Here is a 144,179-nt window from a genome sequence, read left to right on the forward strand (position 1 = left end):
TCTCCAGAACTGAACACAGTATTCCAAATGTGGTCTCACCAGGACTCTATATAGCGGGATCATAATCTCCCTCTTCCTGCTTGTTATACCTCTAGCTATGCAGCCAAGCATCCTACTTGCTTTGCCTAATGCCTGACTGCACTGTTCACCCATTTTGAGACTGTCAGAAATCACTACCCCTAAATCCTTTTCTTCTGAAGTTTTTGCTAACACAGAATTGCCAATATAATACTCAGATTGAGGATTCCTTTTCCCCAAGTGCATTATTTTACATTTGGAAACATTAAACTGCAGTTTCCATTGCTTTGACCATTTATCTAGTAAAGCTAAATCATTTACCATATTACATATGCCTCCAGGAATATCAACCCTATTGCACACTTTAGAGTCATCGGCACATAGGCAAACCTTCCGTACCAAACCTTCCCCTATGTCACTCACAAACATATGAATAGGACCCAGAACAGACCCCTGTGGCACACCGCTTGTAACCTGACTCTGCTCAGAATACTCGCCGTTAACAATAACTCTCTGATGTCTACTCTTCAGCCAGCTGCAAATCCATTGAACTATCCAGGGATTAAGTCCAATCTTCACTAATTTATTTATCAGCTCTTTATGTGGAACCGTATCAAAGGCTTTGCTGAAGTCCAGATAGGCAATATCCACGGCACCACCTTGATCCAACACCTTTGTGACATAGTCAAAGAAATCAATGAGATTAGTGACATCATTTGCCTTCAGTAAAGCCGTGCTGATTTGGGTCCAATAAGTTATTGTTTTTTAGGTGCTGATTTATCCTCTTTTTGAGTAGAGTCTCCATCATTTTAACTACAACTGATGTCAAGCTAACTGGCCTGTAGTTACCAGCTTCTTCTCTACTGCCCTTCTTGTGGATAGGCACAACACTGGCCATTCTCCAATCCTCAGGAACATCTCCTGTTAACAGGGATTGGTTAAACAAATCAGTCAGGGGAGTAGCAATGACAGATCTGAGTTCTTTAAGAACTCTGGGGAGGATGCCATCTGGACCCATTGCCTTATTTATCTTTAATTGTTCAAGTTCTTCTAAGACATCGGCTTCTAAGATCACTTGAGCCGAATCCGTACAGCTGGAAGCAATGCTATATCCCTCTATAGTATTATTTTGTAAAGTGTCTTTTGAGAAAACTGAACAGAAGTAGCTATTGAAATGGTTTTTGTAGGTGAGGTCTCCAGAACTGAACACAGTATGAGGTTGAGGTTAACCTCACACCATGAGGTTGAGGTTAGTTCATGGACTATTATTTTTTTGCAGAAAGTTGTCTATTCAGCCTCTCCCTTGAGGAGGAAGAGTGACCAAGAATGTTCCGTTATTTACTTTTCCATTTTTATATGTCCATACTCTTTTTTTCTAAGCACACAGCAAGATGGATTGATATGTTACCTTTGGGATTAAGCTGTTTGCTTGTTGACTTTTTTATTGCATATTAACTCTAATCATTGGCTGTGGACATAGTGCATGGGGAACTTGAATAAGATTTGTCATCATTTGAGATTAAGTGTGCTTCTTAGTTCAAAAGCTGCATTGTGACAACTCTTTAGTAAGAAGGGAAAAGTTGTCCCACTACTAATCCTTTAATTATGCTTTATAATAACACGTCTCTCTCCTCCTGGTAGCATGGACATTAAGTGTTTTCTTGGCAACTCTTCAAAACTGATTTGCAGGTATTTCTCAAATGTCTCTGTTTAGCTTGAGCTCCAGGACTTTCCTTCAAAATACTAACCAGACCCAACTGTCTTTTTATTTTTTTTAGATCCCCCAATATAATGGTATGTGTAAACAATTTTGGGGGACAGGAGGAAGAGCTACAGACTAGCAATCATCATGCAAAAGGATCAGCCCACAGCCTAATAAATGTTACATGTTTTGATATTGCCCTGAGATACTGTGTATAAAATAAAAGTTTTAACAATACAGGTAATCCTGGACTTACTTATTTAACAACTGTTCAAAGTTGTATCTCTGAAAAAGTGACTGTTGCAGCATCCCCATGTGGTCATGTGACCAAAATCCAGGTTCTTGCAACTGGTCTGGTGTTTATGATGGTTGCAGTATTTTGGAGTCACCTGATCACCTTCCCAGTTGGCTTCCAACAACCAAACTCAATGGGGGAAGTTGGGTATAATTAACAACCATGGCACAAAAAGGGTTGTAAAATTAGGCATGGCTCACTTAACAACTGCCTTAGTTAGCAACAGAAATTCTGATCCCAATTGTGGCCTGGAACTACCTGTATGTGTTAGGATATGCAGTCTGCATTGGTTGCCGATCAATTTCCGGTCACAATTCAAAGTGTTGGTCATCACCTATAAAGCCCTTCATGGCACCGGACGAGGGTATCTACGAGACCGCCTTCTGCCGCATGAATCCCAGCGACGGGTTAGGTCCCACAGAATGGGCCTTCTCCGGGTCCCGTCAACAAAACAATGTCGTTTGGCGGGGCCCAGGGGAAGAGCCTTCTCTGTGGCGGCCCCGACCCTCTGGAACCAACTCCTCCCGGAGATTAGAATTGCCCCCACCCTCCTCGCCTTTCGCAAGCTCCTAAAAACCCACCTCTGCCGTCAGGCATGGGGGAATTGAGATATTCTTTCCCCCTAAGCCTTTACAATTTATGCATGGTATGATTGTTTGTATGTATGTTTGGTTTTAGAATTAAGGGGTTTTTAGCTGTTTTGTATTGGATTTACATGCTGTTTTTATTCTGTTGTTAGCCGCCCCGAGTCTGCGGAGAGGGGCGGCATACAAATCCAATTAATAATAATAATAATAATAATAATAATAATAATAATAATAATAATAATATGTTAGGATATTAATTTAGCAGCAGGAACAGTAGAGTATAGAATGGGCCAGAACTCATTATTGTAGTTGATTGGTTTGAGAGCGCTGGCTCATGTGTGAGGCAATCATGCTATGATTGGTTGTTTTGGGTGTAAAGGGGGAGGTTCCCCTTTTCCCGCCTTTTTCTTGTCTGTGCTCTGTATGCTGTTTAAATTTAACTCATGATTCTGCCCTGTCCTCTCCTGTCATGCCCTGATTCTATTCTGTTCTGTTCTGTTCCATTCTGTTCCACTCCACTCCATTCCATTCTCCCATGTTCCTGACTACCATGACTGCTCTAAATATAAATGTTGAATATATTTATTTACATAAAGCTACAAATTTGTTTCAGTGTCTCTGACTTCAGCTAGACAGTTGCTGTGCAATTTCTAGACAGTATTACTAGGAGAACTTAAGCCTGTCTTGCTCATGGGCTAGAGTCAAGATGGAGGCAATACAGTGGTACCTCAAGATACGAACCCCTCGTCTTACGAACAACTCGTGATACGAACCCGGGGTTCAGAAAAATTTTGCCTCTTCTTACGAACTTTTTTCGAGTTACGAACCGGCGTTCGGAGACTGCTGGGAAGCCGCGCGGCTGTTTTAAAAGGTGACAGCCGGGCGGTGGGGCTTCCCAGAAGCCTCCCGAACGCCGGTTCGTAACTCGAACAAAGTTCGTAAAAAGAGGCAAAATTTTGTTGAACCCCGGGTTCGGTTCGGGAGGTTGCTGGGAAGCCCCCCAGGCCAGCTGCGACCTTTTAAAACACCCGCACCGCTTCCCAGCTGTCTCCCGAAGCCGAACGCGGAAGTTCGGCTTTAGTGTTCAGCTTCAGGAGACAGCTGCGAAGCGCCGCAGGTGTTTTAAAAGGTCGCAGCCAGCCTGGGGGGCTTGCCAGCACCCCCGAACCCCGAACCCGGGTTCGGGGGGTGCTGGGAAGCCCCCCAGGCCGCCTGTCACCTTTTAAAACAGCCGCGCGGCTTCCCAGCAGTCGCCGAAAGCCGTTTTTTTGCAGGGGTTTTTTTGGTTGCACGGATTAATTGACTTTACATTGTTTCCTATGGGAAACAATGTTTCGTCTTACGAACCTTTCGTCTTACGAACCTCCTCCTTGCACCAATTAAGTTCGTATCATGAGGTATTACTGTATTATAAAATACAAATGCCAAAGTGTCTGAATCATGGTTTGATCTGAAGAGGGACACAGCCTGTGTAAGGACAAAGCCACCTGTCATTCTCTTTCCCTTCATGTCCAAATATATTATTAAAATCATTATTCCTAGACTGCATCTATGTACATAAATCAGCAATTGCTATTTTTATACAGTGGTCCCTTGATATTCGAGGGTTCGAACTTCGCGAAACGGGTATACCACGGTTTTTCAAAAATATTAATTTAAAAATACTTTGCTGTTTTTTCCCCTATACCACGGTTTTTCCCGCCTGAATACGTCATACGTCATCGCCAAACTTTCGTCCGCCTTTAATAAATATTTTTTTTAATAAACTTTAATAAATAAACATGGTGAGTAATAATCTAAATAGTTGCTAAGGGAATGAGAAATTGCAGTTTAGGGGTTTAAAGTGTTAAGGGAAGGCTTGGGATACTGTTCATAGCCAAAAATAGTGTATTTACTTCCGCATTTCTACTTTGTGGAAATTCGACTTTCGGGTGGTCTCGGAACGCATCCCCCGCGAAAATCGAGGGAACACTGTATACCTGCGTGCTATTTTTTTTTTTTTGGTGGGGTAGCCAGCATTGTCGACCTTGATTTATATTTGTTCTCTCTAATTGAGAGCTATGAGCTTTTGATGACCAAGAATTGTTCGAAATAGGAAGATTATGCATTATTCACATTAATGTGCCTGACATGGATTTTGTTCTGGGGAACTTTCAAAACAACAAAAGAAAAAGAACATATTAGGCATATTTTAACAGAATAACAAAATGGTGGAAGGTCTTAAGCATAAAACTTATCAGGAAAGATTTAATGAACTCAATCTGTATAGTCTGGAGGACAGAAGGGAAAGGGGGGACATGATGGTAACATTTAAATATGTTAAAGAGTTAAATAAGGTTCAGGAGAAAAGTGTTTTTAATAGGAAAGTGACCACAAGAACAAGGGGGCAAAGTCTGAGGTTAGTTGGGGGAAAGATTAGAAGTAACGTGAGAAAATATTATTTTACTGAAAGTGTAGTAGATCCTTGGAACAAACTTCCAGCAGACGTGGTTGGTAAATCCACAGTAACTGAATTTAAACATGCCTGGGATAAAAATATATCCATCCTAATATAAAATACAAGAAATAGTATAAGGGCGGACTAGATGGACCATGAGGTCTTTTTCTGCCATCAATCTTCTATGTTTCTATATTTAACAGGGTTAGAAGGAATCTTGGAGATCTTCTACTTCAACTCCTTGTTCAAGCAGAAGATCTCATACCATTTCATATAAATGGCTGTCCAAACAAAAACACTGTCCAATGATGAAGCATTTATAACTTCTGGAGGCAAATCGTTCCACTGGTTAACTTTTCTCACTGCCAGGAAATTTCTCCTTAGTTCTATGTTGAATTGCTCCTGGATAAGTTTCCATCCATTGCTTCTCGTCATGCTTTCTGGTGCTTTGGAGAATAGCTTGACCCCCTTTTCTTTGTGGCAGCCCCTCAAATATTGGAAGACTGTTATCATGTCACCCTGTCCTATTTTTCACTACACTAGACCAGGGTTGTCAAACTCACATCGTCATGACAGCATCATGTGACATATCACATGACTTTCCCCCTTTGCTAAACAGGGTGTGGCCATGGACAACACGTGATGCATCTGGCCCGCGGCCTGGGAATTTGACAATTCTGCACTAGACATAACCAGTTGCTGCAACTGTGCTTAAAACTATAACTGAGGCTATACAGTGTTCCCTCGATTTCCGCTGGGTATGCGTTCCGAGACTACCCGCAAAAGTCGAATTTCCGTGAAGTAGAGGTGTGGAAGTAAATACACCAATTTTGGCTATGGACAGTATCACAAGCCATCCCTTAACACTTTAAACCCCTAAATTACCATTTCCCATTCCCTTAACAACCATTTACTCACCATTATTACTGGTACTCACCATTGAAGAAGACACTTAGTGATCCTGATATTTATAAACATAATTATTTATTAACAATAATTATTTTTTTGTTATTTATTTGCAAAGATTATTAGTTTGGCGATGACATATGATGTCATTGGGTGGGAAAAACCGTGGTATAGGAAAAGAACCGCATTTTTAAATTAATATTTTTTGAAAAACCATGGTATAGGCTATTTGCGAAGTTCGAACCCGTGAAAATCGAGGGAACACTGTACTACTATCACAAAAAGATGGGGAAATTCTTTTAGAAATTTATGGGGTGGCGGCATGTTTGGAGGGGATCAAAATCCACACAAATAATAAAGAGAACTATTTCCCTAATTTTTGCTTATAATTTTCTTCACTTGAAATTGCATAGGCATGGGAGATTATATAGTGGACAATGAGTCCATTGCAAAGAATTAGCAGTGGTGGGCTCCTACGGGTATGGTCAGGTACGTGATATTAGTAGCAAAATTTTGGTCAGGTACACAGTACTGGTAGTAAAATTTTGATTTTTTTCCCTTTTTTTCCCTTCTGGGCTCCAGGTATGTTTTTCCTATCACAGTAAATGAGGTTGAATGTGTATAATTTTAGAAGAGCTGTGTGTGCGTGTGTGTGTACATATACTTTATATAGTAGATAATCAGGAGTGGGTTACTGCCCGGACAGGGGGGAACGCAGTGGGGTAGTGAAAATGGAGCTCCACCCTAAAACACTGAAATTTGCACTGAAAGATGTTGAAACAAAAGCATAAGCCACGCCCACAGTGTGGTAGTGAAAATTTGCTGGAGAGACGGAGTAACGACACGGACACAAGAGCTGGATTTAAATTGGGTCATTTTTATTAACATAAAATTTGCATAATTTATTCAATACTTTGCATAAATTAGCATAATCAACTATGACCCGGAAATGGACCTGCAGGGTCAAACAAATACTTCCGGGGCGGAAATGACGTTATGCCAAAAAACATTCCTGGGCAACTCATGGGCGTATCTCGATGCAAGTCCAGGTGAGGGGCCAGACCATCACCTGCGACCCTGCCATGCTGTGCATGAGGGGGGTCCCACCGGCTAACCCGAATCCGGGAATTAAAGGTGCAGGACCCAAAGACAGGTTCCCCCCAGTTGCTCAGGCAGAAACTCCTTCCATGAGCTTGCGGAGAACCTGTCAATCATCCCCAAAGATGCCCAAGGGAGAACGCGCGGTTGCTAAACCACCCCAGTTTTCCGCCCCTAACCTGCCACAGGAGCGGGGGTCAGATCTCTATCTTGGCCCCCCGACTCCCCCCTCTAGCTGCGCCAGCTCACGCAGAGACCGCTGCAGGTCCTGTAAGAAAATGGCGTTCCCCTGTTCTGACAGGTGAACGCCGTCGGCCCGGTAAAGCCATGGCCGGTCTATGGTGATAAGGGGATGGGGCACTACAACCCCACCTAGTTCCCTAACTGTTTTACCCATAGCCCTATTCACCCTTCGTCTAGCCCGGTGAATGGCCCTAAGGGAAGAGGCGTCCCTCCACACAAGCCTAGGTAATATTTCTGACCACACCACTTGCGTGGTGGGCCATACCTCACGAAGCCTTTGCAGGTCTTCGCGTGCCTGGATGATCAGCGCCAGGCCTCCCAGCATGCACAGGTCATTGCCACCTAAGTGCAATACCAGCCACCTGGGTGCGGCCACAGGATGCTGCCCACCCAAACCCACTTGGGCACGACTCCAGGAGCCGCCCCCTATACTGCCGGGCGCAGCCACAGAATGCTGACCGCCCAGCAACGACGGTAGGAGACCCTCCCACCGCATACCTCTCCGGCCCATCCAGGCAACCCTGACCCACTGCCCCAGGGACAGCTGGGTCCCGATGGCGCTCCTGGCTGCCGAGCGGCCGGCCCAAAAAATCATGCTGTGGCCACACAGCAGCGCCGTCGGTTTCATGTTAGCCTGGGGACCTGCAAGAGGACACACACACAGAGAGGTTACCTAGCCTAAGCCCTGCCTAGGATCCTCAGCGGGCCTAACATAACCCAAATATGCCACTGACCGCCAGCGGCCGATCTCCCGAATCCGATGGGCCGGGAAACCAGAAAGTGCCGCGCTAGTGGCGGCGCCGATACGGAACGAATGCGTTCCGTAACCGGAGGGATCCATGCCCACCTGGGCCATTGCCCTGGATACTAGCGCCCAAAATTGGAAACGGGTCAGAGGGGTACCGTCCCAATGCCTAAACAGGTACCCCTGACCTGACCCCCGCAGCCCACAATAAAGCTGTAGGGCGGCCACCGGACACACCGACTGGTCGGTGGCCGCACTAAGTTGGATGGTAACCCCTCTGCGCAGCTGATCTGTCTTAGACCGCCTTACTACAAGGGACACCCCCCCTTGTCTAAAGGCCAGATCAGCATACTGGAAGGCACGGAGCGAAGTGTCAGCCTGAGATGAAGCCATGGCCTCGCTGACCCTAAGGGCCCCAAAAAACATGACACAAGCCGCTGCCCTAAAAAGACGGGCCTCGTACAATGAGGAACACAGACTGCCAAAAACCACGTTGATTAAAGACAGCTGCTCCACCGTCAGAGCCTGACGAGTGTCACCAGGGGCCCCCGCTTGCTCCCTAAGCCAGCCTTCCAGCATCTTCCGGATGCGAAAGTCACCCGAAAGATCTGCAACCCCCCCCGCCTTGGACAGAAAGGCGAGGCCGGCTAACCGGGACCGGATCGTCCTAACTGACAGGCCACGCTGCCTAAGCTGGACGCAAAACTCGGCCAAGTGCTCTACAGGGACAGGCCAACTAAGCTGGTAACCCCTGCCCTGCCTGAACTCCCCAAACTCCTTACCTGCACGCTGGTATGCCCTGAGGGTGCCGGGCGCTACAGACAAGGAGATTGCCCGGGATGCCTCCTCTCCACCACTCTGGATCCCCCCCAGACTCCAGAGGTGGCTGGGGAACGCTTCTGGCAACTCTCGGGCCCACGGGGCCAGGGTCCGAAACCTGGACAACTGACCACGGGACAAGGCATCAGCGACCCCGTTATCCAACCCGGGGACATGCTTAGCCAAAAACAATGCATTTAGAGACAAGGACCTGTGCACAAAATGGCGGACAAGCCGCATGACCCTGTCGCTCTTTGAGGACAGGGCATTCACCACATGGACAACCGCTAGGTTGTCACACCAAAAGTGCACGGTCTTGTCCCTAAACTGCTCCCCCCAAAGCTCTAAGGCCACTATTAAGGGGAAGAGCTCCAAGAACGTCAGGTCCTTAACCAACGAAGAGGCACTCCATTCCGGAGGCCATGCCGACCAGCACCACTGGTCACCTAACACCACCCCGAAACCACAAGTCCCCGCGGCATCAGAGCAGAGCTGCAACTCAGCTTCCAAAAGAAGCTCGTGCCTCCAAAAAGACAAACCATTAAACCTGACCAAGAAATCCCGCCACACGCCGAGGTCAGCCCTGACCCCAGCGCAGAGGCGGGTACGATGATGGGGCAAACGGAGCCCCTTCATCGCGTCATACAACCTCCTGGAAAAAGCCCTACCCGGAACAACTACCCGACAGGCAAAATTAAGAATGCCTGCCAATTCCTGAAGCTGCCGTAGGGTCACCTTCCGGCAGCCCAGCACCTCATCAAGCTTCCTTTTAATCTTGACCAACTTCTCTAGGGGCAATCTGGAAGATTGCTCCTCTGAGTCCAATTCAATACCCAGAAAGGTAATCCTGGTAGCGGGGCCTTCGGTCTTCTCAGAGGCTAAAGGCACCCCCAATTGAGCACAAAGGGCTTCGAAGTCCCGCATCATAGCAAAACATTGCTCCGAATGCGCAGGCCCCGCCAACAGGAAATCATTAAGGTAGTGAACGACAGTACCCAGACCACTTTGCCTCCTGAGCGCCCACTCCAAAAAGGTGCTAAAACTCTCGAAAAGAGAGCACGAGACAGAGCAACCCATGGGCAAGGCTCTGTCCACGTAATAACCCCCCTCGAAATGGAAGCCCAACAGCTCAAAGTCGTCTGGGTGTATGGGGAGGAGCCGGAATGCCGACTTAATGTCGCATTTACCCATAAGGGCTCCCACCCCACACTTCCTAACCATAGTCACGGCTGCATCAAAGGATGCATACCGGACTGAACACAGCTCGTCAGGAATGAAATCATTCACTGACTCCCCTTTTGGAAAAGACAAATGGTGAATCAACCTAAATTCACCACTCGCCTTTTTGGGGACCACACCTAAGGGAGACACACGAAGATTCGGGAAGGGCGGTTCCGGGAAGGGCCCGAGGACCCTGCCCTCGGCCACCTCCTTCCGAATCTTCTCCCTAACAATGTCTTCATGACCAACAACCGACCTAAGGTTGTCAGACATGAAGGCCCTCCTAACACCCATGTAAGGGATCCGAAACCCCTCTGAGAAGCCTAGCCAGAGAGCGTCCGCTCTCGGGCGAGGGTGGTAGTCACCCAACCAACCCTCAAGCACTCGCAAATTAATTGGGCTGGGCCCCTTTTCCCCCAACAGGTGGGGGAGGCTTCGGGGGACCCCTGCCCTTCTTTTCAGCCCCCTTCTTGGGGCGGGGGCACACGGCTGCGGAATGGTTCCCCCCACAACTCCCGCAGGCGTGACGAAACCTGCAAATGGGACGAAAACACGCCCCCTTTGCAGCGAACTCGTGGCACACCAAAGAGGCCCCTTTCCCGACGACGCCCGCCACGGCCTTGGCCGGCGCGGGCGTCACGGGCTCCTCTTCCATAAAGTGACCGCTATCGGTCCTATCGCAGCCCTCCTTCCCCGACATATACGTGGCCTGGAACCAAAGGTCCGGAACCACCATATCCCAGGGCAAGTAGGGGTCATGGGCAATACGCATCCTGAACCCCTTATCGTAATGCCTCCATATTGTTCCCCCATATTCAAAGTGGGCCCTCGCAATGAGGTCGATATATTTCAGCAAGGCAGCGGCCCTTCCCGGCTGCCTCTGAATTACAACCGACGCAAAGGTCAGAAAAGCGTACAGCCAAGAGCTGAAACACTTTGTGACCTTTGTTTTCTTAACCTTCTCCCCAGGTACCACCTCCTTGTCCTGTTTAGGGACCTCCCTGTTTAAAATGGAGAAAAGGTCGACATACTCCCCCCACCATATTGCCTCCTTCACCGACGGGTGAAGATGGTAACCTAAAGGCATCGCGGGCAACCCACAAGGGATGGCCCCAGGCTTGATGCTGGCGAACGGGTTCCACACCATGGTGGCCCCCGATCCCAGCACACCAAGCCCCGATGGATACACAAAAGGGGGCGGTGGCATAATGGCCGACTGAGGAGGGATCCAACCCCCCACCCCCGCCCCAGGTGGGAAAGATACCCCCGGGGCCCCTACTGGCGGGGCCGGCGGGGACCAGACCTGTCCACAGGTGCCCGCAGCAGCCCCCATGAAGCTGGTGCCCCTCCCCAATGCGGGCGGGATGAACCCGGGACCCTGCACGGGAAGGAGCGGTGAAGTGCCTACGTGTGGTGCGACCTCACCTGCCCCGTAAGGGGTAGAAGCCATCCACGGGGGACCCATCCTTGTTGGTCCCTGCAACGATGACCACTGCCCCGACTAGGCCATCTGCCCCGCCGGGGCCGTCTGCACGGTGTGTGCCAGCTGCGTGGTGTGGGCAACCTGCCCCGCCTGGGCCGGCTCCTCTTCGGGGTCGGCACCCCAGGCTGCAGCAGCAGTCATGGGAAGCCCCTCCGGGCCAGCACCCGACCGCCACCGCTCCAGTTCATCGAGCCGCTCCAGGACCCTGGCCCAAGAAAGAGAAGGGGAAACCTCGGGTTGAGGGACCGTGGGCATAAACCCCCCCACCACCACCGGGCCCACCCCCGGGGGCCCCTCTGCCGCAGCCCGAGCCCGGGCAGACGGCCTGGCAGCCCTCCTAGGCCGCACCATTGGTTGGGCCGGGAGGGCCTGAGCTGGCCGCTTTTTAGGGGCCATTAACCTTGACTTGTGATTCTGTTATTAACCAGAAAGAAGGGGAGAGGGCGTGACAAACCCCCCAAAGGACCCTGCACCCACTAGGCAAGGCCTGCCCTAAGCAGCAGGCCTCAGAAGTGCAAACCTCCCAGGAGGCCAAACCACAACCCCTCCCTATGGTGGCAGCAAGGCCCACCACCAGGCCTTTTATGAACAAGGCCTACAAGCCCCCCAGGAACCCCCGCGGGCCCGCGAGGCCACCAACAGGCAGCACCCCACACCAGCTCCCCAATGAGGACAATGGGGCTCCAAACCGGAGCGGAGCCCAGCCGATGCTGGCTCCGCTGTCAAAGAAGGCTTTTCGCTGCTCCACAGGCCACAAAATGGCGCCTCGCACGAGGCTGCACACAAAATGGCTGCCGCGAGCAGACTACCAAATGTCTGCTCGAGGCTCTGCAGTCCGGGCGAAAAGGGAGAGCCCCGGGCCTGCTCGCCCTTATATAGGGCAGGCAGGCCCCGCCCGGACCAATCAGGAGCCTGGCCAATTAGGCCTGACCTCCCGAGCGAAGTCTCGCATCGCGAGACTTCGCCCGGGATCCAAAATGGCGGCCGCCATGAGGGACCGTGTCTCCCAGTCCCTCCAGCAAAGCCTGCCGCCGGGTAAGTCCGGCGCTGCCATTTGGTAGCCCATCACTGAGAATTAGGCTCACATTTTAAAATGTACCTACCTCTTTATTCAACAGGCAAAATAAATCTAGGGACCTTACGCCATTTTTAGTACCGATTTTTCATGGGAGTCCTGATTTCTGGAACACTCAACAACGATTACTTTATGCCTGTAAATTTTTTACTTAACCAAATATACAAAAAGACCATAACTGGCAGAGCAAATACCATGATTCTTTTTAAAAAAATAAACAAAGTGAAAAGCTTAATCTGGTAAACCCAATAAATGGATATGAAAATAGGTCAGCAAGCGTTGTATTGCCTCTGTACAAATCGATGGTGAGACCACACTTGGAGTACTTTGTACAGTTCTGGACACCGCACCTCAAGAAGGATATAATGGAACTGGAAAATGTGCAAAAAAGGGCAACAAGAATGATAAAGGAAATGGAGCACCTCCCTTACGATACCAGGTTACAATGCCTTGGTCTCTTCAGCCTTGAAAGACGGCTTTTTTTTTTCCAATATTTTTATTAATTTTCTTAAAATAACATACAGACTTACAAACATTCAACATAGAATGTGGGGATGTATCCTCACCGCTTTTCTCAAAAGTATAAATGCAGATACAGAAAAAGGAATAGATGATGAAATGCATAATTCAATACTACTAATACAAAAATATCTAGTAAGGAAAAAGTAATATTGTAAAAAGGAAAAATAGTTATAACTAATATAAAGTCAAACAATCTTGTCAATTCTATGTATATAAACTAAATCTAATATTAGTCTCAATAAAAAGAAAAGAAAGATTTAAACCAAAGTGTCTAAACTTATTAATAATCTTCTATTATTATTATTTTTTCTTATCTATCCATTCATAAACATTGTTCCATGTTTCATAAAATTTCATTTCTTCTTGATCATTCAAGCGTCTTGTCATCATATCCATCTCCGCGCAGTCTAATATTTTTGTAATAACTCCCTCTTCTTTGGGGATATTTTCCCCTTTCCAATTTTGCGCGTAAATAATCCTTGCCGCTGTAAAAATATGTATAATTAGATACAAGATTTCTTTTTTATAATTTTGGTTAGTAATTCCTAGTAAACAGAACTCTGGGGTAATTTCTATTTTTTGCTTTGTAATCTCTTTTGTCATTTTCTCTATCATTTTCCAGTACATTTTAGCTTTATTACATGTCCACCATTGGTGGTAGTAGGATCCTATTTCTTTCTTACATTTCCAACACAAAGGTGATGTCTTGGGGAACATTTTTGCTATTCTACTTGGTGGGAGATGCCATCTATAGAACATTTTAATTTGATTCTCTTTCAAAGAAACTGATTTTGTCATCTTCCAATTACACATCCAAACTTTCTCCCATGTGTCTAAATCTATTTCTTTGCCAATATTTCTGCACCACAGTATCATACTATCTTTTAATGTTAAATCAATGTTCTTGTGAGCAATCAAATATTTGTATATTTTCCCAATCACCCTGTTTTGATTTTTAGTAATTAAATCACTTAACAAATTTTTATTTTTATTGAATATATAAAGTATACTGTCTTTCTGGTATCTAGATCTAATCTGTGCATAATGCCACCAATCGATTTGTATCCCTTCGTCTTGTAATTTAATTCTAGTTTTTAATTTCATTTGATCATCTAACAAATCTTTATATCTTATTTTTCTTGTATCCTTGATAGAATTTGGATGTATTATTGCATCTAATGGGGCAACCCAATCCGGAATTGTTAAGAAGTGGTTTTTCTTTATATCTTTCCATACATCAAATAAATATTTTCTTAATGTATGTCTTTTGAAATAAGAATGATTTTTGTCTTTATCATACCAAACAAAGGCATGCCAGCCAAGCATAAGATCATGTCCATCTAATTTTAATGTTCTCGTATCCTCTAGAGCAGTGTTTCCCAACCTTTTTTGAGCCGCGGCACATTATTAACATTTACAAAATCCTGGGGAACATTGAGCGGGGCGGGGGGGCGGGGTGTGTGTAAAAAAAAGTTTGGACAAAAAATATCTATCTTCCTCCCTTTCGCTCTATTTTTCTCTCTCCCTCTTTCTCTCTCTCTCTACCTTCCCTCCTCTTTCTTTCCCCTCTCTCTCCATCTCTCTTTGTTTCTCCCTCCCTTCCTCTCTTTTTTGCCCTCCTTCTCTCTCCCTCCTTCCCTCTCTCTGTCTTTCCCTCACCCTCCTTCCCCCCTCTTTCTCTCTCTCTCTTGCTTTCTCTCTCTTGCTGTCTTTCTCTCTTTCTCTCTTCCCCCCTCTCTCCCTCTCTCTTTCTCTCTCTTGCTATCTCTATTTCTCTCTCTCTCTTTTGCTTTCTCTCTTTCTCTCCCCCCTCTCTCTCCCTCTCTCTTGCTATCTCTCTTTCTCTCTCTCTCTTTTGCTATCTCTTTCTCTACCCCCTCTCTCTCCTTCTTTCTCTACCCCCTCTCTCCCTCTCTCTTTCTCTCTCCCTCTCTTGCTATCTCTTTCTCTCTCCCCCCTCTCTCCCTCTCTTGCTATCTCTTTCTCTACCCCCTCTCTCCCTCTCTCCTCTCTCTCCCTCTCTTGCTATCTCTTTCTCTCTCTTTCTATCCCCCTCTCTTCCTCTCTCTTTCTCTCTCTACCTCTCTTGCTATCTCTTTCTCTCTCTTTCTCTCCCCCCTCTCTCCCTCTTTCTCTCTCCCTCTCTTGCTATCTCTTTCTCTCTCTTTCTATCCCCCCTCTCTTCCTCTCTCTTTCTTTCTCTACCTCTCTTGCTATCTCTTTCTCTCTCTTTCTCTCCCCCCTCTCCCCCTCTCTTTCTCTCTCTCCCTCTCTTGTTTTATCTTTCTCTCTCTTTCTCTCCTCCCCCTCTCTTCCTCTCTCTTTCTCTCTCTCCCTCTCTTGCTTTCTCTTTCTCTCCCCCCTCTCCCCCTCTCTCTTTCTCCCAGTAGCCGTGGGGCGACAGCAGGGTGATCAGCTTGAGGCGGAGCTCCAGAACGGAGGCACAGACGGCGGTGGCTAGACGCCGTACATTTCTGGCGTTGTGCTGGGCATGGACGTGGGGCTTGAGCCTCCGTCCTGGTCCAGCCAGCAGGCAAGTGCCAGCCACGCAATTCCAGCATTTCCAGCTGCCGCCGTCGGTGCCTCTGTTCCTCTGTTCCGGAGCTCCGCCTCACAGCTGATCACCCTGACGTCGCCCCACGGCTACTGGGAGAAAGAGAGAGGGAGAGGGGGGGGAGAGAAAGAGAAAGCAAGAGAGGGGAAGAGAGAGAGGGACCACCCTGCCACCGCCCCATGGCATGGCTCCTGCCCGCTGCCGCTGCCGCCGCCCTCCCCCTCCCCCTGCACGCCGCCCTCCCGCTGCCGCTGCCCTACCACCAAGCCCCAAAGCTCACCTGCTGACAGGGAAGCTCCAGCCGGGCGGGGCGCCACAACTGCTGGAAAACTTGGAAGGCGCAAAGAAGCAAGCTCAGCTTCCGGTCTCACAACTTTTTTCTCTTCGCAAAAAGTTGCGAGACCAGAAGCTGAGCTTATTTCTTCGCGGCACACCTGACCATGTCTCGCGGCACACCAGTGTGCCGTGGCACACCGGTTGGGAAACACTGCTCTAGAGTTATCCAATTTTTAATCCATGTTAAGGCGGCTGCCTGGTAATATAATTTCCAATTTGGGAGGGCAAAACCCCCCCTCTCTTTTATATCTTCTAACATATTTATCTTGATTCTTGCCTTTTTTCCTTGCCATAAAAATTTTCTAACCACATTTGTTAGATTTTTTAAAAAATTTGCCCCTGGATTTATTGGGATCACTTGAAATAAAAATAATACCTTAGGTAAGATATTCATTTTAATTGTAGCAATTCTTCCCAGAAAGGATATTTTTAAGTTATTCCATATTTCTAAATCCTTTTTAATTTCATTAATTAATTTTATATAATTATCATTCTTTAATGTTATTGTTTTGGCTGTTAGCCATATTCCCAGATACTTTACTTTTTAACTATTTGTATTCCAGTAATACATTCTAAATTGCTTTCTTGTGATTTATTCATGTTTTTGGTTATAAATTTTGTTTTTTTTAAATTTATTTTCAAACCTGCTACCTTACCATATTGCTCTATTATCTGGATTAGTCTTGGTGCCGTAACTATCGGATCTTCCATTATAAAGGTCAGATCATCTGCAAAAGCCTGGACTTTATATATCTCTTTTCCAACTGTTAACCCTTTTATCTTTGGGTCTGCTCTTATTTTTATTAATAGTGTTTCTAAAGTCATAATGAACAGGAGGGGTGAAATAGGACATCCTTGTCAAACTCCTTTATTTATTTTAAACACTTCCAATTGCTCATTATTTAATATAATTTTTGTTGTTTGTTCTGAATAAATAGCGTCTATTAAATTAACAAATTTAGGGCCGAATCTCATTTTATTTAATTGCATCTTTATAAATGTCCAATTAACATTATCAAAAGCTTTTTGAGCATCTAAGAACATTAATGATAATGTTTTGTCTGAATGTTGCTCATAGTGTTCTAATACATTAATAATTGTTCTAAGATTATTTTTAATTTGTCTACCTGGCAGGAAACCATTTTGGTCTGAGTGAATTTTACTATTTATTACCGTTTTCAACCTATCTGCATATATTGCAATAAATATTTTATAATCTACATTTAATAATGATATTGGTCTATAGTTTTTAATTTTTTCCTTTGCTGTGTCTGATTTGTGAATTAAAGTTATCAAAGATTCAGACCATGATTTGGGAATTTTACCATCTAACCTGCATTCATTAAAAATTTGCAGCATATTATTTCTTAATGTTTCATTTTCTATTTTATACCACTCTGCTGGGATAGCATCAGGTCCTGTGGCTTTATTGTTTTTTTGCTTCTTAATAGTTATAAGGAGTTCTTCCATTGTTATGGGACTCTCCATCCTCTCCTGTTGTTCTTCTGTTAATTGTGGTAACTCTGAACTCTCTAAGTATTTAAATACTTCATCTTCCTCGATATTATCATCTTTATACAATTCTTTAAAAAAAAATTGTACTATGTTTGCTTTTCCCTCTGTGTCATATTTTATTGTTCCATCTTTGTCTTCTAAATATTTAATTAATTTAGATTGTCTCTGTTTTCTCAGTTTATATGCTAACCATCTACCTGGTTTATTGGCATGTTCAAAATATTGTTGCTTAGCTCTTTTTATTTTTTCCAGTACAGTGAACCCTCGAGTTTCGCGTCCTCAAGCATCGCGAAAGGGCTATTTCGCGAGTTTTCAACCCGGAAGTAAACTCCACCATCTGCGCATGTGTGCCTTTTTTTCTATGGCCACGCATGCGTAGATGGTGGAGTTCCCCAGCTGGGAAGCTGGGTGGCTTCCCTGGGTCTTTCCCCTCTTGCCCCGTAAGACCCCAGCGGCGGCGCGAGCAACGGCGTGGGTGGGCGGGCGGCACGCGCGGGGACACCCCAGTTCCGCTGCCCAGCTGGGGAGCGGAGCTGGGGTTTCCCCAAGCGCGCACGCGTTGCTGGGGCCGCTTCCCAGCTGGGGAGCAGAGCCGGGTTTCTCCAAACGCGCGCGCGTTGCTGGGGCTGCTCCCCAGCTGGGGAGCGGATCTGGGGTTTCCCCAAGCGCGCGCGCATTGCTGGGGCCGCTTCCCAGCTGGGGAACGGATCTGGGGTTTCTCCAAACGCGCGCGCGTTGCTGGGGCTGCTCTCCAGCTGGGGAGCGGATCTGGGGTTTCCCCAAGCGCGCGCGCGTTGCTGGGGCCGCTTCCCAGCTGGGGAGCGGAGCCGGGGTTTCTCCAAACGCGCGCGCGTTGCTGGGGCTGCTCCCCAGCTGGGGAGCGGATCTGGGGTTTCCCCAAGCGCGCGCGCGTTGCTGGGGCCGCTTCCCAGCTGGGGGGTGGAGCCGGGGTTTCTCCAAACGCGCACGCGTTGCTGGGGCCGCTCCCCAGCTGGGAAGCGGCCCCAGCAACGCGCGCGCGCTTGGGGAAACCCCAGATCCGCTCCCCAGCTGAGGAGCAGCCCCAGCAATGCGCGCGCGTTTGGAGAAACCCCAGATCTGCTCCCCAGCTGGGAAGCGGCCCCAGCAACGCGCGCGCGCTTGGGGAAACCCCAGATCCGCTCCCCAGCTGGGAAGCGGCCCCAGCAACGCGCGCGCGCTTGGGGAAACCCCAGATCCGCTCCCCAGCTGGGGAGCAGCCCCAGCAACGCGCGCGCGTTTGGAGAAACCCCAGATCCGTTCCCCAGCTGGGAAGCGGCCCCAGCAATGCGCGCGCGCTTGGGGAAACCCCAGATCCGCTCCCCAGCTGGGAAGCGGCCCCAGCAACGCGCGCGCGCTTGGGGAAACCCCAGATCCGCTCCCCAGCTGGGAAGCGGCCCCAGCAACGCGCGCGCGCTTGGGGAAACCCCAGATCCGCTCCCCAGCTGGGGAGCGACCCCAGCAACGCGTGCGCTCCCCAGGAAACCCCAGGCGCAAGCAACGGGGTGCGCGGGCGAAGGGCGGGCGGCGGTGGAAGTAAAAACACCATCTGCGCATGCGCAGATGGTGTTTTTACTTCCGCACCGCTACTTCGCGAAAAATCGATCATCGCTTGGGGTCCTGGAACGGAACCCTCGCGATGATCGAGGGTTCACTGTATCTGGTTTTGTTCTTCCAGTCTAATTTTATGTTTGATTAAATTTTTTTTCCCCAAATCCTTATTTTTCATATTTTGTTGTGATATAAATTCTAATTGTTTTAATTCATTCGTTAATTGTTTATATTTTCTTTTCTTTTCTTTGTTATCTTTTGCTGTGTAGGATATTGTTAATCCTCTTATGTATGCTTTAGTTGCATCCCATAAATTTTGGGGAGTAGTATCTGTATTTTTATTAATTTCGAAAAATATTTTTAATTCCTTTTCAATCCATTCTTTATATTCTTTCTCTTTCAAAATGTTTCTATTCATTTGCCAGTTATAATGCTTTTTACTATTTTTCATGTAGACTATAACTGGGTTATTGTCCGCCCAAGTATTAACATCTATTTCGACCTCTTGTATATACTCTGCTGTTGTTTTAGGAGCCCACACTATATCTATTCTAGTCCAAATTTTGTGGGGGTTTGAGTAGAAAGTATATTGCCTTCTTTGGGGATGTCTTTCCCTCCAGATATCATTCAGTAACAATTCTGCTTTCATTTTTTGAAAAGTGGAGAGTAATAAATTCTTTTTTTTCTTTTTACTATTTTTCTTCTCCCCCGAATGGTCTAATTGCCTATTTGTTATGGCATTAAAATCTCCAATAATTAACATATTTTCCAAATTTAACTCTATAATTTTTTGGTGTAGTTTTTTCTAAAATGCAATTTGATCATCGTTTGGGGCATATATAGAAGCAATAGCAAGAGGTCTAGGTTCAATATTGACCTGGACAATCAAAATTCTACCTTCGTTGTCACTAAATAATTGTTTGGAATTTATAGAACTCTTAACATACATTGCTACTCCTCTTTTCCTTTGATCTGCTAATGCAGCATACATATTTCCAATTTTATTATTTAGCAATAAGTTCTGATTACTTTTTTTTATATGTACTTCTTGAAGTATAACAATTTGAGCCGTTTGGTTCTTAATTTTAGAAAATATTTGTTTTCTTTTTTTTGGTTCATTTAGTCCATTGACATTTACAGAGAAAATTTTTAAGTCTCTCAATGTGGTCATTTATTGTACTTCTTGGTTTCCCACTGGGGTTGCTTTCTTCTGGCCCCGTGTTCCTGCTCCTCCACTTGTGCAGATGCCCCCATGGCTTCCGCCTGCATTGCTTCAAGTTCTCTTGTTAACTGTTCCATTTCGCTTATTCCACTATTTTCATAAAAGTCTCTTGCTTGGTCCAGATTCTCCAACTTATATCTTGTTGATTTCCATGTCAATGACAGTCCTTGTGGAATGAGCCAGCGAAAAGTTATGTTCTCTTTGATCAAGAGTTTGGTCAAAAAATGGTAGTCTCTTCTGGTCTCTCGAACACGTCTTGGAATTTGTTTTAATATTTTTATTTCTTTACCTTTGTGTTGTAATTGACCAGTTCTTGACCAGTGCAATATGTCATCTCTCAAAGTTTTTCTTACAAATTTGATGTGAGTCTCTCGTGGAAGGTTGAAACGGCGTATGTAACTGTTCGAAGTTCTGAAGACTTCATCGATTTCTTTTATTATTTCAAGTGGGTCCATCTTGAGGATTTTCCCAATAATGTCAGCCATAATGGCCTTTAAATCTTCATCCTTTTCTTCTATTATATTTTGAAATCGTAGCCCATATGACGCACGATGCATTTCCAGATGTGTGATTGATTCATCATGTCTTCTGTAGCGTGAATCTACTCTGTCCTCAAGGTGATCAATTCTTTTCTCCATTTTCTCCGCCTTGTCTTCAGCTACTTTCATTCGGTCTTCACTGTCTTTCAAGGCTTGTTTGATCTCCTTCATCTGGTCTTTCATCTCTCCTGTGTCTACTTTCATATCAGCCATTTCAGCTTTTATTTCGTCTCTCTGCTGGGTTGCATCACGTTGAGATTGAAGCATAAAGTCATTTAATGCAGTTAGTGTCTCTTGGATTGAGGCCAGCGAAGGTTGTTGTGGTTTCTCTTTGTCCTTCTCCTTGATAAACATAGTTGTTGATAAGACCGGCTGTGCGGGGGATGGATGAGGTGAGCCTAGGGGGGAGGATGTGGCAGATGTCTGCTTCTTAATTGTTTTGGTGTAGGTAGAAGTACTTGACATTTTGAAATTTGAAATTAATATTATTTTATGTTGGCAATATGTAGAAAATTACTATAAATTCCAAACCTACACGATTGATTACCCTAGGCAAACCACAATAAAAGTTCAAATACACACTGGAATTTGGAATATAGTTCAAGTACAAATACAATTAGAATTCAATATTCAAGATATAACTCGTAAATTCTTATTACTCTAAGTCCAAGATTATATCAAAAAAGAAGAAATTGGTTTGGCACAGCAGGGGAAGAAAAAGAAGAAGGAAAACCAGAGGAGAAGGAGGAAGAAAGGAAGTAAAGGAAAAAAGAAAAAGAGAATAAAAAGAAGAGGGCAATCTGGAAGAAAAGAAAAAATATAATTCAATTAAGGAGGAGCAGGAGACCAAGGATTTTTAACAATGCATGTACAAAACCAAGATAATTATAATATAATATGGATTTAAAATTGAAAACTTAGAATTGTAAAAAGGAAGAAGGAAGAAGCAAAAAACCAATTATTAATATTCCAGTCGTTATAGAATAATTTTGTTGATTGAAGATCTAATCTGTTTTAGAAAACACTTTAGTGTACAGTTCTGGACACCGCACCTCAAGAAGGATATAATGGAACTGGAAAAGGTGCAAAAAAGGGCAACAAGAATGATAAAGGAAATGGAGCACCTCCCTTACGATACCAGGTTACAATGCCTTGGTCTCTTCAGCCTTGAAAGACGGCTTTTAAGGGGTGACTTGATCAAAGTGTATAAAATCATGCATGGGATAGAAAAGGTGGATAGAGAAAAATTCTTTTCTCTATCACACAATACTAGGACAAGGGGGCACTCTCTAAAGCTCATAGGTAAGAAAGTGAGGACAAATCAAGGGAAATATTTCTTCACCCAGAGTGTCATTGGTTTATGGAGTTCACTTCCAGAAGAGGTCATGACAGCTGTCAGCCTTGATAGCTTCAAGGCAGGATTAGACAGATTCATGGATGCCAAGCATATAGTTGGTTATTGAAACAGATGTCTAAGTGCTGCCTCTATGTTGGTTGAGGCAGCCAGGATTCCCTTGAGTACCACTTGTTGGGGGTCAAGGGAAAGGGAGGGTCTTGCCTTCTCTTTCTGCTCAAGATCCCCATGGACAATTGGTGGGCCACTGTGTGACACAGAATGCTGGACTCGATGGACTTTGGCCTGATTCAGCATGGCTCTTCTTATGTTCTTATGGTTTTTTTTAGCATACCAGGAAGCAGGAAAAAGAAGTTGTTGCTAAGAATGGATATTAAAGAAGAAATAAGGACAAATAAGGAAGGTAAACATATTAAGGAAATTTACTGAAGTACATGCAGAACAAAGATCTGCTATACTGTGATTAAAAATATATTAAGCAGCTACTGTGGTCTCAATGACCTGAACTGGGAAACATCATGTGATTCAAGATTCTTAAAAGTGACACGTGTGATTTTCTATATAAAAGTTCCATTGTTTCCTACTGTAAAGTCTTAGGAACCTGAACAAAACTGTCTTCCTGTGAAGCCAGATAAGGAGTTGGTTTCATAGGAAGACACCTGTGGGCATGCCTTTTGTAATCTGGAGAATTTGCTGAGATATTTTTTCTTGTCTCCCTATGATTTATTTCGAAGTTATTTCCATCAAAAATAGGAGCCATTCCTAGATCACGGAAACTGCACCTGAGACCAGGAAGTTAGTTTGGGAACTGAAGGGCAAGATATAGGAGCTGCACAATTGCATTTCATCGGCATCTCATTATTTTTTTCTCACCCCTTTTTGTATCTATATGGATTCAACCAGGTGGGGGTTGCTGCTCCTGCTGCTACCGGTGTATTGTGCACACAGCACTGCACCTCTGGCATGCGTGCGTGTCTGTCCAAGTGAGACTTTGCTTCTGCATATGTGCAGGATGCAAAATTTCACAAGGGGAATGCGCATGAGTGTGAGATTTTGGCGATTTCTTTGCTTCTGCACATGTGCAGAAGCAAAGAATCACTGAAATCTCTCACACACATATAAAATATAGATATACCATAAGGGCTGTATTTGTTTGGAATGCTGTGTTAAAATTTCAAAGCAATCAGTGAAGTACTTTTCGAGATTAGCCCTCCCTAACAAAGATTTATTTATTTATTTATTCAATTTTTATGCCACCCTTCTTCTTAGACTCAGGGCAGCTTACAACATGTTAGCAATAGCACTTTTTTAACAGAGCCAGCCTCAATCCGGGTCCTCATTTTACCCACCTTGGAAGGATAGAAGGTTGAGTCAACCTTGAGCTGGTGATGAGGTTTGAACCGCTGACCTTCAGATCTACAAGTTAGCTTCAGTGGTCTGCAGTACAGCACTCTACCTGCTGCGCCACCCCGGCTCATCATCTAACAAAGATGCATTTACATTTTTATTAATATACTGTAGATTTAAAGATATATTAAATAAAGCAGTTAAACATACTGAGCTTGTCTCCTGGAAAGCTGAGAGCTTGGGCTTAAGACCCCGCATGACTGGATGAGCTCTTGTTACTTGCCTCAGCTCCTGCCAACAGAGCAGTTCTAAATGCAAATAGATCAATAGGTACCAATTCAATGGAGAGGTACCAGCATTCCATATGCCTTGGCATATAGCCATGCTGACCACATGACCATGGAAGTATCTTCGGCCAGTGCTAGCTTCCTTGGCTAAGAAATGGAGATGAGCACTGCCTCCTAGAGTCAGACATGACTGGACAAGGGAAACCTTTATTTAAAATAAGCTAAAGATCAGGAGGGAAAATAGAGCAGTTGATGGGAAGGCGCTGCACTCTTTTGACTTCTGGGAAATGGGGGTTGGCCATCTGAGTTCTCAACAGGTGGGGGTTGCCTCTTCTGCTGCTATCAGTGCACTGCACATGCAGCTTGTGTGCATGTGTGTCCCAGTGAAATTTTGCTTCTGCGTATGCACAGGAAGCAAAATCTCACAAGGGTGTGTGTGCGAGAGATTTTGGCAACTTTTTTTGCTTTTGTGCGGAAGCAAAATAATCACCAAAATCTTGTGCATGTGTGAGTCCCCTCACAAGATTTTGCTTCCTGCACATGCGCAGAAGCAAATTCTTGCTTGGACGCATGTGCACACAAGCTGGACGCCCAAAGCTGCGCATGCAGCCCTCATTTTACTACTGGTGCACAGTGTGGCCCATACTTGGTAGGAACCCGATACTGGTTCTCAATATGGTCCCCAAATTCCACATGTTCCCCCCAAGCCCAAAAATGTAAGTGTCAACTGGACTCTTAAGAAAATATCAGACTTTTGGCGATGATCTCAAAGTAAATACAATTCTTTATGTAGCATGACTCTGTCAAAGTTCTCTTTAGCAATATTTATTGAGATAAAGGATAAAGAGAATTCTAGCAACAGAGCTTTTTCCTATTTTGAAGAATTTATACAGAATTGATTAGGGCAAAACTGATGATTTATTGATTTATTGATTTATTGATTTATTGATTTATTGATTTATTGATTTATTGATTTATTGATTTATTGATTTATTGATTTATTGATTTATTGATTTATTGATTTATTGATTTATTGATTTATTTGATTTCTATGCCGCCCTTCTCGAGGCAACTCAGGGTGGCGTACAACATTAATACAGTCATACCTCGTCTTACGAACCTAATTGGTTCCAGGGGGAGGTTCGTAAGACGAAAGGTTCGTAAGATGAAACATTGTTTCCCATAGGAAACAATGTAAAGTCAATTAATCCGTGCAACCAAAAAAACCCCCCGCAAAAAATCCGCTGCCGCCCGGCTGTCACCTTTTAAAACAGCCTGGGGGCTTCTCAGCGACCTCCCGAACGCCGAATGCCAAACCCGAACTTCCGGGTTCGGCATTCGGGAGGCCGCCGAGAAGCCCCCAGGCTGTTTTAAAAGGTGACAGCCAGGCGGCGGGGCTTCCCAGCAGCCTCCGAACGCCGAACGCGGAAGTTTGGGTTTGGCGTTCGGCTTCGTGAGGCTGCTGGGAAGCCGCCCGGCTGTTTTAAAAGGTCACAGCCAGGCTGGGGGGCTTCCCAGCAACCTCCCGAACCCCGAACCCGGAAGTTCTGCAAAAGTTCGGGGTTCGGGAGGTTGCTGGGAAGCCCCCCAGCCTGGCTGTGACCTTTTAAAACAGCCGGGCGGCTTCCCAGCCATCTCCCGAAGCTGAGTGCCAAACCCGAACTTCCGCGTTCGGCGTTCGGAGGCTGCTGGGAAGCCCCTCAGCCTGGCTGTCACCTTTTAAAAGAGCCGCGCGGCTTCCCAGCAGCCTCCGAACGGTTCAGAAAAAATTTGCCTCTTCTTACGAACTTTTTTCGTGTTACGAACGCCAAACCCGAACATCCGGGGTCGGCGTTCGGAGGCTGCTGGGAAGCCCCGCCGCCCAGCTGTCACCTTTTAAAACAGCTGGGGGGCTTCCCAGCAGCCTCCCAAACGCCGAACCCGGAAGTTCGGGTTTGGCGTTCGTAACACGAAAAAAGTTCGTAAGAAGAGGCAATTTTTTTCTGAACCCCGGGTTCGTATCTCGAGTTGTTCGTAAGACGAGGGGTTCATATCTTGAGGTACCACTCTATAACAATATATAAGAAATCCAATATCTCTACAATATAAAAAATTACTAAAAAACATTTAAAAAACCCCATAAACACTTGCATACAGTCAACCAATCCAATCATATCTCATATCTAGGTCCCCAGCAGTCAGGTTTCAGGCCTGGTTACAGCACGGAAACTGCTTTGGTCGCGTAGATGGATGATCTCTGGTGGGCCCGGGACAGGGGTTTATCCTCTGTCCTGGTGCTTCTTGACCTCTCAGCGGCTTTCGATACCATCGACCATGGTATCCTTCTGCACCGGCTGGAGGGGTTGGGGGTGGGAGACACTGTTCTCCAGTGGTTCTCCTCCTACCTCTCCGGTCGGTCGCAGTCGGTGTTAGTGGGGGGCCAGAGGTCGACTCTGAGGTTTCTCCCTTGTGGGGTGCCTCAGGGGTCGGTCCTCTCCCCCCTGCTATTTAATATCTACATGAAACCGCTGGGTGAGATCATCCAAGGACATGGGGTGAGGTATCATCAGTACGCTGATGATACCCAGCTTTACATCTCCACTCCATGTCCAGTCAACGAAGCGGTGGAAGTGATGTGCCAGTGTCTGTTGGGCCTGGATGGGTGTCAACAGACTCAAACTCAACCCGGATAAGATGGAGTGGCTGTGGGTTTTGCCTCCCAAGGACAATTCCATCTGTCCTTCCATTACCCTGGGGGGGGGATTATTGATCCCCTCAGAGAGGGTCTGCAACTTGGGCATCCTCCTCGATCCACAGCTCACATTAGAGAACCATCTTTCAGCTGTGGCGAGGGGGGCGTTTGCCCAGGTTCGCCTGGTGCACCAGTTGCGGCCCTATCTGGACCGGGACTCATTACTCACAGTCACTCATGCCCTCATCACCTCGAGGTTCGACTACTGTAATGCTCTCTACATGGGGCTACCTTTGAAAAGTGTTCGGAAACTTCAGATCGTGCAGAATGCAGCTGCGAGAGCAGTCATGGGCTTACCTAGGTATGTCCATGTTTCACCAACACTCCGCAGTCTGCATTGGTTGTCGATTATGACCTTTAAAGCCCTTCATGGCACTGGACCAGAATATCTCCGAGACCGCCTGCTGCCGCACGAATCCCAGCAACCGATTAGGTCCCACAGAGTGGGCCTTCTCCGGGTCCCATCAACTAAACAATGTCGGTTGGCGGGCCCCAGGGGAAGAGCCTTCTCTGTGGCGGCCCCGGCCCTCTGGAATCAACTCCCCCTGGAGATTAGAACTGCCCCTACTCTCCTTGCCTTTCGTAAACTCCTTAAGACCCACCTCTGTCGTCACGCATGGGGGAACTGAAACATCTCCCCCGGGCAGATACAATTTATGAATGGTATGTTTGTATGTATGTGTGTTTAGAATATGGGGTCTTTTAAATATTTTTAAACAGTAATTTAGATTTGTTGTAGATTGTTTTTTCACTTGTTGTGAGTCGCCCCGAGTCTGCGGAGAGGGGCGGCATACAAATCTAAATAATAAAATAAAATAAAATAATAAATATCAGCCTGAGACAGACTCATCACTCACGGCCCCCATGCCTGCCGGCAAAGGTAGGTTTTAAAAGCTTTGTGAAAGACCAGGAGGGAGGGGGCGGTAGGTATCTCTGGATGGAATTTGTTCCAGAGGGTTGGTGCCGCCACAGAGAAGGCTCTTCCCCTAGGCCCTGCCCACTGACATTGTCTGGCCGACGGGACCTGGAGAAGGCCAACTCTGTGGGACCTCACCGGCCGCCGGGATACATGAGGCAGAAGATGGTCCCGAAGATAATCTGGTCCTAAGCCATGTAGGGCTTTTTAGGTCATAACCAGTACTTTGAACTGGGCCTGGAGACCAATTGGCAACCAGTGCAGCTCTTGGAGTGAAGTAGCTATTGAAATGGTCAGCGATCTCCTTATTTCCATTAATGCATGTATTATTCCCGGTACTAAGCTTCGTGATGCCACAGTTTTTCTTCTTCTTATCACTAATATATCTGAAGAAGGTTTTATCCCCCTTCTTTACAGATTTTGCAATTTCTTCCTCTTTTGAGGCTTTAGCAGCATATATTATCTGTTATGCCTCCTTCTGTCTCATTTTATACACTTCTCTATCAGCTATACTTCCAGACTCTTTATACCTCCTATAGGCAGCCTTTTTTTCATTGACTATAGCCCTTACATCATTGCTAAACCATAGCGGTTTCTTCTTCCTTTTACCTTTAGTTATTTGTCTTACATACAGACCAGTGGCTTTTAAGATGGCCTTTTTTAATACAGTCCACTGGGTTCTCGCTCCTGCCATTTTATCCCTCCCCTTTAATTCATTATCTAAATATTCCCCCATTGCATTAAAATTTGTTTTTCTGAAATCCAATACTTTGGTTGCATTATAGGATTGCTCACAATGAGTTTTTACATCAAACCACAAACATAGATGGTCACTGCAACCTAAATTTTCTCCCACCTTGACCTCTGAAACCCAATTCCCATTCGTAAAAACTAAATCTAGAATATTCTCCCCTCTAGTTGGTGTCTTAACCAGCTGTGCCAGAGCTGCTCCTGTAAAGGCCTCTACTATATTCTTACTTTTGCATGTAAGGGCACTGGGGATATTCCAGTCAACATCAGGCATGTTGAAATCACCCATAACCACAATATCTCCCTTTACTGCCATTTGGGTAATTTCATCCACCATATTGTTGTCATATTCCTCAGATTGCCCTGGAGGCCTATAGATCACCCCAATTCTAATGACAAAACCTTCTTTATTTTGCATGCAAATCCAGAGAGTCTCCAGATCTTGACATGTATTTTGAATTAGTGTTGTTTTTAGACTTTCTTTAACATAAATGGCTACTCCACCTCCCCTTCTCTCTATTCTATCCTTCCTATACAGTGTATATCCTGGTATGGATATTTCCCATTCATTAGAATCCTTAAACCATGTCTCAGTTATGGTAACCAGATCCAAATTATCTCTAGATATTATGGCCATTAACTCACAGAGCTTGCTGCTCAAGCTTCGAGCATTTGTGCACATTGCCCGAAGAACATTATTTTCATTATTAGTTTGCCCCTTATCATCAACAACTACATCTATTTTATTTGCAGCTCCCTTTTCATAAGCTTCCAAAAACTGATTTATCCTCATTGGTCGGGGACAGAAATCACCCACATCAGTTACATCTCTGTCCCCTTTACCTAGTTTAAATGCCTGTCCAAAAAAGTTCTGAATTCCTCACCGAGCACCTGGGTACCTCTGTATGATGGATGCAAACCATCCCTCTTAAACAACTCCCTATTAGACCACCTACTGACATCATGACTTACATAGCCAAAACCTTCAGCTTTACACCACTGCCTTAACCACACATTAAACTCTCTGATACACATTGTTTTATCCTCTTGGCCACAAACCGGTAACACCTCTGAGAAAGTCACTGAATTAGTTATTTTATCCAGCTCCACACTTTTTCCCGCCTTCCTTCTTTGGGGCCCAGCAGGAGAGCGCCGAAAACAGCGGCATCGGGCGGCAGTGCCCCGCCCAGCTGGAGTTTCATGGCACACCTGACCGTGTCTCGGACCGGTTGGGAAACGCTGGACTAAAGGATACTTAGCTCAGTTTAAGAGCTGTTTCTTTAAGAGATTGCATTAGGGCAGGGGTAGGCAAAGTTGGCTCTTCTACGACATATGGACTTCAACTCCCAGAATGCCTGGGCTATCATGACTGGCTCAGGAATTATGGGAGTTGAAGTCCACAAATCAGAGAAGAGCCAACTTTGCCTACCCCTGCATTAGAGGTACGAAGTAACAGAGTAACCAAGCCTGGGAGTTCAGCCAACCTCAGCTATGACCCAGGGATGGGTTCTACTTATCTTCGCCACCGGCTCATATCACAACCTTTTGTGCGATTTCATTTTGACGCATGCTTACAGGGTGGATTCAGCCCAAAACACAGCTGGGGAACTGATCAGCTGTGCTTCAGGCAAAGAAATAAAGCTCAGTATAAACCTGTTCATGGGCAGGAGGGCTTTTTTCACAGCACAGAATGAGGAGAAGCCATTAAAACATAGGAAAATTCAGCAAAAAAGATGGTGGCAAGCACGGACCGGCACAGACAGAACGGGATCCATGATGACCAAATTATAATTATCACTAATGGTTTGGATGATTTTGTCTGAACCAGGAGGAACCCACCCCTGAATAGCCCCATGGGAGTCTGACAGCAGCCAATAGAATACATGTTATTGCAGAGGAACAGGACGTTCCAGTTCAAATCCCAAGAGAAGGTATATAAATAGCCCTCACTCGCAACTCCATGTGCTTGGTGGTTCCACTTCATCAATAAACCATCTTTCCAATGAGCCTCCATATTTCCAGTGCTTTTCTCCCATCTTGGAACTGAACCAGACAGCTATTCATTCCAACAACCTCCAGTATGAAATTCCCCCATTGGGTCCCCAATATGTCACTGATGGAATTGCTATGTATTAAAGGTGATGGAGTTAGCAAAAGTGGCAAGACTGTTTAATTAAAGAAAAGGATTTGTCTAGCTTTGTTTCTGTATCGAAACCTCTGCTGGGATTCTGCTTTAAAGTAAGGGAAAAAAAGAAACTTGGATTTTAGGTTTTGATTATTACAATGGTTTTGTTATTATAAGATTGGCTTGAAATGTTAAATGTGAAGCAAAAGACTGAAGTTTTTTAAATTTTTATTTTACTTGTGCTGAAAAGAGTTGGAGGCCACCACTTCTCCCCCTCCTTTCTCTCTTTGCACATTTTCTTTCTTTTAGTTTTCTAGCTTTTGTTTTTTCTATGTTTTTATTTTTAATGCGGCTTCATAAATATATACACACCCAGTAAGGAAGGGTGTGGCTAGCTGATGAGGCCAGAACAAGGCTGAAATGGGACCATCCTAGTCTCCCTTAATTTTAAAATTCCAGCTAAAAACATTTGATACATACAGAATATAGTTGTCAGCTATGAATAAATTAACTGCCTTGAAATGGTCCTGGGTTGGGCCTAGAGGCAAAAAGGAGCTGTGACGTTCCTTCAATATACCAGGGTGATCCAACATAAAAAAACATATAGCCCCTCCCTGGTACAGAACTGGAGGGATCAGGTCTGATGGCTCAACTGCTAATTCTCTGCCTTACAAGGCAGAGGCTACCAGATCGAATTCCAGTAAGGAAGGGTGTGGCTAGCTGATGAGGCCAGAACAAGGCCAAAATGGGACCATCCTAGTCTCCCTTAATTTTAAAATTCCAGCTAAAAACATTTGATACACACAATCTGTACCATTTTTTAATGTATTGGGTTACTTTAATTTATGTTCATTTTTAATATATTTTTTTCTACAGATTGTTCACCATCCAGAATTGCTTGTTCAAGATTACCGACTGCATAGATTTTCTAAATAGAATAAAATAGATAAAAACTCTCAGCAGATGCAGGTGCTTATGAAGTTAGTTTTATTTGGATGCAGCAGAGAGAGGGGTACTACTGTTTGGCTGATTATGATCTCAGTGTAAGGGAAATCCAGAAACCAGAAATTAAGATCCATTTTGCATCAGGACATTCCTTCAATGCACGTCATCTCTATGGAGCGAAAGTGAAGAAAAGAATTGGTGTGAGAAATGTAAGCTATTTTTCAGCATCTCCCTTTCCCAAATCTTATCCATCTAACTATCAAAAAAATTAGCAACACTGGCTTTCTGGCTAACAACCTTTATTAGTATTATTATTGTTTTTAAAATACGGCCTTTCCCAACATTGGAAACTTGAAGATATGGCTGGTTGGGGAATTCTGGGATTTGAAACCCAAATGTCTTAAAGTTGCTAAGGTTGAGAAACATAAGGCTGAAATTCAGCAGGTGCACATTGAATTATAATACCGAAAAGGGCCAATGGGAGAAGATGCATCTGTTGAGTTTACATTGGCCGCAAGCTGTTCAAGAGAAAGTCTATTGTTTCACACACTGCTTGCGTTGTCTTCTCATTGTCCTCCAGGACCTATCTTAACTGCCTTTGGTATAAGCAGGAAGGAGGGAGACATAGAGGAAAATGCCACCAGACTTCCAAGATTCCTTACTTGCCAGGCCCTGTATTAGTTTTTCTCAACCTCAGCAAGATTCCTCAGGGAATTCTGGGAACTGAAGTCCATACATCTTAAAGTTGCCGAGGTTGAAAAACACTGCTCTGTATCAATAAAGCGGGCTCCAGGATATCTGATGCAGTCTATTCCTTCACCTAGTCTTCCTTAAGGGACTGACAAGACTACATCTTCTAGATTCATAGTTGACATTATTTTAAATTTTTAAAAAATTGCTGTTGTCACTTACATACAGTATTTCAAATAGTTCTGACTGGATTGAGTACTTTTGGCTATTAGATCCTTCCTAAAATCTGTGACCTCTGATTCCCACAAAACTGAAATTTGGCAAATTTTACAAAAGTATTTTAGGACATCAAAAAGCATTTTTGCACCAAGAGTCTCAGTGGTACAGTGGTTAAAGTGCAGTACGGCAAGCTACTTCTGCTGATCACCGGCTGCCAGCAGTTTGGCAGATCGAATCTCAGTAGGTTTAAGGTTGACTCAGCCTTCCATCCTTCCAAGGTGGGTAAAATAAGGACCCAGATTGTTGGGGGCAATAGGCTTACTTTCTGTAAATCACTTAGGAAGGGCTGTAAAGCACTGTGAAGTGGTATATAAGTCTAAATGGTGTTGCTATTGCTATGACATAATACAAAATGTCATTAAAAATTTCCCACAGACAATTGCTGCGGTTTGACTGCGAGTCTACAGAGAGAGGCGGCATACAAATCTAATAAATAAATAAATCTAATAAATAAATTATACAAGAGGGGACCACACCCTCAGGCCGCAGGCTGATACCAGTCCGTGGCCAGTTAAGAACTGGACTACACAAGCAAGCAAAACTTAATCTGCGCGTGTGTGAGAGTATCTGGAAACTTGTTTTCCATGGAACTGGTCCCTTGCGCCCCAAAATTAGGGCTCATAGTTATACAGTTCAACACTGGCTAGTTTCAAGGCAGACACATCCCTAAAATTCTAAGAACCATTGTAGTTGAGGCAGTGCATTCAAAGTTCTGCTGTCAAATGGCAGGGAAATCAGAAAATCCAACCAGAGTATAAAGGTTTATTGCTCACTACAAGAATCTGAACTACTAACAGCCAAAGAAAATTGGCGGTAGATAAGAGTCAAAGGAATTCAAGGTGGGTTGGATTTAGATCGCTTGTGATCTCAAAGGGATTCATGCAGAGGTGAAATCTGAATTTTTTTACTACCAGTTCTGTGGGCGTAGCTTGGTAGGCGCAGTGTGGCTTGGTGGGTGTGACAAGGGACAAAAGGATACTGCAAAATCTCCATTCCCACCCCACTCTGGGGCCAGCCAGAGGTGGCATTTGCTGGTTCTCCAAACTACTCAAAATTTCTGCTACCGGTTCTCCAGAATTCACCCCTGGATTCATGACTAATCTTCACATCTCGCTGTTCTAGGAAGGTGCATACTATTCTCAAAGACTCTTCTCATCCTGCTTACAATCTCTTTGAATTGTTGCCTTCTGGCAGAAGATATAGAACAACTAGAACTCGGACCACATGTTTCCTGAATAGTTTTTATCCCAGAGCTATACTCGCACTTAACAACGAACTAAAGGGTCACCATCAGTGAACTGTTGGACAATATTACTCAGTCTGTCATGTAGATGGTTCAGTGGTTCAGGGTGGGGAATTTGTAGTGGGTGGGACATCTATTCTATTTTTTATTCTATCTTTTATTCTATTTTTAAATTTACCTATTCTGATTTTATGTATGGTGGGACAGGTCTCTGGGTGTCACATGACTTTCATTGCCAATGACAATTCGTTGTTTTTGACAATGACAATAAATTTATTATTATTATTAATGACATATTTGCCCCCTCCCTCAAGCTGAGCTGGGTCATCTCCTACATCTGGCATTGATGATGGCATTGAAGAAGAATCTGATAAGAAAACATCTCTTATTTATGACCCAGGCTCATGGGTTGTCTAGTTTTGACTAAAGAGAAAGGTAAAATCTTTAGTGAATGGTTTGGTAGCTTCAGATGCTTAACTCACTAGCTTGCAGAAGGCTTAGAGTTTCTGTAGTCCATTGTGAAACTGTTCGTGTTCCCATCCTCATCACTGATCAAAACTTCTGCAAAAGGATTGCAGCAGGTTGACCTACAGAGAAGAGCAAAAATAACAAGGTGGATAAATAACGGAAGAGGTTGAAGGAGGAAGTGTTTCGATCGCTAGAAGCTGAATGAGGACTTTGAACAAGGACGCCAGAACAAATGAGTTTGGTAAGCAGTGAAAGGTTAAGAGCGCATGATTGATTCACCAAGGCAATTCCGCTGTTAACATGCTTCATCAAGGCAAAGTGCAGGTAGTCCTTGACTTACGACCATTCATTTAGTGAATGTTCGAAGTTACACCAAAACTATAACTACAATCAATCCTCACACTTATGAAATTGCAGCATCCCTACAGTCACATGATCAAAATTCAAACCCGCTGAGTAGTATAAGTAATGGGGGTAGCACTTGGTAATGATATAACATTAAAAAATCTTTTTTTAATAAATTTTTTTATTGATTTTTGATAGCGGTAAAAATAATAAAAAAGATAAGAAATCTTTAAAAAAATAGTTTAAACATATTTTCTAACATATATAACTTTTTTCTAGTCTTTTAGCTGTAACACATCTTATTTATAATCTATTCAGTTATTATGCATTATAACATAATTGGAATAATCAGTTTAACAGATATGTAAGATTAAATTAAGATGTGTAATCAATGAGAAAAGGTATATAAGATATTATAAGTTTGTGGAGTCCTCTACAGCAGTGTTTCCCAACCTTGGCAACTTGAAGATATCTGGACTTCAACTCCCAGAATTCCCCAGCCAGCATTCGCTGACTGGGGAATTCTGGGAGTTGAAGTCCAAATATCTTCAAGTTGCCAAGGTTGGGAAACACTGCTCTAGAGGAAGAAAGAGTCACAAGAGCCTCCATTGAATGTCTGCAAGAAAGTTTTTTAAAGAGAAAAAATCTTTATATGTTTGATAATAAGCATTGATGTTGTGTTTGAAATAATGTATCATTTTTATTCTGTGTTTGAGAAAATAAAAATGTTATACTGAAAAAAATAATAATCCAGACCCGCGGCACATAGTTATGATGGTTGCAGTGTCCCAGGGCGATGTGATTTGCAGCCTTCCCAGCCAGCTCCCAACAAGCAAAGTCAATGGGGTCATTTGGATTTGCTTAATGACTGCGTGATTCGTTTAACAACAGATTCACTTAACAACTAAAAGGCCAAAAGGTCATACATTGGAGTGCGACTCACTTAAAAACCATTGTGCTTTGCAGCAGAAATTGTAATCTCAACTCTGGTTGAGAATGTCCTGTACTTTTATATTTTCAGAATAAAATAGAATGAGCTGGAAAGGACCTTGGAGGTCTTCTAGTCCAGCCCTTTGGTCAAGCAGGAGAAGCTATACCATTTCAGATATGTGACTGATAAATTGAGTGATAAAGATCTGGCTAAAATCAGTGTGATTTGTAATTTTGGAGTTTCAAACGAATAAAAGCATTACTCTTAATTTTGGATTATTTTCCCCCGGGGAAAAGAGATTTCATAGCTGTGGATTAAAACAATAAAGACAACCATCTCTTTGCATCTTTGTTTTCTATTTTAAATTTGGCGAACTCCAGAGGGCGCTCTTAGCCTATCTCAGAATAATTAGAAACCTGATGATTTTCACAAATGCCTAGGAAGAAGCACACAACCAGCATGCAACATGTTATAATATTTGGCTTGTTCTTTCCATATAATAAGGAGCTCAGCAAATAATAGGTGTTGAGAACTGTTGTGCGCTGAAAAATTGACACTGTTAACAATATTGTGAAAATGGCATTAAGAGTTGTTAACCTAAATTTGGGTAGCTTTTTCTCTGGTAATATTGTAATGCAAACTAGAGTAAAAAAACGTTTGCTAGACCAATTCTCGAATACAGCTCATCTGTCTGGAACTCGCACTGCATATCAGCATTAATACAATTGAGAGAGTCCAGAGGTATTTCATAAGAAGAGTCCTCAATTCCTCTGCTCTTAATAGAATACCTTATGCCACCAAGCTTGAAATTTTAGGCTTAGACAATTTAGTACAACCCCGCCTTCGATGTGACCTCAGTGCAGTACATAAAATTACCTGCTACAATGTCCAAGTACAATTTTGTATTTTGCATAGAAGTACATTCCCAAAATGAATTTTGCATAGAAATACATTCCCAAAATGAATTTTGCTTAGAAATACATTCCCAAAATGAATTCTGCAGAGAAATTTGGCGGGGCCCAGGAGAAGAGCCTTCTCTGTGGCGGCCCCGACCCTCTGGAACCAGCTCCCCCTGGAGATCAGAACTGCCCCCACCCTCTTTGCCTTTTGTAAAGTTCTTAAGACCCATCTCTGCCGTCAGGCATGGGGGAACTGAGACATCTCTCCCGGGCCTATACAGTTTATACATGGTATGGTTGTGTGTATGCTTGCTTTTAATAATGGGTTTTTTTAAATTGTTAGATTTTTTCTTACATTGTCTTTGTTATTGTTGTGAGCTGCCCCAAGTCTATTGAGAGGGGCAGCATACAAATCTAATAAATTTAAAAAAAAATACATTCCCAAAATGAATTTTGCATAGAAATACATTCCCAAAATGAATTCCAACACTTAGCTACTAGAACAGAGCTCAGCAATCTTAAACACTCAAAGAACCACTTGGACCCATTTCCTACAGAAAGAAAACAGACCGGGAGCCACAAAACCTGGATGGGCATGGACAACTCAATGTCACTCCCACTCAGTCACATGATCCCCTAGCCACGCCTATCCAGCCGCAAAACCATTCTCTCTGTCTCTCCCTCCTCTTCCTATCTTTCCCTCTCTCCCCCTCCTTCTGTATCACAATATCTGTTCCTCTCTCTCCCTCTCTCTCCCCTCTCTATGCCTCTCTCCCTCTGTATCTCTCTCCCCCTCTCTTCCACTCTCTCAGCCCCTCTATGTATCACTCTGTATGTGTCTCTGTGTCTCTCTCTATATGTCTCTCTCACTCGTTTTCTGTGTATTACTCTCTCTCTCTGTCTCTCTCTCTTAATGTGTGTGTGTGACCCCCTCCTCTTGTGACTCCTTGCCAGCTGTGGCTGATGGGAGTGTGAGCACACACAGGGACACCTCAAGTGAGCTCCAAAGCTCAGGAAAGGAGTGCATGGGGCGAGCAGTGGCTCACTTAAAGTCTAAACAGGGCACAGCGTCTCTCCAGCACTAATGCTCCAGCCATTGCCTTGCCATGACATCCCCCCCCCCCCCCAGCAGCTCTTTGGCCAAGTGTGGAGGGCACAAACTCCAGCCCAAAGCAGCAGGAAGTGAAGGCTGCCTTACATGCAGCAAGGATGGGTACAGGGGCGATTCACTTCTTCACTCTTCGACAACCTTCCTCCTCCTCCCCCCCCCTCCCTTGATGCCCTGATCAGCTGTGGCTGAGCCGGGAACTTTTGCATGCATGGAGAGATCCTCTTCAAGCGAGCGCCAGAGCTCAGGAAAGGTGCACAAGGGCAGGTAGCAGGATGGTCTCCCTGTGCATGCGCACAATCCCGGATCTGCCACAGCTGGCCAGAGGGTCACAAGAGAAGGACGGGGGAGGAGAGTGCAGGAGCAAAGCGGCCCGGTACCTGCCTTTGTGCCACATTTGCACGAAAGGCAGCATTAGCTTCCTGCCGCTTCAGGCTAGAGTCCAAAAAAGAAATAAGAAGGGTGAGGGGCCAAACGATTAAGGGACAGGGAACTGTGGCAGAGGGCCCAAAGAGGAGCATGAAGCTCCAGAACTGCAAGTTGCCGACACCTGTATTAGACCAACGTGGCCATCAATTGTTCTCCTTCAGCTCCAGATTAAAGAGCTTTCATAAAAAATGAAAGGAAGTTCAAGTAAAATTGAATTGGAAAAGTTCCAGTTTCTGTTTACAGAGACAAGCATAGGTGTAAAACTGCGGGAAACTCAGTTATTGTTTTCAAGGTGGGATGCAATCATTTTAATTTTCTCTGCATTATTTTAATTAGTCACTGCTGAAAACTAACTGGAGTGGTGTCCTAGAGGTGAAGACTTTGTATTTCTGAAGGTTCAGCAATTTGCACTGGCATAACTTACTATATTTTTGGCGTATAGGACACACCTGTTTCCTTCCTAAGAAAGGCTGAAAAGTCAGGTGTGTCTTATACTCTGAATGTAGCTTTTCTCGAAGCTTTTCCCCACAGTGGTGCTAATGATCTTCTGAGCTTTTACCTTGCAGGTTCTTGCATTGTTACTGTCTGTCAAGAATGTTTTCCAAGCCCTAAGTCTTTGCAGGTTTTTTTTTCATAGCTTTAACTTGCTCCAAATGTTTCTTTCTAGCCCTAACCAAGTTCTAATGATGTTTTCAGCTCTTACCTACTTGCAAGCTCTTTCATTGTTACTCTTTGTCAATAATGTTTCCCAAGCCCTAAGTCTTTGCAGTTTTTTTCATTGCTCTACTTGCTCTGAATGTTTCTTTCCAGCCCTAACCAGGTGCTAATGATTTTCCCATCTCTTCTGGCTTGCAAACTCTTTCATTGTTACTCTCTCCAAATAAGGTTTTTTAAAAAGCCCTAACCAGGGGACTAAATAATGTGCTGAAGCTGACCAGACTAAGGATGCTAGCCAGATGAATATCTGATAAGCAGACTCTTTTACCCATTTTCCTCCCCAAAAACTAAGGCGTGCCCTATACCTTATACTCCGAAAAATACAGGAGTTTAGGGCTCTTGCATGTAAGAGTTGGATGAGACTGGGCAATTGTCAGTGGAAATGGGAAAAATATTTTATGATTGTTTTCCCCCCCAGAACAATGGATGTATACATACCTATAGTTACATATTACGTTCTTCACATCACCTTCTTTTGGATTGCAAGTGAGACCAGAAGAATTTGTATTGATTTTGACGGTCACGGCACTTTGGTCATCCACGGCAGTAAATGACATTAGCCAAATATGACGACGACACTCTGGTTTATTTTGTTTGTCGCCCCTACAAGGCATGTAAAATTCTCTGAGATTGAATACAGGTGGGATCTCATCGGTCTCCTGTTGAATAGCAAATGTGTTGGTTAGTAATAAATGTAATACAGTATATGCGAGGACATATAGACTTTCCCCAATATGGCAGCCTCTGGATATATAGGTGTCAGCTGTGAGAGACTAGGTACCCAGTGAAGGACTAATTAAACTGATTTATTGCTAAAAGGCCTAAATGCACAGGAATCTTAACTAATGGTTGACATTTGTTTGGATCTATCTATCTATCTATCTATCTATCTATCTATCTATCTATCTATCTATCTATCTATCTATCTATCTATCTATCTATCTACCTACCTACCTACCTACCTACCTACCTACCTACCTACCTACCTACCTACCTACCTATCTATCTATCTATCTATCTATCTATCTATCTATCTATCTATCTATCTATCTATCTATCATTGTTGTTAGCCGCCCTGAGTCTATGGAGAGGGGCAGCATACAAATCCAATAAATTATTATTAATTATTATTAATCTATCTATCTATCTATCTATCTATCTATCTATCTATCTATCTATCTATCTATCTATCTATCTATCTATCTATCTATCTATCTATCATTGTTGTTAGCTGCCCCGAGTCTACGGAGAGGGGCGGCATACAAATCCAATAAATTATTATTAATTATTATTAATCTCTATCTATCTATCTATCTATCTATCTATCTATCTATCTATCTATCTATCTATCATTGTTGTTAGCTGCCCCAAGTCTACGGAGAGGGGCGGCATACAAATCCAATAAATTATTATTAATTATTATTAATCTCTATCTATCTATCTATCTATCTATCTATCTATCTATCTATCTATCTATCTATCTATCTATCTATCTATCTATTTGATTTATGTGCTGTCCCTATCCGAGGACTTGGTGCGGCTTACAACATATAAAAACAATACAAAATATCCTACATCCAATTAAATTTAAAACTAGCTCATCTAAACCCCCAGTTATTTAAAAATCAATAATTCCCATTCAAAGAGAAGAACATTTCATTAATCAGCCAGCAGACTGGAATCTAATGGCCCCAAGCCTGATGGGACAGAGGAGTCTTCAGACTCTTGTGGAAGGCGAGGAGGGTGGGGTAGTGTGAATCTCTGGGGAGAACTGATTCCAGAGGGTCAGAATCCCAACAGAGAAGGGTCTTCCCCTAAATCCCGCCAGACAATATTGTCTAGCTGATGGGACATGGAGAATGCAGACCCTGTGGGATCTAACTGGTCACTGGGATTCATGCGGCAGGAGGTGGTCCTGTAAGTAATCTGGTTTGATAATAATAATAATAATAATAATAATAATAATAATAACAATAATTTATTAGATTTGTATGCCGCCCCTCTCCGAAGACTTTAAATAAGTTCAATAAGGGTCAACTGAATTCCAGGCGGATTGGACTTAGTCCGCTTGTGGCCAAGTAGGGATTCTAGGCTGATCCTTCATTTAACTCCACCTCCAGATTCTGCCATTCCTTCTCTTATGATAGGACTGCAATTCCCAGAATTCTCAGCCAATTTCCTGAGAATCCTAGACATTGGATTGGTTGGAATGGCACTGATTTTTCAGTATTTTACATCCTGCTGGCCAAAAGAGATGGAGAGTGCAGACATAAAATAGTAAACAATAAATAACAAATAATAAATTAAACAAACAAATAAATAAAATAAATAAAACAGCATTTAGACTTATATACTGCTTCATAGTGCTTTTACAGCCCTCTCTAAGAGTCAGCCTATTGCCCCCAACAATCTGGGTCCTCATTTTACCCACCTTGGAAGGAGGGAAGGCTGAGTCAACATTGAGTCGGTGGTGAGAATTGATCTACCAAATTGCAGGCGGCTGGCAATCAGCAGAAATAGGCTGCAGCAGGGGAGGTTCCTTCCAGTTCAGACCGGTTTGCCTGAACCGGTAGCGACCCGCTGGTGACATCACGATGATGTCACCAAACTGAATCGGTCAGTGCCAGTCGGTGGGTGCTGCCATCTTAAAAAAAAATTGGGGGGGGATTTTTTTTCTTCTGCGTATGCACAGAACTGAATTTCCAGCAGTGCGGATGTGTTTACCATGTTGATTTTGGGTGGTTTTTTTTTTTTTTTTAAAGGGGTTTCTTGCATTGCGCATATGCATACACGGCCACACGGCGCAACCACGCAGCGAAGGGGGAGGTGAAATGGCAGCGAGGTAAGTTGGAACCCACCCCTGGGCTGCAGAATGGCATTCTAACCACTGTGCCGCCACGGCTCATTTGCAGAGTGAAACGATTTAAACTATGTTTGCTTTTGGTTTATCCCTCTGTCTGCATTATACTCATTTCCCCATAACAATTTGATGTTTAGTGTAATCTGACCATGATACCTGTTGTGGCTGGCTCACAGCCAGGCCTTCTGGCAACAGACTTTGAGCCTGATGAACTGGGGCCATTGGGGCACAGTCAGCCTGTGTGGTTGTTGGAGGAGATAAGGAAAGAAGATTGGACAGGGGACGATAGGCACATCAGTGCACTTATGTACGCCCCTTACTGGCCTCTTAGGAACCTGGAGAGGTCAATCGTGGAGAGTCTTAGGGAGAAATGTTGGGGGCTGGGGGATGACACCACTGAGTCTGGCAATGAGTTCCACGCTTCGACAACTTGATTGTTAAAGTCATATTTTTTACAGTCAAGTTTGGAGCGGTTGATGTTAAGTTTGAATCTGTTGTGTGCTCTTGTGTTGTTGCTGTTGAAGCTGAAGTAGTCATTGACCGGAAGGACATTGCAGCATATGATCTTGTGGGCAATACTTAAATCGTGTTTTAGGCGTTGCAGTTCTAAGCTTTCAAGATCCAGGATAGTTAGTCTATTTTCGTAAGGTATTTTGTTTCGAGTGGAGGAGTGAAGGGCTCTTCTGGTGAAGTACCTTTGGACGTTTTCGAGAGTGTTGATGTCTGAGATGTGGTGTGGGTTCCAGACAGATGAGCTGTATTCGAGAATGAGTCTGGCATAGGTTTTATAGGCTCTAGTCAGTAGTGAGAGATTGCCAGAGCAGAAGCTACGTAGGATCAGGTTAACAACTCTGGAAGCCTTCTTGGCGATATTGTTGCAGTGGGCTTTAGCACTTAGGAGTCAGACAATGAGCTGGAGGAGGAGGAGGAGGGAGAGTCTAGGTGTGAAGAGCCTACAGAAGCTATAGAACCCCCAGCTTGGGATTTGCAGCCCCCAACTGGGGATTTGCCAGGGTCTGAAGAGGAGGAAGAGGAGATAAGGGACTCGATTCTGAATGTACGGGTGAGAAGAATGCGAGGGTGGCAGGAGCAGTTAAGAAAGCTCAGAAAGAGGAAGTGAGCTCAGCTGTGCGTAGTCTGAACTCCCAGAGAGTATATAAGGGGGAGAAGTTGGAAGGTGCTCTTTGCAAGAAGCCAACAGAGGAGAAGAGCCTGTGGAGAGTGTTTTTGCCTGATAAACATGAATACAATACTGGACATTCATAGGCTTAATAATATTGTGAGTAGATTATTGGCTGAGAAGCAACTGTGTGGGACTTTATCTTATCAACTTGGCCTCACACTTGGATTTTGGAAGGGGGAAAGACATTGTTTTGGTTCAGGTTTGTGCAATTCAACAAACGTCTTTGTAAATAGATGGGGTGGCACAGCAGTGCTGTACTGCAGGCCACTGAAGCTGACTCTAGATCTGTAAGGTCAGTGGTTTAAATCTCATCACCGGCTCAAGGTTGACTCAGCCTTCCATCCTTCCGAGGTGGGTAAAATGAGGACCCGGATTGTGGGGGCAATATGCTGGTTCTGTTAAAAAGTGCTATGGCTAACATATTGTATGCCGCCCTGAGTCTAAGGAGAAGGATGGCATAAAAATCTAAATAATAATAATAATAATAATAATAATAATAATAATAATAATAAAAATAATAAAAATAAATAAATAAATAAGTAAATAAATAAATAAATAAATAGATAGATCGATGGATGGATGGACGGACGGACGGACGGACAGACAGACAGACAGATAGATAGATAGATTCTTGTTCCTTTTGAAACCTTTGTGTTTGAGTTTTAATTTGGGGCTAATTACCGTCCGGCTGCCGTGCAAGGCAGAACAATACCAAATATGTATAAATGAAAGTACAGGAAGGTCTCCATGGTGGGCCAGTTTCCACTACTGTCCAATGTTGCTAAACGTAGCAGAAGAAATTCTCTTTGCTTATCTGAAGCTGCAGAAATCAGTTTGTGAGTCCTGGTTAATAGGTGGCCTTAAGTAGGAGAATAACAGAAGTCTTGCTGGAGGATTAAGTAAAGAATGATTGCTGTGAATAAAATTTCAGGCTTACCAGAGCTGTTTCAGGAATGACACTGATGGGAAGTTTCAGGTAGTTCTGAGCAGAACCGCTGTTAGCAGTGAATGTCACAATGCTGGGGGGGAAAAATGTAGATTCTTTAATAACAAAATATATGTTTTCTCCCTTCTGCAATCCTGTTCCACTCTGCTGCATTACTACACAAAGAATAGAATAGAATAGAATTTTATTGGCCAAGTGTGGTTGGACACACAAGGAATTTGTCTTGGTGCATATGCTCTCAGTGTACATAAAAGAAAAAGATACATTTGTCATGAATCATGTGATACAACACTTAATGATTGTCATAGGGGTCAAATAAGCAATGAAGAAACTATCAATATTAATAAAAATCTTAGGATACAAGCAACAAGTTACAGTCAAGAAGAGGGAGTCAAGCTGTTCTCCAAAGAGCCTGAAAGCCAGATAAGGAATAATGGATGGAAACTAATTAAGGAGAGAAGCAGCCTAGAACCTTGATGGCGAACCTATGCCATGCGTGCCACAGAAGGCAGAAGGATGCCATGCGTGCCACAGAAGGCAGAAGGATATTTGAGGGCACAAGGTGGTGTTGCCCTAGGTCAATGATGGTGAACCTTTTTTCCCCCAGGTGCCGATAAAGCATAGGCGTGTGCTGTCACACATGCGCGAGGGCCCACACCCTTAATTCATGCCTTGGGAGCAGTGTTCCCTCTAATGTGAGTTGTGCGCTATAGCGCCGGAGATTTGAGATGTCTGCCCACGAGTTTCCAATTCCAGCGCGGAGGTCTGACCTCCGTGCTGGAATTGGCAATTAGAATAAAGCGACCAGACCTTGATCATTTGTCCTGACTCCAAAATGTGGCATGACTTTAAAATTGACTGGATTGGATTTCCACCCTCGAGAGAGAGAGAAAATCACAGCCGGTTCATTTCCCCCCCTCCCTCCGACTCCAAAATATGGCATGACTTTTAAACTGACTGGACTGGATTTCCAAGTTGGGAGGGCAAAAACTGCTTCCCTCACCCCCCTGGAGGTTCTCTCGAGGCGGGAAACAGTCTGTTTCCCAACTTCTGGTGGGTCCGGTAGGCTCGTGTTTTGCCTTCCCCGGGCTCCAAAGGCTTCTCGGGAGCCAGGGGAGGGTAAAAACATCCTTCCCCATCCTCCTGGAGGCTCTCTGGAAGCCAAAAACACCCTCCCAGAGTGTCTGTGTGAGACAAAAATCAGCTGACCAGCACACACATCCAGGTTGGAGCTGAGCTAGGGCAACAGCTCATGTGCCAGCAGATATGGCTCTGCATGCCACCTGTGGGACCCGAGCCATAGGTTTGCCATCACTGCTCTAGGTTAGCTCCAGTGCGCATATGCATGCTGGCCAGCTATTTTTTGGCCTTCTAGAGGGTGGGTGGGAGATCATTTTCACCTTGTCCAGTCTTCAGGAAAGCCTCTGGATCATTGGATGGTGAAAAACGGAGCCAATGGGCCTACCGGAAGTTTGGAAACGAACTTCTGGTTGGGCCATTGGGCTGTTTTTCACCCTCCCCAAGCTTCAGGAAAGTTTCCGGAGCCTGTGGATGGCAAAAACTGGACCCAACAGGCCTACCGGATGTTTGGAAACTTGTATCTGTGTGGGGAGTGTTCTGGTTTCTGGTAGAACTTTAGCAATTACAAACAACTCTTATTAAATGCATCATTTCATGAATAAAGAAACTCCATTTATTTCTGTGCTTTCCTGTACTTCAAACACATTCCATGCATGCACTCGGTCCGTTATCTCTCTTAGTTGCATTCCTCACATTCCTCCTCCTGCTCCACTTAACAAGATTTATTTTCATAACAGCATAACTTTGAAAAACAGCAGAACTGACAGTTGACAACACAGAACCAGAACGCGGCAAAACAGCACAGAACTTTAACGCGGCAAAAACACATCCATTTTCCCTTCGGCAACGTTGAAACTCCACCCTTCTTCTCCACCGACCCCTTGACATGCCAAATACATCACTGCAGTATTTAACCCATTGCTGTCCTTAATATCTTCTTCTAGACCTCTGTTCTCTACGTTTTTGAGCCCTTCTGAATTTAGGGTTAATCCAGCGAGCATCTGATTCTCCCTCACTAGATCCTGAACTCATAGCCCCATCCTGTGGCTGGCCTCCCACCTGTTCTACTACCTGTAACCCCGCCCCCCCACTAATTCATAAACACTATCTGAATCTGAGTCCTCAATATCTTCATCATCCTCCAACTGATCAGGAGTATGTACAACAGGGAGGGCGCTGCATTATGGGTGTGGACACATGAGCACCTTATCGCATGTTCACATGACCTTTTGAGCCGGGGTGGCACAGTGGTTAGAGTGCAGCATTCCATTCCATTCTAAGTTTTCAAAAACTTTTCAAAAGTATTATATTAAAATTTGAATTGGTGCCTTGACACTTTAATTAATGAGTTTAATTAACCAGTGGGATGGCTTCCCTCCAGCAGTTGTTGGTGTTCCATCACTTGAGGTTTTAAGAAGAGACCGGACAGCCACTTGTCTGAAACAGTTGAAGGGTCTCCTACTTGAGCAGCGATTGGACTACAATATCAAAGTCCCTTTCAACTCTTGTTATTCTATTATTCCAGAAGACTATCTGAACCGGCCCTTGGAGTTTTCTTGGAGAGATTTTTCAGAAATAATTTACTTTGCCTTCATCTTCCTGGAGCTGAGAGAGAGAGAAATAGGCTCAAAGTCCCCTAGCAGGTTTTGTGCCTAGGGCAAAATCAGAATTCAGATTTCCCCTAGTCCAAATGCCTTTAAGCACAAATGCTGTTACTTAGCTAGAAATGCCTTATCTAGCTAAGCAATACACCCCCCCCTCTTTACCCAGAAAAAGAATTCTGCTAGGCAGTTTTCATTCATCTCTCTTCGCTTTTCTCTCTTTACAAACACCCGTCTTTCATGATTCTGGATATCCACCGTGCTGTCCACCAACCTACCTGGAGGCATAGCTGTCATTGACAATGGGTGCAATAAAGGTTGCCGTCAGGGTAATATTTTCTCCTGTGTTCAGGAAATGTTCTTTCGGTTCATAGCCGCTTATGAAACTCCGATCATCCCAAACTTTAAATACAAATGTTCCATCTGATCCATGGTTCACCACCAGCACAGAGACGTTCAAAGTTCCACCAGGTGCCATTGTGCCTGGGGGAAAAAAATGGCAATGTGCTCATAATCTAGGCAAAATATTTTCATAGTGGTGCAGTGGTTAGAGTGCAATCCTGCAGGTTACTTCTGCTGACTGCTGAACTGCTGTAATTTGGCAGTTTGAATCTCACCAGGCTCAAGGTTGACTCAGCCTTCCATCCTTCCGAGGCGGGTAAAATGAGGACCCAGATTGTTGGGGGCGATAGGCTGATTCTGTAAACCGCTTAGAGAGGGCTGTAAAAGCACTATGAAGCGGTATATAAGGCTAAAAGCTCTATTAGAAACATAGAAACATAGAAGATTGACGGCAGAAAAAGACCTCATGGTCCATCTAGTCTGCCCTTATACTATTTCCTGTATTTTATCTTAGGATGGTTATATGTTTATCCCAGGCATGTTTAAATTCAATTACTGTGGATTTATCAACCACACCTGCTGGAAGCTTGTTCCAAGCATCTACTACTCTTTTAGTAAAATAATATTTTCTCACGTTGCTTCTGATCTTTCCCCCAACTAACCTCAGATTGTTCTCCCTTGTTCTTGTGTTCAATTTCCTATTAAAAACACTTCCCTCCTCAACCTTATTTAACCCTTTAACATATTTAAATGTTTCGATCATGTCCCTCCTTTCCCTTCTGTCCTCCAGACTATACAGATTGAGCTCATTAAGTCTTTCCTGATAAGTTTTATGCTTAAGACCTTCCACCATTCTTGTAGCCCATCTTTGGACCCGTTCAATTTTATCAATATCTTTTTGTAGGTGAGGTCTCCAGAACTGAACATAGTATTCCAAATGTGGTCTCTCCAGCGCTCTATACAGCGGAATCACCATCTGCCTCTTCCTGCTTGTTATACCTCTAGCTATGCAGCCACGTATACCTCTAGCTATTGCTACGATCTCAATTGAGCCCAGGATTTTTGAGATGCTAAGCCAATCCCATGTTACTGCTGATATATTCCATCCTGCTTGGAACTTACTGATTTGGTCTGGCAGAGGCACAATCTGCACAAATTCGGTGGTGATGGAATCACCGCTGATTCGTACGAAGGGGTAGTTGCCTGGAGAAAGGCCCTCCACTTTCAGTGAGGTTCTCTGGAAGGAAAAGACGGAGGAAGAAATGATCATTAAAAATCTTCCTCATTGCTCTTGTGCATATTGATGAATTAAACAAGAGATGTTTCTAATTGGCTACCGATCACCATTTGGGTACATTAAGGTGCATCTCTCCCATCATAGAAACATAGAAACATAGAAGACTGACGGCAGAAAAAGACCTCATGATCCATCTAGTCTGCCCTTATACTATTTTTTGTATTTTATCTTAGGATGGATATATGTTTATCCCAGGCATGTTTAAATTCAGTGACTGTGGATTTACCAACCACGTCTGCTGGAAGTTTGTTCCAAGGATCTACTACTCTTTCAGTAAAACAATATTTTCTCATGTTGCTTTTGATCTTTCCCCCAGATTTTGCCCCCTTGTTCTTGTGTTCACTTTCCTATTAAAAACACTTCCCGCCTGAACCTTATTTAACCCTTTGATATATTTAAATGTTTCGATCATGTCCCCCCTTTTCCTTCTGTCCTCCAGACTATACAGACTATACATTAAGTCTTTCCTGATACAGTGGTACCTCGAGATACGAGTTTAATTCGTTCCGGACCTGGGCTCTTAAGTCGAGCAGCTCTTATCTCGAACGACTTTTCCCCATAGGAATTAATGTAAATAATTTTAATTGGTTCCAGCCCTCAAAAAACTCACAAAGTTAGTCTAAATTATGCAGAAAGACATGTTTTTAATGAAGAAATGTACATGTACATATAAATGAATAATGAAGTTTCTTTCACTTAACTTGTAAACTTTCTTAAACTTTTAAATTTACACATGTTCAACTTCTCTGCCACCCAATCCTGTAGGACAGAGGTCCCCAACCCTTTTTGCACCAGGGACCGGCTTTAAGCGATCAAGAGAGGAATGGGTGAATGAATGGACGGAGGGTGGGAAGGAAGGAAGGAAAGAGGGAAGGGACAGGAACAGAGGAAGGAAGCAAGGAAACTTATGAAAGGGGAGAGTAAGAGAGGAATGAGTGAAGGGAGGGAGGGAGGGAGGGAAGAAGGTGGGAAGGAGAAAGAAAAGAAGAAATAGAGGAAGGGAAGGTAAAAGAGAGAAAGAAAAAGAGCAAGAAAGAAAGCAAGAAAGAAAGCAAGAAAGAAAGAAAGGGGGAAGGGACAGGAACAGAGGAAGGAAGCAAGGAAACTTATGAAAGGGGAGAGTAAGAGAGGAATGAGTGAAAGGAGGGAGGGAGGGAAGAAGGTGGGAAGGAGAAAGAAAAGAAGAAATAGAGGAAGGGAAGGTAAAAGAGAGAAAGAAAAAGAGCAAGAAAGAAAGCTGCAAGCACCCCCCCGAGCCCCCCAGGCCGGCTGCAACCTTTTAAAACACGCGTGCCGCTTCGCAGCTGTCTCCTGAAGCCGAACGCGGAAGTTAGCGTTTGGCTTCAGGAGACAGCTCCTTGGCGCTTGTATCTCGAATTTGGGCTTGTAAGTAGAACAAAAATATCTCTCCCCTCCCAGCTCTTATCTCGAGTTGCTCTTAAGTAGAGCAGCTCTTATGTCGGGGTTCCACTGTACTTTCCTGAATACTAGCCCGGAGATAGTCAGAGGCCATGGCTAGATTGTTGGACTGAGATCAGGCATCCTCAGCTTCAAGTCCCTGCTCAATCTCTAGCTCACTTTGGACCAGTCTTTACTTTCTCAGTCTTATCTCAAAGGCTTTCTAATAGGACAACCTAAGTAAAATATGAGCTGCCTTTTGCCAGATAATTACTCGGAAGGGATACGTACATGGCGATGCAAGGAAAAAGGTCCAACAGCAAAAGGGTTGCCTAAAGCATCAAAGGACTGGTTCAAAGGTATAGATTCCAGAGGGGTTCCATCTTCAGAAATAGGCACCAGGCGCAGGATTTGCATGCCGGAAGCATCTCCCATCAGCTTCATGGAGACCGTGTAGTTCAACCCTGAAGGAGATGCAAAAGAGTCAAGATTAGTATTGGGCGAACCGAACTTGCACAATTCGGGTTCGTACCGAATTTCGTGCCCTTCGTGACGCTGAACCCGAACCCGAAATTTTTTAAAACTTTAAAACTACTTCTTCCTGTTATCTTTAGTTATTTGCCTTACATACAGTCCAGTGGCTTTTAAGATGGCCTTTTTTAATACAGTCCACTGGGTGCCCGCTCCTGCCATTTTATCCCTCCCCTTTAATTCATTATTTAAATATTCCCCCATTGCATTAAAATTTGTTTTTTTGAAATCCAATACTTTGGTTGCAGTATAGGATTGCTCACAATCAGTTTTTACATCAAACCACAAACATAGATGGTCACTGCAACCTAAGTTTTCTCCCACCTTGACCTCTGAAACCCAATTCCCATTTGTAATGTTGTTAAAGGAGACATTTTGTTGTGAGCTTTGCCCCATTTTACCCGTTTTCTTCCCACAGCTGTTAAGTGAAATCACTGCAGTTCTTAAGTTAGTAACCCGGTTGTTAAGTGAATCCGGTTTCCCTGTTGAGGGAAGTCGCAAAAGGGGAATCACATGACCCCGGGGCACTGCAACCGTCCTCAATACGAGTCAGTTGCCCAAGCATCTGCATTTTGATCACGTGGCCATGGGAAAGTGCTGCAGCGGCCGTAAGTGTGGAAAAATGATCCTAAGCCACTCTTTTCAGTGCCGCTGTAACTTTGAATGGTCACTAAGTGAATTATTGTAAATCGAGGACTCCCTGTATTTTTTAAAAATCGGATGGATCTGAAGGAAAATGAAACGGTACCTTGTACTGGTCTTCCTTGGACCGGAAGCACAAACTCATCCTCCTTCTGCAGAATCTGGTAAGAAAAGTCAAGCAAACTTTTGCCTTCGACCTGTATCGTGTAAGTGTTTAAGACATCCAAATTCACGATCCACAATCCTGGCTCGGGGACAGGAGATATCTTCACAACCTTCTGGTTCGCCGTGTTGATCAACATGCTCAGAGATCCCAATGGAGAACCTGCCACGAGGTGACACATAAATAGACCCAGGAGCAGATGTAAACAAAGTGAGAATTTGAAGAAAGTTCCCCCTACCTATTTTTCATTCATTCATTCATTCATTCATTCATTCATTCATTCATTCATTCATTCATTCATTCATTCACTCACTCACTCACTCACTCACTCACCCACCCACCCACCCACCCACCCACCCACCCACCCACCCACCCATCCATCCATCCATCCATCCATCCATCCATCCATCCATCCATCCATTTATTAAATTTATAGGCCACCCATATAGTGGAAGAGCCTTCTCTGTAGGGGCCCCGGTCCTCAGGAATCAGCTCCCCCCAGACATTCGTATTGCTCCCACCCTCCCCACCTTTCGTAAGAGTCTGAAGACTCATTATTGCCACCAGGCTAACCCCTGGCTGACAGATGTGTTGTGAGCTTCTGGACTAAATGCGTATGAGAGTATTTTAATTGGTTCTTAGGTTTTTTAGATTATCAATTTTATTCAATTGCATTTAGGATGCATATTGTTTCCTGTTCTGCCGGGCTCTATGGTATGAGTCTCCCGAAAATTCAAGGATACAAATTTCAGACACACACACACTTGAAAGTTCAAAAACAATGTTCTTTATCACAAAAATTCAAAAGAAACAAAGCACCCTTTTTGTATTGCAAAGGGCACTTGTCCCAAAACAACCTAGTAGTCTGAACAATCCCCTTAATCAGTCCTTAAGTACTTAGCTAGCAGCTGTGAAGAAACGTCACAGCCTTCCTTCTTCCACGAAGTGAAATACACACACTTTGCTCTGCTTTGGTTTCAAAGTCGTGAAAAATCAACAAACCAAATCCGGAAACAGCAAGGCACAGTCTGAAGAACAATGATCAGATAATCTTCCACAACAGCCAAGCCAGCAAGCTGCTATTTATATCAGCAGCTCTAATAACTGGAGCCCCACCCAAACACAGGTGGCCTCTCTTATCTCCTGTAATATTTCTGCAATTGGTCTCTTCTATGCATAATTCTGCGCACGCGTGGGTCTAACACTTCCTCATCTGAATCGACTGAAGATAATGGAGATTGGCTTCCTGGGCTGTGTGCCAAGCCCCCCTCTTCCAAGTCACCCCCACCTTCTTCTTCGTCCGAGGAAACTGCACTACCTGACTCTGTTGGCAATAAAACAGGCCTATGACATGTTGTGGTTTCCCCTTGCATCCACCTCCACATTCCTTGGGGCATGAGCTGGGCCAGAGCCAACCACAACAGTTTCCTATTTGTTGTAAGCCGCCCTGAATCTTCGGATAAGGTTGGTATATAAATCCGATTAATAAATAAATAAATTAGTACCTCCCTAGTCCTTGATTGTATCCCTCTGTTAATGCAACTTAGGATGTGGGTGGCCTTCAACTCCTGCTGGCTGGAGGTTTCTGGGAGTTAAGTCTAAGCCCCTTCACATCTCCAATGTTGAGAAACACTGCTCTGGAAGTTGCTGTTGGTAGCTCCTGAGGAAATGCCGTGTATCACGCTGCCCCTTACCTGAAGGTTGGACCACAGTCATGGTGAATGAAGTTGATGATTTGACAGAGATGATCAACTCTTTGAGCGTTTCATCTACAGGGATGGAGAACTGTGAGACATGCATTTGGCCTTCAATCAACTTGACAGGAGCAGCATTCAGGGACTTCTCCATTATACCCAGGACCTGTGGAAGCTGACGTTTTGTAATGAGAACATAAAATCCGCCAGAATAAATGGCCAGTTCTTCATAGCTGTTTGCAAATGTTTTAGGCTTAACCTCATCAGCACCTGTGAAGGAGATTTGACAAAACGACAAGGGTTGGAAGGGACCTCGGTGTCAGAAATAAATTTATTTCTGGAGGTAATATTACAGTGCAAGTAAATGGTTTGTAACCACATGAAAGCCTGATGTAAGCCATAACTAGTATGTAATCATGGGTTTGCTAAATGTGCTGCAACCTGATTGGCTGTAACATGTATATAAGAGTAACACCCTTGCATGGGTGTGGTTTGTTATAGAGTAGTTTGTTACAGTGGTTTGTGCTTAGTGGTTTCTTAATGTGGTTTAGTGCTTAGTGGTTTGTGGGTGGTTGCAGTGATAGAATTAATAATAGTGTATAATAATATTTATTTATTTTTATTTATTGATTTTGTCCATTACACAATGAGGGTTAAAACCTAAACTAAACTAAACTAAAGTGGGTATACACATAGTAAAATACATAATGGAGGTTATTGTGATAGTTTATTGAGAGAAACATTTTGCTAAGAAGAAAAGTAAAATATATTTTTACAAGAAAACCTACTGTAGTGTTTTTCATTGAAGACTTCAATTAGATATAGTGGTGAACTGTGGCTAGCTGGTGGGGTGCGCAAAACTCTCCCCCAACACTTGGAGGTCTTTTAGTCCAACCTCTTGTTCAACTTTTTACATTTGTTTTTAATTCTTGTTAGCCGGGGTGGCGGAGTGGTTAAGAGTGCAGCACTGCAGACTACTTCACCTAACTGCTACCTGTAGTTCAGCAATTCAAATCTCACCACTGGCTCAAGGTTGACTCAGCCTTACAACCTTCTGAGGTGGGTAAAATGAGGACCCAGATTGTTGGGGGCAATATGCTGATTCTGTAAACTGCTTAGAAAGAGCTGTAAAAGCACTATGAAGCGGTATATAAGTCTAAATGCTATTGCTATTTATTAATTTTTTAGCAACACCTTCTCAACATTTTTACTGTAAATAGATGAAAGGAGAACTCCTTTTTAAGAAAATTTGGGGGGCTTTAGGGGGCTCTCCTGGAGGCAGAGAAAACAACTTTTAAAAGTTGGCACCTGATCCATGATGTTGGAATGCTACTGGCCTCCAAAACAGTCACTCTCACACACCCTTTTTCAGAAGCTGTTTCCCTTAGCCGCATATTGCTGGACATTTCCTCATTACCCAATCAGTGTTATATGATTCCCAGGCTCTATTTGCTTTCAGTTAAATACAAAAGTAAATGCAAAACTGACTCCCTGCTTGGCAACATAAGCCAGTCCGGTGTCATGTTTAAATCAAGCCCAGAAAACTTGGCTGCTGGGCTTGATTTTCAAGTTGAGGCAGTGCAGAAACTCAGTTCCTTTGTCTGTTATCTCAAGAATGTCAAAAGCTCTGCCACGCGATCACGGAAGGCTTGCTGTCCTTGGCACTACCAATATGCTCTCTGATTGCCGTTGCAGTCGTGTGCACGTCCGGTGTGCATGCGCACATCCGGCATGAGATTTCGCTTCTGCACATGCGCAGCAAGTAAAATATCACGTGAGGATGTGGATGATAGTGAGATTTTGGCGATTTTCAATGTTAATTTTGCTTCCGCGCATGCGCAGAAGCAAAAAATCGGCAAAAATCACTGAAATCTCGTGAGTGTGAGCATCTTCACGTGAGATTTCGCTTGCTGCACATGTGCAGAAGCAAAACTTCATGCAGGGGCATGCCTGCAGCAGTGTTTCCTCTAATTTTTTTTCGGGGTGAGCGGAAAAGTATAGTATCTGAGCGGCAGTCCCTTTGGCACTGGGCAGCATATTAGTATAAATAAATAAATAAATAAATAAATAAATAAATAAATAAATAAATAAAGTAACTGTGGGCGTACGCTATCACACATGAGCAAGTTCTTGCATCCATAATTCTATCCTTTCTATGTCTTCCTCCCTCTTTCCTTTCTATCTCTTCCTCCCTCTTTCCTTTCTATCTCTCCCTCCCTCTTTCCTTTCTATCTCTCCCTCCCTCTTTCCTTTCTATCTTTCTCCCCCTGCCTTTCTCCAAGCCCTTCCTTTTCCCTCTCCCTATCCTACTACCCCCCTCTCCCTCTTTCCTTTCTATCTCTCCCTCCTTCTTTCCTCCCTCCCTCTTTTCTTTCTATCTCTCCCTCCCTCTTTCCTTTCTATCTTTCTCTCCCCCTGCCTTTCTCCAAGCCCTTCCTTTTCCCTCTCCCTATCTAACTACCCCCCTCTCCCTCCTTTCTATCTCTCCCTCCCCCTTTCTCTTTCCCTTCCTTCATCTTTCTTTCCCTCTCTCTCTCCATCCCTCTTCCTTTCTCTCTTCCTTCCTTCCTCTCTTTTTTGCTCTTTCTCTCTCCCACCTTCCCTCCCTCCATGTCTTTCCCTCTCCCTCCTTCCCCCTCTCTTTCTCTCTCTCTTGCTTTCTTTCCCTCTCTTTCTCTCTTGCTTTCTTTCTCTCTCATTCTCTCTCCCCTCCTTTTTCTCTCTCTATCTTTCTCTCTCGTTCACCACGCCGGCAACAGAGAGAAAAAGAGAGAGAAAGAGAGCCGGAGAGAGAGTGGAGGGCGCCATTGTCTTTGCCTCTGCCTGGCGGCTCTGCAGCAAAGAGGAAGCAGCCATGCACCCCCTCGCTCTCTCAGGCATCCCCGGCGCCCGGACACGCTCTGCCTCCCGGTATCCCGGCCGACTTTTGGAGCCGTTGTTTTCGGCCGGGCGGAGGCGGCACGCCGAGGCGAAGACACAGCGCCCGGACACGCTCCGCCTCCCGGGAGCCCGGCCGACTTTTGGAGCCATTTTGTTTTCGGCTGGGCAGAGGCGGCGCGCGGAGGTGAAGACACGGCGCCCGGTCATGCTCCGCCTCCCGGTATCCCGGCTGACTTTTGGAGCCGTTGTTTTCGGCCGGGCTCCTGGGAGGCGGAGCGTGGGCGGGCGCCTTGTCTTTGCCTCCGCGTGTCGCCTCTGCCCGTCCGAAAACAAAACGGCTCCCAAAGTCGGCCGTGCTCTCGGGAGGCGGAGCGTGTCCGGCCGCCGTGTCTTCGCCTCCGCGCGGCTTTGCAGCAAAGAGGAAGTAGCCATGCACCGCCTCTGCCCGGCCGACTTTTACCTGCTCTGGAGCCGTTTGTCTTCATGGCGCAAAGCCACACAGTCCTGGATCCTGGATCGCTCGCTTCTCCGGCCAGTAAGCCGGATGCCCAGGAAAGCATCGTGCTTTTTCAACGTGTGGCGCTTTCCTGGGCAGATGGCTTTGCTGACCGGAGAAGAGAGCGATTTGGGAGTTCGGGACTATGTGTCTTTGCACCATGAAAACAAAATAGCTCCAAAAGTCGGCCGGGCTACCGGGAGGCGGAGCGTGGCCGGGCGCCGTGTCTTCGCCTCCACGTGGCTCTGCAGCAAAGAAGAAGCAGCCTTACATCCCCGGCGCCCGGCCACGCGCCGCCTCCGCCAGCCCGGCAGACTTTTACCTGCTGCCAGAGATGTTTTGTCTTCATGGCGCAAAGCCACACAGTCCCGGATCCCGGATCGCTCGCTTCTCCAGCCAGCAAGCTGGCTGCCCAGGAAAGCATCGCTTTTTCAACGCGTGGTGCTTTCCTGGGCAGATGGCTTTGCTGATCGGAGAAGAGAGTGATTTGGGAGTCTGGGACTGTGTGGCTATTCGGCAGCAGGTAAAAGTCGGCCGGGCGCCGTGGATGCGTGGGAGGGCGAGGGGGTGGATGGCTGCTGTCACTGCCGGGCCTGGCTCGTGGTACACCTCACACGAGGGCCCCCGCAGAGAAGTAAGAGGTCCGCTCGTCGCACCCCACCCACGCCACCAGCCCTTTTTGTCGGCGCACCCCCCCATGGAGGCTTAGAGGCCTAGCGGCAGGATGGCCACCAGCCCTCTTTGTCGGCAGTCCCCCCCCCACCCAGGGAGGCTTACCTTACCCAGCCGGCAGCTAAACAACCGTTTGGCTGCCGATGGGCGTGGCCGGGGAGGGGAAAATCTGGAGTTTAAGGGGCGGGAAGAAAGCCGGCCTGCAATTGGCCGGCCCCTTTCTTTCCCACCTTTCCTTAAGGAACTGTTGCTGCCCTATGTTGTAGAGCAGCAGCAGTTCTCATTTCAAATTTCAGCGCGGAGGTCAGTCCTCCACGCTAAATTTGAAATCCCCTGGCTGAGAGGTAAAAACCTCTGCGCTATAGCGCACAGAGCAGCTTAGAGGGAACTATGGCCTGCAGGCGTCAGTGGCACACATGTTAGTATGTCTCGGTGCAGCCTTGTGTGAGACCTTCGACATACACACAGCAGAGTTATAGCAGTGGTGTAGTGCATGTGGAATAGCCAGTTAAACGACACAGACTTAGTATTTAACGAAGTATTATTTACACATATATACAGATATCAACAACAGAGTACAAACCGCACATACCTACTCTCAAAGATAACTCCCCCCCCACAGGGAACGGTGCTGGCGCCCCCTTATGGCCAAACCAGCCAAAGCTCTTAAAGACATATTACACCTTTACAGTCACAGACTACCATTGGTAGTTTATTACATGGCAACCCCAAAACAAGTGAGTACCATGTACTAACAACACAGCTGTGCACACATCCCCAAAACTGCTAACGGAATGGAACACCTTATGGTTCCGGTAGCAGTCCATCACTGCAGGCAATTCCCTCAGACAATGCAAGTATTTGGAAGGAAACATGGACACGGCTTCAAATAAGCTGTGGTTTTAAGACATCTCTGAAGCAAATAGGAACCGGGCAATATCAACAGGGCTGGCTCAAGATATCTTTCTTGCCTGAAGCAAAAATCAATATGAGCCTCCTTGAAAGATTGAAGAGGCAGAAGCTGATTGGGCTGGCACACAAGAAGTGTTGCTAACAAAATTTCCTCTGAGGGCAGAAAGTGAGATGACAACAGGGTTGGGTTGCTCCCGATTTGGACTGGTTCTATAGAACTGGTAGCGGGAATTTCCCCCTGCCACTGAATTGGGAGCAATTGCCAGCTGGCTATGTCCCTGACCTAGCTCTAATGGTGGTGCCATATGTGCCGCCATCTTGATTTTTGCTTCTGCACACACGCAGAAGCTGTTTTTTGGCAGTGCACATACAATCATGCGGTGCAGCTGCGCAGTGGACAATGTGCACGCAAGAGTTGAGAGCAGAGCTTGCGATAGACACAACTCTTCCTTTCCCTCTTGTCAACCTCTTGCCCTACCCCAGAGAGAAGCCCTGTTGTGTTTATGGTAGAGCAGCCCTTGCATGGAACAAATTGTCTGATGTGATTCCATACTGGCAAGGCTTCCAAGGCTGGAAGACAAGGGTCTTGAAAGCAAACAATGGATCGTTCTGTTTCCTCTCTGTCGGTCTACTTGGCCATGTTTGAATGGCCCAGGAAGGGAAATTCTTCCTGCATTGTTATTCCTCTTCAATCAGCTTATGTGTTTAGAAAAATATTACCTCTCCCTCTTCCTTCCTTCTTTCCTTCTTTCCTCCTTTCCTCCTTTCCTCCTTTCCTCCTTTCCTCCTTTCCTCCTTTCCTCTTTCCTCCTTTCCTCCTTTCCTTCTTCCTTCTTTCCTTCTTTCCTTCTTTCCTTCTTTCCTTCTTTCCTTCTTTCCTTCTTTCCTTCTTTCCTTCTTTCCTTCTTTCCTTCTTTCCTTCTTTCCTTTCCTTCTTTCCTTCTTTCCTTCTTTCCTTTCCTTCTTTCCTTCTTTCCTTCTTTCCTTCTTTCCTTCTTTCCTTCTTTCATTCTTTCCTTCTTTCCTTCTTTCCTTCTTTCCTTTCCTTCTCTTCCTCTTTGTCCCTCCCTCCCTCCCCTCTCTTTGCCCCTTCCTTCCTTCTTTCCTTTTTTCCTCCCTCCCTGCCTCTCCTCTTTGCCCCTTCCTTCCTTCCTTCCTTCCTTCCTTCTTTTTTTCCTTTTTTTCCTTTTTTCCTTTCTTCCTCCCTCCCTCCTTCCCTTCCTCTCCCTCTCCTTTCCTTTCTTTCCCTCCCCCCTCCTTCCCCCGTCCTCCTTCTCCTCCTCCACCATCCTCTGCCTATCTATACTGTAATATCACTAACATACTTTTCGCTGAGGAAGCTGGTATTTTTTTAGAAAAAATCTTGCAAGATTTATGAGATTATTTGCAAGAATTTTCTATTCTTTGTGCCTAAGAAAACACCAAAATATGCGTGTAGTAAGACTGACTTACTTCTGCGTTTCCTGCTGCCACAATAGCCTGTGAGGAGATAATTCACTATGGACTTGGTAGAATCAATCAGAATCTGCACTTCTCCCTTCAGAGACTCGTCTTTTGCTCCTGCATCAGTGAAGATAAAGATCTTCGATCTGGAGGGACACAAAGGATTTTTTTTAGAAAGTTTGTGCGAGGAGGAAAAGTAGCGTGCATATAGGATTGTCAGGGAAGTAGCTATCTCTCAGTTATTCCACTCTGGAACTCCCTGCGGATGCTTGTGTCTACTTTAGCAACCGCAATAGCACTTAGACTTATATACCACTTCACAGTGCTTTGCAGCCCTCTCTAAGTGGTTTATAGAGTCAATTGTTTCCCCCCCCCCAAAATCTGGCTCCTCATTTTACCAAAGTCAAAAAGATGGAAAGCTCAGTTAACCTTAAGCCGGTCAGGATTGAACTGCTGGCAGCTGGTAGTTGGCAGAAGTAGGCTGCGGTATTGTATTTCAACCACTACGCCACCATGGATTATACTGTATACTTGATACTTTAGAAATAAAAAATGGAGATAGTACTTGAAGAATACTGAGGCATTCAGCTCTTTTTAAATCTCTTCATTCTCGGCAGCAGGAAAGAACATTGCAATAGTGACTTCAGTTCTAGATGCGACTGACTGAAACAGTGTCAGCTCGCCTCTTTTATACTTTCATTTTCCCGCTTAAATGCAACTGTCACTTTCTTAACCAATCATATTGTAGCAATCCACATTCAACTATTTACATTATCCCAATGCATATTCAACAGTACTCCTGCCTTAAAGTTCCATCTGTTTAAACTTAAGCATACAAAATTAAAAGAACAAGAAAAATATTATTATTATTATTATTATTATTATTATTATTATTATTATTATTATTATTATTATTATTATTATTAATTAGATTTGTATGCCACCCCTCTCCGAAGACTTAATATAAAAAACAATAGAATCATGATTTCCACCCATCTTTATATCAAGCCATTGTCATTTTATTTATTTATTTATTTATTTATTTATTTATTTATTTGTTTGTTTGTTTGTTTGTTTGTTTGTTTATTTATTTATTTGTATGCTGCCCCTTTCCTCAGACTCAGGGCGGCTAACAACAGTAATAAAACAGTATATAACAATAATCCAATACTAAAAACAGTTAAAAACCCATTATATAAAAACCAATCATACATACAGACATACCATGCATAAAATTTTAAAGGCCTAGGGGGAAGTGTTTCTCAGTTCCCCCATGCCTGGCGGCAGAGGTGGGTTTTAAGCAGCTTACAAAAGGCAAGGAGGGTGGGGGCAATTCTAATCTCTGGGGGGGAGTTGGTTCCAGAGGGCCGGGGCTACCATAGAGAAGGCTCTTCCCCTGGGTCCCGCCAAGCGACATTGTTTGGTTGACGGGACCCGGAGAAGACCCACTCTGTGGGACCTAACTGGTCGCTGGGATTCGTGCATTTTATTCTTTTCCCTTCCTCTGACCCTTTTAAATCATCAACTCCATACATACTCAATTTAGTCTTTTCTTCTTTCAACAAAAAGACCATACAAGTCTCTTGGTCTTTTTTTAAAGTCCTTTTTTCTTGACCCTCCACCTATCTAAATTTGAACCCTGAGACTATGGTGGGAAACGTTGGCTAGACAAAAGAAAAGTACTTATTTGTCAGCCCATTATAGACTTCAGAGTGAGAAGGCTAACCATTTTTAGAAGGTCATTTTTGTGTGGGATCTGACAAATTTGAGTGGGGATAAGGTCACTGATGGTTTCGGGCCCTAAGGACTGCCTTGCTCCCTCTTAAGAGTCAGAAAGATTAAGCGGTTCAAATGCTAAAACTCAAGAAAGAACATTAAGGCCTGTTTTCCTCCGTTAACCTCCTGCGAGAAACAATTGGCTTCTCTCATTAAATCTGCGAAGACATTTCATTTATAAAGCGGCAAAAGAGGAAAGGCCGAGACAAATGATTTCAGGAAACGGTTGTTTAAGGGTGGTGACAGTTGGTTCATAGGCCAAGAAGCTTTTTAAGAAATTGTATTGTAAATTGCCTGGGCCCTCAGGATGATTACTCACACCCTAGAGTGCAGAGCCTGGGTTACTGCAATGTGCTCTATTACCTGCCTTTCAAGATTTTTGGAAGCTGCAGTTGGTGCAGAAAAGTAAACTCACATAATGAACTGCGCTGGATGCCAGTTCATTTCCAAGTAGATGTCAAAGTGTGGTTCTTACCTATAGAGCCCTTCATGGTTGTTATGTGAACCTGGCTTCCCCATAGACTGTCCTAGGACACTTTTTTCAGTGCTGCTATAACTTTGAATGGTCACTAAATAAACTGTTGTAAGTTGAGGACTACCTTTAATATGGCTCTCATTTAATTTATAAATATGCACGGGAGCAATATGGAAGATTTTTAATAACAATTTCTCCAAGAAACTTCCCCTTTGTATGAATCAATGGTGATTCTGTCGCCACTGAATTTGAGCAGATTTGGCCTGTGCCAGAGCAGAACAGTAAGTCCCTAGCAGGACAAAATAGCAATACCACTTAGATGCTTCACAGTACTTTACACTGCTTTACAATCCTCTCTAAGTGGTTTACAAATTAATCTCAGCCATCTTGGTCCTCATTTTACCCACCTTGAAAAAATGGGAGGCTGAGTCAACCTTGAATATACAGAACTCCAGAAGATAGGCTCAAGATTTCATTCATTCATTCATTCATTCACTCACTCACTCACTCACTCACTCACTCACTCACTCACTCACTCACTCACTCACTCATTCATTCATTCACTTATTAGATTTCTATGCCGCCCTTCTCAAGGTGACTCAGGGCAGCGTACAACATTAATATAACAATATATAAGAAATCTAATATCTCTAAAATATGAAAATTTACTAAAGACCCCACAAACACTCGCATACATTCATCCAATCCAATCATATCTCATATCAGTTGGTGACAGTGTCATCACTCACGGCCCCCATGCCTGCCAACAAAGGTAGGTTTTTAAGGCTTTTCGAAAGACCTGGAGGGAGGGGGCGGTTCGTATCTCCGGAGGGAGTTTGTTCCAGAGGGCCAGGGCCGCCACAAAGAAGGCTCTTCTCCTAGGCCCTGCCAGTCAACATTGTCTGGCTGACGGGACCTGGAGAAGGCCGACTCTGTGGGACCTAACCTAACCTAACCTAACCTAACCTTGGGTGCTATCAAACAAAATGAAATTCAATGGTGAAAAAAGTAAGGTTCTACATTTAGGCAGGAAAAACAAAATGCGAGGTGGTACCTCGCTCAACAGTAGTAACTGTGAGAGGGACATTGGAGTCCTAGTGGACAACCATTTAAATATGAGCCAGCAGTATGCAGCAGCTGCCAAAAAAGCCAATACGTTGTAGGCTGCATTAACAGAGGAATATCATGTAAAGTGCTAACACTGCTTTATAATGCCTTGGTAAGGCCACACTTGGAATAATACATTCAGTTTTGGTTTCCATGATGTGAAAAGATGTTGAGACTCTAGAAAGAGTGCAGAGAAGAGCAACAATTAGGGGATGGAGGCTAAAACATCAGAAGAACAGTTGCAGTAACTGGGTATGTCTAGTTTAATGGAAACAAGGACTAGGGGAGACATGATAGCAGTGTTCCAATATTTCAGGGGTTGCCCCAAAGAAAAGAGTGTCAAGCTATTCTCCAAAGTATCTGAAGATAGAACAAGAAGCAATGTGTAGAAACTAATCAAAGAGAGAAGCAATGTAGAACCAAGGAGAATTTTGCTGATAATTAGAACAATTAATCTGTGGAACAGCTTGCCTCCAGAAGTTGTGAACGTTCCAACACTGGAAGTTTTAAAGAAGATGTTAGATAAACATTTGTCTGAAGTAGTGTAGGGTTTCCTGTCTGAGCAGGGGTTTGGAAGGGAAGACCTTCAAAGTCCCTTTCCACTATTCTATTCTATTCTATTCTATTCTATTCTATTCTATTCTTCTCTACTCTACTCTATTCTATTCTAAGAATAGAAGCTTCAACCCAGGCACTTCTCACCTTGCCATGCTCTGTTGCAAAGCCAGTTTCAAGCCAGACATGGACATCTCTGGGCAGTCACCACCCCCAGTAGCAGTCAGGCGAGAGATTGCGGATTCCAATTCGTCCACACTTCGGGTCTTAGTGATGGGTCCAACATCTGCAATGATAGATCTAGGTGGTAACTGAGCCGTGATAACATGAAGAAGGCCAGTTTCAGACATAGTTTATGTTTGTTTGTTTTTAAAAAAAATGTTAATTCTGGTTTTGGCTTTCCTGAGGCTCTGAAGATATTTTTTTCCAATACCGTCTTTTAAATTTTTTTTGTAATTAAAAAAAAATCTCCACATCAGAAACATACATAACATCACATATACCTTAATGTGAATATATTATCACTTAAAGACAGTAATATAATAACCTAAATTACATTCCAATTTAAATTTTATTATTCAATTTATCTCCATTGTCTCACTCTCCACTCCCCTCTTTCTATGTCAGGTGGCTATTCCACCTCTTTCCAGGTATCTTCCGATCTTCAACACAAATAGATCCTTGCATTCATAGCCGCCGTGGCTTGGATAGCTTTTGCAAGCCGATATCCATTGCTACCAATTGAGGGCCCTAAATCAGTTCTCTGTGGAGTTTGCTGACCCCAAACAGATTGCCGATAGTGTCCCTCTTCCTCATTGCCCCTCCAGGGCAGTTCCGACCTGGTTCCAACTGAACCAGATACCCAGGTGACAGAGATTAGGGGCTTTCCTGCGTAGTGCAGGGAACTCCATGTCGCCGCAGTGCTTGGCCATGCCCCTCTCCTCCCTTCTTCTAAGTAATTAAAGATGAACATCCTTACCTGTACATAGAAATCAATGAATCATCCAACCAACCAACCAACCAACCAACCAACCAACCAACCAAACCCTTCAAGCTGGATTCATTGCTTGGATTCTCTGGGGGAAAAACTGAGCAAAAGAAGGAGGGAAATTTTAGCCTAAAAGGAATAATAAATTCAGAAGGAATCACAGTCTTCCTTACCGGGATCATTAAAGGGCACAAGAATGTAATTATAAGGCGCGTCGGGAGAGCCAGAATATGTCCGGAGCAGTTCAATGCATTTGGCTTTGACGTGCTTGATGTCGTCTGACATGCTGCCAGTCGTGTCCACTACAAAGGTAAGGGAGTAACCGTCCAGGTTGAAAAACTTCTTAAAAATATCATCTCCCACTTTACTTAAGAGGCCAAAACCTGAACAAATAATAAAAAAAACCAGAACAGAATTATTCAAGTTGGAGAGGGATATTGGAAGTCTTCTAGTCCAGAGTTTCTCTACCTTTTCAGTTTTGCTGACTGGTGGATAGGAAGGAGAGGGGATGGTTCCATGCGAGGGGTGGGTGAGCACCAGTGAAGAGCTACCAACATTTTTACTACCACACTGTGGGCGTGGCTTATGCAGGACACCCTACATTTTCTTTCAACATCTTCCAGTGCAAATTTATTTATTTATTTGTTTGTTTGTTTGTTTGTTTGTTTATTTATTTATTTATTTGTTTATTTGTTTGTTTATGTGTTTGTTTGTTTGTTTATTTATTTATTTACTTATTTACTCACTCACTTACTTACTTATTTATTTATTTATTTATTTATTTATTCATTTATTTATTTATTTAGACTCGGGGCAGCTAACAACAATAATAAAACAGCATATGACAAATCTAATATTAAAATAACTAAAATTGGGTGCTCTGGGGTGGAGCTCCATTTTTGCTACCCGCGCTGCGTTTCCCCCACTCCAGGCAGCAGCCCAACCCTTTCACGCGAGTTGGGGATACATGCATGTGTTTGCCCGCTACTTCCACCAGTGGATTCTGAACAGCTCAAGGTCTGGAGGTAGGCCATAGCCCAGGTTGGGGACCTCTGTTCTAGTCCAACCCCCTGTTCAAATAGAAGACCCTATGCCAGTGATGGTGAATCTTTTTTGGTTCGTGTGCTAAAAAAGAGGGCCCCCCATAATTTCATGTGGGGCTCCCATGCATGCAGATGTGCCCCCACACTCTCGACACATGATGGCATGTCCATTTTTTGCTCTCTCCAGACTCCAGAGCCTTTCTAGGCCTTCCCCACCTGCTGGAGGCCTTCCGTAGGCCAGAAATGGCTTGTTTCCCAACTTCAGGAAGTTGGCAAATAGGCCATTTCCTGCCTCCAGAGGACCTCTGGTGGGGGGGGGGGAATAAGGAAGGCCGTTTTCGCCCATCTCAGGCTCCTAGAAAGGGTCTGGAGCTTGGGGAGAGCAAAAAAAATGGGACTTCCCTGCAGTTGTTAAGTGAGTAAGATGGTTGCCAGGTAGTGATGTGCGAACCCAATGGTGTTCGGGTTCGGCAAGTTTGGACGAACATTACGCAAAATTCGGCTGAACCCGAACTGAACTCGAACCCGAACGGGGAATCCCTCCCACAAAGAGATTCCGGGGGCAGCCCGGACGCCAAGGTGATCACTTCCTGGTGACGTCAAAGCTCCGAATGCTGAACACGACCGCAAACTTTGCCCAAAGTTTGAAAAAAATTTGGGTTCGTGTTCAGCATACCGAACACCGCAAAATTCGGTACAGACCCGAATTGTGCGAGTTCGGTTTGCCCATCACTATTGCCAAGTGAATTTGGCTTTCCCATTGACTTTGCTTGTCTCAAGGTGACCCCGAGACACTGGAAGAGCTGGGGCAGTGCAGTGGTTAGAGTGCAGTACTGCAGGCTACTTCAGCTAACCCCTAACTGTAGTTCAGCAGTTCAAATCTCACTACCGGCTCAAGGTTGACTCAGTCTTTCATCCTTCCGAGGTGGGTAAAATGAGGACCCAGATTGTTGGAGGCAATATGCTGATTCCTTAAACTGCTTAGAGAGAACTGTAAAAGCATTATGAAGCGATATATACAGTAATCTCTCACTACTTTGTGGTTCATCTTTCACGGATTCGCTATTTCACGTTTTTTTTTCAAAAGGAAAAGAACACCGGGGCAGGGATGGTTTGTGTGTGTGTGTGTGTGTGTGTGTGTGTGTGTAACTGTAGCGTCAGCCTCCTTCAACCCGCGCGGTAGCTGAGAGAAGCTGGTCTCTCTAAGCAGTCAGCAGCGGTGGGTTGTTAACAATACTGAGAGGATTTAAAAGTCCAAATACTTGTTAAATACATGAAAAAAATATTTTCTCTACTTCGTGGAAATTCATGGGTGGTCTTGGAATGTATCCCCCATGAAAAACGAGTGATCACTGTAAGCCTAAATGCAATTGCTATTGTTATAAATATGAGTCAGTTGCCAAGCATCTCAATTTTGATCACACAATGATGCCGCAATGGTCATAAATGTGAAAAATGGGTTGTAGGTCACTTTTTTCAGTGCTGTGGTAACTTTGAATGGCCACTGAATGAACTGTTGTGAGTCGAAGATTACCTGTACTAAAATTCTCAGTCAATTGAAAATCCAGAGAAGGGGGAAGGGGCGGGGTCAATGGCCACGGCAGCGGGGGGCTGCCCTCGCTCCCTTGAGGGTTGCTCTGAATCTTCACCGTCCGAGGGTCTCGGTTCTGCTGAACCAGGCCCAATCCTCCCCATAGGGGATGCTACAGGGGTCTGGTCTGGGGTTGGAATACCCTGCCAGATGAACCGGCCTGGTCTCGCACCGGCGGTGGCGCGAAGTTGGCCAGGCTGCCATGCCTGTGCTGACACCAGCCGTAGGACAAAATCCAAAGAAGGGCCATCCAACACCTGTAAATGGCACCAAGATTGAGGAATAACCAGATTATTCTAAGAAGTAAGCGTAGCCTTTTTATGCTGGACAGAACAGGATCAGGAGAAGTTTTCTAGCACGTCATTCAAAACTGGGATGGGTGCTTTACAAATGTGAATAACTAAATAAAAATGGATAAACCTAGGACTTACCCTCTCCCACAAAAAAGCTCTTGGTGGCTTCAATGGCTAATTCTGCTGCTTTCCGATGCAAGGAATAGTGTGGCGAAAGTTCGGGATTAGATGTCTCCTTGTTGATGCCACCAGTGGTAGGGAATATTTGAGTCACATCATATTTCCCACCATGTCCACATTTGCCTATAATACAGAAAAAAGAAGGAAAAGGCACAAATACCTTGGCTTAACAGAATAACAGAGTTGGAAGGGACCTTGGAGGTCTTCTTGTCCAACTTCCTGCTTAGGCAGGAAACCCTACACCACTTCAGACAAATGGTTATCCAATCTCTTCTTAAAAACTTCCAGTGTTGGAGCATTCACAACTTCTGGAGGCAAGTTGTTGAAAAGAAGACAAGTACAGAACTGAAGAAAGCCCTGGCCAAGCATTCATTCATCCCCTGGTTTGGAATCAGGAAACAAGCCACGGAACGGATCCAAACAGCTAATAAATTTGCTAAACTGACAATCTAGGAAAATCTGTCTATCTATCCATCCATCTATCTATCATCTATTTACCTAACTATCAATCATTTATCCATCTATCATCTATCTAGCAATCATCCCTCCATCCCTCCCTCCCTCCATCCCTCCCTCCCTCCATCCCTTGATCCCTCCCTCCATCCCTTGATCCCTCCCTCCCTCCCTCCCTCCCTCCCTCCGTCCCTCCATCCATCCATCCATCCATCCATCCATCCATCCATCCATCCATCCATCTATCTATCTATCTATCTATCTATCTATCTATCTATCTATCTATCTATCTATCTATCGGGAATGGAGCCAAAGTGGTGGCACCCTGGCTTTGGGGTTTCTGAGGGGAGGCTCAGAGAACAGGGAGCCACCAACTTATCTTGGGAGTGCCAAGGGGAGGTGACTCAAGACCCCGAGCCGGACATCCCCCCAAGCGCTTAATTGCTTTGTTGCCCGTCAAGCAAGGGGGGGGGAGGCAGGGCCGGCCGGGCCGGCTTCAGAGTGTCCTGGTGGGCAGCAATTGCAGTTCAACCGGCCGATGGGCAGGAGGGGTGAGCAGCAATTGATGTTGGCAGTCCGGAGGTGGGGAATCCCGGTGGGGATGGCAAGCAAATGGGAAATCCCAGCAGTGACGGTCACAAGGCAGGGGAATCCTGTGGCAGTAAGAGAGTGGATGCACCCGGGCTTGGGTTTGTAAGGTGAAAATGGTTCTTAAGAAGAGGCAAATAAATCTTAAACACCAGGTTCGTATCTCGAAAAGTTCGTTATTAGAGGCATTCGTAAGTAGAGGTACCACTGTATCATTGTCTTGATCCAAGAGCCAGCTAAGCATATAGAAATTATTAGTTCTCTTCCGTTTGCTTGGAACACAGAAGAAGAATTGATGAAAATATTTAGCAAGTGTAAGTCATTTTTACCTGGTAGCTTCTTCATGCAGGAATCTGGTACTTTATACCCACTTGTAAGCATGTCTTGCACCACGAGGTTGTTGTCACACTGGAACACGGTGCTGTTAAAACAAATAATTTGGTGTGTGGGATTCATGAACTTAAATTAGACCTAAATTTGAAATATATCCTGAACTGTATTTCATAACCATGCTGAAAATAAAAGAAATCATTAATATAAGTATAAACAACATAACTTTGAAACATAGAAACAGAAAACTGACCGCAGAAAAAGACCTCATGGTCCATCTAGTCTGCCCTTATACTGTTTCCTGTATTTTATCTTAGGATGGATATATGTTTATCCCAGACATGTTTAAATCCAGTTACTGTGGATTTACCAACCATGTCTGCTGGACGTTTGTTCCAAGCATCTACTACACTTTCAATAAAATAATATTTTCTCACGTTGCTTCTGATCTTTCCCCCAGCTAACTTCAGATTGTGTCCCCTTGTTCTTGTGTCCACTTTCTTATTGAACACAAGAACAAGAACTCATCCTTTCAAGAACAGGAACAACTTGTCCTGTGGCTATTCACTAGAGCTGTGCAAATATTTCAGAAGAGAAATGTGTCAAACAAATGTGTGCAGGAAATTCTCACTTAACCATGGAAATTGAGGCCAGTGACACTGCTGGCTTCCCCATTGACTTTGCTTACTGGAAGCTGGCAGGGGAGGTTGCAAATGGTGATGGAGGGATAATAATTGATAATAATAATTTATTAGATTTGTATGCCGCCCCTCTGCGAAGACTCGGGGCGGCTCACAATAATAATACTAACAGTATTACAATGTAAACAAATCTAATATTAAAAACATCTAAAAACCCCATTATTTAAAAACCATGCAACACACACATACCATACATAAAAATATAAAAGCCTGGGGGAGGTGCCTCAATTCCCCCATGTCTGGCGATACAGGTGGGTCTTAAGTAATTTGCAAAAGACAAGGAGGGTTCGGGCAGTTCTAATCTCTGGGGGGAGTTGATTCCAGAGGGCCAGGGCCGCCACAGAGAAGGCTCCTCCCCTGGGGCCTGCCAAACGACATTGTTTAGTCAACGGGACCCGGAGAAGGCCAACTCTGTGGGACCTTATTGGCTGCTGGGATTTGTGCGGGAGGAGGCGGTTCCGGAGGTATTCTGGTCCAGTGCCATGAAGGGCTTTAAAGGTCATAACCAACACTTTGAATTGTGACCGGAAATTGATCGGCAGCCAATGCAGACTGCGGAGTGATGGTGAAACATGGACATACCTAGGTAAGCCCATGATAGCTCTCGCAGCTGCATTCTGCACGATCTGAAGTTTCCAAACACTCTTCAAAGGTAGCCCCATGTAGAGAGCGTTGCAGTAGTCGAACCTCGAGGTGATGAGGGCATGAGTGACTGTGAGCAATGACTCCCTGTCCAAGTAGGGCCGCAACTGGTACACCAGGCGAACCTGGGCAAACGCCCTCCTTGCCACAGCCGAAAGATGATGTTCCAATGTTAACTGTGGATCGAGGAGGACGCCCAACTTGCGGACCCTCACTGTAATGGGATGCTGTGATGTCATTATTGTGAGCCAGTTGTCAGGCATCATGTTCCTTCCTTTAAAAAAAAAACCCTTGCGTGTGAAAATGAGAATTATGGAGAGAAAAATAAGTGAAACCTTATTCCCTTAAATCAGTATTGGTTTGCTACCGGTACAGATAAGGACGCCACACTGGTAGTAAAAGATCAGCTGTGTGGGCAGCTTCACATGCGCAGGATGCAAAATCTCGCAAGGGGATGCACGTGTGAGATTTTGTCGCATGCACAGAAGCAAAAAGATTGCCGAATTCTCTCTCGCGCATGTCCTCCCACAAGATTTTGCTTCCTGCACATGTGCAGAAGCAAAACCACGCTGGGATGCACTAAAAAGCCATGGAGGACATGCGCATGGACAAAAAATGGAAACCATTGACTTTTTAGCATCATAATGTTTGAACATGTTCAAATCAATCAAAACTTGACATATTTTAATGTTTTCTTTTAATTCTGTTATTTGATATGTTTTTTTAAAACTATCTTTTTTAAAAAACAGAAGTTTAAGGAAATTGGTTATAACCTTCTAGAAATGGCAGACCTCTCAGACTTTCAAAGAGGCCCAATTGTTGGTGCTTGAAATGCAGATGCTGGCTGGGGAATTCTGGGAGTTGAAGTCCAAATATCTTCAAGTTGCCAAGGTTGGGAAACACTGCTCTATAGCGACATTTTGAGGGTAGGAGTTAAAACAGTTTATGTCCAGGCTGTGAGGGATGAGTAAATATTTTCACAGCCCTCTTTTTGAGTCATGCAGTATACAAGTCCTTCATGGAAGGCAGATTCTGGGACACATATATTTGCCTTCATTCGTGAAAGTGAGCCCTTGTTTTTTTTAATGAGCCCGTTTCTGGATTTACCTTGATTTTCTTAGACAGTCAACACAGGTCTTCTTAGAAAGTGGTGCAGTGGGAACGATAGGACTACTTGGATTTACTGAGCGAAATATAAAAAGAAGAAATATTATCTTCAACTATAGCTCAACCACTAAAATCTGAAATTCCTCAATCCCACATTCAGTATTTTTTTCTTTTCTTTTAAAAATATTTTTATTAATTTTCCACTTTTAGAAAAGAAAACACAACAGTAAATACAGAAGAAAATCAAAGAAAATTAAATTAATAGTTGTATATACATATATTAGCATTATATTAGCATTAATATAAATATATTTATATTATATTAATTATATACCAGACTATAATTTGTCTCAAGTATATAAATCAGTAGAGGCCTTTTTCCATTAACAAATTAATTTAATATATACTTCAATTATTTATCATGCAGGCTTTATTGCCCCCCCCCCCCAAATTGTAAAACCTAGATTTTGTTTATTACAGTGTTTTAAAAAGTAAAAATAGTAAACAAATTAACATTATTAAAACAACTATAAAGCAAAACTAAACTATCTATACCTTTCTTTGTCTTAATGCATATTTTATCATTGTACATATTTTCCAAAGTAATCCTTTATGATTATGCGTTACTGTTTTTCTTCAATATTTTTTGTAATGTGTATAATTAATAAATTTCTGTTTGCATTTGTGAGTGATGAATTTTATGCTAATTTTATTTTGTGTTACTTAAATATTTCCTCTCCTTGAGCCATTTATACCATCTTTACCAGGCTGTATAGAAATCCGACTCATCTTTGTCATTAAGTTCCATAGTCAATTTTGTCATTTCTGCACATTCCAAAACTTTAATTATAACATTCAGCACTTTAATGGCATTGTGAGGGTTCTCACCAAACAGTGCTAATTGGCTGGCTGGCCATAAAACACACAAATATTAGAAGGCAAGCCGGGGAAGCTGATATTAATTGGGCCAGAAACATAAGACAGAAGGAAAGTTGGAGCCTCCGAAGCCAAACCACAAATCACAGTAGTTCACAAAACTACTGATTATGCTCAAAAGTGAATGCGCGTGCACACACATCCTTTCAAGTGCAAGACTCAGCGGGAGAAACTGTTATTTTTAGATTTTGCCAGGTTTGCAAGGCAGTTCAGACTATGAGATTAATGCCGCAAAAGTCAGTACTATTTTTATGGTAAAGCTATGATAACTGAATTTCGAAAGTCTGAATGTGCTTTCCTTTCCCTCCTTTTAATCACCTTGTCTGTAATGTTTACCCTTATTATATTCTTAGTCTAGGCCAGTGATGGCGAACCTTTTTTTTCTCGGGTGGCGAAAGAGCATGTGCATGTGCTGTTGTGCACGCACGAGTGCCCACACCCATAATTCAATGTATGAATGAAGACACTAACATACTAACATCTAGAAACTTTTCATTGGATACTTCAACCAGAAGTTGACCTAATTTAAAAAAATGGAAATATGGACTCAATATTTCAATAATACATTAAAAAATAGAACCAGAGTTTTCTGAAGTTTGGTGGGAGGGGAATAGATTCTGATAGCAATTGCAAAAGCACTTACTCTTATATTTGTATACCCCATTCCCCAACAATCTGGGTCCTCATTTTACCAATTGCAGAAGGATGGAAGGCTGACTCCATCAGGATCAAACTCCAGGCTGCAGAGTAAGCCTGCAAGACAACACTCTAACCACTACACCACCAGGGTTCCTGGGGTTTTCCATGTCCTTGGGGCCACCCTTTGCCTTTCATAGCTGGCCGTGAAAATCTGAACTTGTCACCAAGGCATCAACAAATGCCAGATTGGAAATCCAGAACGGATTCATTGGATGGAAGTCAGAAAATGCTCTGAGATACTACAAACCATTATGAATCTTTGAAACCGGTGTTCTTTCCACTAAGTTTAATATGAAATCTGACATCTTTTATAGCCTTCTGTACAGTCATCATTGCAAAAGGGAGGACTTTGTAATTGTGACTGCATAGAAAAGTAGAGAAAACTCTACTGCAGATAGGGCAGTCCTGGGGCTATTTGCAGTGTGTGTGTGTGTGTGTGTGTGTTTGTGTGTTTATTAAAAAAATATCAAAATGATGGTCACGACCATTCGATTGTTCCCACCGTCTTGACCTTTTCAACCCTCTCCCTCTAGGCAGCACCCGGTTCTTGGCTTCCATATTAGTTGGGACTTACCCAAGTATTCGTAAGGCCTGTCCTTTCCCATTTCGACCCAGTTGGTGTTGCTGTAGAATTTCTGGAGCACGTGAAGGATTCTTCCCACAATGAGGCGAGCTGTTTCCAAAGTAGAGGAGTCCATCTCCCCTTTCAGAGTGGAATACAGGGAGTCGTTCAGAATTCGAATTTGGTTAGTACCTGGGAAAAGATAGCATGACATGTCTGAAGAGCTGAATGTGAACTTATGGTAGGTATCTAGTCCTACAATCTCTCCAGAACAGGAATTGGTTACTACAGATCCCCCATAGAAGGCCATCTTTCTTTCTTTATTTTTATTTATTTATTTTGTCCAATACAAATTGAAAGTTAAAGAGAATAAAAACGTAGTAGTAAATATCAGGGAAAGGATAGAAGAAAAGATATGAGAATAGAATACATCAATGAAGAGTAGAGGAAAGGATATATGAATGGGAGAAAAGATATATAAAATATAGGAGAGACAGTTGGACAGGGGACGGAAGGCACACTAGTGCACTTATGCTCGCCCGTTACTGACCTCTAAGGAATCTTGAGAGGTCAACCGTGGAAAGTCTAAGGGAAAAATGTTGGGGGTTGGGGGTTGACACCACGGAGTCCGGTAATGAGTTCCACGCTTCAACAACTCGATTGCAAAAGTCATATTTTTTACAGTCAAGTTTGAGCGGTTGATATTAAGTTTGAACCTGTTGTGTGCTCTTGTGTTATTGCGGTTGAAGCTGAAGTAGTCGTTGACAGGCAGGATGTTGCAGCATATGATCTTGTGGGCAATACTTAGATCATGTTTAAGGCATCATAGTTCTAGGCTTTCTAGACTCAAGATCTGAAATACTTCAGAAGAAAAGGATTTAGGGGTAGTGATTTCTGACAGTCTCAAAATGGGTGAACAGTGCAGTCAGGCGGTAGGGAAAGGAAGTAGGATGCTTGGCTGCATAGCTAGAGGTATAACAAGCAGGAAGAGGGAGATTATGATCCCACTATATAGAATGCGGGTGAGACCACATTTGGAATACTGTGTTCAGTTCTGGAGACCTCACCTACAAAAAGATATTGACAAAATTGAACGGGTCCAAAGACGGGCTACAAGAATGGTGGAAGGTCTTAAGCATGAAACGTATCAGGAAAGACTTAATGAACTCAATCTGTATAGTCTGGAGGACAGAAGGAAAAGGGGGGACATGATCGAAACATTTAAATATATTAAAGGGTTAAATAAGGTCCAGGAGGGAAGTGTTTTTAATAGGAAAGTGAACACAAGAACACGGGGACACAATCTGAAGTTAGTTGGGGGAAAGATCAAAAGCAACATGAGAAAATATTATTTTACTGAAAGAGTAGTAGACCCTTGGAACAAACTTCCAGCAGACGTGGTAGATAAATCCACAGTAACTGAATTTAAACATGCCTGGGATAAACATATATCCATCCTAAGATAAAATACAGAAAATAGTATAAGGGCAGACTAGATGGACCAGGAGGTCTTTTTCTGCCGTCAGACTTCTATGTTTCTATGTTTGGTGCAGAAGAATCTGCCTGCCTGCCTCCCTGCCCATCAGCCCACCTGCCAGTCCTCTTTGTACTCCCTTACTCTGGAATGGGACAAGTCACCATAGCCAATTTAGAATCATAGAATCATAGAGTTGGAAGGGACCTCCAGGGTCATCGGGTCCAACCCCCTGTTCAATGCAGGATACATTAAACCATCCCAGAAAGATGTCTGTCCAGTCTCTGTTTGAAGACCACCAGTGAAGGCGAGCCCACCACCTCCTGTGGCAAACTGTTCCACTGGTTTATCACCCTTACTGTTAGAAAGATTTTTCTGATATCTAATCTAAATCTACTCCCTTGCAGTTTCATTCCATTATTTCTAGTCCTTCCTTGTTGCTAATGAGAACAATACTGATCCCTCTGCTCTGTGACAGCCCTTCAGATATTTGTAGATAGTTATCAAGTCTCCTCTCAGTCTTCTCCTTTGCAGACTAAACATTCCTAAGACATTGTTTCCAGACCACTCACCAGCCTTGTAATTCTCCTTTGAACTTGCTCTAGTTTATCAATGTCCTTTTAAAAATGGGCCTCCCAGAACTGAACAGAGTACAGTGTTCCCTCGATTTTTGTGGGTTCGAACTTCGCGAATAGCCTATACCACGGTTTTTCAAAAGATATTAATTAAAAAATACTTCGTGGTTTCTTTCCTATACCATGATTTTTCCCACCCAATGACGACATATGTCATCGCCAAACTAATACTTTTTGCAAATAAATAACAAAAAAAATAATTATTGTTAATAAATAATTATGTTTATAAATATCAGGATCATTAAGTGTCTTATTCAATGGTGAGTACCAGTAATAATGGTGAGTAAATGGTTGTTAAGGGAATGGGAAATGGTAATTTAGGGGTTTAAAGTGTTAAGGGAAGGGAAGGGAAGGCTTGTGATACTGTCCATAGCCAAAAATGGTGCATCTCTACTTCGCAGACAGTCAACTTTCACGGGTGGTCTCGGAACGCATCCCCTGCGAAAATCGAGGGAACACTGTATTCCAAGTGTGGTCGTACCAAAGTACTGTAGAGAGGAATAATTACTTCACGTGAATGAGATTCTATGCTCCTCTTGATGTATCCCAGGATTGTGTTTGCCTTTTTTGCAGTTGTTTCACACTGTCGACTCATGTTTAATCTGTGATCTACAAATACACCCAGGTCCTTTTCACCCGTGCTGCTGCTCAGACATATTCCTCCCACTCTATATGTGAGGAGGGACAATACTTGCTGAGGGACAATTCAACAATTTGCTTGAGTGTGACTTCAAAACATGTTCTCATTGGCTTTTGAAACCTTTTAGATACCTTTGGCTTTAATCACCGATACCTGTATTTCTTTTGTTTTCATTGATATTAGCATTGCATTATAATATTGCCTTGAAATGTTTATTTAACATATTTATATAGCTTATGAAATGTGACTCTTGGTAGCTTCCAATAAAATCATAAAATAACCATATTAGAATAATGTATAAAATCATACATGGGATAGAAAAGGTGGATAGAAAAAAATTCTTTTCTCTATCACACAATACTAGGACAAGGGGCACTCCCTAAAGCTCATAGGTAAGAAAGTGAGGATAAATAAAGGGTAATATTTCTTCACCCAGACGGTCGTTGGTTTATGGAATTCACTTCCAGAAGAAGTCGTGACAGCTGTCAGTCTGGATAGCTTCAAGGCAGGATTAGACAAATTTGTGGATGCCAATGGTATCGGTGGTTATTGAAACGGACGTCTATGTTGGTTGAGGCAGGCAGGATTCCCTTGGGTACCATTTGTTGGGGGTCAAGGAAAAGGGAGGGTTTTGCCTTCTCTTTCTGCTCAAGATCCCCATGTACAATTGTGGGCCACTGAGTGACACAGAATGCCCTGCCGGCAGACTTACCTGCCGGCTGGATTTGATATGGGGCCGGGGGAACATGGCTCCCGGCGTAGCCGCCATTTTGTGCCGGGATCTCGTGAGATTTTGTGAGATCCTGGCTAGGCCTGGTGCCGGTGCCAGCCTATGACGCTGCTGGTGGTGGGCCAGGCCAGCCCTTTAAAAGGGGCTGCGTCTGCTTCAGGCCCTCCTTTTTGCCCCAGCAGCCGCTGAGCGAACACCCGCCTGCCCTCCCTATCTTTCAGTGTGCCTTCTGGGGTCGCCCCTAGGGGGCCAAATAGGAATTTTTGGCGGTTACGGCATTTAGTTGTGACCATTTCTTTGCCTATTCCACACTGCAGAGCAGGATGGATGGTTAGGGGGTGTTTTACATGTTAGTTTTGATTTGGTCAATTGGCTTACCTTTGGTCACTGGGTAGGTAGATTAGGGGTGGAAATTGGGAGGTGGTTAGCAACTGCATGTTCTCCTTTGGGCATCTTTGGAGATGATGGGCAGACTTTCTCCAAGAGCTCATGGTGTCAACACCGGCCTGAGCGATTGGGGAGGGGTTGCCCCTGGGTCTTGCCCCATCCAATTGCCAGTTAGGGATTGGATGGCGAGACCTCCCACATAGAAACATAGAAGACTGACGGCAGAAAAAGACCTCATGGTCCATCTAGTCTGCCCTTATACAATTTTCTGTATTTTATCTTAGGATGGATATATGTTTATCCCTGGCATGTTTAAATTCAGTTACTGTGGATTTACCAACCACATCTGCTGGAAGTTTGTTCCAAGGATCTACTACTCTTTCAGTAAAATAATATTTTCTCACATTGCTTTTGATCTTTCCCCCAACTAACTTTAGATTGTGTCCCCTTGTTCTTGTGTTCACTTTCCTATTAAAAACACTTCCCTCCTGGACCTTATTTAACCCTTTAACATATTTAAATGTTTCGATCATGTTCCCCCTTTTCCTTCTGTCCTCCAGACTATACAGATTGAGTTCATTAAGTCTTTCCTGATACATTTTATGCTTAAGACCTTCCACCATTCTTGTAGCCCGTCTTTGGACCCGTTCAATTTTGTCAATATCTTTTTGCGTGGCATGGCTAGGATTCAGGTGAGGGCGTGGTCCCCTTCATCTGGATCAGCAAGGAGCTACGCCCATAGTTGCCCAGGAAGGTTTTATACATCATTTCCACCCCAAAGTTCTTAGTTGACCTCTGCAGGTCCCAGTTATTGTTTGTTTACTTAAAATAAAGGTTATATTTATTTAATAAAGTGACCCAATTTAAATTCAGCTCTGTCTCCATGTTCTCACTCCGCTTCCAGCACAATGCTGGACTTGATGGGTTTTGGCCCGATTCAGCAAGGCTCTTCTTATGTCCTTATGTACATTTCAACAGTTTGCTGTGAACGTTCTTATTTTCTCCTTACCTTTCATAAGGTGTTAAAGACATATCTGTGCTTGCAGACCTGGGGCCGTGAGCGATAGTTTTGTTCCGGCCATTAATATGAAAGAAGGATAGTTGATTGTTTTTTATAGTGGGTTTTATTTATTTTTAATGTTTGAAATTACAGTGATACCTCATCTTACAAACGCCTCGTCATACAAACTTTTCGAGATACAAACCCGGGATTTAAGATTTTTTTGCCTCTTCTTACAAACTATTTTCACCTTACAAACCCACCACCGCCACTGGGATGCCCTGCTTCTGGACTTCCGTTGCCAGCGAAGCACCCATTTTTGTGCTGCTGGGATTCCCCTGAGGCTCCCCTCCATGGGAAACCCCACCTCCGGACTTCCATGTTTTTGTGATGCTGCAGAGGAATCCCAGCAGGGAAATCCCAGCATCGCAAAAACGGGCGCTTCGCTGGCACCGGAAGTCTGGAGGTGGGGTTTCCCAGCGAGGGGAGCCTCAGTGAAATTGCAGCATCGCAAAAACACAGAGGTCCAGAGGTGGGGTTTCAAGGACTTTGGTGTTTTTGCAATGCTGCAATTTCACTGATACTCCCTTTGCTGGGAAACCCCACCTCCAGACTTCCGTTGCCAGCGAAGCGCTTGTTTTTGAAATGCTGGGATTGCCCTGCTGGGATTCTCCTGCTGGGATTTCCCTGCTGGGATTCCCCTGCAGCATCGCAAAAACACAGAAGTCTGGAGGTGGGGTTTCCCATGGAGGGGAGCCTCAGGGCAATCCCAGCAGTGCAAAAACGGGCGCTTCGGCTGGCAAAAGGGGTGAATTTTGGGCTTGCACGCATTAATCGCTTTTCCATTGATTCCTATGGGAAACATTGTTTCATCTTACAAACCTTTTACTTTAAGAACCTCATCCCGGAACCAATTAAGTTTGTAAGACAAGGTATCACTGTATATTTATTTATTTTAATGTTTGAAATTATATTTATTGCTACTAGGTCTATTTTATCCTTGTAAGTCGCCCTGAAATCTAATAAAATCTAATAAAATAAATAAATAAATAAATACAAATTTAAAAACAAATATAGAGAAAGAGGGCTGGCCTAGAAACCAGGAAATTGGGAGTTCTAGTTCAACCTTAGGAATTAAAGCTGGTTGGATAACTTTGGGTCACTCCTTGTCTCTCAGCTCAAGTCAACTCACAGAGTTGTTGTTATGGGGAAAATAGCAGGAGGAAGGATTGTTAAGTATATTCCCTGGCTTGAGTTGTTTATGGAAAAAAGGCAAGATATATATATATATTTAAAAATACATATTCTTGTTCATGAAATCAAAAGTCTCTGTTATATTTATTTGTTTATTTATTAGATTGCCCTCTGCAAATATTGACTTTTATTATTTATCCAAAGCTCTTTCTTTTAACAGAACTTGAGGTCAATGACAGATGCACATAAAAAGAAAGTCACCCCATCCTTTATATAACTGACACAAGCATAAATCCTCAAACCTGCTGACAGCAGAAAAAGGGAGTGCTGGACAAATACGACAACTTTATTCACTGTGGCTAAATTAAAGCTGAGCATTTTTAGTTTTGAACTAGGGGAAAGCCACGAACTGTAGCCCTTTAAACAGAATTCATATGTGGCCAATAGTGAGGCATGTTGGAAACTTTAGTTCAGCAATATCTGAAATTTCACAGGTTCCCCATCATTGCTGCAGAGATTGTAGTGAATTCATCAGTGGGGAAAATGATTTCTGGTGAATGTTTCCAAATGTAAAATAATGCACTTGGGGAAAAGGAATCCTCAATCTGAGTATTGTATTGGCAGTTTTGTGTTAGCGAAAACATCAGAAGAGAAGGATTTAGGGGTAGTGATTTTTGACAGTCTCAAAATGGGTGAATAGTGTGGTAAGGTGGTAGGGAAAGCAAGTAGAATGCTTGGCTGCATAGCTAGAGGTATAACAAACAGGAAGAGGGAGACAGTGATCCCGCTATTTAGAGCAGTGGTGAGACCCCATTTGGAATACTGTGTTCAGTTCTGGAGACCTCACCTACAAAAAGATATTGATAAAATTGAATGGGTCCAAAGACGGGCTACAAAAATGGTGGAAGTTCTTAAGCACAAAACTTATCAGGAAAGACTTAATGAACTCAATCTGTATAGACTGGAGGACTTTTGGGCCTTCCAAAATATGCCCAGATCTCTCCATCATTCCGTGGACTGCATTGGCTGCCAATTGGTTTCTGGACACAATTCAAAGTGTTGGTTATGACCTATAAAGCCCTACATGGCATAGGACCAGATTATCTGGAAGACCGCCTTCTGCTGCACGAATCTCAGCATCCGGTCAAGTCCCATAGAGTTGGTCTCCTCAGGTTCCATCAACCAGACAATGCCAGCTGGCAGGACCTAGCGGAAGAGCCTTCTCTGTGGGAGCCCCAGCCCTCTGGAATCAGCTCCCCCCAGGAGATTTGCACTGCCCCCAGCCTCCTTGCCTTCCGTACGAATTTGAAAACACATTTATGTTACCGGGCCTGGGGTCATTAGACCCCAGACTCTGTCCAATGAATATATTTGGTATGATAGTATGTGTGAGATTTTTTAAAATGTTTAGTTTTTAAGAAAATTTTTAGAGTCATTACTTTATTAATTGGCCTAGAATGTTTTATTATTGTATTTTTCACTAAAATGTTGTAAACCGCCTCGAGTCCACAAAGAGGGGTGGCATATAAGTCAAATTAATAAATAAATAATAAATAAATAAGGTTCAGGAGGGAAGTGTTTTTAATAGGAAAGTGAACACAAGAACAAGGGGGCACAGTCTGAGGTTAGTTGGGGAAAAGATCTGAAGCAACGTGAGAAAATATTGTTTTACTGAAAGAGTAGTAGATGCTTGGAATAAACTTCCAATAGACCTGGTTGGTAAATCCACAGTAACTGAATTTAAACATGCCTGGGATAAACATATATCCATCCTAAGATAAAATACAGGAAATAGTAGAAGGGCAGACTAGATGGACCATGAAGTCTTTTTCTGCCTTCAATCTTCTATGTTTCTATGAATAATGGAATTGGACAAAACTATATCTACTGATTATTCAACCATGTTCAATTATAAGTCATCTGGAAACATGGCAGAATTATCACATTTTATATTTCATTTCCCTTTAATCCACTTTTGCGACCGCTCTCTATCCCAGCTCCATTATCTGGACCTGGGTGCACATCTTTTGGGTGGAAATTTTTACTGAATGTGGCTCACCAGGTTTGTCACCTGTCTCCATTCAAAGCTGAATTTCCTCTAGTTCCTAATATTATCCTCCCCATTGCTGAACGTATCCCCCCTTCTAAGCAGCAGCAACCGTAAATTCCATCTTACTTTTGCCGATCTGTTCACAGTAGAAGTAGTAGTCCTTGTTGCTTTTAGATAATTCCACTTGATTATTTGCAGTGACAAGTTCCTGGACAGCTTTCTCGAACAGTCTGGGAGAGACATCAGCTGTGTTAAAAAAAAAAGGTGGATCAGTTAAAATTATTGTCCTCGTTAGTAATAGCAACAACACAGTAGTAGTATTCTTCTTGATCTTTCAATCTATCTGGCCTATACAATATACATTCTTTGAAAATTTATCATATCTATTTGCTTGCCTGCCTGCCTGCCTGCCTGCCTGCCTGCCTACCTATCTACCTATCTATCTATCTTACTGCATTCTTTGACAAAGTGACAAAATTAGTGGATCAGAGGAATGCTACCAATATAATCTACTTGGACTTCTGTAAGGCATTTGATAAAGTAGACCATACAGTAGTAGTATTCTTCTTGATCTTTCAATCTATCTGGTATATACAATATACATTCTTTGAAAATCTATCATATCTTTTTGCCTGCCTGCCTGCCTGCCTGCCTGCCTGCCCACCTATCTATCTATCTATCTATCTATCTATCTATCTATCTATCTATCTATCTATCTATCTATCTATCTATCTTACTGCATTCTTTGACAAAGTGACAAAATTAGTGGATCAGAAGAATACTACCAATATAATCTACTTGGACTTCTGTAAGGCATTTGATAAAGTAGACCATAACCTACTACTACATAAAGTAGAAAAATGTGGGTTAGACAGAATCACCACCAAATGGATTCATAACTAGTTGACCAATTAAAAATCAAATAAATAAATAAATAAACCACACTCAATTTGTAGTGCTCAGCGGAACAGCATCTACATGGAGGGAAGTGTGCAGTGGAGTACCCCAAGGCTTTATTTTAGGCTTAGTATTTTTTAAGATCTTCATCAATAACCTGGACAAGGGGATAGATGGGGAACTCATCAAATTTCCAGATGACACCAAACTGTCAGGAATAGACGACACTCCTGAAGATAGGTTTGGGATACAGAAGGATCTTGACAGACTTAATCATGGGGCACTATCTAAATGAAAGTCAATGGTGAAAAAAGTAATGTTCTACATTTAAGCAAGAAAAAAAAATGCACAGGCACAGTATACGTGGTACCTCGCTCAATGGTAGTAACTGTGAGAGGGATCCTGGAGTCCTAGTGGACAACCATTTAAATATGAGCCAGCAGCGTGCAGCATCTGCCAAAAAAGCCAACACAGTTCTAGGCTGCATTAACAGAGGGATAAAGTCAAGATCACATGAAGTGTTAATACCATTTTATAATGCCTTGGTTAGGCCACACTTGGAATACTGCATTCAGTTTTGGTTGCCACGATGTAGAAGAGAATTTGAGACACTACAAAGAGTGCAGAGGCTGATTCTTTGTTGATTGCAACAAAGATTATTATCCCTAATACTGAAGGCTAAAACATATGAAGAACGGTGGCAGGAACTGGGTATGTCTAGTTTAATGAAAAGAAGGACTTGGGGAGAAATGATAGCAGTGTTCCAATATTTCAGGGGCTGCTACAAAGAAGAGGGAGTCAAGCTATTCTACGTAGCACCTGAGGGTAGAACAAGAAGCAATGGGTGCAAACTAAACAAGGAGAGAAGTAACTTAGAACTAAGGAGAAATTTCCTGACAGAACAATTAATCAGTGGAACAATGTGAATGCTCCAACAGTGGAAGTTTTAAAGAAGATGTTGGATAACCATTTGTCTGAAGTGGTGTAAGGTTTCCTGCCTAACTAGGGGGTTGGACTTGAAGGCCCCCAAAGTCTCTTCCAACTCTGATATTATTGTAATTTATTGTATTGTATTGTATTGTATCATATTGTTTCGTATCATGTCGTATCATATTGTATAGTAACATTGCATTGCATTGCATTTGCAGCTTTTTTCTTTGGAGTCACTCATGCTCCCTTCTGCACAAGGAACACAACTGTAACAGCAAACTGGCTTCATGGGTTCCAGCAGCCTGACTAATCCAGGAGTCAGCTATCCACACACTGAGAACTTGGCAGAGGCTGAAGGTAAAGAAAAGGAGCAATCTATTCTGTTCTGTTCTGTTCTACTCTACTCTACTCTATTATATCTCTCTCTCTCTCTCTCTCTATCATCTATCTATCTATCTATCTATCTATCATCTATCTATCTATCTATCTATCTATCATCTATCTATCTATCTATCTATCTATCTATCATCTATCTATCTATCTATCTATCTATCTATCTATCTATCTATCTATCTATCTATCATCTATCTATCTATCTATCTATCTATCTATCTATCTATCTATCATCTATCTATCTATCTATCTATCTATTATCTATCTATCTATCTATCATCTATCTATCTATCTATCTATCTATCTATCTATCTATCTATCATCTATCTATCTATCTATCATTTATCTATCTATCTATCTATCTATCTATCTATCTATCTATCTATCTATCTATCTATCTATCTATCGCTGGGGAATTCTGGGAGTTGAAGTCCAGATATCTTCAAGTTGCCAAGGTTGGGAAACACTGATCTAATGTATAGGCCGCCCAACTCCTTATGGGCTCTAGGTGGCATACAGCATCTAAAAACAATATAGAAACAGTTAAAAGCCCATAGAAAAAAAGAAAATAAAAGTCATTCATATCTTCTTGGGCAGATCTAAATGGTATCATTACTCAATGGCCCCAGGCCTGCTGCAGAGCCAGGTTTCCATGGCATCTCGGAAGGCCAGACTTGGATTATCCAGAAATATCGGAATTGGAGCCCAACTCCAAAGCCCTTCATGGCATTGGATCAGAATATCTCCGGGACTGCCTTCTGCTGCACAAATCCCAGCGACCAGTTAGGTCCCACAGATTTGGCCTTCTCCGGGTCCTGTCGACTAAACAATGTCGTCTGGCGGGACGCAGGGGAAGAGCCTTCTCTGTGGCGGCCCCGACCCTCTGGAACCAACTGCCCCCAGATATCAGAGTTGCCCCCACCCTCCTTGCCTTTCGCAAGCTCCTCAAAACCCACCTCTGTCATCAGGCATGGGGGAATTAAAATTTTCCCTTCCCCCTAGGCTTATAGAATTTATACATGGTATGTTTATATGTATGATTGGTTCTTTAAATTGGGGTTTTTTAGATTATTTTTAATATTATATTTGTTTACATTGTCTTTTTATTGTTGTTAGCCGCCCCGAGTCTGCGGAGAGGGGCGGCATACAAATCTAATTAATAAATAAATAAACTCAATCAATTCAACTGAACTCAACATGAGTCCCACAGGATTGGGTGTCCTATAAGTTAAATACATTAAATTAAATTAAACTCAATATATTGTCGGTAGAAATTCTCAGTCATCCAGGTCATGGTTGTGCCAAAGGGGCTTTTTCCAGGAGGCAACTGGATTTTCTTGGTTTTCTTTTGAAGATGGTTCACTTCTCATGCAAGAAGCTTCTTCAACTCTGGCAGGGTAAGAAGGAATAATCCTTCCATTCCCCACTATCCTGTCAGAGCTGAAAAAGCTTCTTCGATGAGAAGTGAAATATCTTTGAAAGAAAAAGAAAACCAAGAAAGTTCAGTTGCATCCTGGAAAAAGCCCCTTTGGGTCAACTCAATATGGACAACATTTGATAGCATGGAAGAAAAGCCTGGAAAGAGCCTAAAAGAGCTATTTAGAATCTGTACAGATTGATTAGTACAGTGTTCCCTCGATTTTCATGGGTTCAAACTTCGCAGATAACCTATACCACGGTTTTTCAAAAAACATTAATTAAAAAATACATTGCGGTTTTTTTTCCTCTATACCACTGTTTTTCCCGCCCGATGACGTTATACGTCATCGCCAAACTAATAATTTTTGCAAATAAATAACAAAAAAAATAATTATTGCTAATAAATAATTATGTTTATAAATATCAGGATCACTAAATGTCTTATTCAATGGTGAGTCTTATTCAATGGTGAGTACCAGTAATAATGGTGAGTAAATGGTTGTTAAGGGAATGGGAAATGGTAATTTAGGAGTTTAAAGTGTTAAGGGATGGCTTGTGATACTGTCCATAGCCAAAAATGGTGTATTTACTTCCGCATCTCTACTTCGCGGAAATTCAACTTTCGCGGGCGGTCTCGGAACGCATCCCCCGCGAAAATGGAGGGAACACTGTATACCCCAATGGCTCCTCAGATGGTGATTCTTTCATGGTCTGAAAGTGAGATGAAGCATTGATAAAGCACCGAGTCCTTGGAGAGGGGCGGCATACAAATCTAATAAATAATAATAATAATAATAATAATAATAATAATAATAATAATAATAATAATTATTATTATTATTATTTACAATTAGCTTTTTTGGATACATTTTACAATTGGTTTAAATAAAGAAACAATCAAACAATCAACCAACTCATTACCCGACTCAATAGTGTCAACCCCTAACCCCCAACATTTCTCTCTTAGACTCTCCACGATTGACCTCTCCAGGTTCCTAAGAGGCCAGTAAGGGGCGTACATAAGTGCACTGGCGTGCCTTTCATCCCCTGTCCAATTGTCTTTCCTTTCTCTCACTTATCATATATATTCTCTTCCTTTCAGATGTCCTCACCTCTAAGTTCACTTTTACCCTTATATATATTACTACATGTCTATCTTTCTTCCTATGTATTTGTGTATTGGACAAAATGAATAAATAAAAAATAAATAAAAAATAAATAAATAAATAATAAATAAATAAATAAATAAATAAAGTGAAATAGAATGCAAGGTTTAAAATATTAAGAATTAATATGTTCATCTCTTTTTTCAAAATTGGAAAGTAGATTTTCTCGCTTTTTTCCCCATTCTCTTTCAAGTTCTTCTCTAAAGTGTTTCTTTTCTTCTTTATTTTCTCTTACATAAAAATGTACAGTATTTACAGTGAACATAGACTAAAACGTTTTCAATTTGATGTAAAAACATATACAACTCCGTATGTGCTTCTGACGAAAATCGGGATGTAAACCATCCCGGATATGTGTATTTTTCTTTTATGATTGTGGGTTTTTATATGCCTGTTTCATTTTAAATTAAAAATTAAGACCAAAAACAAAAAAGCCTCCAACAATTTGCTTTTTGCAGAGGTGATATTCTGCTGGTTCGGATAAGCCAGTAGTGGTGACTGCAGGTGGGTGCGTGCGTAACTACCTGGAGGTAATACCATTCTCATTTAGCCACATTTCAGGGCTGTGTGCATGTGCAGAAGGCACGCATGCGAGTAATGCGCATGCATAGGAGGCCGTGTGCATACGTGAAGATAGGAGTGCTCCAGAGGTGAATTCTTCCTATCACTGCTACCAATGTGCTCCGCACACAGCTTCAGGTGTCTTGTGTGTGTGCATGCACATCCCAGTATGGTTTTGCTTCTGTGCATACGCAGGAAGCAAAATCTCATGAGGGGACACGCATGCACATGAGATTTCGGCAATTTTTTGTTTCTGCACATGCACAGAAGCTAAAAACACACACCAAAATCTCACGCATGAGCAGAAACAAAATTGCCAAAATCTGTTGCGTGAGTCCCCTCGTGAGATTTTGCTTCCTGTGCATGCGCAGAAACAAAAAATCACCGAAATCTGTGCAGAAGCAAAACCATGCTGGGACGATCACCCACGCACGCAAGACACCCAAAGCTGTGTGTCCAGCTCATTTTTTTGATATCGGTGCAGTGTCCTTATGCGTCCCACTACTGGCGCGTTCATGTTTGTGAACCAGGAGGGAAGGTAAGTGAAAACCATTGCTGGCTTTCTGGAAAGAGTAGTGTTGGAGTGAAATCAGGCTTGGGAAGAACAAATCTAATACATTATTATTATTATTATTATTATTATTATTATTATTATTATTATTATTATTATTATTATGTCAGTACAACACAGCAAACGAGATCACTATGCTGGATTTCGTATTTTATCACCAGTCAGGCGCTTCCCAAGCACCTAGGACTGCGTGATGTAGCGGCAAATTATGTTTGCCGATCCCAGTAAAGCGGCCTTTTGCAATTGACAGATGGAGATTTTGTCAATTCCAATGGTTTTCAAAAGTCCGCTGAGATCCTTTGGCACTGCGCCCAGCGTACCAAGTACCACGGGGACCACTTTCACAGGCTTATGCCAGAGTTGTTGCAGCTTGATTTTTAGATCTTCGTATTTCACTAATTTCTCTAGCTGCTTCTCCTCAATCCTGCTGGGATTGCTGTCTCCTGGGATTATTATTATTATTATTATTATTATTATTATTATTATTATTATTATTATTATTGAATTTAGTTGTAGGCATGACAAGAGGAGCCAGTGTCTTAGAACTGAGGGCCAGGACACTGGGCTTCGGACCAAGACCGATCTTTTTGTTCTGGGCCCCAGAACCAGCTCACCTTGGTAATAGGTTTTGAAGAGCCCGGTTGCATTCAACGGCTTCATGTTTTCTAGGAATCCAGGAGTCATGGGAGGTCTTCCCGGAAGAGGGTTCCTCTCCATATACCACGCTACGGCCCGCAGCACTCCCAGCTCCGTGATGTCAGTGTCTGTGAAGTCACTTGAAGAGATCTCCCCTGATTCATGGTTGGGGCGGAATCCGCTCACAATCCCTGCGCAAAGGAGCAAGGAGAGCAGCATGTTGAACAACGGAGCGGCCAGACGGTGGAGGGAAGAAAGGAGTGTTGCCTATGTCTCTCAGCTTCCTTTGTCCCAGAACGTGCCCTTCACTCTGCTGGTTAAATAGTTTGAGAGGCCCTGGGGAAATCCCCTAACTCTTCAGCCTGCTTCCTCCTTCAGGTAGCTAAAGAATCCAGGAAAAGAAATTCACCAGCCCTTCGGCACACTCTGCATGGGGCCCTGATAAAGAGACATTAGCAACTGTGCTTTTAATAATGGGGTTTTTAGTGTTTTTTAAATTATTAGATTTGTTCTTACATTGTTCTTGTTATTGTTGTGAGCCGCCCCGAGTCTGCGGAGAGGGGCGGCATACAAATAAATAAATAAATAAATAAATAAATAAATAAATAAATAAATAAATAAATAAATAAATAAATAAATAAATAAATAAATAAATAAATAAATAAATAAATAAATAAATAAATAAATAAATAAATAAATAAATAAATAAATAAATAAATAAATAAATAAATAAATAAATAAATAAATAAATAAATAAATTATTTATTTATTTATTTTTATTTTTTATTTTTTATTTATTCATTCATCCAATACACAATACATATGGAAGAGAATAGACATGAAGCAATATATATAAAGATAATATGTAAAAATAGAGGAGAAGATATATGAAAGGAAGAAAATATATATGATATATGAGATAAAGGAAAGACAATTGGACAGGGGACGAAAGGCACACTAGTGCACTTATGTACGCCCCTTACTGACCTCTTAGGAACCTGGAGAGGTCAATTGTGGATAGTCTAAGGGAGAAATGTTGGGTGTTAGGGGTTGACACTATTGAGTCCGGTAATGAGTTCCACGCTTCGACAACTCGGTTGTTAAAGTCATCATCAAATCAGTCTCTAAAATGGACAGTTTTCTTCTAACAAAAACAGCTGTGCCCTCTAAAAGCAGCATATTTCACACTTGGCAACTTTGAAATCATGTGGGCTTCAAGCTTCCAGGATTCCCAGCGTGAAATCGAGACAGTCTTGTTCCTTGCAAAATTGGAAGGGCAGTAGTTTAGCCTAGGGGGCCAAAGAACAAGGAGGCATGCAGAGATAGTGAAGACACACAGGGACTTTTCGGTCCTGAATCTCTGCTGCGCACACCAAAAGACTGCATCCTGTCCGATGTCTGATGGTGCCAAGGTGGAAGTCACCCACCAAATTCAGCCTAGAACATGCAAATGTCTGATGGTGCCAAGCTGGAAGTCACCCACCAAATTCAGCCTAGAACATGCAAATGTCTGCAAATGTCTGATGGTGCCAAGCTGGAAGTCACCCACCAAATTCAGCCTAGAACTTGCAACTCGATGGGATGATGAATGCAGCAACATATGCTCCTATATCATTATGGGTTTTTTTTAATTACCATATTTTTCAGAGTATAAGACACACCTTTTTCCTCCCTAAAGAGGCTGAAAATTTGTGTGTGTCTTATACTTTGAGTGAAGCTTTTTCAAAGCTTTTCCCCCCAGCCCTAATGAGGTGGTAACGATCTTCCCAGCTCTTACCTTGTAGGCTTTTTCATTGTTACTCTCTCCAAAGAATGTCTTTCCAGCCATAAGTCTTTGCAGGCTTTTTTTCATTGCTCTACTTGCTCCAAATATGTTTCCAGCCCAGAGAGGTGCTAATATACAAATTGATGGTGAGACCACACTTGGAGTACTGAATCCAGTTCTGGTCACCACACCTCAAGAAGGATATAATGGAACTGGAAAAGGCGCAAAAAAGGGCAACAAGAATGATCAAGGAAATGGAGCACCTCCCTTATGATACCAGGTTGCAACACATTTGTTTCTTCAGCCTTGAAAGATGGCGTTTAAGAGGTGACTTGATCGAAGTGTATAAAATCATGCATGGGATAGAAACGGTGGATAGAGAAAAAATCTTTTCTCTATCACACAATAATAGGACGAGGGGGCACTCCCTAAAGCCCATAGGTAAGAAAGTGAGGACAAATAAAGGGTAATATTTCTTCACCCAGACAGCCGTTGGTTTATGGAATTCACTTCCAGAAGAGGTCGTGACAGCTGTCAGCCTGGATAGCTTCAAGGCAGGATTAGACAGATCTGTGGATGCCAAGTGTATCGATGGTTATTGAAACGGATGTCCAAATGCCGCCTCTATGTTGGTTGAGGCAGGCAGGATTCCCTTGAGTACCATTTGTTGGGGGTCGGGGGAAAGGGAGGGTTTTGCCTTCTCTTTCTGCTCAAGATCTCCATGTACAATTTGTGGGCCATTGTATGACACAAAATTCTGAGTCGATGGGCTTTGGCCTGATTCAGTATGGCTCTTCTTATGTTCTAATGGTCTTCCCAGTTTGCTGGCTCTTTCATTGTTTCTCTTTACAAAAAGTTTTTTTTAAGCCCTAACCAGGGGATAAAATAATGTACTGAAGCTGACCAGACTAAAGACGCCAGCCCGATGAATACATGGTAGGCAGATTTTCCCCCTCCGTATTTTCTTTCCCCAAAACTAAGGTGCATCTTACATACTGGTGCGTCTTATACTCTAAAAATATGGTAAGTGGGCCTTCTTCTGAGTCCCCCTTCTCCTCCTTGTCTTTTAGAGAAATGATTATAAGAGAGAAGGAGAGCTCTTTCCTAATTGGAACCACCACTCATAGAATTCCCTCCTTGAAAGATTCCAGTTGAGCCTGCATATGTTGCAATGACCTGCCTGTCAAAGACTACTTCAGCTTCAACCACAACAACACAAGAGCACACAATAGATTCAAGCTTAACATTAACCGCTCCAAACTTGACTGTAAAAAATATGACTTTAATAATTGGACTCCGTAGTATCATCCCCTAACCCCCAACATTTTACCCTTAGACTATCCACAGTTGACCTCTCCAGATTCCTAAGAGGTCAGTAAGGGGCGTACATAAGCGCACTAGAGTGCCTTCTGTCCCCTGTCCTATAGTCTCTCCTATATCTCGTATTTCTTCTCTACTATATCCCCTATAACCTTCATTGTGTATTATTGTGTATTGGACAAAATAAAAAAATAAATAAAAATAAATAAAAATATTTCAACGGTAGGCGAAGATCCTTTCATTTTTCTCATTTTAATCCTATTTTAATTCATACTGCTCTAGATTTGCTGACCATCTTGCAGCTGTCTAGTTTGCATAGTATGTTTTTATTCCTACTTTTTATTTTTCATGTACAAGTCAAGGCAGCGAACATACCTGCTAATCCTTCCTTATAAGCCTCAGTGGTGCAGTGGTTAGAGTGCAGTACTGCAAGCTACTTCTGCTGATCACCGGCTGTTGAGTAGCTTGGCAGATTGAATCTCAGTAGGCTCAAGGTTGACTCAGCCTTCCATCCTTCCAAGGTTGGTACAATGAGGACCCAGATTGTTGGGGGCAATAGGCTTACTCTCTGTAAACTACTTAGAGAGGGCTGTAAAGCACTGTGAAGCAGTATGTAAGTCTAAATACTATTGCTATTCCTTGTTCTCCTATTTCCCCCCAAACAACATGCCTGTGAGGTGGTTTGGGCTGAGGGAGAGGAACTGACCCAAAGTTGCCCAGCTGGTTTTTAATATAATTTTGTATTTTATTTTATTATATTATTATTTCATTTCATATTTCATTTTATTTTTTAAAAATAAATTAAATTAAATGTATGTTTTAAGCTCCTTAAAACCCACCTCTGCCGTCAGGCATGGGGGAACTGAGATATTCATTCCCCCTAGGTTTCTACAATTTATGTATGGTATGTTTGTATGTATGATTGGTTTTATTATAAGGGTTTCTACTTGTTTTAGTATTGGATTGTCACATGCTGTTTTTATCACTGTTGTTAGCCGCCCTGAGTCCACGGAGAGGGGCGGCATACAAATCCAATAAATAAATAAATAAATAATAAATAGACAGACATATGTTTTACTGTAAACTAATCACAGAGCTTCGGCTATTTATTGGTGATTTGGTTTTAAAAAACTGTTGAAAGACCTTAAAAGACCAGGTTATGGGCAGAGTGTGATGGAGAAAATATATCTGTGTGGTCACTGAGATTCGACAACGACTTGATGGCATATCAATTTAAAATTAAAAAAAAGAAATTAAACAACAGAAAGAGGGGCCATTGATGAGGGAATCTTGGGAGTTGAACTGAATGAGACAGAAATTAGAGGATGATCCAGAAGTACAAAAATGTTGACACTTGTCTTGTCTCAGTGCTGGCACTCAATTGTAAGTTTAATTTTGGAATCTCCAATTCGGCTACTGTAGGTGTCAAGACGCTTATGAAATGCTTCTCATCTCTCAACTTTTGATTATCATTTTATTTAAAAGATTTGGTTTATTATTATTATTATTATTATTTTTTTAAAGGAAGCTACAAGCCAAACACTAATTTCCCAAAGCATTTTAATTGCCAAGATGCCTCAGGTCATATACTGGCTCCACAAATATTATTTGTTCACTTGTTTTTTATTTTATTTACAGGCAGAGAACAGCTGTGTCCCAAGGCTGTAAATATGTCCATTTGTTCTTAAAGAGAGAAATAAATAATAATAAATAATAATTAATAATTTATTAGATTTGTATGCCGCCTCTCTCCGAAGACTCGGGGCAGCTAAAGAGGAAGGGAGAGAGGAAAAAGCCAGAAAAAAAAAAGGCAAAGAAAGTTGGGATTATATTTTTGAGGGAAGGGTGTTTGCAGTGTGTGGTTAAAAAAAAATCAAGATGGTGGCCATGACTATGCAATCAAAGTTCTGCCTTGTATGCAGAAAACATGAGAGTTTCAATTCTAGCTTTGTGGCTTTTATGATTCACACTTTCTCTTGATTTGACTGGAGATGCCAGGCATATAGGATCATGAGAACATAGCATATTGTTGAAAGAAATGTGGACAGGATCACATGGTAGTTTTGAGTTCCTGGGGGAAAAAGCCAGAGAGAGGAGAGAGAGAGAGAGAGATCTGAGAGAAAGAGATGATAGAGAAAGAGAGAGATGAGAGAAAGAGAATAGAGATCTGAGAGAAAGAGATGAGAGAGGAAGAGAGAGATGAGAGAGAGAGAGTGAAAGGCAGGAGCAAGAGAGAAAGACAAGAGAGTAGAGATCTGAGAGAAAGGGAGATGAGAGAAAGAGAGAGAGAGAGAGAGAGAGAAAGAAAGAGAGAAAGAGAGAGAGAGAGAGACAGAGAGATAGAGACAGAGACAGAGACACAGAGAGACAGACCTAATTTTGTAGGTTGTCTGCTTGGTTGAGCCTTGGTGGGTAATGATGCAATGAAAGGGCTTTGGGCAATTCCTATTATGGCTGCTTGAAATTGATTTCACATAATTTCACAGCCTTGAAGATCCCATTGTAAGTGAAATGGCTGCTTATTTGGATATTATTAATTTAGGTAGCCTTAATCTGAACCTGGACTCAGATTGGTAATTGATTTTTATCTGGAAACATTAATGAGGAAGTGTTTCTCAAATTCCGAGAAATATGCAATTCACCAGACTCAAGTATAATCTTTTCAAGGCATCAGCTGCAAGGAGCCCTTGAGTAACAAAACAAAATATGTCTACTGGCCCACTCTCTTGAGACCCACTTGGACTCCCTGTGTACATTGATTTTTTTAAAAAAAAGCTAGTGTGTAGCACAGTGTTTTTCAAACATGGCAACTTTAAACCATTGAAAGAATTGAAGCAAAATTGCTGGAATTTCTAGAAGTTGAGGCCCACATATTTTAAAGTTGCCAAGATTGACAACCATTGATCTAGCATCTTTTTTATTTATTTATTTATTTATTTATTTATTTGTTTGTTTGTTTGTTTGTTTGTTTATTTATTTATTTATTTATTTATTTGTTCGCCCGTCCGTCCGTTTGTTTGTTTGTTTGTTTGATTGATTGATTTTTATGCTGCCCTTCTCAGGGCGGCTTACATGTTAGCAATAGCACTTTTTAACAGAGCCAGCCTATTGCCCCCACAATCCGGGTCCTCATTTTACCCACCTTGGAAGGATGGAAGGCTGAGTCAACCTTGAGCCGGTGATGAGATTTGAACCGCTGACCTTCAGATCTGCAGTCAGCTTCAGTGGCCTGCAGTACAGCAATCTATCTGCTGCGCCACCCTGGCTCTTTTATTTATTTATTTTTTTCAGGAAAGTCTTGGACCCTCAAATGTCTCCCTAGGGTGGGAAGCAATCTCGTAGAGGATGAGCCTGCCATCTGATAAATGCGTATTTTGTGACTGGCCAAGCATGACAGACATAGACTTCAGAGGATAATCAGAATTGCAGAAAAAAAAATTGCTGCCAACCTGTTTTACATTGAGGACCTGTAAACTGCACAAGTCAAAAAGAGGGCTGTGAAAATATTTACAGACCCTCACATCTTGGACACAAACTGTTTCAACTCCTACCCTCAAAACGACTCTATAGAGGACTGCACACCAGAACAAGAAGACACAACGACAGATTTTCCCTGAACACCATCTCACTGCTAAACAAATACTTCCCTCGACACTGTCAAACTATCTCCTAAGTCTGCACTATTATTAATTATCTCATCCTTCCCATCACCCATCTCCTCCCACAAATGGCTGTATGACTGTAACTTTGTTGCTTGTACCCTTACAATTTATATTTACTTGTTCCTAACATGATTTGATTGCTTATTGTACCTGGACTATCATTAAGTGTTGTACCTTATTGAGTTATTTTATTGGCCAAGTATGATTGGACACACAGGGAATTTGTCTTGGTGCTTATGCTCTCAGTGTACATAAAAGAAAATATAGATTTGTCAAGAATCATGATTATTTGTCAAGACTAGTGATGGGCGAACCCAACGGTGTTCGGGTTCGGCAAGTTCGGACGAACTTCATGTAAAATTCGTCCGAACCTGAACCGAACCCGAACTCGAACTCCGAACGCTATGTGACGTCTAAGCTCCGCCCCCGGAATCCCATCGTTTTTTAATTTTTACGGATTCTTAATTTTTATTTATTTTTATGAAAAAGGATGCCGCAGTGGCGCTGCAACATTTTTATTTTTACGTGAAAAGATCGCCCTTTGCTTGCAGCGCTGCTGTGGGGTCCTTTTTCGTAAAAATAACAATGTTTATTTTTACGTGAAAAGACCTCCCTTTGAAGGAGCTGGGGAATCCCTCCCACGAATAGATTCTGGGGGTGGAGCTTTGACATCACGTATACCGGCACGTTGCTAAGGACGCCAAGGTGATCACTTCCTGGATTCCATGGAATCCAGGAAGTGATTACCTTGGCGTCTTTAGCAACCTGCTGGTATACGTGACATCAAAGCTCCGCCCCCAGAATATCTTCGTGGGAGGGATTCCCCAGCTCCTTTTGTGCCTCCCTCCCATCCTTCCGACCGGCTGACAGCTCCTCAGTGTTTGTCTTCCTCCGCCATCACTGGCGTCCAGCTCCTCCTCCTCTTCTCAGCAGATGACAGCTGGGCAGTGGCTTTTGCGGCGTTCGGCATGTATGCCGAACCAAAGCATGAATTTTTTTTTAAAAAAATCGGGTTCGGGTCCGGTATGCCGAACACCACAAAATTCGGTACGGTCCCGAATTGTACGGGTTCAGTTGGCCCAACACTAGTCAAGACTCTTATGGACTTATCTTTTTTTTATATATACTCTGAGAGCATATGCACCTAAGACGAATTCCTTGTGTGTCCAATCACACTTGGCCAATATAGAATTCTATTCTGTTCTATTCTATTCCTGGATTTGGATTGGCAATTTTTATCTGGGAACAGTAATGAGGAAGTGTTTCTCAAATTCTGAGAATATAGCCACTGATATAGTCTTTTGATTAGGCAAGTCTTCTGGTATCTAAATGTGCCCCTGTAGAGAGCAATGGAAATAATCTTGTACAAACCAGGACCAAAATCTATGCTAAGATCAGGAAACAGAAAATTCTGGAAAGGAGCTCAAGCTGAATCCACACTAATTGATTGAGGAAGGAGAGAGGGGGGGGGGAGGGAAACAGACTGGAACTCATGATTCTGTTATTAGACCACTAAAATAGAGTTTCACTCAAACTGGTGAAGTCTGTTTTTTGACCTGGCTTATTTTCAAGACTGACATCAGTTTTGACAGCTTAAATTCCCCATCCTTCCTTCTCATACCCATGAATTAGCACAGATCCACTCTCTCTCTCCTGTACTTTGTCCTTTCCCCCCCAGATTTAATTCATTTTTGCACATTTTATCCAAAATCTATGGAGATTTTCAGTCATCCAAATCATGGCTGTCCCAAAGGTGTCAAAAGGCAGGTAGGTTTCCTTGTTTCTATTGAAGTCATTTTGCTTCTCATCAAAGAAGCTTCTTCGGTTGTGACTGAATGGTGGAGAAAGGAAGGATTTGGACAACTCATATAAATCTCCAAATGGCCGCCATGACTCACAGAGAGAGAGAGTGCTAATGATGACCAGATAACTGCAAGGAATATAAATCCTTCCATACTTAGTCAGAAGCGATGAACCTTTTTGGGAGAGAAGCAAACTGTCTCCAAGTAGAAACAAGGAAATACAGTTGCCTTTTGAAAAAGCACCTTTGGGTTTCTCGAAAGCTATTTTTGTGTTCTGAAAATTACAAATAGACTCCTAATGTTGATAATGACAATGATGTAAAAGTTGGCTATCTCAAGTTTCAAGTCACCCTGGAGTAAAGGAGTGGTAAATCATTTCCCAGTAACCAAGAAAATTGCATGGTTACCTTCACCAGGAGGATAAACATCTTCAGAAAAGATCCATTGATGTCAAGATGATATCACATGGGTAGTGAACATCAGAGGTTGTATTCAGTTGTTTGGATTGGTTCAGGTGAATCGGTAGTGGCCATTTTTAGCAGTTCAGAGAACCGGCAAATACCCCCTTTAGTTCACCTTGCCATTCCCTGTCCCATATTCTGTTCTGTCAGGCTCTTTGGTACACTCCTCCCAAAAATTCACAGGTACACATTTCAGACACACACACGTTTGAAAATTCAAAACAATGTTCTTTATAATGAAAATTCACTTAAACTAAGCCCTCTTTTGGTATAGCAAAGAGCACTCATCTCCAAACAAACTGGTAATTTGTACAAGTCCCTTATCAGTTCTGTGATACTTAGCTTGCAGCTGTCAGGCAATTCACAGTCTTTCCTCTTTCACAAAGTGAAACACACTTTGCTCTGGTTTAGTTTCAAAGCGGGGGAAAATCAGCACACAAAAAGTCAAAGTCAGTAAAGCAGTCACTAAACACAACAATCAGATAATCCTCCACAATGGCCAAACCCACAGGCTGCTATTTATAGCAGCCTCACTAATTACCACAGCCCCACCCAACCACAGGTGGCCTCATTTTCTTTGATAATAATCTCTCAGTTGTTGCTGCCTATGCATCGCTCTCTGCATGCGTGGCTGTATCATTAACTCTTGTTCTGAATCCAAGGAGGAGCTAGATAATTGATCTCCTTCTGAGCTTTCTGCCACACTCTCCTCCTCACTGTCACTCATGTCTTCTTGGTCAGAGGAGCCTTCATGAGCAGATTCCACCGGGGGCAAAACAGGCCTGCAGCATGTGGATGTCTCCCCCACATCCACAGTCCTTGGGGCAGGAGCTGGGCCAGAGCTAACCACAACATATTCCCTTTTTTAAAAAGCTCAGCTGATCCATGTGGCACACCCATACCTATAGTACTTGTGGGCTGGTGTCCTGATGTCTGATGTGTATACCTCAGGTGTGGGTTCCTCCTGGTTTGGAGCGATTTGCCCAAACCGATAGCAACCTGCTGGTGATGTCATGTTGATGTCACGGAACTGGTTTGGTCAGTGCTAGGCTGTGGACATCACCATCGTTTTTTCAATTTTTAAAAATTGTTTTTAATATTTTTTAAAAACCCCAGATCCCCCCCACCCCTTCTCAGCATGCACAGAAGCTGAGTTTCCAGCCCTGGGTATGTGTCATCATCTTATTTTTGGCTTTTTTGGGGGGAATTTTTTAATTTTTTTCAGCACTGCGCATGCGCGCGCCCACAAAGTACAGCACTGGAGGAAGCGAATTGGCAGCAAGATAAGTTAGAAACCACCCTTGGTATACCTGGATTTTCATGTCCTTTTCCCCAATGGACATCCATAACCAGGGGTCCCCAAACCTTTTACACAGGGGGGCAGTTCACTGTCCCTCGGAGTGTTAAGAGGGCCGGACTATAAAAAAAACCTATGAACAAATCCCTATGCACACTGCACATACCTTATTTTAAAGTAAAAAACAAAATGGGAATGTACTACTTAGAGGGGGGAAGCTGTCTGAAATTCATATATGTTTATGTTTTGTTTTTAATTTTCTTTTGTTAACATCTGATTGGCTATAAAAGGTTTTCTTGGTTTATAGACAAATGTATAAAAATGTTTATAGAAAAACATATAAAGAAGGAAGCACTTTGGCATAATGGTTAATAAGTTAGAAATATAATTGGTGTTGTACCTTTTGAAGGATCATTAAGGAGTGAATTTAATTAAAAGTAAAGTGTATGTACCTGGATGACAATATTAGAAAAAAACTTTTGCAACTTTTTTGATGATTGATATTAGTTACTGACTGTGGATTTACCAACCATGTCTGCTGGAAGTTTGTTCCAAGCATCTATTACTCTTTCAGTAAAATGATATTTTCTCACGTTGCTTCTAATCTTTCCCCCAACTAACCTCAGATTGTGCCCCCTTGTTCTTCTGTTCACTTTCCTTTTAAAAGCACTTCTCTCCTGAACCTTATTTAACCCTTTAACATATTTAAATATTTCGATCATGTCCCCCCTTTTCCTTCTGTCCCCTAGACTATACAAATTGAGTTCATTAAGTCTTTCCTGATAAGTTTTATGCTTAAGACCTTCCACCATTTTTGTAGCCTGTCTTTGGACCCATTCAATTTTATCAATATATTTTTGTAGGTGAGGTCTCCAGAACTGAACACAGTATGAGGTTGAGATTAACCTCACACCATGAGGTTGAGGTTAGTTCATGGACTATTATTTTTTTGCAGAAAGTCGTCTATTCAGCCTCTCCCTTGAGGAGGAAGAGTGACCAAGAAAGTTCCGTTATTTACTTTTCCATTTGTATATGTCCATACCCTTTTTTTCTAAGCACACAACAAGATGGATTGATATGTTACCTTTGGGATTAAGCTGTTTGCTTGTTGACTTTTTAATTGCATGTTAACACTAATCATTGGCTGTGGACATAGTGCGTGGGGAACTTGAATAAGATTTGTCATCATTTGAGATTAAGTATGCTTCTTAGTTCAAAAGCTGCATTGTGACAACTCTTGCCTTTGGGTGACAAGGTTCTTTAGTAAGAAGGGAAAAGTTGTCCCACCGCTAATCCTTTAACTATGTTTTATAATAACACGTCTCTCTTCTCCTGGTAGCATGGACATTAAGTGTTTTCTTGGCAACACTTCAAAACTGATTTGTAATCAACACCTTCCGGGTATTTCTCAAATGTCTCCGTTTAGCTTGAGCTCCAGAACTTTCCTTCAAAGTACTAACCAGACCCAACTGTCTTTTTAATTTTTTTTAGATCCCCCAATATAATGGTATGTATAAACAATTTTGGGGGACAGGAGGAAGAGCTACAGACTAGCAATCATCATGCAAAAGGATCAGTCCACAGCCTAATAAATTTTACATGTTTTGATATTGCCCTGAGATACCATGTAGAAAATAAAAGTTTTAACAATACAGGTAATCCCGGATTTACTTATTTAACAACTGTTCAAAGTTGTATCACTGAAAAAGTGACTCATGGCTGATCCTCAGTCTTCTATGTTTCTATCCTCACACTTATGACTGTTGCAGCATCCCCATGTGACCAAAATCTGGGTTCTTGCAACTGGTCTGGTGTTTATGATGGCTGCAGTATTTTGGAGTCACGTGATCACCTTCCCAGTTGGCTTCCAACAGCCAAACTCAATGGGGGAATTTGGGTGTACTTAACAACCATGGCAAAAAAAAGGGTTGTAAAATTAGGCATGGATCACTTAACAACTGCCTTAGTTAGCAACAGAAATTCTGATCCCAGTTGTGGCCTGGAACTACCTCTATGTGTTAGGATATGTTAGGATATTAATTTAGCAGCAGGAACAGTAGAGTATAGAATGGGCCAGAACTCATTATTGTAGTTGATTGGTTTGAGAGCGCTGGCTCATGCGTGAGGCAATCATGCTATGATTGCATGCTATAATTTATTTATTTATTGGATTTGTATGCCGCCCCTCTCCGTGGACTCGGGGCGGCTAACAACAGTGACAAAAAACAGAATGTAAAAATCCAATACTACAACAGCTAAAACCCCTTGTTATAAAACCAATCATACATACAAACATACCATGCATAAATTGTAGAAGTCTAGGGGGAAAGATTATCTTAATTCCCCCATGCCTGATGGCAGAGGTGGGTTTTGAGGAGCTTACGAAAGGCAAGGAGGGTGAGGGCTATTCTAACCTCTGGGGGGAGTTGGTTCCAGAAGGTCGGGGCTGCCACAGAGAAGGCTCTTCCCCTGGGCCCCGCCAACCGACATTGTTTAGTTGACGGGACCTGGAGAAGGACCACTCTGTGGGACTTAACTGGTCGCTGGGATTCGTGTGGCAGAAGGCGGTCCCTGAGACAATCTGGCCCAGTGCCATGAAGGGCTTTATAGGTCATAACCAACACTGTGAATTGTGACCGGGAACTGATCGGCAACCAATGCAGACTGCGGAGTGTTGGTGTGATATGGGCATATTTAGGGAAGCCCATGATTGCTCTCGCAGCTGCATTCTGCACGATCTGAAGTTTCCAAACACTTTTCAAAGATAGCCCCATGTAGAGTGCGTTACAGTAGTCGAGCCTCGAGGTGATGAGGGCATGAATGACTGTGAGCAGTGACTCCCGGTCCAAATAGGGCCGCAAGTGGTGCACCAGGCGAACCTGGGAAAACGCCCCCCTCGCCACAGCTGAAAGATATTTCTCTAATGTGAGCTGTGGATCGAGGAGGACGCCCAAGTTGCCGACCCTCTCTGAGGGGGTCAATAACTCCCCCCCAGGGTAATGGATGGACAGATGGAATTGTCCTTGGGAGGCAAAACCCACAGCCACTCTGTCTTATCAGGGTTGAGTTTGAGTCTGTTGACACCCATCCAGACCCCAACAGCCTCCAGGCACTGGCACATCACTTCCACTGCTTCATTGACTGGACAATGGGTGGAGATGTAAAGCTGGGTATCATCTGCATATTGATGATACCTCACCCCATGCCCTTGGATGATCTCACCCAGCGGTTTCATGAATACAATACAGTGTTCCCTCAATTTCCGCAGGGGATGCGTTCTGAGACCGCCCGCGAAAGTTGAATTTCCACGAAGTAGAGATGCGGAAGTAAATACACGAATTTTGGCTATGGACAGTATCACAAGCCATCCCTTAACACTTTAAACCCCTAAATTACCATTTCCCATTCCCTTAACCACCATTTACTCACCATTATTACTGGTACTCACCATTGATTAGTGATCCTGTTATTTATAAACATAATTATTTATTAACAATAATTATTTTTTTTGTTATTTATTTGCAAAAATTATTAGTTTGGTGATGACATATGACGTCATTGGATGGGAAAAACCGTGGTATAGGGAAAAACCGCAAAGTATTTTTTAATTAATATTTTTTGAAAAAATGTGGTATAGGCTATTCGTGAAGTTCGAACCCGTGAAAATCGAGGGAACACTGTACTACTATCACAAAAAGACGGGGAAATTCTCTTACAATTTTATGGGGTGGTGGTGTGCTTGGAGGGGGTCAAAATCCACACAAATCATAAAGAGAACTATTTCCCTAATTTTTGCTTATAATTTTCTTCACTTGAAATTGCATAGGCATGGGAGATTATATAGTGTACAATGAGTCCACTGCAAAGAATTAGCAGTGGTGGGCTCCTACGGGTACGGTCAGGTGCATGATATTAGTAGCAAAAATTTGGTCAGGTACACAGTACTGGTAGTAAACTTTTGATTTTTTTTTCTTTTTTTCCCTTCTGGGCTCTGGGTATGTTTTTCCTATCACAGTAAATGAGGTTGAATGTGTATAATTTTAGAAGAGCTGTGTGTGCGTGTGTGTACATACACTTTATATAGTAGATAATCAGGAGTGGGCTACTGCCCGGACAGGGGGGAACACAATGGGGTAGTGAAAATGGAGCTCCACCCCAGAACATCCAATTTGCACTGAAAGATGTTGAAACAAAAGCATAAGCTACGGCCACAGTGTGGTAGTGAAAATTTTGGTAGCCCATCACTGAGAATTAGGCTCACATTTTAAAATGTTCTTACCTCTTTATTCAACAGGCAAAATAAATCTAGGGACCTTATGCCATTTTTGGCACTGATTTTTCATGGGAGCCCTGCTTTCTGGAACATTCAACAATGATTACTTTATGCCTGTAAATTTTTACTTAACCAAATACACATAAAGACCATAACTGGCAGAGCAAATACCATGATTTAAAAAAAAAAATTAAGCAAACTGAAAAGCTTAATCAATACTCAATCTGAGTATTGCATTGGCAGTTCTGTGTTAGCAAAAACTTCAGAAGAGAAGGATTTACGGGTAGTGATTTCTGACAGTCTCAAAATGGGTGAGCACTGTGGTCGGGCAGTAGGAAAAGCAAGTAGGATGCTTGGCTGCATAGCTAGAGGTATAACAAGCAGGAAGAGGGAGATTGTGATCCCCTTATATAGAGCGCTGGTGAGACCACATTTGGAATACTGTGTTCAGTTCTGGAGACCTCACCTACAAAAAGATATTGACAAAATTGAACGGGTCCAAAGACGGGCTACAAGAATGGTGGAAGGTCTTAAGCATAAAACGTATCAGGAAAGACTTAATGAACTCAATCTGTATAGTCTGGAGGACAGAAGGAAAAGGGGACATGATCGAAACATTTAAATATGTTAAAGGGTTAAATAAGGTTTAGGAGGGAAGTTTTTTTAATAGGAAAGTGAACACAAGAACAAGGGGACACAATCTGAAGTTAGTTGGGGGAAAGATCAAAAGCAACGTGAGGAAATATTATTTCACTGAAAGAGTAGTAGATCCTTGGAACAAACTTCCAGCAGATGTGGTTGGTAAATCCACAGTAACTGAATTTAAACATGCCTGGGATAAACATATATCCATCCTAAAATAAAACACAGGAAATAGTATAAGGGCAGACTAGATGGACCATGAGGTCTTTTTCTGCCGTCAGTCTTCTATGTTTCTATGTTTCTAATCTGGTAAACCCAATAAATGGATATGAAAATAGGTCAGCAAATCAATGGTGAGACCACACTTGGAGTACTGTGTACAGTTCTGGACACCTCACTTCAAGAAAGATATAATGGAACTGGAAAAGGTACAAAAAAGGGCAACAAGAATGATAAAGGAAATGGAGCACCTCCCTTATGATACCAGGCTACAACGCCTTGGTCTCTTCAGCCTTGAAAGATGGCTTGTAAGGGGTGACTTGTTCAAAGTGTATAAAATCGTGCATGGGATAGAAAAGGTGGATAGAGAAAAATTCTTTTCTCTATCACACAATACTAGGACAAGGGGCACTCTCTAAAGCTCATAGGTAAGAAAGTGAGGACAAATCAAGGGAAATATTTCTTCACCCAGAGGGTCGTTGGTTTATGGAATTCACTTCCAGAAGAGGTCGTGACAGCTGTCAGCCTTGATAGCTCCAAGGCAGGATTAGACAGATTCATGGATGCCAAGCATATAGATGGTTATTGAAACGCATGTCCAAGTGCTGCCTCTATGTTGGTTGAGGCAGCCAGGATTCCCTTGAGTACCACTTGTTGGGGGTCAATGGAAAGGGAGGGCCTTGCCTTCTCTTTCTGCTCAAGATCCCCATGGACAATTGGTGGGCCACTGTGTGACACAGAATTCTGGACTCGATGGACTTTGGCCTGATTCAGCATGGCTCTTCTTATGTTCTTATGTTTTTTTTTAGCATACCAGGAAGCAGGAAAAAGAAGTTGTTGCTAAGAATGGATATTAAAGAAGAAATAAGGACAAATAAGGAAGCTAAACATATTAAGGAAATTTGTTGAAGTACATGCAGAACAAAGAGGTGTCTGAAATCTGCTATACTGTGATTAAAAATATATTAAGCAGCTACTGTGGTCTCAATGATCTGAAGTGGGAAACGTCATGTGATTCAAGATTCTTAAAAGTGATACGTGTGATTTTCTATATAAAAGTTCCATTGTTTCTTACTGTAAAGTCTTAGTAACCTGAACAAAACTGTCTTCCTGTGAAGCCAGATAAGGAGTTTATTTCACAGGAAACACCCGAGGACATGCCTTTTGTAATCTGGAGAATTTGCTGAGACATTTTTTCTTGTCTCTCTATGATTTATTTCGAGGTTATTTCCATCAAAAATAAGAGCTATTCCTAGATCACGGAACCTGCACCTGAGACCAGGAAGTTAGTTTGGGAACTGAAGCGCAAGATATAGGAGATGCACAATTCCATTTCTTCAGCATTTCATTGTTTTCTTCTCACCCCTTTTTGTGTATTGTGCACACAGCACTGCACTTCTGGCATGTGTGCATGTGTGTCCAAGTGAGATTTTGCTTCTGCATATGTTCAGGATGCAAAATTTCACAAGGGGAATGCGCACGAGTGTGAGATTTTGGCGATTTCTTTCCTTCCGCACATGTGCAGAAGCAAAGAATCACTGAAATCTCTCACACACATATAAAATGTAGGTATACCATAAGGGCTGTATTCGTTTGGAATGCTGTGTTAAAATTTCAAAGCAATCAGTGAAGTACTTTTTGAGATTAGCCCTCCCTAACAAAGATGCATTTACATTTTTATCAATATACTGTAGATTTAAAGATATTTTAAATAAAGCAGTTAAACATACTGAGCTTGTCTCCTGGAAAGCTGAGAGCTTCGGCTTAAGACCCCGCATGACTGGATGAGCTCTCGTTACTTGCCTCAGCTCCTGCCAACTTAGCAGTTCTAAAGCATGCAAATGCAAATAGATAAATAGGTACCAATTCAATGGAAAGGTTCCAGCAGTCCATGTGCCTTGGCATATAGCCATTTATTTATTTATTTATCAGATTTGTATGCCGCCCCTCTCCGTAGACTCAGGGCGGCTAACTACAACAATAAAACAATATAAACAAATCCAATAATTTAAGTTAATTTAAAAACCCTAATTAAAGAAACCAATCATACCTACAGACATGCCATGCATACATTTTATAAGCCTAGGGGGAAGGGAAAGTCTCAATTCCCCCATGCCTGACGACAGAGGTAGGTTTTAAGGAGCTTAAGAAAGGCAAGGAGGGTGGGGGCAACTCTGATATCTGGGGGGAGTTGGTTCCAAAGGGTCGGGGTCGCCACAGAGAAGGCTCTTTCCCTGGGTCCCGCCAAATGACATTGTTTAGTTGATGGGACCCGGAGAAGGCCAACTCTGTGAGACCTAACTGGTCGCTGGGATTCGTGTGGCATAAGGCGGTCCCAGAGATATTATGGTCCAATGCCATGAAGGGCTTTATAGGTCATAACCGGAAACTGATCAGCAACCAATGCAGACTGCGGAGTGTTGGTGTAACATGGGCATATTTAGGAAAGCCCATGATTGCTCTCGCAGCTGCATTCTGCACGATCTGAAGTTTCCAAACACTTTTCAAAGGTAGCCCCATGTAGAGAGCGTTACAGTAGTCGAGCCTCGAGGTGATGAGGGCATGAGTGACTGTGAGCAGTGACTCCTGGTCCAAATAGGGCCGCAACTGGTGCAGCAGGTGAACCTGGGCAAACGCCCCCCTCGCCACAGCTGAAAGGTGTTTCTCTAATGTGAGCTGTGGATCAAGGAGGACGCCCAAGTTGCAGACCCTCTATGAGGGGGTTAGTGATTCCCCCTCCCCCCCAGGGTAATGGACGGACAGATGGGGTTGTCCTTGGGAGGCAAAACCCACAGCAACTCTGTCTTATCAGGGTTGAGCCATGCTGACCACATGACCACGGAAGTATCTTCGGCCAGTGCTAGCTTCCTTGGCTAAGAAATGGAGATGAGCACTGCCTCCTTGAGGCAGACATGACTGGACACGGGAAACCTTTATTTAAAATTAGCTAAAGATCAGGAGGGAAAATAGAGCGGTTGATGGGAAGGCGCTGCACTCTTTTGACTCCTGGGAAATAGGGGTCGGCCATCTGAGTTCTCAACAGGTTGCCTCTTCTGCTGCTATCAGTGCACTGCACATGCAGCTTGTGTGCATGTGTGTCCCAGTGAAATTTTGCTTCTGTGTATGCACAGGAAGCAAAATCTCACAAGGGTGTGTGTGCAAGAGAGAGATTTCGGCAATTTCTTTTGCTTCTGTGTGGAAGCAAACAAATCACCAAAATCTTGTGCATGCGTGAGTCCCCTCACAAGATTTTGCTTCCTGCACATGTGCAGAAGCAAATTCTTGCTTGGACGCATGCGCACACAAGGCAGACATCCAAAGCTGTGCTCACAGCCCTAATTTTACTACTGGTGCACAGTGTGGCCCATACTTGGTAGGAACCCGATACTGGTTCTCAATATGGTCCCCAAATTCCACATGTTCCCCCCAAGCCCCAAAATGCAAGTGTCAACTGGACTCTTAACAAAATATCACACTTTGGCGATGATCTCAAAGTAAATACAATTCTTTATGTAGCATGACTCTGTCAAAGTTCTCTTTAGTAATATTTATTGAGATAAAGGATAAAGAGAATTCTAGCAACAGAGCTTTTTCCTATTTTGAAGAATTTATACGGAATTGATTAGGTTTTAAAAGCTTTGTGAAAGACCAGGAGGGAGGGGGCGGTAGGTATCTCTGGAGGGAGTTCGTTCCAGAGGGTTGGTGCCGCCACAGAGAAGGCTCTTCCCCTAGGCCCTGCCCGCTGACATTGTTTGGCTGACAGGACCTGGAGAAGGCCGACTTTGTGGGACCTCACCGACCGCTGGGATACATGAGGCAGAAGACGGTCCTGAAGATAATCTGGTCCTAAGCCATGTAGGGCTTTTTAGGTCATAACCAGAACTTTGAATTGGGCTTGGAGACCAATTGGCAACCAGTGCAGCTCATGGAGTGATGTTGAAATATTTATTTATTTATTTATTTATTTATTTATTTATTTATTTATTTATTTATTTATTTATTTATTTATTTATTTATTTATTTATTTATCTGTTTATCTGTTTATCTATTTATTTATCCATTATTTATTTATTTATTTATTTATCTATCTATCTATCTATCTATCTATCTATCTATCTATTTATTTATTTATTTATTTATTTATTTATTTATTTATTTAATTTGTATGCAGCCCCTCTCTGAAGACTTGGGGCGGCTAACAACAATAAAGAAGACAATGCAAACAAATCTAATATTAAAAAAATAATCTAACAAAAAACCCCAATTTAAGAGACCAATCATACAAACAAGCATACCATATATAAATTCTATAAGCCTAGGGGAAAGGGAAAAATTTCAATTCCCCCATGCCTGACGACAGAGGTGGGTTTTAAGGAGCTTGCGAAAGGCAAGGAGGGTGGGGGCAACTCTGATATCTGGGGGGAGCTGGTTCCAGAGGGTCGGGGCTACCACAGAGAAGGCTCTTCTCCTGGGTCCCGCCAAATGACATTGTTTAGTCGGCGGGACCCGGAGAAGGTAAACACTGTGGGACCTAACCGGTCGCTGGGCAGATCTTGGTAGTCCCACTATAGTTATAGTTTATTAGATTTGTATGCCGCCCCTCTTCGAAGACTCGCACGGCTGCATTCTGCACAATTTGTAGTCTCTGAACAGTCTTCTAATAATAATATTCCTATCATCTTGTGGATGGAATGATCTTTTCTCTGATGTTGGAGATCAGCCTTGGATAAACATTTGCCTAATGGCAAAATAAACTGAGGGCCCCAAGAAAATGGGGATACCACCACAGGTAGTATTTGACTGGCTTGGGTAAACTGGTAGTGGGGACTGCAGATGGGTGGGTAGCCTACCTACCCACATTTTCAAGGCTGGGTGCATTCACAGTAGGCCTGTGCTCACATTTGCAAACTGGTAGGGAGGGTAAGTGAATCCCACCAGTGGTGGGATTCAATTTTTTTTACTCCCGGTTCTGTGGGTGTGGCTTGGTGGGTGTGGTGTGGCTTGCTGGGCATGGCAGGGGGAGGAGACTGCAAAATCCCCATTTCCTCCCAATCAGGACACAGAGAATGGAGGGGTGTGGGGCCAGTCACAGGTGGCATTTTCCGGTTCTCCAAATTACTCAAAATTTCTGCTACAGATTATCCAGAACTGATCAGAACCTGCTGAAACCCACCTCTAAATACCCCCTGGATACCACACTTTTCAACTCTAGCCATCATGCCCTTGACTCTTTAACAGCTATGCTTAACTTAAAGCTTTTCATAACTGTGCTTAATTTTAACTTTTAAATTTTAAAACTTTCATTTTAAAATGAAGTGTTTCCTTTTAATCAGCAATGTTAAAAAAATGTTTTCTTTGGCATGGGAAGTGGACAAAGTTTAAAAGTTTGGTTTGAAAGTGCCACATATATCACATTCATTTCCTTCTTATGATCCGAGAGCTTCACTTCCATGGAAGAATACCATTTTTGGGGTGTATTTAAGGCATCAATCATAGGCTTAATCCAGTTTTGATGGATATGCATGCAGCCAGAAGATTATGAAACAGCCATTATAATCTTTATGCATATGGGAACTTATCCTTACTGTAATTATCATAATTTTAAATGCAAGGTGATTTTGCATTATTGGTTTATTTAATTTTAGGATAATTGGTGAGAGGTAGTGTTTTTTTTGTCTTTTTCTAGATTTATTAATTTATAATATGCCATACAAAAATAATACAAAAGCAAAATGAGATCCAGACAGGTATGAGGAAAGAAGAAATATTTATTTCTAAAAGCAAATAGTTTGCATGGGGTTTAGAAGTGTCTATGTGCTGATTCAAGAGTGACACCTGAGGACTGACACCTTCCGTCCCTCCCTCCGTTTCCCTGTGTAGAGATATGCATTCTTGTGAACATTCAGTTCCTAAGTACAGTGATACCTTGTCTTACAAACTTAATTGGTTCCGGGACGAGGTTTGTAAGGTAAAAATTTGTAAGACGAAACAATGTTTCCCATAGGAATCAATGGAAAAGCGATTAATGCGTGCCCAAAATTCACCCCTTTTGCCAGCGAAAGCACCCGTTTTTGCACTGCTGGGATTCCCCTGAGGCTCCCTTCCATGGGAAACTCCACCTCCGGACTTCCGTGTTTTTGTGATGCTGCAGGGGAATCCCAGCATCGCAAAAATGGGCACTTCGCTGGCAACGGAAGGTCTGGAGGTGGGGGTTTCCCAGCAGCGGCGGGTTTATAAGGTGAAAATAGTTCAGAAAAAGAGGCAAAAAAATCTTAAACCCCGAGTTCGTATCTTGAAAAGTTCGTATGACGAGGGGTTCATAAGACAAGGTATCATTATATATGGATTAGGTAGAGGTGGGCTGCCACTTACCTCGCTACATGGATGGTCCTCGGTGGTCAGCTCAGGCGCGTGCACTCCTGACATGGGCACACCCTCCAGTGGCATGCACAAAAAGCCAAATCTTAAGAGATTTCAGCTATTTTTGCTGATATGGCAAAAATCGATGAAATTTCGTGAGTATAAGTGAGATTTTGGCTATTTTTGCCAGTACTTTTACTTACACGCATGCACAGAACCAAAACCCCAGCAATTTTCACTGGAAATCTGTCAGTCATGCTATTCCTGGGCCACTTCCACTCCCCGGAGGGCGTCCTCCCTCGTGGGAGGAACAGCCCATGACACTCCATAAATTAAGGGGGAGTTGAGTTTGAGGAAGTTTGGGTAAAGGATTTCCCCTCCCCCCTTGCTCTTTTTACTTTAGTTTCAGCTTGACTGTCAATTATCTAGGGGAGACTCTGATTCTCAGCCCATTGTGGGATTTGTTAATGTTTGAAGGGAAGATGAAAACAGGATAAAGAATGAAATGTATTTTGATATAAAACTTCTGACAGTACTCCAAACTGATGATGTGCTTGACCCCTCTCTTGGCCTCAACCTACAGTTGGGCTGAGAAGGAGAAAATGGCTTTGTGACTAAGGGGTTGGGGGGGGACAAAAAACGGAGACTTTCCATAGTCAGCACTACATTTTAACACCCCCACCACTGTCTAGCTGTGGATAAGACTGAACAAACTAACAATCTGCACCTGGATAGCATCACAAGATTATTAGATGACAAGATGTTTAGAACCAGAGCCAGGGGAGGACGGCAGGTTTTCCTTTTTTTTTAAAAAAAGGTCTGATTTCTTTCACTTTATATAAAAAAGATGTTAATGGTAAATAATGGGCTACTTGCCTGGTGCTGCAGTCTTTCTAAGATATGAAATTTTACTCCCCCCGCTTTTTTTGGTCATCCTTTACAGCAGCCTCTCCTAATTTGGTATCCTGCCTTTACACTGGACTTCAGCAATGTTCTAAAATCAAGTACTGAAGGAGTACTTGAGTACAAGGGGCACGCATAAGTGCCTTCTGTCCCCTGTCCTAATGTTTCTGATTTACTAGTATCATATACTGTATATAAACATTGTTATATCTTTGTATACTACCAATACATACTTGAGAAAATAAATAAATAAAAAATAAATAAATACTCTCCCCATTTTCCACCTCTCTTATGGATTTCACTTCTGTGTAAACTTTATGTTTTTCCAAACCAGAATAGAAAAGGCAGCAATTCAGTTTTTATGGCAGAAATGACAATTGCGTAACAAAGGGAAGCGTTTTGATGTGTGTGTGTGTGTGTGTGTGTGTAAATACACCCCCCCTTCTGGTATTGCCAGTGTCTTGAAAACAGAAATGTAGGTTTGTGGGTGTTTGTGGAATCACACATTGCTTATTTTGTGCCATGGTTTTTAATGTTTCAATACTAGAAAGACTGAATCTGTGCGGTCCTTGGTGCTCTTTGAGATTGGCAGTTTTCTTGCAAATGTTTCATTACCAAATTAGGTAACCTCTTCAGTTAGAATCTGTCTGTAAAGAAAGGGTTGGTTTTTATGTATAAGGCACAGTCAGTAAATTTATATATTTACATTTAAATATATTCAGATCGCAATCAGTTCTGCGGAAAACGTTCCACAAAACTGAATTCAGAGCATTGCTGCCCAGCAAAACAATCCAGGAATAAACTGGAAACAGCTGAAACCTTATTACCAATCTAAAGGTAGACTAAGAAATTAATGCTATATAAAAGTCAGGATTATTTTCATTATAAAGCTGTAGTAACTGAGTCTTAGGAGTCTAGAATGTGCTTTCTCTCCCTTTATCTTCTGTAAACTAGGGAGAGGTTTGCTCAAAGGTTATCTTTTTGGCTTGAGCTCGGGGAAGAAGTGGTGACCAAATCAAGGTACTATTTGGAAAGACTACGCCCCACTAAGATTTGCAGAGCAAACTCCTTTATACAAACACTCAGGATACACCACTCTCCCTTGTGCTGATGAGGTTACCATTTCTTTTCCTTCCTTGTGTTATTCTCATGTTATGGCAACTTCTGCTTGTCGGCATATCTGTTTCCATTTGACTTGATCCAAGGCATCTTCAAGTGTGATACCCATGTATTTCATGTCCTCCTTAATGCGATCTGTCAATCAATTCTTGGGTCTACCACAGGGTTGCCGGCCATCAAGAGCCAGATGCATGGCTGTCCTGGACAACAAGTCTTCTTTACTGTGTATAACATATCCAGATCATCTAAGTCTTCCTTCTGTTAGAATATTCATGACTGGGAGACCCAGTGGTAATAAAGTCAGCTACTCCAAATTTTGGTTGAGATTTGGCAACTCCATATCTCAACCAAAAAATGTTCCATCCTACACATTGGCAAAAAAAAAATCCAAACACCAAATACAAGCTGAAAAAACAAGACCTTACAGACAAACCCCACTCCATAAAAGACCTTGGAATACTCATATCAAATGAGGTAAGTGCCAAACCCCATTGCAACAACATCACCAAAAAGGCTTTAAGAGTTGTTAACCTAAACCTATGTAGCTTTTGCTCTGGTAAACTCACACTATTAACCAGAGCATACAAATCCTTTGAAAGACCAATCCTTGAATACAGCTCATCTGTCTGGAACCAACACCACATTTCAGACATAAACATTCTAGAAAATGTCAAGAGATATTTTACTAGAAGAGCCCTCCACTTCTCTACTCGCAACAGAATACCCTATGCAACTAGACTTACAACCCTAGATTCAGAAAGCTTAGAACTACGTCTCCTTAAACATGACCTAAGCATAGGCTATAAAATCACCTGCTACAATGTCCTTCCTGTCAACAACTACTTCAGCTTCAACCACAACAACACTCGAGCACACAACAGATGCAAACTTAAAGTAAACCGCTCTAAACCTGACTGCAGGAAATCTGACTTTAGTAACCGAGTAGTTGATGCATGGAACTCACTACCAGACTCTGTAGTATCATCACCTAACCCCCAAAACTTTACCCTTAAACTATCCACTGTTGACCTCTCCTGATTCTTAAGAATTCAGTAAGGGGCGTGTATAAGTGCATCAGAGTGCCTTCTGTCCCCTGTCTTAATGTTTCTCTTTTACTAGTATCATGTATATAAATATTATTATATCTTTGTATACCACCAATACGTACTTGACAAAACAAACAAACAAACAAACAAATAAATAAACAAATAAATAAATAATAAACTAATGAATAGGCATAGCAACTAAATCAGTCAATGGGAATTAAACACTTCTGAGTCTGTGCAGAGAATCAAAACTAAAAGCTTAAGGCTGAGCATGACTCAGCCCACTCTGTACTCTGTCCACTCTGAACTCTGCTGAAATGAAACTAATTGTTCTCTGCTGTCTGTAACTGCCTGAAGAATAACTCTGCTAATGGTATTGTAAATTCATCTGTTACTGTGTTTATAAAGAAGTTTATGAATCCAGCTGAATGAATCATTTGTGTGTACTTCTGGCTTTGATTTTTGCAACAAACTTTAATACCTTCCTGCAGTTTTGCTATGATTGGCTGGTAATTGACTACAATTAACCTGATAATTAAGTTTCTGCAGGAAAATAACCAAGCCCAGAACACATCAAGAATGCAAGGGCTAACATATTTGCTCAAGCGTTGGTTTAATGCAAAAGCATTTTTTTCTGATTCTTTTTTTGATTTTCAGCGATTTATTTTGAAACCACACTACAGTATTTGTTTTCTAGTGCAACATTGTAGCTCTGCCAAACTTGTGAAAAAGTCAGTTCTCACATTGGTAGAATTTTTGTCTTGTATTACTTCAAGGATCTAGTAAACCAACCCTATGTTGAGAAGCCCAAAGAGAGATAATTGCAATGTTTTCTTTTGGGAAAAATACCATTCATGCCTGGTATGGTTGCTAAATGCTTTTAAATTGTGGAGTTGGAAAAAATTGTTGAGTTCAATCCTAAAGGAAATCGACCCTAACTCTCCTTTGGAAGGATAGATACTGAAGCTGAAGCTCAAATGATTTGGCCACCTGATGAGAAGGGAGGGTTCATTGTCAAAGATTCTTATGGTGGGAAAGACTGAAGGCAAAAGGAGAAAGAGATGGAAGAAGATGGAATGGTCAGAAGCTTCCTCCTCCCAGCGCCCAGAGAAAGGAAATGCTTTATTTGCTCTGGGCAGTCCAGAGCGAATAAAGTCAGGCTATGGGTTGCTTTTTATTTATTTTAATTTATTTTATTTATTTATTTTGTCCAATACACAATGAGGGTTTTAGTGGGTATATATCTATATACACATAGTAAAATGATGAAGGTTATAGAGGAGATAGTCATAGTAAAATAGATCTAAGAAATAATAGAAAAGAAGGTCTAGTAATAGAACATATCAATGAAAGAATAGAACAAGAGATATAGGAATAGAAGAAAGGTATAGGAGATATAGGAGAGCAATAGGACAGGGGATGGAAGGCACTCTAGTGCACTTGTACTCGCCCCTTATTGACCTCTTAGGAATGTGGATAGGTCAACCATAGATAATCTAAGGGTAAAGTGTTGGGGGTTTGGGGATGAGACTATGGAGTCCGGTAATGAGTTCCACGCTTTGACAACTTGGTTACTGAAATCATATTTTTTACAGTCAATATTGGAGCAGTTAATATTAAGTTTAAAATCTGTTGTGTGCTCTTGTGTTGTTGTGGTTGAAGCTGAAGTAGTTGCCGATAGGCAGGATGTTGCAGCATATGATCTTGTGGGCAATACTTAGATCTTGTTTAAGGCGTCTTAGTTCTAAACTTTTTAGGCCCAGGATTGAAAGTCTAGTCTCGTAGGGTATTCTGTTTCGAGTGGAGGAGTGAAGGGCTCTTCTGGTGAAGTATCTTTGGACATTTTCAAGGGTGTTAATATTGAGATGCAATATGGGTTCCAAACTGTCATGTCCTTGGCTAACAGCAGGGGGAGACATTTGGCGGGATTGTGTTAGTCATCTCGTTGGTAAATTAGGGGAGTTTAATATCCTGTCTATGATGCTAGTTACCTCAGTTCTGTAGTTAAATAAAGCTGTGTTGTATCTGCTGTGGCTGTCCGGTATCTTCACTACACTGACGACGAAGGAAAGCTGGATCAGAATCCACATTAGAATCTGCGGTCCTGGAAACAAAGGACTCGGTAAATAGTGATGTCGACTCAGATAGTTTTTCCCCCATTCAATCCTCAAGGGGAATTGTGGGAGGCATATCTCGTCCGTTTTGAGTGTTTTCTTATATCAAATGACTACAAAGATCTCTCAGGAGACAGGAAACGAGCGTATTTCTTAAGTTTTTGTGGGACTGAGATGTTGGAGACCTCCCTCTCCCTGTTTGCCCCAAAATCTATTCATGATGTGCCCTGGGATGAATTCCTCATGACACTCCAAAACCACTATGCCCCCACACCATCACGCAGCGCTAGGCGTTATTTGTTTTACCATAGAAATCAAGCGGAGGGGGAGACAATTAATCAGTATATGGCAGCCCTCCGTCGTGCAACCAAGTCTTGCGAGTTTCATGACTTAGATGATTATCTACTTGATCGTTTGATCTATGGGGTGAGGGATGCCAGGCTTCGGTGCCGGCTTTTAACCATGACAGACTTGACATTGGCAGCCGCTTTAAAAGAGGCAAGAGCTGTGGAGATGTCTATACAGTCTTTGGCCGAAATGGACCTGCCAGCCGAAACGGCCACTACTCATAACACTGCAGCTGCAGCCGTGTTGCCACCAGAAATTGAAAACACTTTAAGACAGGAGGAAGAAGAAGTAAACAAGTTAGCCACCTCGACAAGACAAAGACAGCCACCGCCGGGAGAGCCCCACCCTGTTGGAGGGTCGCATTTATCGTGTGAGGGTTGTGGTGGTGACCACCCCCGATCGGTCTGTGGGTTCCGTGATGCTTATTGCCGCCGTTGTGGCAGACAGGGGCATATCGCGCGAGTCTGTCGCTCGCAAAGGAATTCATCAAACACTCAGCCATTTTCTGCTCGAGAGTCATTTCCTCCACAACAGAGGGCGTGGCAGAGAGAGTCATTCGGCCGACGGGATTTCTGTAATGCAATCCAGAATGCGTCACCGACTCCTCAAATCAACATTCACCAATCCACACCGCAATCAGCACAGCAGGGGAAGCTGTCAACGTCATCAAAGATCTCAGTGTTTGTGCGAATTGGAGGATCATTGTGTTCCATGGAAGTTGACACGGGATCGTCTGTTTCCCTAATGTCTTGGAGCACTATTAAGCGACTTTCCCCCCGGATTTCTAAGAGTCGTCTGGGGCCATGTCCTCTTTTCTTAAAGGATTACTAAGGTCAAGTAATTCCAACTGTTGGACAGGGTTATTTCCCCGTGCAATACAAGGCTTTTAAGGGGCGGTTACCTCTTATTATTGTAGATGGCCCATTCATAAGTTTACTTGGATTGGACTGGTTTTCAGCATTGGGGTTCACCATAGAAGGTATTAATGTTGTAAATGATGTGCCCATGTCCCATCAGTTAGCTAAAGAGTTCCCTACAGTTTTTGATGGCACCCTGGGAAAATATTCGGGCACCCTGGTCTCATTGACCCTCGATCCTTTGGTTCCTCCGATTCGCCTGAAGCCACGGCGCGTGCCATTGGCTATTAAAGGCAAAGTTGATGCAGAGTTAGATCGCCTGATCAGCCTGGGAATATTAGAGCCAGTAGACCAGGCGAAATGGGAAAACCCCTCGGTGGTAGCCATAAAACAGGACGGATCAGTGCGTTTATGTGGGGACTACAAGTGCACGGTGAATAGAGCGTTGGCACACCATTCCTATCCTGTACCAATGGTAGCCCATCTTTTACATTCATTGGAAGGGGGAAATATTTTCGCGAAAATTGACCTGTCTCGCGCATACCAACAGTTAGTGGTGGACCCTGAGACAGCTGACTTACAAACCATCATTACCCACCGGGGGGGGGCATTCTGTTGTACTCGATTACAATTTGGGATAAGTTCTGCTCCTGGAATTTTCCAGGGGCTTATGGAGCGTTTACTGTATGGAATTCCAGGAACTTTGCCTTACTTTGATGATGTAATCATAGCTGCATCATCCCGCCCAGAGTTACTAGAGCGAGTCCGGGCTGTACTGAACAAATTCCAAGAGGTTGGGTTGCGGGTCAAAACGGAAAAGTGTACATTTGCGTCTCACAGTGTTGAATTCTTGGGTTTCCTCATCGATAGTAGAGGAATTCACCCTACCCCTACCAAAATACGGGCCATTACTGAGGCTCCTGAACCAAGGTCCAAAACAGAATTACAATCATTTTTGGGGTTGTTAAATTTTTACGCAATGTTCCTACCCCACAAAGCGTCGATTGTAGAGCCACTGCACAAGTTACTAACTAAAGGAGTTCCGTGGCATTGGGGAAAAGCGGAGGCGAGCGCATTTACGGCCATAAAAGAGGTGTTAGTATCTCATGAGGTTTTAGTGCAATATAGCCCAAAATTGCCATTGGTATTAACGTGTGATGCATCCCCCTATGGGGTGGGCGCTGTACTGGGACACCGTTTGCCTTCGGGGAAAGAGGCTCCTATAGCCTTCTATTCGAGGACCCTAGGCCGACCAGAACGAAATTATGGGCCATTGGACAAGGAAGCTTTGGCGTTGGTGGCAGGCGTCAAATGCTTCCATCATTATCTATATGGCCGCCAATTCCAATTGGTCACAGACCACCAACCCCTGTTGGGAATACTTGCTGGAAATCGACAAACGCCCGAAATTCTTTCCCCTCGTTTAAATCGTTGGGCTATGTTCTTAGCGAATTATTCATATAATCTAACCTACCGGCCGGGGCGTACTATTCCCCACGCGGATGTGTTGAGCCGATGTCCGTTACCTGTGCCTTTAACGGACCCAGCCCCAATTTCCACAGTGTTAGCCGTGGAGTCGTATCCTATCAGAGTATCAGCCGCCATGATTGCGTCCGAATCAGCAAAAGACCCCATTCTTTCTGTAGTGATGTCATGGATTTTACGCGGGTGGCCCTCATCTTGCATTGAGCCTACCATTTTGCCATACTGGGTCCGCAGAAAGGAACTGTCTGTATTAAGAGGATGCGTATTGTGGGGCTCAAGGGTGGTTATTCCCCCATTTTTACAGTCTAAAGTCTTGGAGTTGGTACATATCGGCCACCCCGGAATAGTCCGGATGAAAGCATTGGCTAGGGGCTACATTTGGTGGCCGGGGTTAGACAGGGCAGTGGAGCGGAAGGTTGCGAATTGTCAACCTTGTCAACAAAACCACGCAGCCCCTCCAGCAGCCACCCCTTTGCAGTGGGAAAACCCCAACATGCCATGGTCCAGGTTGCACATCGACCTCGCGGGTCCAGTTGATGGAAAAATGCTATTAATAGTGGTAGATGCTTATTCGAAGTGGTTGGAGGTTAAAATTTATTTATTTATTATTTGGATTTGTATGCCGCCCCTCTCCAAAGACTCGGGGCGGCTCAAAATAATGTCATCTACAACAACAAGAGACATAATCAGGGGGTTATCAGCTCTGTTCTCAACCCATGGATACCCAGACGTTATCGTATCAGATAATGGTCCGCAATTTGTTTCTGGGGGTTTTGAGGCCTACCTAGCAGGGTTAGGTGTACGACATGCTAGAACTGCCCCTTGGCACCCTGCCAGCAATGGTCTGGTTGAGAGAATGGTGCGCAGCACTAAAAATATGCTCTCTAAAATTAACCACGGCACTCTGCAGGAGAGAATAGATGAGCTGTTATTGGCACAGCATACCACCCCTTGCACCACCACCTCTAAGGCCCCGTCAGAACTCTTAATGGGACGGAAATTGAGGATCGTATTAGACAGACTACATCCATTATACACCGAGCCGGAACGAGAAATTGAGGCTGCTCAAAATTTTAGAAGCGGGGACCTGGTTTTTGCCCAAAATTTTATGGGTTCACCTCGATGGGTGGTAGGTATTGTTAGTGGTTCCCAAGGGCCCCGGGCGTATACAGTGGTGTTGCCTGATGGAAGAGAGTGGCATCGTCATGTGGATCAACTAAGGGCCTGGTCAGCCGAATTACCAGACCCCAGGGGGGAAGAAGTAGACCCTGTACATCCGGAAGACCTTCCCTGCCTTGAGCCGACTGGCCACGGAGATAATGAGTTACACTTGGTCCCTCCCCGGTTGCCTAAGGGCAGCATCTGCAGGGCCCCATACTCACCTGAAGTAGTTGTTCCAAATGATCCGCCAGTAGAAACCGATGTTTTGCCCAACGAGGAGGAGGAGGATAGAGGCGGGGCTCAAGAGTCTCCACCCTCAACCGTCGGTTACAAGATGTCGCCCCGTTGTACAGGGCACATCAGATGAAGGCCGGCATATCTGGAGGATTTTGTTTGCACCCCCTAGGGGAAAGGGGTGTCATGTCCTTGGCTAACAGCAGGGGGAGACATTTGGCGGGATTGTGTTAGTCATCTCATTGGTAAATTAGGGGAGTTTAATATCCTGTCTATGATGCTAGTTACCTCAGTTCTGTAGTTAAATAAAGCTGTGTTGTATCTGCTGTGGCTGTCCGGTGTCTTCACTTCACAAACAGATGAGCTGTATTCGAGGATGGGTCTGGCAAAAGTTTTGTAAACTCTGGTAAGTAGTGTGAGATTGCTTTGTGCATGCCCAACAACGAGCGAGCAAGCGAGAGACAGAGACAGAGACAGAGAGACAGAGACAGAGACAAAGAGAGAGATCGGAGGGTTGGAGAAGAGACTGAGCACACACCTCTCTGGTATTGGGGGGAAAAAAGTGCTGCTTCCAGTATAAGAAGCAGCCTGAAAGCAGAACAGGCAAGCTACTTTGCTCTCTTCCCTTGTCTTACTGTTTTTATGTTTTTCAAAAACAGGAAAGATAATAAGTTAATAGAAGTGCCGGACTGGAAAGCAATACACAAAAACAAACGTTGAGGTAAAAGTCTGTAGAGATTTTTCAGTTGTCCGTCCACCCCCCCGGTCAATGGTGTCCCACTTTACTGAAGTTATAATCTGGTGACTTTAGAGCAGTGTTTTTCAACACTAGTGTGCCGTGAGACATGGTCAGGTGTGCCATGGGGAAATTAAACATGGGTCCCCAAACTACGGCCTGCGTGCTGGATACGGCCCATGGAGGCCATTTATCCGGCCCGCCTCCAGTCGCCTCCATCCGAACATAAACATTCCCCTCACAATCCCTCCAGCTATCAGCGACAGGAAGAGTGGAGGCACAGGGAACGCTCACTGACCAATCACCTTCTAGGATTCATCCCGACCACTAGCGATGAACCAATAGCAGGCCGCCTCTCATCCACACCCAGGAAGTCCCCGCTCTGGCTGCCGCACACTTGGCATTGCATGACTGCAGCGAGTAGTTGAAGCTGCTACTCCTCCCCATGGTCCCGATTTCTAATCCTGGTCAGGACTGGAGGTAAATGTTGCCACAACTAGATGAAGCCTCAGCTGGTTATGTCTATCCTGATGGTGTATATAGATATTTGACCTTTTTTTTTTATAAGAGGCCCCCGCCGAGGGTGATACCTCATGATTCTTGACAAATGTATCTTGTCTTTTTATGTGAAGCATATGCACCAATGACAAATTCCTTGTGTGTCCAGTCACACTTATTCAATAGAGAATTCTCTTCCCTTCTCTTCTCTTCTCTTCTCTGCATCACAGTATCCTTCCTGTTATACACAACATTGTTGTGCATAAAGTATTGAACACAATGTTTCTCAACCTCAGCAAATTTAAGATACATTGATTTCAACTCCCAGAATTTTCCCATGTTGGTTGGTGAATTTTAAGAATTTAAGTCTTTGCTGGCTGGGAAAAACTGGGAGTTGAACCCCCCACCCCACCCCACATAAAGTGGCTGAGTTTGAGAAAAACAGGTGCAAAGTATTGGATTACATTTGCTCGCTTGCTTTAGAAATAAACCTGTTCTTTCTCTGAATGGGTTTGAAGTGGCAGCATTTCACAGCCATGAATTAAATCAACAAAGACAGCATTCTTACACAATGCATAGTGTACAAAAGAACAGAGATGACAAACCCTTCTTTCAAAGCCATTAGAGTGCACTGTTCACTTATTTTTAAAGATTCTGTTCTGTCCCTTTGTTAGGATGTTGGGCTTTATTTTTGGTAGAGATATAGAAATGACAGCATTTCTAATATTTCCCCAGATGAGGGCACCCTTACTGTGCTATGATGGCATCTAAAGACTATCAAAAGGATTGCGGCTTACATTTGTGTGTAATAAAATCATATTTTATCAATCAATCAATCAATCAATCAATTATTAATTAATTAAATTCATCTTCTCTGCCTCCCAATCCCGAAGGACTCAGGGTGGCTTACAATAACATAAAAAATACAAATACAATAAAAAGAAGTCAAATATAAAAGTCTAAAACTACAAAACCCCAAGTTAAAAACCCACAGTTCGACTATCCAATCAACATACATGCATACCATTCAACACAATTTGGCAATGATAGATGTTAATTTATCCAATGTATTATTTTATTTTTATTTTATTTATTTATTTTGTCCAATACACAATACACATTGAAGAGAATAGACATGAAGTATTATATACAAAGAAAAGATATAGAAATAGAGGAGAAGATATATGAAAGGGAGAAAAGATATATGAGATATGAGATAAGGAGAGACAATTGGATAGGGGATGAAAGGCACACTAGAGCACTTATGTACGCCCCTTACTGACCTCTTAGGAACCTGGAAAGGTCATGGATAGTCTAAGGGAGAAATGTTGGGGGTTAGGGGTTGACACTACTGAGTCAGGTAATGAGTTCCACACTTCGACAACTCGATTGTTAAAGTCATATTTTTTACAGTCAAGCTTGGAGCAATGAATATTAAGTTTGAATTTGTTGCATGCTCTTGTGTTGTTGCGGTTGAAGCTGAAGTAGTCATTGACAGGCAGGCCATTGCAGCATATGATTTTGTGGGCAATACTTAGATCGTGTTTTAGGCACCGTAGTTCTAAGCTTTCTAGACCTAGGATTGATAGTCTGCTTTTGTAGGGCATTCTGTTTCAAGTGGAGGAGTGAAGGGCTCTTCTGGTGAAGTATCTTTGGACATTTCCTAGGGTGTTGATGTCCGAGATGTGGTATGGGTTCCAGACAGATGAACTGTATTCAAGGATGGGTCTGGCAAAAGTTTTGTAGGCTCTGGTGAGTAGTGTGAGATTGCCTGAGCAGAAGCTGCGTAGGATCAGGTTAACAACTCTAGAAGCCTTTTTGGCGATTTTGTTGCAGTGGGCTTTAGCACTTAGGTCATTTGATATTAGTATTCCAAGGTCTTTTACTGAGTGGGGGTTGGCTGTGAGAGTTCGTTTATTCAGTTTATATATGAGGTTTGGATTCTTTTTGCCGATGTGGAGGGTAGAGCATTTGTTGGTTGATATTTGAAGTTGACAGGTGTTAGACCAATCTGAGACAAAGTCGAGGTCTTTTTGGAGAGTAGATGTGTTGTCCGTGGTGTTGAATAGTTTTACATCATCAGCGAAAAGAACACAGTTGCTTGTGATATGATCGCAGAGGTCGTTGATGAAGAGAATGAAAAAAGTAGGACCTAGTACGCTGCCCTGGGGAACACCACTTTTGACAGGGACAGGGGTGGAAATGGCGCTTCCAATTTTGACAACTTGTTGCCTATTTGACAGGATGAAGCACTGTATGATGTATGAAGCACTGGACTGTAGATTTGAGATGGGAGCAATGTTAAAAGTGGAAAAGGAGAAAAATAAAACTCTGGAGCAGTGGTGAAATCTACTTACCTTTCCTAGTGGTTCGGAAGTGTACTCGTTTTCACCCCCGCTCTGGTCTTGCATATGCTTTTTCACCCTCGGAGCATACAATAAACGATAGAGTTGGAAGGGACCTTGGAGGTCTTCTAGTCCAACCCCCTGCCTAGGCAGGAAACCCTACACTACTTCAGACAGATGGTTATCCAACATCTTCTTAAAAACTTTCAGTATTGGAGCATTCACAACTTCTGGAGGAAAGCTGTTCCAGGAACTGTTGGTACGGTTTTACAGAGGAATTGTTGAGTTCTATCATTTGTACTTCTATATCTGCCCTGTTTGGTACCACAACCAAACGGGAGAGGCAGAGCCTGCCTTGGGTAGAAAATGTGTATATTGCGTGAGTCAAAAGAAAGGCTGATAAGGTATCTGCAGAACCCTCATATCCTGGATATAAACTGTTTCAACTCTTTCCCTTCAGACAGTGCCCTATAGGGCATTGCATAGGTAAAACAACTAGACAGCGACAGTTTTTCCCCTCGTGCCATCACTCTGCTGAATAACTGTTACAATGTTGTCTAATTATCTATGTGTATTTTAATTTAACTTAAATTAATTTATTTAACTTTTAAGCCTCCCAACTCCTTGTGGACTCCAGGCAGTGTACAGTCATAAGTAATATACAGTGGTACCTCGAGATACGAGTTTAATTCGTTCCGGACCTGGGCTCTTAAGTCGAGCAGCTCTTATCTCGAACGACTTTTCCCCATAGGAATTAATGTAAATAATTTTAATTGGTTCCAGCCCTCAAAAAACTCACAAAGTTAGTCTAAATTATGCAGAAAGACATGTTTTTAATGAAGAAATGTACATGTACATATAAATGAATAATGAAGTTTCTTTCACTTAACTTGTAAACTTTCTTAAACTTTTAAATTTACATATGTTCAACTTCTCTGCCACCCAATCCTGTAGGACAGAGGTCCCCAACCCTTTTTGCACCAGGGACCGGCTTTAAGCGATCAAGAGAGGAATGGGTGAATGAATGGACGGAGGGTGGGAAGGAAGGAAGGAAAGAGGGAAGGGACAGGAACAGAGGAAGGAAGCAAGGAAACTTATGAAAGGGGAGAGTAAGAGAGGAATGAGTGAAGGGAGGGAGGGAGGGAAGAAGGTGGGAAGGAGAAAGAAAAGAAGAAATAGAGGAAGGGAAGGTAAAAGAGAGAAAGAAAAAGAGCAAGAAAGAAAGAAAGAAAGAAAGAAAGAAAGAAAGGGGGAAGGGACAGGAACAGAGGAAGGAAGCAAGGAAACTTATGAAAGGGGAGAGTAAGAGAGGAATGAGTGAAGGGAGGGAGGGAGGGAAGAAGGTGGGAAGGAGAAAGAAAAGAAGAAATAGAGGAAGGGAAGGTAAAAGAGAGAAAGAAAAAGAGCAAGAAAGAAAGAAAGAAAGAAAGAAAGGGGGAAGGGACAGGAACAGAGGAAGGAAGCAAGGAAACTTATGAAAGGGGAGAGTAAGAGAGGAATGAGTGAAGGGAGGGAGGGAGGGAAGAAGGTGGGAAGGAGAAAGAAAAGAAGAAATAGAGGAAGGGAAGGTAAAAGAGAGAAAGAAAAAGAGCAAGAAAGAAAGCTGCAAGCACCCCCCCGAGCCCCCCAGGCCGGCTGCAACCTTTTAAAACACGCGCGCCGCTTCGCAGCTGTCTCCTGAAGCCGAACGCGGAAGTTAGCGTTTGGCTTCAGGAGACAGCTCCTTGGCGCTTGTATCTCGAATTTGGGCTTGTAAGTAGAACAAAAATATCTCTCCCCTCCCAGCTCTTATCTCGAGTTGCTCTTAAGTAGAGCAGCTCTTATGTCGGGGTTCCACTGTAATACAATACAGATAGGCAATTAAAAACAACATAATAAAACAGTAATAATATAAGACAGTTAAAAAGAACCCCAAAATACCACATACAGTGATACCTCGTCTTACAAAAGCCTCGTCATACAAACGTTTCGCGATACAAACCCGGGGTTTAAGATTTTTTTTGCCTCTTCGTCCAAACTATTTTCACCTTACAAACCCAAGCCGCCACCACTGGGATGCCCCGCCTCTGGACTTCTGTTGCCAGTGAAGCACCCATTTTTGCACTGCTTGGATTCCCCTGAGGCTCCCTTCCAAGGGAAATACCACCTCTGGACTTCCGTGTTTTTGCGATGCTGCAGGGGAATCCCAGCAGTGCAAAAATGGGTACTGTGCTAGCAACGGAAGTCTGGAGGTGGGGCTTCCCAGTGAGGGGAGCCTCAGCGAAATCGCAGCATCACAAAAACATGGAAGCCAGAGGTGGGGTTTCGAGGAAGTCCAGAGGTGGGGTTTTTGTGATACTGCAGGGGAATCCCAGCAGCACAAAATGGGTGCTTCGCTGGCAACGGAAGTCCGGAGGTGGGGTTTCCCAGCGAGGGGAGCCTCAGCGAAATTGCAGTATCGCAAAAACATGGAAGTCCTCGAAACCTCACCTCCGGACTTCCATGTTTTTACGATGCTGCAAATTCACTGAGACTCCCCTAACTGGGAAACCCCAACTCCGGACTTCTGTTGCCAGTGAAGCACCTCTTTTTGCGCTGCTGGGATTTCCCTGCTGGGATTCCCCTGCAGCATCACAAAAACACGGAAGTCTGGAGGTGGGGTTTCCCAGCGAGGGGAGCCTCAGCGAAATCGCAGCATCACAAAAACACGGAAGTCCGGAGGTGAGGTTTCGAGGACTTCCATGTTTTTGCGATACTGCAATTTCGCTGAGGCTCCCCTCGCTGGGAAACCCCACCTCTGGACTTCCGTTGCCAGCGAAGCACCCATTTTGTGCTGCTGGGATTCCCCTGCTGGGATTCCCCTGCAGCATCACAAAAGCACGGAAGTCTGGAGGTGGGGTTTCCCAGCGAGGGGGAGCCTCAAGAGTATCCCAGCAGCACAAAAACGGGCGCTTCGGCTGGCAAAAGGGGTGAGTTTTGGGCTTTTCCATTGATTCCTATGGGAAACATTGTTTCATATTACAAACATTTCACCTTACAAACCTCGTCCTGGAACCAATTAAGTTTGTAAGACGAGGTATCACTGTACTTCAAATTCAAACAGTAAATTCAACCAGAAGATAAATGCGGCCAGGTGGCGGGGGGGATTCCCCCTTTATGCCCATAGCAACAAATTATAGTATAGATTGTCTCATGCATCAACCAGCATTCTTCAACCATTCAACTACAACTGTGTATCTTGGCCCTTTGTATACTTTACTGTTCCAGCTACTAAATTTAATATCCTAACACACTTAGACTTGTACATTACCTCATAGTGTTTTATAGCACTCTCTGGGCTGTTTACAATGTCAGTATATTGTCCCCAAACAATCTGGGTCCTTATTTTACTAACCTTGGAAGGATGGAGAACTTAGAAGAACTTGAACGATTAAAGATAAATAAGGCAATGGGTCCAGATGGCATCCACCCCAGAGTTCTTAAAGAACTCAGATCTGTAATTGCTACCCCCCTGACTGATTTGTTTAACCAATCCTTGTTAACAGGAGAAGTTCCTGAGGATTGGAGAATGGCCAGTGTTGTGCCTATTCACAAGAAGGGCAGTAGAGAAGAAGCTGGTAACTACAGGCCAGTTAGCTTGACATCAGTTGTAGTTAAAATGATGGAGACTCTACTCAAAAAGAGGATAAATCAGCACCTAAAAAACAATAACTTATTAGACCCAAATCAGCATGGCTTTACTGAAGGCAAATCATGTCAGACTAATCTCATTGATTTCTTTGACTATGTCACAAAGGTGTTGGATGAAGGTGGTGCCGTGGATATTGCCTACCTGGACTTCAGCAAAGCCTTTGATACGGTTCCACATAAAGAGCTGATAGATAAATTAGTGAAGGTTGGACTTAATAGTTCAATGGATTTGCAGCTGGCTGAAGCGTAGACATCAGAGAGTTATTGTTAATGGCGAGTATTCTGAGCAGAGTCAGGTTACAAGCGATGTGCCACAAGGATCTGTTCTGGGTCCTATTCTTTTTAATATATTTGTGAGTGACATAGGGGAAGGTTTGGTAGGGAAGGTTTGCCTATTTGCCGATGACTCTAAAGTGTGCAATAGGGTTGATATTCCTGGAGGCATCTGTAATATGGTAAATGATTTAGCTTTACTAGATAAATGGTCTAAGCAATGGAAACTGCAGTTTAATGTTTCCAAATGTAAAATAATGCACTTGGGGAAAAGGAATCCTCAATCTGAGTATTGTATTGGCAGTTCAGTGTTGGCAAATACTTCAAAAGAAAAGGATTTAGGGGTAGTGATTTCTGACAGTCTCAAAATGGGTGAACAGTGCAGTCAGGCGGTAGGGAAAGCAAGTAGGATGCTTGGCTGCATAGCTAGAGGTATAACAAGCAGGAAGAGGGAGATTATGATTCCACTATATAGAATGCTGGTGAGACCACATTTGGAATACTGTGTTCAGTTCTGGAGATCTCACCTACAAAAAGATATTGACAAAATTGAACGGGTCCAAAGACGGGCTACAAGAATGGTGGAAGGTCTTAAGCATAAAACGTATCAGGAAAGACTTCATGAACTCAATCTGTATAGTCTGGAGGACAGAAGGAAAAGGGGGGACATGATCGAAACATTTAAATATATTAAAGGGTTAAATAAGGTCCAGGAGGGAAGTGTTTTTAATAGGAAAGTGAACACAAGAACAAGGGGACACAATCTGAAGTTAGTTGGGGGAAAGATCAAAAGCAACATGAGAAAATATTATTTTACTGAAAGAGTAGTAGATCCTTGGAACAAACTTCCAGCAGATGTGGTAGATAAATCCACAGTAACTGAATTTAAACATGCCTGGGATAAACATATATCCATCCTAAGATAAAATACAGAAAATAGTATAAGGGCAGATTAGATGGACCATGAGGTCTTTTTCTGCCGTCAGACTTCTATGTTTCTATGTTTCTATGATGGAAGACTGAGTCAACCTTGATTCTCATCAGGATCAAACTCCAGACTGTGGGCAGAGTTTGCCTGCAATACTGCATTATAACCACCAGGATTTTGCAGGAATACCCTCACAGGCATCTGTGACTCAAATGAAAAGATGGAAAGGACTGTCGGAACCCGGTTATGAGGTTCCCAGCTACTACATGGATACGAGATTTTGTCTGTTTTTATTGCCATTCCTCTATTGTTATGCTTGCTTCCCTATGGACATCTCTATCTCAACTATGATTTGTGGTTAAGGTTACATTTTTACTATGTTTTGCTTAATAAACCCTTTCAGCTTTTATCTCCTTAGGGTGTCTGTTGCTTTCAATATTTTATTGGTTTTATATTATTCTAACCTGCCTTGAGATCTTTAATTTTTCAACCCTTAAGGTGACCTCTTTCAAACAAAATGGTTTAAAATAATAATACTGTGATTTTTCTGGCCAGAAAACAAGAAGCAGACTCTAAAGTTAATGGTGCTATCCTCTAAAAGCACATTCATCCCCTTCCATTTCATTTTTTAAATGCAAAAAACAAGAGAGACGAATCCTCAAGGAAATCACGTCTCACTTCTATGTTAAGAAACCCCATTGTTACATAGTCATTAGTGTTACACTTGTCACATTAGAAACATAGAAGACTGACGGCAGAAAAAGACCTCATGGTCCATCTAGTCTGCCCTTATACTATTTCCTGTATTTTATCTTACAATGGATATATGTTTATCCCAGGGATGTTTAAATTCAGTTACTGTGGATTTACCAACCACGTCTGTGGAAGTTTGTTCCAAGGATCTACTACTCTTTCAGTAAAATAATATTTTCTCACATTGCTTTTGATCTTTCCCCCAACTAACTTCAGATTGTGTCCCCTTGTTCTTGTTAAAAACACTTTCCTATTAAAAACACTTCCCTCCTGAACCTTATTTAACCCTTTAACATATTTAAATGTTTCAATCATGTCCCCCCTTTTTCTTCTGTCCTCCAGACTATACAGATTGAGTTCATTAAGTTTTTCCTGATACGTTTTATGCTTAAGACCTTCCACCATTCTTGTAGCCCATCTTTGGACCCGTTCAATTTTGTCAATATCTTTTTGTAGGTGAGGTCTCCAGAACTGAACACAGTATTCCAAATGTGGTCTCACCAGCGCTCTATATAAGGGGATCACAATCTCCCTCTTCCTGCTTGTTATACCTCTAGCCATGCAGCAAAGCATCCTACTTGCTTTCCCTACCGCCTGACTGCACTGTTCACCCATTTTGAGACTGTCAGAAATCACTACCCCTAAATCCTTCTCTTCTGAAGTTTTTGCTAACACAGAACTGCCAATACAATACTCAGATTGAGGATTCCTTTTCCCCAAGTGCATTATTTTACATTTGGAAACATTAAACTGCAGTAAAGCTAAATCATTTACCATATTACAGAAGCCTCCAGGAATATCAACCCTATTGCACACTTAGAGTCATCGGCAAATAGGCAAACCTTCCCTTTGAAATCATTTTTACTTAACAATAAGAAAAAAAACAATGGGAAATTGAAACACATCCCTTAGAACCTCACTTAGCAGTAGTGACTGTGAAAGAGATCTCGGAGTTTTGGTGGATAACCAACTAAATATGAGCCAGCAATGTGCAGCAGTGGCTAAAAAAGCCAACACAATCTTAAGCTGCATCAACAGGGGGATATACTCCAAGACTAGGGAGATATTAATACCACTCTATAATGCCCTAGTCAGACCTCACCTGGAGTATTGCATTCAGTTCTGGTCATCACGCTTCAAAAGGGACATAGAAACTCTGGAAAAGGTACAGAAAAGAGCAACCAAAATGATAAGGGGACTAGAAACCAAAACATATGAAGAGGTTGCAAGAACCAGGCATGGATAGTCTAGTGCAAAGAAGGGCCAGGAGGGACATAGTAGCAGTATACAGGTACTTTTTATTATTATTATTATTATTATTATTATTTATTTATTTATTTATTTATTTATTTATTTATTTATTTATTTATTTATTTATTTATTAGATTTGCATGCTTAAGGGGTTGCCACGGAGATGAGGGGATCACACTATTTTTCAGGGCATTTTTCAGGGCAGACGAGGAACAACGATGGAATGGTATGTTTGTATGTACAGTAGTCCCTCGACCGCTTCACCTACTGTGGCTTCACTTCATTGCGGGTTTTCAAGAAATATTAATGAGAAAAATCATTCGCGGATCTTCGCTGGTTCGTGGGTTTCTGAGGAAGTCGATCAGCAGATTTAAACAGCCCGCTGAACTCGATGGGCAGGTTTTTTTTAAAAAAAATATATCTAAAATTGTAAATACTGTATTTAAATACTGTATCTAAAATAAATACTCTGTGGGAAGGGTTTATAAACACTTAAAACAATGAAAACTTACCAAACAATTACAATATAAATACTTAAATAAGTACTATCAGTCGATAAATTCCCCATCGCGGATTTCACCTATCGCGGCCGGGTATGGAATGTAACACCAGCGATAGGTGAGGGACTACTGTATGTCTGCTTAATAATGGGTTTTTAAAAATATTTTAAATTGTAAATTATTAGATTTGCCATGAACTGTTTCATTGTGTTGTGAGCCGCCCCGAGTCTACGGAGAGGGGCGGCATACAAATCTAATAAATAAACAAACAAACAAACAAATAAATAAGGAGAGATTCAACTTGGAAATAAGGAAGAACTTCCTGATGGTCAGAGCGATCAACCAATGGAACACCCTGCCAGCGGAAGTTGTGAACGCTCCAATTCTCGACATATTCAGGAGGAGATTGGACTGCCATCTGGCTGGGGAGGTGTAGGGTTTCCTGCTTGAGTAGAGGGTTGGACTTGAGGACCTGCAAGATCCCTTTTAACTCTAATAAATAAATAAATAAATAAATAAATGAATGAATGAATGAATGAATGAATGAATGAATGAATAAATAAATAAATAAATAAATAAATAAATAAATAAATAAATAAATAAAATAAAAGTATAAAAGAACTGAGAGCCATTTTGGAGTAGTGGTTAAAATGCTAATGTGACTTTGGGTCAGTCCCTGATTCTCAGTTCCACCTACCAAACAAGGTTGTTGTGGAGGATGCAGAACTATTCTTTATACCCTCTGGAATTATAAAAGAAAAAAGTAAAAAGTGGAATATACGTTTTTCCAATCAAGATTCACAAGTATATATTTCAATCCCTGAGAACCCTCTACAATAATTTCTAATGAGTATTCTTCCAGTCTTTTTTTTTTTTTTTAGTGTTTTGGTAATTCATAACTATCCATATCCTCTTGTTAGCTTCATCTAAAGAAGAGGACACAGTAGTTGTAGCTCAGGATTGAATTGCAAGGCTCTTGGTATTGTTTACTTCTTGATAATTGGCCTAGCATTAATTTTTTTTGTTAATCTCTGCTAATCTGAAAGTCCATTGCTGGTGGACAGATGTTTTCTTTTGGGGCTTTTTGTTTGTCTCTTTTGTGTGGTATGCAGATGTTGTTTATCTCTATGTTCCTGTTGATGGCTGATTGGTCAGAGAACTAGATTTACAGGAATTCTCCAGACTTTTAGAACTTGGCTTGATTTAGAATGTTCACAATTTCCCAATTGAAACTATGATTGAATTTCTGCCTGCCTGCCTGCCTGCTATTGTGGTTGGTTCTGGGCCAGCTCCTGCTTCAAGGACTCTGGGGGTTGATGTGGGAGAATCTTCACATTATCAGAGGCCGGCTTTACTGCCAACAGCTTCCGACAGTGAAGCATCTGTGTCAGGGGTAGATTCTAGAAGTGAAGTAGGATCAGTGAAGGAGGTAATTACAGGCAGCCCATTAGCTAATTACACCATTAGTGAACCATCATCATTATCATCCTTAGATTCAGAAGAGGAGGCATTCATAGATGTTCACAGACGCAGGTTGATGTCAAGGAAGGAACAACTGCGCAAGTATTATAGGAAATAAGGGAGAACACCTGTGGCTGGGGCAATTAGGCTGATGTGGCTGGCTGATAAATTGCCAGTGTTGTTGCCTCTCTGCGTGGGAGTTTATCCGTTTGGAGAGAGAGAGAAATGTGTTTTATAATGTCAGGATTTTGCAAGGACTTTTTGAACTGTTTCAGGATTTTACCAGGACTCTTGGACTAATTCACAGTTAAGTTTGGCTTGTGGATTCTTGAAGGGGGGTAGCTGTGACGTCTTCACAGCTGCCTTTATCTGCTTTGCTTTTGTTTTGGCTTATCACAGCATTCAAAGTTTGTGGTTTGTGGGAGAGCACTTTGGCTGATAAAAGTGCGTTTGAATAGTATTTTTTCTTTGTGATAAACTGCATTTGTTTAGTTTACAAGAGAGTGTGTGTTTGAATCTACACTTCAGACTTAATTGGGGCTTGTAACGTGACACCGGGCATAACACCTGCCTACCTACCTACCTAATTATTACTTCATAAATACCTCAAAATGATGTATTTTACCTTCTTGTTCCTATTTTCTCCAATCCTGCGAGGTGTGTTGGGCTGAGAGAGAGGGGCCCAAAATCATCCAGCTAGTTTTCATGATTCAAACCAGATTACAACCCGCCGGGTCCCAGTTTTGGGGCCAGCACCTTAATCACTGGATCGAAATGGCTCAATATATTTTTTTCCATAGAAATTTTAAAGAAGGTTTTTGATATGTATAAAAAGGGGGATAGGTCTTTTTGTAGAAACATAGAAGATTGATGGAAGAAAAAGACCTCATAGTCCATCTAGTCTGTCCTTATACTATTTCCTGTATTTTATCTTCGGATGGATATATGTTTATCCCAGGCATGTTTAAATTCAGTTACTGTGAATTTACCAACCATGTCTGCTGGAAGTTTTAAAGTTTTTTTTAAAAAAAATTGGGGCTGCCATCTTGATTTTATTTTTACCGATTCCCTATGGCCATGCTTCTTAATTATTTTCTGTTATGCACCACCTTGGAAGAAGTAAACATTTCATGCCCACCCCAACCTTCCGCTCGGACCATTATTTGCAATATTCAGCATGTTTTTGCTAAAAAACCCTTGAGTGACTTATCAGCATGATTGGGATGTAATGTGTTTAAGTGACACCTTATTTGGCTTCATGCTGTCTGCTGCAAACATTTTTAGACACAGCCAACATACCGGTCTTTCCTCATCTACCAACATAGTCACAGTGAAGGCAATCTCTACATATGCTTTGTCATATATCCTTGTCTTAGCTTATGGGAGACTTATGTATGTCTCATTATCTTTGTCTTTCTCCTCCTTTTTTAAAATCCCTGTTAAACATTTTTCCATGGTGTCTCTTATGGGTTTGTTATCTGCACTTTGTATATCCTGCTCTGTGCTGTGTGCTATTGTTTGGTGCAAAAACCCCCTATTCCCTGTTGTGGTTAGCTCTGGCCCAGCTCCTGCCCCAAGGACTGTGGATGTGGGGGAGACATCCACATGCTGCAGGCCTGTTTTGCCCCCGGTGGAATATGCTGATGAAGGCTCCTCTGACCAAGAAGACATGAGTGACAGGGAGGAGGAGAGTGGGACAGACAGCTCAGAAGGAGATCAATTCTCTAGCTCCTCCTTGGATTCAGAACAAGAGTTAATGATACAGCCACGCATGCAGAGAGTGATGCATAGGCAACAACAACTGAGAGATTATTATCAAAGAAAATGAGGCCACCTGTGGTTGGGTGGGGCTGTGGTAGTTAGTGAGCCTGCTATAAATAGCAGCCTGTGGGTTTGGCCATTGTGGAGGATTATTTGATCCTTGTGTTTCGTGACTGCTTTACTGACTTTGACCTTTTGTGTGCTGATTTTTCCCTGCTTTGAAACTAAACCAGGGCAAAGTGTGTTTCACTTTGTTAAAGAAGAAGGACTGTTAATTGCCTCACAGCTGCAAGCTAAGTATCACAGAACTGATAAGGGACTTGTACAAATTACCAGTTTGTTTGGAGACGAGTGCTCTTTGCTATACCAAAAGAGGGCTTGGTTTTAAGTGAATTTTCATTATAAAGAACATTGTTTTGAATTTTCAAACGTGTGTGTGTGTCTGAAATTTGTACCTGTGAATTTTTGGGAGGATTCTACCAGAGAGCCTGACAGAACACTCCCTAGGGCACAAATGTATGTTCCCCATGGTCATGTACCCCCCTGACATTACTCCATGCACCACAGCCCCCCCCATCCAACTATTTGAGAAGCACTGCCCTATGGAAACCTCTACATAGCCTGCCTATAGCTGCCTCAGATGAGCTTTCCTCAGCCTACTTTCCTCTCTCAACCCTTCTGTTCCATTCAAGTGTTTACCTCGCTTGTTCTCCTTCTGAATTAATTTAATTAGTTTAATTTATTACACTTGTAAAAACGGAAGAGCGCATGCCACAGGTTCTCAGCTGATGACTGGCTGGAGTGAGTCAAGCTGCCCCATCTTCCTTTTATATGCTAAATAAAGCTTATCTTTATTTCCCTTTTCTGTAAGCTGCAGCCTTCAGAATAGGTCCTTATAAAAGTTACACTTCCAACGCTGGTATTCCTGTCTCTGTGCATTCTTTCCATTGTATAAAGTTATCTGCTCTGCAGCAAAGATCACTCAATTAAAAAAGTGGGTTTGGGCACATCAGATCCTGTGCTCTCCTTTGCGAGTGGGAAGAAGGATGCTTTGCCTAAGATAAGAAGATCTGTAGGAAGTGCCAGCTTGAGCCTGAGAGAAGTTTGGACTCCCTTGGTAGCATCTTCATTTCTTGGATTGAAGCAGTGATGGGCAGCACTTACCCCCGCTTACCAGGACACCTCCAGGCAGTTGGCGTGCCCATCACTGGAAACATGCCATTTCTGGCCTCCAGATGGCCTCCAGGGGGGCAGGGGAAGCTTTTTTCATCCTTCCCGGGCATTGAATTATGGGTGTGGGCACTTGCGCATGTGCAATAGTGTGTGCGCATGCCCTTTTGGCACCATCACTGTTCTAGGGGGTTGGGTGGGGGCTTTCCACAACTCTTCTCAGGAGTAGCTGGTTCAATACTTGGAGAGCCCATTGGCGTTTGGGTTATTGCTGGGCCAGGAGTGGGAAATTATGACCAGGGCAGACTTTTCCAGTTTTGGCTGGTGGACTTGTTTCACCCCTCTGGATGTAGATGCCCTAGTGACAGCATCTTGAGCTTTGATCGCAGTCCAATGGGACACAGAATATGGAGTAGGCTCAAGAGGGCTCAGAAGCTGTACTTTGTAGAAAAGACTGCAGCTCAACTGCTGATGAGACAAAGCTTTCAGTGAAGACTAAAACTGATGCTATTTTTAAAATGTTTTTATTGAGTACACAAAAGACAGAAAACAAACATATAACAGTTATTTAGGTTATTTACAACCTCATTTTTCTTCAGAAGTCATTATGGGAGATATTGGAGAAATTGCCATTTAGATTTTATACATTTTTACTTTTCTTTGTCGTTATTGTAATTAGCCCTCCTTATGCTATACATACAGTTACTCCATCTTTTCATCTAAAGCTGATGTTAAAATCACTGCCTTGGTCCTTATAAGTTTCCAGGGACTAATCAAAGAGCTGAATATTACCTTTGAAGCCCTGTGTATATAATGCCTTGCCAAAATTGAATCTCCTGCTCCATTCCAATTCTAAATCAGTGTTTTGTTTTATTTTTCAACCTTAATTTAAAGACATGTTCACTGAATTCCCCAGTCAGCATGTTGAAAACCCTGAGCTCTAGATGAACTATTGAAAATTTACCTCCTTAAGAAATACAGATGTGAGTGGCCTAGGTTAGTGATGGAGAACCTATGGCATGGGTGCCACAACGTGAATTGTTGCCCTAGCTCAGCTCCAGCGTGCATGTGTGTGCTGGCCAGCTGATTTTTGGTCACACAGAGGCTCTGGGAGAGCCTTTCCAGAGAGCCTCTGGGAGGATGGGGGAGGGCATTTTTACCCTCCTCCAGCTCCAGAGAAGCCGTTGGAGCCTGGGGAAGGTGAAACAAGAGCCTACTGGGCCCACCAGAAGTTGGGAAACAGGCCATTTCCAGCCTCCAGAGGGCCTCCGGGGGGGGGGGGTAGGGAAAGCTATTTTTACCCTTCCCAGGCATTGAATTATGGGTGTGGGCATGCTGGCATGCATGATAGCGTGCACCCATGCTCCTTCGGCACCCAAGGGAAAAAAAGGTTTGCCATCACTGGCCTAGGTAATAGGAGATCATCGTTTGAGACACCTTTCCTCTAGATCAGGGGTCGGTTCCTCCTGGTACAGACAAGACATTGCTGTGAATGAAGTGTTGGGATTCATCTCTGATCTTTTTAGAGGAACTACAGGAGAAGTCTAAAGAATTCTGGTTTGATGAAATCCAGTGTAAATATCATTTCTGTAGATATTACTTCATGTTGTTGTACATTACTACGAGTGAACTACAGTTCCATCTTATATTATTTATGCTTAATTATAATCACTGGTTCAGACTAGGCTGCCTTTGCATATAGCTAACTTAGCAGCTCCAATCAAGAGTTTAAAAGATATTTTGTACCAAATTATAATTAATTAATGACTAGTGTATCTGGTTATTAAACAGAATTATTCAATGCTTTGCATACCTCTTGACCTTTTTCTATAATTAGTCAAGCTGAACAAATGACACAAATGACCAGCTATATTGAAATTTATTTATTTATTTATTTTATTGGCCCACTGGTGATGTTATTTTGGTGTCACAGCTCTGGTTCTGTTTGCATTGGTCTGTGCTCACTGCCATCTTTTTTTCTGAATTTTCGGTGAATTTTCCTGTATGTTGATGGTTTCTCCTTGTTCTGTGTTTTGCAAAAAGCTCTCCCGTCCACCCCCAGGTTAATACTGACCTTCATTTCCTCACCCGAAGCACAGCTGATCAGCTCTTCAGCTGTGTATCGGGCTGCATTCACTGTCAGAGCATGCACAGTAGTGAAATCCTGTGAGTGGAGCATGCCTTCGCCCATGAAACATTGCAAACCAGTGGTGAAGGTAAGTGGAACCCACCCTTGCCCCATATGTGTTTTTCAGTATCATGCCTTCTTGCCTTTCCGCAAATTGGTGAAAACCATATTCTCCCATTGGCCTTGGCTGAGCGGGAAAGGCATAATCATTGGATTCCATCGGAGTTGGGTGAATTTAAATTCATGAAATAAAGAGGGATGTTCTTTGTTTGGATTTTATCAGCTGTTTTTTATTGTGCTTTGTGACGCATCCACTGCAGCCTTCAGAATTAGGGCAGGCTACAAATAGTTTTTAATAACTATATAAAATTAAATATCCCCATTTCTCCCCCTGGGCATTAAGGTGCCAAATGTGAGAAGACAAAGTGATAAAATATAACATGCAGAGTCCTACAGATTTAGGACTTAAACATTTGTTGTTATTATGTCTCAGGGATAAATGCCTTGTTAAGTTACTGCTCAATTATTTCTTTACACCCAACAAATAATTCTATAGCAAGGACCTCTGCAATTGTAAATTCTCATGCCTGTGACAGAGGAGACTCTGGTCTATGGAGAGAAGCTAACACCACAATTAATTTCCCAGCCTAAAAGGTGCCATGAAATTCTTCCTGTTTATGACTTTATGGCTCCCAGCAAGACAAGTTTGTTAGCAGAAGAAAGACTCATTACAAGCAGGCAACAGGAACACGTAAACAGATGTCAGTAATATATTTTTGACTTATCTTAAGCAGGAGGGGAAAACATGGCAGCGGATGTGTAAATATTTGGCCAGGCACAGATTCAGTTATGATTTGTAGCTCTTCCTAATTGATGGACTGATCCAGATGTGCACAATAACACAGAACAGGGAATAATAGAGTTAGAAGAGACCTCAGAGGCCTTCTAGTTCAACTCTCTTCTCAAGAAGGAGACCACCCTACTGCAACATTTCGGACAAATGGTTGTCCAGTCTCTTTTTGAAAGCCTCCAACGTTGGAGTGCTCACAACTTCTGAAGGCAAGCCATTCTACTGGGTTAATTGCCACCTTATTTCCCCCCAAATAGGACCCTGTCTTATATTTTGTTGAACCTTGAAATAAGCGCTTGGCCTTATTTTTGGGAAGATCATATTATTTTGGGGAAGTAGAGCAAGACAGGGCTCATCTTGCCATCTTACTTGATTTCCAGCTCTGTCTCACTAACCCTAACCAAAGGGAGGAATTTTTTTTTTTTACTAAAGTGAGGAATCCAAGAGAAGTAAGACACGCGTCGTTGGCTCAGGACTGAGTTGAAAGAGAGGGAATTGAGACACGAGGGTGCTATTTATACCGTTTTCAGACTCAGTCCTGATTGGCTACGGTTGGTGTCTTTCCCATTCTTGGATGCTAGCTCCACTTACTATGGAGAATGGCGGGGACTGGCTACTACACATGCGTTTAAATATTTTCAGGGAGGGCTTATTTTCAAGGGAGGGCTTATTGGGTGTGGAGGGCTAATTTTGGAGGAAGGGTTTATTTTTGGAGGAGGTTTTACTTTCAGGGGATGTCTTATTTGGGGGGGGGGGTTATTTATGATTTGATTTGATTTGATTTGATTTGATTTGATTTGATTTGATTGCCGCTCCTCTCCGTAGATTCGGGGCGGCTCACAGCATACAATAAGACAATTCATAACAAATCTAATAAATTTAAAAAACATTTAAAAACCCCATTATTAAACCAGACATACACACAGACACACCATATATAAATTATAGAGGCCCGGGGGAGGGAGGGGGAATGCCTCAATTCCCCCATGCCTGATGGCAGAGGTGAGTTTTAAGGAGTTTACGGAAGGCAAGGAGGGTGGGGGCAGTTCTAATTTCCGGGGGAGCTGGTTCCAGAGAGTCGGGGCCGCCACAGAGAAGGCTCTTCCCCTGGGACCCACCAGACGACATTGTTTAGTCGACGGGACCCAGAGAAGGCCAACTCTGTGGGACCTAATCGGTCACTGGGATTCATGCAGCAGAAGGCGCTCCCGGAGTTATTCTGGTCTGATGCCATTTTTATTTTTAGGGGAGGGCTTATTTTTGGGGAAACATATTATCACTCTTAAGAAGTTTCTCCATAATTCCAGGTTGCTTCTCTCCTTGGTTCGTATCCATTTTGTCTTGCTTCTCATCTTGCCTTTTGGTGCTTTGGAAAATAATTTGACCCCCTCACCTTTGTAGGAACCCCTCAAATATTGGAACATTGCTATGAGAGCCAACCATGCTGCTTAGGAATTAAGTGGATTAAAATCAAACTTCCCCCCTCTTTGTTGTTACAATTATCCAGTGTGCTAATCTCTTTCTGTGAGTAATGCTGTTTTGTCTACCTAAAACCAAAATATAGGAAAATGAGAAGATACTGTTTTATTTTTATCATGAAAAGAAAGCCATGCTATGAGAAGATCTTTCTTATGATTTTAAGCAGTGTTTTTCCTGGCTCTTACAATCCTGCTTTTACTTGAAAGTACATACATACACTTTTGTTTTTATAATCTGCTAATTAATTGCTGTCCAAGAAATTATTATTATATGTTGGGATGCTTTATTTATACAGCCCCAAGTGTTATGTTTTCTTCTTGCTTAATGGCTTCTATGCCCTTGCAGTTTTGACCTGAGTAAGATCAAAATCAGTATATCTTTGACAATGTTGCTTTGTTTATCCCAGAAATATTGAAAGAATGTACTTAAGATTAACACTGTGCACCATCCAAGACTGATATGATGGTTTATACATTCTGGTACTGGAGTCATTGTTCCTACTGAGGTTTCAGCTATGTAATTATGTTTAATGACCTATAGTTGAACAAATAAATAACTTTGTTCTTCCTAGCACACTATCAATGTTACTATTAAACTGTGAGAGGTACACATTGGGGACCAAATCATATATCACTTTCAAAGACAACGGGCTTTGTTGTTAGCTAAACTGAAGTGGTTGCAACAGGTTGCCATAAATGTTTTTGAATTCTGTAAGTTCCCACCAGGCATTTGTTAGAACTGGGTATGTCTAGTTTGATGAAAAGAAGGACTAGGAGAGACATGATAGTAGTGTTCCAATATCTCAGGGGCTGCCACAAAGAAGGAGTCAAGATATTCTCCAAAACACCTGAGGGTAGAACAAGAAGCAATGGGTGAAAACTAATCAAGGAGAGAAGCCACATAGAAGTAAGGGTAAACTTCCTGACAGTTAGAACAATTAACCAGTGGAACAACTTGGTGTGAACCTCTTGCTTCCAGAAATTGTGAATGCTCCAACACTGAATGCTTTAAAGAAGAGATTGGATAAACATTTGTCTGAAGTGGTATAGAGTTCCCTGCCTAAGCCGAGGGTTGGACTAGAAGAACTCCAAGGTCCCTTCCAAATCTTCTTCTCTTCTCTTCTCTTCTCTTCTCTTCTCTTCTCTTCTCTTCTCTTCTCCTCTCCTCTCCTCTCCTCTCCTCTCCTCTCCTTCCCTTCTCTTCATTTTACCCAGTGTAGTCCCAATTTAATCACCTATCATGTGCAGTCAAGGAAACCATCGTATCAGCAGCATTAGAAAAACAATAATGCAAGTAGTCCTCAACTTATGATCACAGTTGAGCCCAAAATTTCTGTTCTTAATTGAGTTCTGTCCCATCTTTGGACCTTTCCTGCCACTGCCGTTAAATAACTGAAGTTGATAAGTTAGTAACCCACGTGTTAAGTGAATCTGGCTTCCCCATTGACTTTGCTTGTCAGAAGTTTACAAAAGGGGATCACATGACCCCCGGACACTTTAACCGTCATAAATATGAGCCAGTTGCGGGTGTCTGAATTTTGATCACATGACCATGAGGATGCTGCAGTGGTCGTAAGTGTGAAAATAGTCATAAGTAACTTTTTTTCAGTGCCGTTGTAATTTTGAACAGTCACTAAACAAACTGTTGTTAAATTGAGGTTTACTGTAAATTATTAATACAGTTGATAGAATAAGTAGGAGAGCAGCCGGGACATGTTTAAGAATATAAAAGATGCAAGGGCGGACTATTGTTCCCAGCATAAATTCTATACTAAGTTATATTTTCTCTTCTGAAACTAAATTTAAGGTGATTCTCTCAAATCACTTTAAATTTTGAACCATATTTTTGGTGGGTCCCTTTCACATATATGCCTGGGATACTTTTCAGAAAACAACTACTAAATGAGAAAAGAAAGAGAGAAAAGGGGGGAAGGAAAAGAAAAGAGGAAAGGAAAGGAAAGGAAAAAAGGAAAGGAAAGAAAAGGAAAGGAAAGAAAATGAAAAGAAAAGAGGAAAGGAAAGGAGAGGAGAGGAGAGGAGAGGAAAGAAAAGAAAGTTAAGTTCTCTTAACAACCAAAGCCAATAATTTAGAAAGAGAATGAGTGATGGCAAGGGAAATCCAGAACAAAAAGGAATCTTTCATGATAAACGTAACGAGGAACTTGTGTTTTATGTACTAAACATTTGCATACCACTCATCATTTGTCTTTTCAGAACTGTATACAATATGTGAGTAATAACAGAACCGAACCACTGTGACCAAACAGAAGGTTAAAAAAAACCCTTTAAAACACTCTAAGATAAGTCCAGATGAAAATGTCTGCTACATCTAAATGAGTCCACTGGATACTGAAAAACAGTGCCATATTTCCTACCCAAACAGGCTGTTCATAGCTGCTAGGAAAATCATTTTCCTTGTGGATGACCAGGGTGACCCTGAGGAAGGAGTCAAGAATGTTATAAGTTTGGAATCCCTGCATGTCCATAAGAGATCTAAATCCAGCCTACCTTGAATTCTATTGACTCTTAAAGGTAAAGGTTCTTGTCGCACATACGTGCTAGTTATTCCCCACTTTACTTTTATTTTTTTATTTTTATTTATTGTTAGAGTTGGAAGGGACCATGCGGGTCATCAAGTCCAACCCCCTGCCTAAGCAGGAACCCTGTAGCATCCCAGCCAAATGCCAGTCCAATTTCCTCTTAAAAATGTCCAGAGTATTGGAGTTCACAATGTCCGCTGGTAGGTTGTTCCACTGGTTGATCGTTCTGACCGTCAGGAAGTTCTTCCTTATTTCCAGGTTGAATCTCTCCTTGGTCAGCTTCCAGCCGTTGTTCCTCGTCTGGCCCTCCGGTGCCCTGGAGAATAAAGTGATCCCCTCCTCTCTGTGGCAACCCCTTGTATACCTGTAGACTGCTATCATGTCCGCTCTGGCCCTCCTTTCTCTAGGCTATCCATGCCCAGTTCCCGCAGTCTCTCTTCGTAAGTCTTGGTTTCTAGACCCCTGTTCATTTTTGTTGCTCTACGGGGCAGTGCTCATCTCCGTTTCTAAGCCGAAGAGCCAGCGCTCTCTGATGATGATTCTGTGGTCATGTGGCTCATCGCTCATTGCTAGGACAGAACACCTTCCCACCAAAGCTGGTCTCCCTATTTTTCTACTTGCATTTTTACATGCTTTCGAACTGCTAGGTTGGCAGAAGCTGGGGCAAGTAAAGGGAGCTCACTACATTATTTAACTAGGGATTCGAACTGCCAAACTGCCGACATTTCCGATCAACAAACTCAGCGTCTTAGCCACTGAGCCACCACATCTCTTTTGCTTTGCTTTGACCATTAATAATTCAGATTCTTGTTTAGGGATAGCATGGAATTAATGTTTACTCGTTTGAACAGCCCCTGCTTCCTGATTCCTTGGAACTGACATTAGTCACATAATCAACTCTGACGAAGCTGATTGATCTGAGATGGCATCAGTACTTCTACAGAATACTTGCTCAAATAAGAGATATCCAACCAAGATAAGGAGAATAATTAACAGAGATTCCTAGCCAGGAAAATTACAAAACACATATTACTGACTTTACTGTCAGTTGTAACAACCCTCTTGCTACAACTTGTTGCAACGTCTTGCCAAAAGTTATTTTGTGCTTGATCTGCTCCATCCTAGCAGCCATTTGATAACCTGGATATTTGGCCAGATCCATTTTCTAAGACCACTTACAATTTGCTTTCAAAATCCAGATGTTTCTACAGATCCAAAAAGCAACTTCTCTGTATTATAATATTTCTCTGTACTATAATATAATACAATGTATTATAATATGATAACTGTATTTCTATTATCCTTCTTGTCTTCTCATCTTTCCTATCACCTTCTTTTGATATCTTATGATTTATCATGAGTTGTTTGTATCTGAGGGTTAATGAGTATAACTATGATTTAAGATCTATGACCTATCACTCTGTTGTTTCCATATACACTGAGAGCTCATGCACCAAAGAAATTTGTTGTGTGTCCAATCACACTTGGCCAATAAATAATTCAATTCAATTCTGTTTTGTTTTGTTTTGTTTTGCTTTGTTTTGCTTTGCTTTGCTTTGCTTTGTTCTGTTTTGTTCTGTTCCGTTCCGCTTCTTTCCATTCCATTCCATTGTACTCCAGTCTCTTTTATAGTGATTAAAACATCAAAAACCATTTCAAAAGTTCTCCCTGATGTATTGTTCTGTAGCTGTTTCATCAGATGTTGCTAGAACATGCATCTTACTAATCACACTGAGTAATAAACCACCATGAATAAATTATTTATAGCAGGACATCCCAATGTTTCACTAGCTACTTCACCCTAGGAACATACACTGAGTCATGTTGTCTACAGCTGGTGTAGCAACCTTTTATGTCAGTAACATGACTTGTGTTTTTTTTTAGCATTTCAAAAGAATTTTCTCTATTTGGAATAGAGAAGTTGATTGGAATACTTTCTCATTCAAGTCCAAAATTGAGAAATGAGGAATGAGTGAGCTTTGGTATCATTTAAAGCAGTGGTTCTCAACCTTTCTACTGCCGCGACCCCTTAATACAGTTCCTCATATTGTGGTGATTACGAAACCTAAGTCTAGCACCAGTTCTCCCAACAGAGCTTTAAGCTGATTGGCAGGAAGGTCAGAGGGACACTCCCACTGTAAACGCCTGATTGGTCGGTTTGTAAAAATATGTTCCAAGGCACCAGAAAAGAAGCTTTAGTTCCTAACACCATGGGAAATTTGTCTTTTCCTATGGCCTTAGGCAACCCCTGTGAAACAGCTGTTTAATCCCCAAAGAGGTCCTGACCCCCAGGCTGAGAACCACTGATTTAAAGGAAAAAAAATGAATGTAGTGTTTTCATACAACGAAATAAAAGTTAAATGTATACAATACAAAAAGGGGGGCAGGAACCTTTTGTGACCTTGTCAATTGTCTGCTTTAACAGTTTAACAGTAACAGAGTTGAAAGAGACCTTAGAAGTCATCTAGTTCATGCTCATGCAGGAGACCTATACTAGCAATTCGAATATATGTTCCTATGATGAAATGTGTCATCACTGATTCTCTAATATCATTAGCATATGTTCTTGAAAGTAATGATGTGTTGGAAAAATACAGTATTGAACTTGCAAAAACCAGTCTTTCTGAGATTGGAAAGAGACATTTTGTAGACATACTTCTCTCTCTCTCTCTCTGTGTGTATATGTATGTATGTGTGTAAAATATTTTTTTGCTGATAATCAAAATGAAGGGAGATTGTGTAGATCTATTTCAAGTTATTTTAGCTCTCATCAGCTAGATATATCCTTATTGGGATTTGAACCTGGGAAGTCTGCCTATAAGTCAGTAGCTTTTAACCTCTAGGCCATAGGTTCTCCTCCTGTCTCAGCTTGCACCAGGGAAGAGTTATATATATATATATTTCTGTCAAATCACCCTAGTGTACCCAAAAATGGGAGGGAGCATACTGCTTCTTTTTTGCCTCTCAGCCACCCCAGGAGCCATTCAGGCAATTAATATTCTTACAGCCAACAAACTGTATGTATTTTATTATTTTATTTTATTTTATTTTATTTTATTTTATTTTATTTTATTTATTTTATTTTATTTTACTTTACTTTACTTTACTTTACTTTACTTTACTTTACTTTACTTTACTTTATTTATTTTTTTATTTTATTTTATTTTATTTTATTTTATTTTATTTTATTTTATTTTATTTTATTTTATTTTATTTTATTTTATTTTATTTTATTTTATTTTATTTTATTTTATTTTATTTTATTTTATTTTATTTTATTTTATTTTATTTTATTTTATTTTATTTTATTTTATTTTATTTTATTTTATTTTATTTTATTTTATTTTATTTTATTTTATTTTATTTTTTATTTTATTTTATTTTATTTTATTTTATTTTATTTTATTTTATTTTATTTTATTTTTTATTTTATTTTATTTTATTTTATTTTATTTTATTTTATTTTATTTT

The 144,179-nt window shown here is 42.6% G+C and overlaps 1 protein-coding gene and 1 long non-coding RNA gene across 2 annotated transcripts; both read right to left on the reverse strand.

Moving 5' to 3' along the window:
• Positions 1-13,106: 13,106 nt before the first annotated feature.
• LOC139160122 (uncharacterized) lies at positions 13,107-23,721 on the reverse strand. Its single transcript, XR_011557886.1, has 2 exons — positions 23,590-23,721; positions 13,107-13,636 (listed from the first exon to the last, which is right to left on the reverse strand). It is a non-coding gene; the product is annotated as an uncharacterized lncRNA (long non-coding RNA).
• Positions 23,722-31,366: 7,645 nt separating this feature from the next.
• On the reverse strand, positions 31,367-87,611 carry LOC139160123 (von Willebrand factor A domain-containing protein 7-like). Its single transcript, XM_070737669.1, has 18 exons — positions 87,278-87,611; positions 80,853-80,972; positions 72,629-72,808; positions 70,420-70,495; positions 67,969-68,060; positions 66,557-66,721; positions 63,665-63,874; positions 62,651-62,789; positions 58,600-58,736; positions 52,188-52,457; positions 50,437-50,655; positions 49,449-49,621; positions 47,585-47,699; positions 46,399-46,603; positions 43,431-43,512; positions 38,889-39,109; positions 34,036-34,140; positions 31,367-31,510 (listed from the first exon to the last, which is right to left on the reverse strand). Coding segments are annotated over exons 1-18 (2,751 nt in total). The 5' UTR covers positions 87,519-87,611; the 3' UTR covers positions 31,367-31,509.
• Between the last annotated feature and the right edge of the window lie 56,568 nt (positions 87,612-144,179).

Source organism: Erythrolamprus reginae, chromosome 2 (assembly GCF_031021105.1).
Source record: "Erythrolamprus reginae isolate rEryReg1 chromosome 2, rEryReg1.hap1, whole genome shotgun sequence".
Taxonomy (NCBI): Eukaryota; Metazoa; Chordata; class Lepidosauria; order Squamata; family Dipsadidae; genus Erythrolamprus; species Erythrolamprus reginae.

Bases quoted from the DNA above. Each gene is read 5' to 3' on its own strand.
- LOC139160123 (XM_070737669.1), bottom strand. From the start codon at position 87,518: ATGCTGCTCTCCTTGCTCCTTTGCGCAGGGATTGTGAGCGGATTCCGC. The intron at 50,656-52,187 runs GTAAGGGGCAGC...ACCTCGTGGCAG, and splicing joins GACTGTGGTCCAACCTTCAG to GTTCTCCATTGGGATCTCTG. The intron at 34,141-38,888 runs GTATGTATACAT...TCTTCTCTGTAG, and splicing joins AACGTAATATGTAACTATAG to GTCAACCTGCTGCAATCCTT.